This window comes from Bos grunniens, chromosome 13 (assembly GCF_055505025.1).
Source record: "Bos grunniens cultivar Pamir isolate PY7600 chromosome 13, Bosgru_T2T1.0, whole genome shotgun sequence".
NCBI classification, from domain to species: domain Eukaryota; kingdom Metazoa; phylum Chordata; class Mammalia; order Artiodactyla; family Bovidae; genus Bos; species Bos grunniens.
Genome location: NC_141177.1, coordinates 66,688,084 through 66,794,322, shown reverse-complemented (window position 1 = coordinate 66,794,322; position 106,239 = coordinate 66,688,084). Strand labels below are relative to the sequence as shown.

General features: G+C 45.0%; 1 pseudogene across 8 annotated transcripts; it reads right to left on the bottom strand.

Moving 5' to 3' along the window:
• Window positions 1-10,432: 10,432 nt before the first annotated feature.
• On the bottom strand, window positions 10,433-96,138 carry LOC147361163 (histone H2B type 2-K1 pseudogene; annotated as a pseudogene). Of its 8 annotated transcripts, XR_015139847.1 has the most exons (5): window positions 95,361-96,138; window positions 93,936-93,977; window positions 75,011-75,128; window positions 34,440-34,573; window positions 28,857-29,172 (listed from the first exon to the last, which is right to left on the bottom strand). The product of XR_015139847.1 is annotated as a histone H2B type 2-K1 pseudogene, transcript variant X8 (transcript). The 8 variants fall into 8 exon arrangements; XR_015139844.1 differs by lacking the exon at window positions 75,011-75,128 and having other exon boundaries at window positions 95,361-96,041; XR_015139846.1 differs by lacking the exons at window positions 93,936-93,977; window positions 95,361-96,138 and adding an exon at window positions 85,970-86,253.
• Between the last annotated feature and the right edge of the window lie 10,101 nt (window positions 96,139-106,239).

The window sequence follows — 106,239 nt, the reverse complement described above, 5'->3', positions numbered from 1 at the left end:
AGCTGGAATCAAGATTGCTGGGAGAAATATCAATAACCTCAGATACGCAGATGACACCACCCTTATGGCAGAAAGCGAAAAAGAACTAAAGAGCCTCTTGATTAAAGAGGAGAGTGAAAAAGCTGGCTTCAAACTCAACATTCAGAAAACTAAGATCATGGCATATGGTCCCATCATTTCATGGCAAATAGATGTGGAAACAGTGTCAGACTTTATTTTTGGGGGCTCCAAAATCACTGCAGATGGTGACTGCAGCCATGAAATTAAAAAACACTTGCTCCTTGGAAGAAAATTTATGACCAACCTAGACAGCATATTAAAAAGCAGAGACATTACTTTGGTGATAAAGGTCCAGCTAGTCAAAGCTATGGTTTTTCCAGTAGTCATGTATGGATGTGAGAGCTGGACTATAGGGAAAGCTGAGCACCGAAGAATTGATGCTTTTGAACTGTGGTGTTGGAGAAGACTCTTGAGAGTCCCTTGGACTGCAAGGAGATCAAACCAGTCCATTCTGAAGGAAATCAGTCCTGAATATTCATTGGAAGGACTGGTGCTGAAGCTGAAGCTCCAATACTTTGGCCACCTGATGCGAAGAACTGTCTTGTTGGAAAAGACCCTGATGCTGGGAAGATTAAAGGCAGGAGGAGAAGGGGATGACAGAGGATGAGATGGTTGGATGGCATTACCGACTCAATGGACATGAGTTTGAGTAAACTCAGGGAGTTGACGATGGACAGGGAGGCCTGACGTGCTGCAGCCCATGGGGTCTCAAAGAGTCAGACACAACTGAGCGACTGAACTGAACTGAGTGACGTAGAGTGGATTGACAATGTTGTGTTGGTTTTTTGGCATTTGGCTTGGCGTGCATGCTTATTTATGTCTGACTCTTGTGACCGCATGGGCTGTAGCCCACCAGGCTCCTCTGCCCGTGGGATTCTCCAGGCAAGCATACTGGAGTGGGTTGCCATGTCCTTGTCCAGGGCATCTTCCCAACCCAGGGATCAAACCTGCGTCTTCTACATTGCTGGTGGATCCGTCACCACTTGAGCCATCACGGAGTTTCTGCTGTACAGCAAAGTGGCTCAGTTATATGTATATATATTTTCCACATTTTTCATTACGGTTTATCACAGGATATTGAATATAGTTCCTTGTGCTGTACGATAGGATTTTGTTTTGCATCCATATCTATGATATATAATATATAATAGTGTGCATCTGCTAACCACAAATGGAGGGGAGTTTGGGGTCTAGTGGGATTTTAAAACCCTCATTGTTGCCTCGTGTGAATCACTGCAATAACCCCCAGGTCAGTCTCCCACTTGGCATCCCTCAAAAGCCACCCTACCAAAGGTAGCCAGGTCTCTAAAGCAGGGCTCAAGTCATGCTATCCCATGCTCTGACACCTCCAATAGTTCTGCCGTCATCTTCCACATGGAAGAAGGGCTCCTTACCTCGGCACTTGGGGCCCTGCAGTTGATCACAGCATCCTCCCCTTCCACACGTCTCCCTCTAGTCCCAGCACGTGCCCTGTATCCCTGGACCGTTCACTGTCTTCTTAGCCTGGTCTTCCACCTCTTGCTCAGGCTGCCATGTAACTCCTGTTCCCGCCTACCAGCCTCTCCTGGAAAAATCTTAATGCATCCCCTAACTCTTCTAAAAGGTCCCTTTTGATTTATTTCTTATCTTTTGGCCAGCTGCATGTGGAATCTTGGTTCCCTCACCAGGGATCAAACTCTCAACCCCAGCACTGGAAGCGCAGAGTCTTAACCACTGGACCACCAGGGAATTCCCTAAAAGGACCCTTTTTTATAGACTACTTTCATGATCCTTGTTCCTTGATTCTACCTATCACTGAATTCCTCCCAAATCATACAGGTTTCATTTCTATCTCTGAATTACTGAGTAAGCCTTGCAATACTAAACCCTGAATGAACTGATTTAGGGATTTCATTTCATTCATCTTCTGACCAAAGCATAAAACTCTGCAGAGTGAGTGCCCGCTGGGTTTTCCCAATATGCCCCCCATCTCCAGTACAGCTCTTTGCCCTTAATGAGAGATCAATACATTTTTGCCGAATTGACTTGAAGGAGTAGAAGAGGACCAGGGTCTGAAGGGACTTCAGTGAGGTTGGTGAAGATGGTAGGGCTAATTGTTAAGAATTTTAATTGAATGTGCAATGAGTATAAACCACTTTTTAAAATATGCTTAGAATCTGTGCAAGTTTTTTTCCACCTGACAGTTACATGTTCTTCCTGTAAATTGCCAGTGATGACTGAAATTTCTATGTCGCAGTGTCTCATAAGTATAATCTGTAGAAATCAAGGTGGCTGCATTTCTGAGCCCCTGTTTCTAACAGCTCTTTTCTGCTTCCCTCCAGATGTTTTCAGGGTTTGATGAGAACATTTTTCTACAGCAGTGGTTCTCCAAGAGCAAGCCTCTTGGAGACCCACAGCATGAGAGTCACCGGGAAACATATTGGAAATGCAAATCATCAGGCCCCCCACACCCACAGACCTACTTGATCAGAAACCCATGGCGGGGGTGGCAGGCAGGGAAGAGAGTAATCTGTGTTTTAACAGCTTTTCATGGGCCTCTCGGAGAAGGCAATGGCACCCCACTCCAGTATTCTTGCCTGGAAAATCCCATGGATGGAGGAGCCTGGTGGGCTGCAGTCTATGGGGTCGCTAAGAGTTAGACACGACTGAGCGACTTCACTTTCACTTTTCACTTTCATGCATTGGAGAAGGAAATGGCAACCCACTCCAGTGTTCTTGCCTGGAGAATCCCAGAGACAAGGGAGCCTAGTGGGCTGCCGTCTATGGGGTCGCCCAGAGTTGGACACGACTGAAGCGACTTAGCAGCAGCAGCAGCAGCAGGGGCCCCTGATGAAAATTAAACCTAAGGACACCAATTCTTGACACTTCCAGATCAGAAGTGTGGTCCATGGACCTGCAGCATCCACACTGCCTGGGAGCTTGAGAGAAACACAAAATCTCAAGCCTCATCTCCAGTCCCGCTGAATCAGCATCTGTATTTTAACAAGACCACTGATGAGTACTTGGCAGGCTCAGAATTGAGAAGTGCCTTGCCTGGAGAATCCCAGGAACAGGGGAGCCTGGTGGGCTGCCATGTATGGGGTCGCACAGATTCGGACACGACTGAAGCGACTTAGCAGCAGCAGCAGCAGCTTCTAGAGCACTTTGGAAAAAAAATGCCTTCCATTAGGAAACTGTCATCAAGGGCTGTGGATGATCAAAACAGTCCCACATTTCTACCACTTCTTCCACCAAAGGATGGTGTCTATGTCCCATTCTCTTGAATTCATTGGCCAGTGACACAGTTCCATCAATAGATATGGCTGTGTTGATGTTGTCTATGCTCCCAGGCTGGGCTTTGAAAGACCTGAGGTTTCTGTCTTCATCCCTGAGAACAGTGTCTTGTGGGACTCATCAACACACTGTCAGAAGCCCCTGCAGATGCCAGGAGGAGGAGGGAAACTAAGACTGTCTGGTTCCCACTCCCGCTGGCTCTCTCTGACAGCCCATCGGCAGCCATGGGAATAAGCCATGGAGCATGTCCCAACCCTGGTGGACCCACAGGAGCAGAAGACACCCCACTGAACCCAGTCACCCCCACAGACTTGCAGCAGCTAAGAAAGGTTGTTGTTCTAAGCCACTACATTTTGGAAGCTTTGTTATACAGCAGTATAAATCTGAAACAGGATGCCAGTGAGTGAACTAACCACGTGACTTCTGAAGTCATCTCTGTCTAAAGTCATTTGCTGAATTATAAAACTATGAATAATGTTCACAGCAGCACTATTCACAACAGCCAAGATCTGGAAGCAACCAGAATGTCCAGCGATAGAGGACTAGATAAAGAAGAACGCATAACCAAGGGAATATTATTGAACCATAAAAATGAATGAAATAATGCCATTTGCAGCAACATCGTGGACCTAGGGGGCCTCCCAGGTGGTATAACTGGTGAAAAATCTGCCTGCCAATTCAGGAGACGTGGGTTCAATCCCTGGGATGGGAAGATCCCCTGGAGTAGGAAATAGCAACTCACTTCAGTACTCTTGCCTGGAAAATTACATGGAAAGAGGAGCCTGGCAGGCTACAGTTCATGGTGTCATAAAGAGTGAGACATGACTGAACACACACCTACATACACACAGACCTAGAGATCATCACACTTAGTGAAGTGAGTCAGGGGAAGACAAATACCATATGCTGTCACTTAAATAGGTGGGATCCATAAGGTTCTTATTAGCAGATATAAGTTATTACATTGTAATGGGTCAACAGCAAGGTCCTACTGAATATAATAGCACAGATAACATATTCAAGACCCTATGCTAAACCATAATGGAAAAGAATATTTTTAAAAAGGATGTATATAAATATATGTATAATTGAATCACTTTGCTGTATAGCAGAAATTAACACAAACTGTAAATCAAGTGTACATCAATAAAAAAGTAAAAAATTTTAAACAAAATTATAAGTATTATGACGTCTATGAATTTTCCCTGAAACTCTCAAAAGTAGATAGATATAGCTATCTGCAAGATGAATAGCCTGTGAATGGAAGACTGCTCAGAAAAACTGAATCTATCATACAGCACAGGATAAAATCCAAATCATTCAACGAGGGTCACTCATGGACCAGGAAGGGTAAGCCAGAAGAGAGTTCTCTTCCTTTGGCCAGAAGCACCTACAACATAGCCAACAATTTCCTCTAAAACAGAAATCATTCACTTTATTTTTAAATTTTGGTGCTTCTAGCCAGGAAAAATTCATATTCTTGAAAAATAAATTCAGGAAGGACACTGTGTCTTAACTCTGTGTCGATAATCAAATTCGGGTCGATCGATGTGTATGGAGCTCCAGCTGCAGGCAGAGCTGAGCCCAGGTGTTTCCAGGACCACCTGCACCACCTGGGCGCAGCAGCAGAACCGTGTGCCCATCCTCCTTGGACCACTTGCCGAGGACTAGATGACTCCAGTTACACAGGGTTGGTTATGGGCATCAGTGTGAAAATGGTGACAGAAACTCAGGGCCCCCAGCTCCCTGCTTCTGCACCCCCTCCTCTCCCTGAACTCCCTCCCAGAGCTCCCAGCCCAGAGCCTGCATATATTAGGAACTCGATAGCTGAAGCATTTTAACAAATCATTTTTCTGGTCTCTGTTTCTTAATGCCCCCTTCTGCTGTTGATAACTATCGGTCAAAAACTAGAATCTGGGACTTCCCTGGTGTGCAGCGGTTAAGAGTCTGCCTGCCAAGGCAGGGGACATGGGTTCGATCCCTGGTCTGGGACGATTCCCCATGCTGCATAGCAACTGAGCCGTGCACCACAGCTACTGAGCCCTCGTGTCCTAGACCTTGTGCTCTGCAACAAGGGAAGCCAGTGCAAGGAGAAGTCCACGCACCTCAGCGAAGAGTAGCCCCCAGTCATCGCAACTAGAGAAAGCCGAGCATAGCAACGAGACCCAGCACGACCAAAATTAAATAATAATAAAATGTTTAAAAAAAAACAGAATCTGAAACATATCACTTATGTTTTAACATGAATTTAAATCAATGTATCACTTCTCCTAGGGTCTTTGCATTTTGCCCCATTTATGAAAAGAAAGGTGTTAATTTTAGGCAGGTAGGTAAGTAAGTAGTAAAGAATTCGTTGCCTTCCTTTTTTTACTTAAATTTTTCTCTTCAATGAAAAGGGTCTTTCTTAGTGGCATCACTACAGAGGTTAGTGGGCCTACACCCCCTACTCTGTGCTAAACACGTAAAGGTATAGGATGTGGAAGTGCGGATAGTGCACGATCAACAAGCCAAGGAGTACCCTGGCCGTCGGTATGCCGCTTGGAACCGTATGCAGAAGTCCCACAGTGGCGGGGGATCATCCCCACGGTATGCATGTGTGACCAGGAGAGAAAGCGCAGGTGTAGAGTCGTGGGAAAAGCCAGGAAGTCTGGCGAGACATCTATTCCAGCCACTTGCTGAACCCAATATGGCCAGAGGAAAGCCCCTCAAGGCCACCCACCTGGCTCTATTCGGCTTCTATGGTCAGCCACCGACAGCCAGCTGACTTAGAAGTGTGAAATAAATGATGCTTATTACAAAGCCTCCAAGGTTCTAGAGCTATTTGTTATATAGCAGAATCCCAGCAAAAGCCTAGCACAGTCAAGAAATTAAACATTTCTGCAATGAATTCAGAGTGTTAAGGATGCCAGGAACTAAAAAGGACTAAATGTGAAGCAGCTGAACTGAGGTGGATGAACCTAGAGCCTATTATACAGAATAAAGTCAGAAGGAGAAAAAAATATCATGTATTAACATATACATGTGGAATCTAGAAAAATGGTACCGATGAACCTATTTGCAGGGGAGTAATTTATCAAAAGATGCTTACTCCTTAGAAGGAAAGTTATGTCCAACCTAGATAGCATATTCAAAAGCAGAGACATTACTTTGCCAACAAAGGTCTATCTAGTCAAGGCTATGGTTTTTCCTGTGGTCATGTATAGATGTGAGAGTTGGACTGTGAAGAAGGCTGAGCACCGAAGAATTGATGCTTTTGAACTGTGGTGTTGGAGAAGACTCTTGAGAGTCCCTTGGACTGCAAGGAGATCCAACCAGTCCATTCTGAAGGAGATCAGCCTTGGGATTTCTTTGGAAGGAATGATGCTAAAGCTGAAACTCCAGTACTTTGGCCACCTCATGCGAAGAGTTGACTCATTGGAAAAGACTCTGATGCTGGGAGGGATTGGGGGCAGGTGGAGAAGGGGACGACAGAGGATGAGATGGCTGGATGGCATCACTGACTCGATGGACGTGAGTCTCAGTGAACTCCGGGAGTTGATGATGGACAGGGAGGCCTGGTGTGCTGCGATTCATGGGGTTGCAAAGAGTTGGACACGACTGAGCGACTGAACTGAACTGAATAGAGATGCAGAGGCAAAGAACGGGCTTGTGGACACAGCAGGAGGGTGGGGTAAATTAAGAGAGGAACACTGACATATACACGCTTACCAGGTGTAAGACAGAGAGCTAGCGGGAAGCTGCTGTACAGCACAGGCAGCTCAGCTCCTGCTCTGGGGTGACCTAGAGGGGTGGGATGGTGGGGGGGTGGTGGAGAGGATAAACAGGAGAAGGTGGTGGCAGAGGGTGAGATGGTTAGAGAGCACCACCAACTCAAGGGACATGAACTGGAGCAAACTCTGGGAAATAGTGGAGGACCGAGAAGCCTCACGTGCTGCGGTCGATGGGGTTACAAAGAGTCAGACGCGACTTAGTGACTAAACAACAAATATATATACTTATGGCTGAGTCACCTTATTATACGGCAGAAACCAACACAACACTGTAAAGCAATTATCCTCCCATTTAAACAGATGAATTAAACAGAAAAGGATGTCAGGGCTCCAATGCAAAGGCAGGCTTCATCAGGGAAACATTCCCTGCAGGGCTGTCTGTGGGTCTCAGGATCACAGAGTCCACTGAGGACAAAGAGCACGTCAGCAGGAAGCCCCTGGGGTGGCCTCTACATCTGAAGGTCGACCACAGCGCTTCACATCCCTGGCAAGACAGACTCTGTCCTGCTTGAAGCCCGTGAGAGTTCACAACCAGAGGCGCACAGTGGAGGGGGTACTGACCAGCGTCAAACACCGTGGTTCTCAACTCCATTCAGGCCATTTCAATAAGCTACCACATCTTGTGAGGAAACACAAGCATGGGTATGTCCATGAGCACTAAGTTGAGGGCTTTGTAGAGACTCAACAATGCAAATTGATTTTTTTTTCTTTTACTTTGGAAAACAATTCGTCAATTTCTCTTTTTATTCCAATCATGATAAAATGCACATGACGTAAAATTTAATGTCTGTTATGGACTGAATATTTGTACCACCCCTGCCCCAAATTTATGGCACAGACCCAGCCCCTAGTGTGGCTGAATCTAGAGATGAGGCCTCAAAGGAGTGGATTAAGGTTAAATGAGGTCATGAAGGTGGGACTCTGTCTGACAGAATTAGTGCCCTTAGAGGAGACACCAGAGAGCTCTGTCTCTCTGCACACACTCACAGAGGAAAGGCTACATGAGGACAAAGCAAGCAGACTGTCCAACAACCAAGAAGAGGGCCTTCATCAGAAACCAAATTTGCCAGCACCTTGATCATGGGCTACCAGACTCCAGAATTGCAAGGAAATACAGTGTCTGTCATGTAAACCCTGCTGACAGGAACTTGTTATGCAGCCCAAACAGACAAATACACCTTTTCAACTATGCTTACATGTATAGTTCAGTGACATTAAGTACTTTTGTGTTATTATGCAAAACTGATTTTCTAATGTTGTTCAATTAGGAATGAGACAACGGTAAAGAAATTTTTTTTTGCAGATGAAATCATAAAAGTCTAGAACTCTGCATTCAGATTACTTTTCAAATACCTTTAAACTCTCATTCGTTTGTAAGGACCCAAACTGGAAAACAAAACTCTGTGACTGTGTTTTGTAACAAAAACCAGTGGAAAACTTTGACCAGTGAAACCATCACACCCAAGGTCAACAAATGAATGTTGTTGATACGGTTAAGTGAGAATGGTTTGGTAGGTGGATTTTATTTTTTAGAATTTCCTTCTTTGACTCTTTTGGTTGACCCGTGATTCCCGGTGTTGGTAAGTTAGATAAGGGAGTTTGTACAGATTCCGTTCCATGTGGCTGCACCTTTGAGGATGAATTGGTTTCCACCAGGCAAAGAGGGAGAGGGTCAGAGCCCAGATGGATAAAGTCGCAGGAGCATAACTGTACCTGACATACCAGGGAACTGGGGAGGTGTCAAGTGTGACTGGGACACTGGACCACAAGGGCATCCCAGGAGGAAAAGGCAGAAAAGTGCATTGGTCCCAGATCACGTCAGGCTTTGAAAATCATGCTAAGATATTTGGACCTGACCCTGTGTGTGGGCCCTGAAGGTTTTCCTCGGGGTTGGGTCCAATACAGCACAGAGACTGAAGGAAGGGGGGACTGGAATCAGGTGTTTCCTGCAAGAGTCCCTGTAAGAGATGACAAAGGTCTGAAATAAACAGTAGCAGCAAAATGGAAATGTGGGTGCAGACACATTTGTAGGGGCAGGTGTTTTTTCAAATAAAATTGACACTTTGTGGAGAGAAAGAATAAATTTTTCAAGACACTTTGTGGAGAGAAAGAAGTTTTTCAAGACTGATGAAAACGTTTCTAGCTTGTTTCAAATAATGGTTAAGGTTGGAAATTTCCTCCTGGCAGGAAATTGTCCTGGAGCTTTCTCCTAGGCAGATATCTTTTTGACATGGATTAATTAATTTTAACTGATTGCCTCATATTCCTATTGCCACTTGGAGCAGAAAGTGAGAGGGGGGATTAAAGGGGGAGAATTCAACACCCCTCTGGTTCACAGTGACCTAAACCATCGAACAGGATAACAGCCAAAAAATGGAACTCTCCTAGAATCAGCTGCAGAGCCAGATTAAGAGTGGAAAACCCTGGGTGTGGTGCCTATAGCAGGATTTATTGAGCACATAGAATATGTACCAAAAGAAAATGTCATCCAGGGCTTCCCTGGTGGCTCAGTGGTAAAGAATCTACCTGCCAATGCAAGAGACCAGAGTTCAATCCCTTATCTGGGAAGACCCCACATGCTTGGACCAACTAAGCCTGTGAGCCACAACGACTGATCCCGTGCTCTAGAGCCTGGGAGCCACAAGTACTGAAGCCTGTGTGCCCTAGAGCTGGGGCCACAATAGGAGAAGCCACGGCTGCAATAGGAGAAGCCACGGCAACGAGAAGCCCTCACACCACAACTAGAGTGTGGCCCCCTTTGCCACAAGTAGAGAAAAGCCCGTGCAGCAGTGAAGACCCAGCACAGCTAAAACTAAAACAAAGAAATCAAATTGTTTTCTAAAAAGATGTCTTCCAAAATCCTCTTCCAATAGAGTTGGACAAAAAAAATCTTCCCTTGTAACATAACAGAATTGTTAAGTTGAAATCAGTTGAACAGCATTAGTCGTGTTCTCCAAGGTAAATCTCATCCCTTTCCATTTCTTTCTCATACAGGAGTCTTTTGAGACACTTTTAGGAGAGTCTGTGGCTCAGCTGGTAAAGAATTCGCCTGTTATACGGGAGACGTGGGTTCGGTCCCTGGGTTGGGAAGATCCCCTGGAGAAGGGAAAGGCTACCCACTCCAGTATTGTGGCCTGGAAAATTCCATGGACTGTATAGTCCATGGGGTCACAAAAACTCAGACACGACTGAGCGGCTTTCACTAGGAAAGTCTGAGCCATAAGACCTCCTCTGGGACTCAGAGTACTGAGCCATAGTAACTGACCATGAGTATCAACAGCTGTGACAAACACTGAGGCTACATCTTTTTTTATTTTTTTTTTTAAACTTTTTTTACAGCAGTGCAGCCTTTATTAAGGTCAGGCCCCGGCTCACTTGGAGCTGGTGTACTTGGTCACAGCCTTGGTGCCCTCGGACACAGCGTGCTTGGCCAGCTCCCCAGGCAGCAGCAGACGCACGGCCGTCTGGACCTCCCGGGACGTCAGTGTGGTTCGGCCTGAGTACTGGGCCAGCCGGGCGGCCTCACTGGCCAGCCGCTCAAACAGATCGTTCACGAACGAGTTCATGATGCTCATGGCCTTGGAGGAGATGCCGATGTCGGGGTGCACCTGCTTCAGCAGCTTATAGATGTACATGGAGTAGGTTTCTTTGCGCCGGCTGCGCCTTCTGGACTTCTTGTCCCCAGGACTCCGGCCACGCCGGCCCCCAGACTGCTGCAGCTGTCCGTGCTCAGCGCTCATCCTCCTGGTCCTCCCGGCGGCCGAGGCTACATCTTTTGTGTGTATATTTTATCACTGGGGCTTCCCAGGTAGCTCAAGTGGTAAAGAATCCGCCTCCCAGAGCAGGAGAGGCAGGAGATGTGGGTTCGATCCCTGGGTCAGGAAGATCCCCTGTAGTAGGAAAGGGCAACCCGCTACAGAATCCTTGCAGGAAAAATTCCACAGACAGAGGAGCCTGGCAGGCTACAGTTCACGGGGCCGGAATGAATAGGACACAACTGAGAGGCTGAGCAAAAATCACTGAAAGCCATGGATACATGAATTTGAGTTAACACTGTGACTGTGGTGATCTTGCCTGGGAGGTGCTTAGAATCTAATAAGAGAAATAGGCTGATATAGAAAGGACTATAACACAAAAAATCAAAAGTAGCATACAGAGGGAAGAGGGAAGGTGTTCCTGTAGCTCAGAGAAGCGACATTTTATCCTTTCAATGTGATGAAAATATTATCTACCCTCCTGGACCCCACAAGTCCTCCTCTTATCCCTAACTCATCTGGCTCCACTCTTGGGCCACTCCTCGTGGTGTTTCCTAAAATGCGCACTGTGTTTCGTATAAAGGTCTTCCAGTCTCTGTCATCCCACTGCCCAGTCTGAGACGAGCGGTGTCTGCAGGCCCGGGAGGGCTGTGTGCATGAGGTCTGGCTTATTCCATTCGGGGAGGTCAAACCTCACTCAAGTCATGCTCCAGACTGGGCTTTACTGGACCCAGTCCATGCTCTCTTGAGTGCTAGCTTCCTGAAGGTGGCTGGGAACAGGACACGCTACAGGAAAATCCAGGAATGTCTAGATGTGGTAAAAATACCAGTGTTTCTCCGGTATGCACACCAGACTCTGGCCCTAAAATAGGATGTTGACCTGTTTACCCTGAAGGCAATTAAGCCTGAGTTCCTCAGGAACATCCATTTCACATTCCTTACGTCCTTCCGGAAAGCTTCCATTACAAGTGTCTTTGTTAACTTTTCATGATAGCATCTCAGGCTGCCAGCAGTAAAGTGAACTGAAGGAAGAGCAGTTAGATTAAATTCTAGGTCAAGAAAGTCTTCTAAATTGGGGCCTAGAGATTCAATGCACTAGGTTAGCTTAGATGCAATTTTTGCCTACGACCAGGCTCTTATGATCTCTTCTAATTCTAGAATCCTGTAATCCTAAACTCAATGGAAAAAATATAAAGATCAATGGAAAGGCTGCTGCTGCTAAGTCACTTCAGCCGTGTCTGACTCTGTGCGACCCCATAGATGGCAGCCCACCAGGCTCCCCCATCCCTGGGATTTTCAAGGCAAGAACACTGGAGTAGGGTGCCATTGCCTTCTCCAAATGGAAAGGCTACCTTCTATTAAATAATATATGCCAAGCTCTTCACAGTTTTGGTGGGTTCTTTTTTTTTTTTTTTTTTGGTGGCATAAAGGATTTCAGGTTCTGAGCGTACATTCAGTTTTACAGTTTGATGTCTTCACTTAACATATTACAAATTTTCTTCATGTTATTCAATATTGTTTTGTGATTTTTTTTTTTTTTTTTTGCTGTGCCATGAGGCATGTGGGATCTTAGTTCCCCAATCAGGGATCGAACCCATGTCCCCTGCAGTGGAAGCATGCAGACTTAACCACTGGACCACCAGGGAAGTACCCAGACAGTCTTTTATTTAATCCCCACAGCACCCCTAAGATTAAGTATGAATAACTGCCATCTTAGAGACAGAGAATCTAAGACTCAGAAAAGTCAAGTGACTGTGCAAGTCACAAAGCTAGAAAGTATCAGATCAGAAATGAAAACCCAAATTCATATGATGCCAAAATCTTTGCCCTTCTTTTAGAGACAAGTTCAGTTGTTGGTGTGGGGCCAACAAATCAAACTGATAAAAATCTAGGAGCATAATGGAACTGACATTCCAGAAAGAACTTTGCATAACAAAGGAAAAGGGATGTCTATAACCTGGGAATGTCTAGTCTTTAAAGAAACACGGAGCAGCCACACAATGAGAAGGAGCTGGTTAAATGGTCTTATCCAGCCCCTTCCTGGTTCCACCCTGGGCTTCTGGGATCCTCTCAGCTTTTTCTCACTAAGTTGTTCTTAAGCCAACTGCTGTAAAGAGGTAATACAGTTCCAGTTCTCAGCTGTATGGTTTACTGGATGTCCTCACAATTCCCCCACTGAAGATGAGCAGAAGTATTGACAAAGATCTCTTTAAAAGCACTGATAAGATAGCCAAAAAGCAAAGGACAAAAGAGGCCAAATAATCAGAAACTCAAGGAGGCAAATCTGTTCTTACCTTGATATTTTTTTACCCTTTTTTAAAGTTGCCAAATGTGTTCATTAGTGTGTATATATCAGTTCAGTCGCTCAGTCATGTCCAACTCTTTGCGACCCCATGAATCACAGCATGCCAGGCCTCCCTGTCCATCACCAACTCCCGGAGTTCACTCAAACTCATGTCCATCAAGTCGGTGATGCCATCCAGCCATCTCATCCTCTGTCGTCCCCTTCTCCTCTTGCCCCCAATCCCTCCCAGCATCAGGGTCTTTTCCAATGAGTCAACTCTTTGCATGAGGTGGCCAAAGTATTGGAGTTTCAGCTTCAGCATCAGTCCTTCCAATGAATACCCAGGATTGATCTCCTTTAGAATGGACTGGTTGGATCTCCTTGCAGTCCAAGGGACTCTCAAGAGTCTTCTCCAACACCACAGTTCAAAAGCATCAATTCTTTGGCACTCAGCTTTCTTCAAGTCCAACTTTCACATCCATACATGACCACTGGAGAAACCATAGCCTTGACTAGAAGGACTTTTGTTGGCAAGGTAATATCTCTGCTTTTCAATATGCTATCTAGGTTGGTCATAACTTTTCTTCCAAGGAGTAAGTGTCTTTTAATTTCATGGCTGCAGTCACCATCTGCAGTGATTTTGGAGCCCCAAAAAATAAAGTCTGACAGTTTCCACTGTTTCCCCATCTAGTTCCCATGAAATGATGGGACCAGATGCCATGATCTGAGTTTTCTAAATGTTGTGTGTGTGTATATGTGTGTGTGTGTGTATGTATATATATTTGCGGGGGACCTCATTGCACAGCATATGGGATCTTAGCTTCCCCACCAGGGATCAAATCATGGTCTCTGCAGTGGAAGCATGAGTCTTAACCACTGGACCACCAAAGAAGTTCCATGCCATTTTCTGTACCAAGTGGATTCTAGCTTAGATACTCAAGGTTCCCATGGTACAGGGGATGGGGAGAAAGCCTAAGGTGACAAGGAGTCTACAGAAAACAGCTCAATCACATTCACTGTAAGGTGAAAAAGAAACAAGCTCAGACCTAGGTGACTACAAGGAAAGGTACCTGTCTCACACCTGCCACTAAGTTGAAAGCAAGAAATACTCCTCTGAGAGTTTATAGCCACAAACCAGCCTCCACGTGAGTTTGCAAGTCAAGGAGTTAGTAGTTAAACTCATTGGAACTGGTCAGTCTATTTCTCCTTCTTCCTGAAAAACCAGACACATGTGAAATCTCAACAGAAAGATATTGGGTGAACTTAAACCACTGAATTACTTTCCACCATGTCGACAAGCTTCCTTAATAGCCAGAAGCATCCTCTGAGTCTCCTAGCAGTGAAAAAGAATCCTGTATTAGTCAGGGTTCCCCAGGGGAAGAGAACTAGGAAATGTGTTATATATGTATGCTATATATAAACATTTATAAATGTTTGGAAGATTTGTTATAAGAAATTGGCTAGCCTCATTAGGAGAGCTGACAAGTCCAAAGATGTGTGCCAGTGAGTCAGTAGCTGGTGGCAAGGAGGGATGAGGGTACAGTTTTTATCCAAAGGCCAGTAAACTCGTGATCAAGAAAGAGGTGATGCTTCTCCTCAAGTCTGAAAGCAAGAAAAAGCCCACATCCCAGTCTGAAAGTGATCAGGCAAGAGGAATTCTCCTGTACCCTGTGGAGGGTCAGCCTTTCTTTCTATTCAGGCCTTCAACTGATTGAACAAGGCCCATCACATTATGGAGGGCAATCTGCTTTTTTCAATCTATTTATTTAAATGTTAATTGCATCCAAAAACACCCTCATAGAAACACACAAGTACTATTAGACCAAATATCTGGGCACCATGTGACCCAGTCAGGCTGACAGTTGAAATTAACCATCACAAATACCACGTACAGTATTAGCTCAATCCTTTGCCCACAGACTTCTTTGCCAGGGAACTCCTCTTGGGATTAGAGAAATACTGCTGTGATGGACAGCAGCTGGAGCTCTGATAGTCTGGTACCCCAATGCCCATCATGACCAGGATCAAAGCGCATCTCCATCTGACAGAGCAGGTCCATTCTAACCAGTTCCTGTCCAGAAGGCCCACACATCACACACCCCCCACCCCTCCCCACCCCCGCCACTACTCCTCGTACATGGTCGGGTTAGAGCAGTGCTTCTAAGACTAGAGTGTGCATAGCAATCGTGTGGAGCTCTTGTTAACATGCAGACTCTGGTTCAGTCAGTCTGGGGTGGTCCTGAAGCTCAGCATTTCTTACAAAGTCCTGAAAGCTGCTGATGCTGCTCCACAGACCACACTCTGAGCAGCAGGTTCTAGAACAGACATGGCTTCTTCACAGCATCAGCAGGGACAGAAAAGGGCCAGCTTTTTTCATTCGTCCTGTTCACTTATGACCAGGGCTCAACCTCTGTCATATACCCTCTTCCTAACTCCAGCCCCTTGGCTTAGCCTTTATAACAAATAAGATGCAGTCTGAGACGCTGGCTTATCTATAAGGGCCCCCACCCAGAAGGCCTGTAGAAGAGAGTATGCTCCATTACACCTCGTCAGCGTTCAGGAGATGCTGTCTGCTTTTCGGCCATGGTTCCTCTAACACCCTGTCGTCTCTGATGCACAGCTCTAAACAGCTAGGATTTGTTCTGCTGTTGTTTCTGTGGCATTTTCTAGGTGTAATTGCCGAGCCCCTCCCCCCATACTATAAAGCCTCAAAGGCAAGGACAACAGTAACACCACCACCACATTTATTTAATAATAAACACACTGCAAAACAGCTTTGAGGTATGTATGAGTACACACCGTCCCATCTGCACCCGACACTTATCCTCAAAAGCAAACTTCACCTGCTCTGAAAATTCTTCTTCAGGCCCATAAGGACAGCATTTATCACAGCTTGAAGTTCTGCTTAGTTATTCATGTACTTGGCCACACCACGTGGCAGGCAGGATCTTAATTCAACCAGGATGGTTCAACCAGGGATGAAACCCTGCTCCCTGCAGTGGAAACTCAGAGCCTTAACCACTGGACCGACATGGAAATCCCTGTTATGCTTATTTATAGATCACATCTCCCACTGTAAACTTTTCAAAGATAGAAACTCTATCATATACCTACAGGTTTGTGCCACTCAGAACACAATCCGGAATGAATGAGTGAACTGACTCTACATTTATAATGTACAACCACCCTGGCAAGTAGGTTGCTTTTTCTTATCTCCATTTTGCTGATGAGGAAACTAAGGGGGAGAAAATAAGTGACCTGCCCAAGGTCACACTGGTAGGTGTCGAAATTCTGACAGAGTGGGAACTCTGCCACGTGACCACCCTCCCAATGGCTTATGTCTTGAGATCTCCCAAGAGGTTTTGCTGCATTTGCCCCTCGAAGGAAGGAGAGAGTGAGGTGTGCTGCAGGTCATGACTTTGTCGCACATAGAGATGTTGTGATTTACTTGCGCTCCCAGAGCTGGCCGCCAGCAGGTAGTGGACTGAATCCGAGTTCCCGTGTGTCCCACGCGTCACTGGCACTGACCTCACATGTCCATCCCTCCTGGGGACCAGCTCTGCTCAGGGTCCAGTCCCGGGTGCAATTACACTGCTTAACCCCCAGGATGATGACCCAGGGTAACTGTCAATTTTTAGACTTGAACTTTCCGAGAGCAACTCTTTCAGTTGGTTTGAGTTTAGCATTTTAAAATGTGTACTATGTAATATTTTTTCCCCTCCTTTGGCATTTAAATTTTTCCATGTGTCTAAGTGAAATCCAATATGTGAATAAACACAAATTAACTCATCAAAATGAAAGCAGTAAGAGAAGCCAGTTATTTCCAAGACTTCTTGCCAAAGCCTCCCCTGACTGTCTCCTGAAAGGCAGAGCCAGCTGTCTGCTGTTATTAGGTGACATTTGACAAACCCGGCATCCATTTTTAATAATTACTGCACATAAAACCCCCAAAGAGAAGTGGGGGGATGCAGCTGTGTCTGAAAAATAAGAGACACATAATACACTTTAACTAGTAGGAACAGAAGTTGGGCTCATGAGATGCTTTATATTCTTCCTTAATGCTTCATTTTTTCCAAAACATGTATTGGTTTTATAATTTTTTAAAAACTCAGTAAAAGAGTAAAAAAAATTTACTGTTTATATGCCAGGTGACCTGAATCAACTCAGTCATTCAAAATTATCAGACTGTTTGCACATCCCATAACTAAAGTTAAATAAGAACTACAGGTTTCATTATCCATTACTGTGCTCCAAGGAGATGTGTGATTCAGACAGCAAAGGCCAGACCAAATTCTGCCACACACAAAAATATTTATTAGTGAGTGGGCACCAAATCAGCCATTCCTGTAAGTTCTATGGGGGACCAGGGCTTGGACCTTTCCGTGAAATGTTAACTCAAAACAGACGCAACAACATTCTAACAGTAGTGTTCAGCTACCACACTAGTGGGATCCATGTGCTAGAACGCTCTGTTAATGACAGACATAAGACAAATTAATGTGTCTAGCTTAGATAACACCCCAAAGGTTGCAATTTGCTAGCATTACCAGATTTCTACATCCCATTCATGTTTTCTTTTTAAAAAAATACTTATTTGGCTGCACTGGGTCTTGGTTGTGGCACGCAGGAGGTTTAGTTGCAGCAGGCAAGCTCTAATTTGCAGCATGTGGGATCTAGTTCCCTGACCAGGGATTGAACCCAGGCCCCTGCACTGGGAGTGCAAAGTCTTAGCCACTGGACCACCAAGAAAGCCCTGACAAGGGTGTTGTTAACTAGTTCTTGCCAACTCACACATCTTGGACACCACTTAATTCTCTATTGAAAAATAGCTTCATAAATTTATTAGGGAATAATAATTCCCTATTTATTATCAGGGAACTCTCTAGGACTGATCAGAGATTGTTGTTCACTCAGTCATGTCCGACTCTTTGCAAGCCCATGGACTGCAGCAGGCCAGGACTGGAGAAGGGAACGGCAAACCACTTCAGTATTATTGCCTTGAGAAACCCATGAACAGTACGAAAAGGCAAAAAGATCAGAGATTAATATCACTAAAGTCTGATTGTACTAATGTAATAACATCCATTCCCAAAGAGTATGAACAGTTAGAGTATTTCAAATGTTAACTCACAACCCCACAGAGGATTAGGAACACACACACAATTTTCATACTGAAATATTTTAAAGTAAATTGCAAAATATTAAAAAAGTAAATTTTATGTACATGAAAAAGCTAGATAAAACAAAAGAATACAACAATGATAAGTGAACTTTATGAAGACATATAAAAGGATGATGAAAGCTCGTTCCATTAAAATGAGCACTTCTAACCTTAGTCTGGTTCTTAATTACACAAAAATGTCACAGCTTAGTTTCTTCATTTTGAATCCAAACAGAGCCCCAGGTCAGTGACAAGACTTGCCCAAAGTTGTCCTGAGAATCAATGGCAAAGCCAAAACTGGCACTAATCTTTAACCTTTCCATGGTTGCTATGGAGCTTCTGGGGGGAAAAAAACTTTTCAAATACAAAAATGATCCATCACTTTTTGCATAAAGTGTGTATGAGAAAATAAAATATGAAGATATAATAAAAGGTTATCCACAGTTCCTGCACTCAGAATCCTTATAGGTGCATCTTCTTCTAGATATTAGCACAGGATTAATCCACCCCTTGTTATTTTAATTTACAGAGTTACATGATACTTCATATATAGTTTTGTGGTCAACTTTTATTTAATTTGGTTTTCTATAGGAAACAGTCCACCATGCTATGCAATAGCCTTCAGAAACATGATGTCTCTAATGGTTGCATGACAGGTCATTGTATTTTCATTCATTTATTCATTCTTCTATTTTTGGACATAAAGGTTATCTCAAGAGGTTTGTTATGATCACTCTAAGCTGAACTTCTGCCCCTAGAACGCAACACTATGAAGGCTGCAGGTTTGTTTGTATTATTGATTATAGTACTCTCAGAGAGAGTACCCAAAGAGAGTGTCCAGTACACAGCAGCAACTCTGGATGACCGTGTAGAAGGATGGACAAGTGGATGGATGGATGGTCGGACATGGATGAATGGATGTCAGTGGATGGGTTGACATGGATGGATATTCGTTTGCATCTCTGTTAACTTCCTAAAACTCTTTTTAGCTTGAGCACTAATGTTGATATTCCAGTTAAAGTTGCCACATAAAATACAGGACATCAATTTATCTGAAATGACTCATTCCATATTATATAAAAATGTATTCATTTTTATCTGACGTTTATCCAAAATTACTTAGCTGAAATTCAAATTTAGCTTGAGTAGACCATATTTAAATTTGCTAAATCTGACAAACATAAGTCTTGATGTCCCTTCACAAAGCAGGCTGCCTAGAATAACTCATTGGTCTCTGAGAAAAACCTAAATCCTCTTAAAGGATCTGAACCCACTGGTCTATGGAAACAGTGAGTGAGATAAACAGCCATTATCTCTTGAGCCCTTGATCTTCCTAACTAGTCAAGACAAAAAAAAAACAATAGGGGAGAGGGTACCCAATCAGGACAATGCCCACAGCCAGAGTATCATCTTTCCAAACACAAACCGCACGTAGGCAGACGTGGAGTAAAAATTAAGGTCTCCATCCTGTCAAGCCAACTTGTCGTCCCACTGAAACTTCCAAGAAACTCACAAGCTCGTGGGGATTGTCACTGCTCAGTGGCACCGTTTTATGCTGGTTTTCCTCCTGACTTACCCCCTGCACTGCATCCTCCTCCTTCCTCAGGCCTAACCCTCTTTCCCCTCAATCTAAATGACTACAGAAATGCTCAGACACACGCAAAAGTAGGAATACCAACACCCATCATTAAGCTTCAACAACTATCAACTCATGGCCCATCTTCTTTCATCTTATACCCCCATCACCACTGTGCTGCTCAATGCCACTGGGCCATCTTGAAGCAAATTTTATAATAATATCACACATCCTATTATTTCAGCCATAAATATTTCAGTGTGTATTGCAAAAAACATAAAGATTGCCCCATGTGTCTTATAAATTTTTTAAAACAACTGACTTGTTCAAAATTAGGATTCAAATAAGGGCTACATGTCAGTTTGATGGTTGTGTCTTTTAAATCTTTAACCTATAGGTTTACTCTTCCTGTTCTCCTTGAATTTCATTTAGTGAAGAAGTAGGGTCTTTTGCCCTACCTAATTTCCCACACTATAGGTTTTTATTAAATGCATCCCCCCAGGGTGTGGCTTAACATGGTCCCCTGCCCCATGTAGTTCCTGACTATAAACTGGTAGTTAGATCTAGAGGCTTGATTGGATTTGAATTTCACTTTACAGCAAGTATATTTCATGGTAGTTCTGTGTACTTCCTGTTATATCACATCAGGAAGCTCATGGTGTCTGTTTTGGATGTTAAATATTAATCAGTGAGTTCAGGAAGTGCTAGCTTGATCCATACATTAGAACGTCCCCCATCAACTTTTCCACCCTTTGGTTTCAGCATTGATGACAAGCAGTCAATCCTAAGGAAATCAACCCTGAATATTCATTGGAAGGACGGGTGCTGAAGCTGAAACTCCAATACTTCAGTCACCTGAGGCAAAGAGCTGACTCACTGGAAAAGACTCTGATGCTGGGAAGGAAGGGGGCGACAGAGGATGAGGTAGTTGGATGGCATCACTGACTCAATGGATATGAGTTTGAGCAAACTCGGGGAGACAGTGAAGGACAGGGAAGCCTGGTGTGCTGCAGTTCACTGGGTTGCAAAGAGTCAGACACAACTTAACAACTGAACAACAAATGGTTTCATTAAAAGTTTCAAAATGGTGATATTCTAACTCCATCTTTCCTGCTAAATTTAGTAGCTGGATTTTTCCATAAGGAAGACATTGCCCTGGTCCACTCTTTGTGAGTATGGTTCATACTTGACTTTTATCCCTCTTTTTCACTAGTTTTCAGAATCAAAGGCGACATACTCTTAAAAAGGAAACAAATGAGTTTAGTTTTGTTTTGAATATCATTATGAATTCACAGATTTCTACACATGTATGTTTCCCACACCTACACTTTATTATGCCCTTCATCAGTAATTGGGTATCAGGACTGAGAATCAGGTCAGGGCAAAATGTTGCTATGAAGACATGGACTTGACCCACACCCTCAGGAAGTGGTCCTCTGCCTGTTCTGCCCGGACCAGCCTTCTAGCCATACAGCCTGACCCTGGGCTTGGCGCCATTCACGAGATGTCTCAGGACTCTGAACCATGCTGTGGACTCTCCGCCAGCCACATCCCTTAATTTGCATGAGATGGTGTGAAAATAACCTTTGAAGAAGTGTGGCTGTCTGAGCAGGCCAGGGTCGAAGTTGGAGAGGACAGGGCTTCTTGGAGCACGAAGTGGGGTCTGAGCATCTTTTGACAGCATCCTGGGAAGAAGACACTCAGGTACAAAAGCCCAGTTGGCTCTAAGGCACCCCTCTGCAGAGCTTGAGTAGAAGAGAGAAAAGCACTAGAAAGTACAGAGCTTTTCAGGTGAACACAGCTCAAGCATCAGCCTGGGGGCAGGAAGGCACCACGGGAAACAGACAAAAGCTATGGAGAGCAGAGCAGAAGGACGGCAGGAACTTTGATGTGAAAGACAAGTCAAGATGGGGAGACGGACCTGTGTTCACAGCAGCACTGCTCACAATAGCCAAGACATGGAAGCAACCTCAGTGTCCATTGACAGAGGCATGGAAAAAGAAGATGTTGTACACAGATACAACGGAACAGTCCTCAGCCATAGAAAGAACTAAATAATGCCATTTGCAGCAAATAGATGGACCTAGAGATGATGTAAGGAAAGTAAGTCAGAGAAAGACAAATACCATATGATATCACTCATACGTGGAATCTTCGATACGACACAAATGACCTTATTTATAAAACAGAAAGAGATTCACAGAATAGAAAACAAACTTAAGGTTACCAAGGGTAAAAGGGGGTGGGGAGGGATGAATTAGGAGTTTGGGATGAATAGATGCAAACCAGTACTCTTGCCTGGAAAATCCCATGGACGGAGGAGCCTGGTGGGCTGCAGTCCATGGGGTCATGAAGAGTCGGACACAATTGAGCGACTTCACTTTCACTTTTCACTTTCATGCATTGGAGAAGGAAATGGCAACCCACTCCAGTGTTCTTGCCTGGAGAATCCCAGGGATGGGGGAGCTTCGTGGGCTGCCGTCTATGGGGTCGCGCAGAGTCAGACACGACTGAAGCGACTTAGCAGCAGCAGCAGTACCTAGGATGGATAAACAATAAAGTCCTACTGTAGAGCACGGGGAACTATATTCAACGTCCTGTGATAAGCCATAATAGAAAGCAGATGAAAAAGAATATATATGTATACAGCTGAATGACTTTTCTGTAAAGCAGAAATTAAAGCAACATTGTAAATCAACTATACTTTGATGAAATAAAAAGAGACAGGTGACTGAGGAGGGAAAAGACGGGACATTCTGCCACGCAGTCAGATGGGGCCTCACTGCACTGAGATTTTGATACAGATGAACTTGGATAGACTAGGAACAAAAGCAAAAACCAGGCCCCCACCGTCCAAGCCAAAACCTTGCCACAGCACCTCCACTCCCAGACCCCACATCCATCCATCACCAGCTCTAAGGAGTCCTTCTCTCCTACCGTGAGGGTCTCTGCCTCACTTACTGGTCTCCCTCCTGGATTACTCATTGCACTGTGCCTTGCCATTCTTGGGGAACTCAGTCTCCCTCCCCACCAAGCCCTTCCCTGCTGCACAGTACTCCAAACATTTTATTTGACCCCCTAAACAGGAAGCACAAAAATTGGAGCCCACCCCCCAGATTTATATTTATGTACAAGTTGAAACTGCCCTCCTGAACCATAATGTAGGTATACTTTAGAACATGGACCAAAGAGAAATTAAAAGGAGAAAAATACACAGGTAAGATGTATTAACATTTTCTGGCATTTCCCCCAATTAGCTATCCTACCAGCCTCACCTGTAAACTCCCTGCAAAATTACTGATTTGCAGCTGAAGTCTTAGTCAGATGGGACCAGACCATGAAACCCCAAATGTCTTAATCATTAAAAAAAAAAAAAAAAAAAGACTATTCTTGGGGTTGAAAGTGACAGGAAAGGGACGAATTAAGGAATCCATCCAAGATGTCACCTTTGACAGCAGAGTGAAGACAGATTCATTTCCTGCTCCCACCTCTACTAAATTTAATTTGTTTGATACCTGCTTGCTGCTGCTGTTGCTGCTAAGTCACTTCAGTCGTGTCCGACTCTGTGCGACCTCATAGATGGCAGCCCACCAGGCTCCTCTGTCCCTGGGATTCTCCAGGCAAGAACACTGGAGTGGGTTGCCATTTCCTTCTCCAATGCATGCATGCATGCTAAGTTGCTTTAGTCGTGCCCAACTCTGTGAGACCCTATGGACAGCAGCCCACCAGGCTCCTCTGTCCACAGGATTCTCTAGGCAAGACTACTGGAGTGGGTTGCCATTTCCTTCTCCATGATACCTGCTTGGCCCACAGCTAATCTGAATCTTTCTGGCTGGATTTTAAATTTTGTATTGGCTCTGGAATAAAACTTGGACTTCGAAGGGTTGCTCAGCTCTTCAAATCAAACAAAGGGTATTACAGGTACAGGAGTGAAGGATGGAGCCACTTCTTATATTGGGTCCCTGGTAGTCCTCTTGCCTGGAGAATTCCATGGACAGAAGGGCCTGCTGGGCTGCAGTCTGTAGGATCACACAGAGTCGGACACGACTGAAGCACCCGAGCCTGCACACTGCTGCCTGGTAGCTGTTCCCCAGCCTGCAGCTGTGGAGAGGCCGAACAGTTCTTGCAAGATCAAAGACCAATTTAGTCTGGCCCCAAAATAGATCTTCAGGCATAATTAAGACTCAGGTTTGCTTTTCCTGTTTTCCCATCAAAGCAAATTAGCCTAAAGAAAATATCATTCCCAGTGACCAAAGGTTAGAAAAATCATCCCGCAAGTGTTGTGAATCCTTTGTCACCCCTGATTTCTTTCACCAGGGAGGTTCCTGGCATGTAGGTGACAGCCTCAATGGCAAAACAGGATGTCTTCTCACCAGCGCCCCAGCTTGGCTGCAATCAACTAGAATTAATTGGTCTTGGGGTTTTTTTGTTGACAATATCGGTGGTTTTTTTCTTTTTTTCTCTTTCTTTTCTACTTGAGAGCCTCAGATGGGCAGACATGGAAACAGCTTCTCATTTGCATAGAGCCTGGCGGCCAGGGGTGAGTTGAGGACACGGGACTGCCTTCTTGGCCAAGGCAGGAAGTCAGCTGTAAGAAGCAACCACTTTTCAACCCTGGGTGGCTTTTTTTTTTTTTTCCTCTCTCCATCATTCATTTTGGAAGAAAACAGAAGTTTAATTTCAAACAGAGCACAGACCCTGGGAAGAGAGGGGGGAAAGAAGGCAGTCCAAGGCTTCAGGCTGGCCCTATCATTCTTGCCTGTCCTCTTTTTTTTCTTAATTAGGTTGTCGAGCCATCAAACTGAAAGCAGCTCGTGGTCCTTGGCCAGCCCAGAGGAGGCTAGTGACGATGAACAGTGGCAGATAGTCCACAAGGGCCTCCCTTCCACAAGGTGGGGAGTTGGCATTAAAAGGTACAGTCTCTCTCCAGCCACCTGGGCCCAGCCAAGTGTGAGGGTTTTTTCACCTTCCACCTGAGAGAAGCCTCTGTTTCAAGGAACATTTCTGCACAAGCGGGTGAGAAGTTTTAGCAGAACGAACCAACCCTGCGGGAAATGGCAACGTCATTTCCAAGCAAATTGGTTCTTTCTCACCAGTCTTCAGGTGCAAAGAACCCCGTTTTTTCCTCTTGATTTGAATCTTTTTCACAGATCTGTGGGTTGCAGCTCTGCTCTAGGCTCCGTGAGGCTCCATGTGAGATGCGCACCGAGGCACAATGGAGTAGCCTCACTCTGCTCTGGGCATGAAAAGGGCAGCAGGCACATCCCAAAGGAAACTCAGTTTCTGTGAGTGGCTGCTGCTGCTAAGTCGCTTCAGTCATGTCCGACTCTGTGCAACCCCAGAGACGGCAGCCCACCAGGCTCCCCCGTCCCTGGGATTCTCCAGGCAAGAACACTGGAGTGGGTTGCCATTTCCTTCTCCAATGCATGAAAGTGAAAAGTGAAAGTGAAGTCACTCAGTCGTGCCCGACTCTTAGCGACCCCATGGACTGCAGCCCACCAGGCTCCTCCGTCCATGGGATTTTCCAGGCAAGAGTACTGGAGTGGGGTGCCATTGCCTTCTCCGTCTGTGAGTGGCACTTGACCACAATTCACGTCATCCATTGCTCTCATAAAACAACTAACTCTGCCCTGACAGAAGCAGCAAAGGTGCCTGATGGTGTATTTATATGTCGGCTTGTCACAAGGAACCAAAAATAGGAAGTTGCCACACACTAATAAGATATGTGGTAACATCTAGACATGCACGTAAACGTCATGTTTATGAGAGCCTGTCACCATTTTTGTAACAACTCGGAATTATCTTGTTCCCATACCAGAGTACAATGGACTGTGTACATTGGTAAAAGATGTACTTCCAGGCCCTTAGAATGCTCCCAATTATTGAACCAAAATAATATGACTTCCTTGACCATCATGTGCCCCACTAAGTCACAGTTTCAGAAATATCTTCATCCCACAAGTTGTCTTTTCTAAGGTCATCAATATTTTCTCTTATACCACATTGCTAACTATATTTCTAACAAAAAAAAAAAAAAAAGAAGAAGAAATACTTTTATCACCTGAAAAGTTGGACAAAGTTTTCTGGGCCTCTCACTAGCTTAATGTGTAACCCCGGAAATTCACTGGATAAAGCAGCTCTGTGTGCAAAACATTGCCAAACTGGACCCCTGATGACCCAGGATCAAATCCGCATCTCCTGCACTGGCAGGTGGATTCTTTACTACTGAGCCACCAGGGAAGCCCATACCACCTCATACTGGTCATTAAAAAGTCTACAGATATCATATATGAAACGAGTCGCCAGTCCAGGTTCAATGCACGATACTGGATGCTTGGGGCTGGTGCACTGGGACGACCCAGAGGGATGGTATGGGGAGGGAGGAGGGCGGAGGATTCAGGATGGGGAACACATGTATACCTGTGGCGGATTCATTTTGATATATGGCAAAACCAATACAATATTGTAAAGTTAAAAAAGAAAACAAAGTTAAAAAAATAAAAAACTCTACAGGTAACAAATGCTGAAGCGGGTGTTGAGAAAAAGGAATCCTCCTACACTGTTGCTGGGAATGCAACGTGGAGCAGCCACTATGGAAACCAATACAGAGTTTCCGCAGAAAGCTAGATAGAACTATCATATGGTCCAGCAATCCCACTCCTGGGCATACACCCAGACCAAACTATAGTTCCAAAGAATACATGCACTCCTATGTTCATAGCAGCACTATACACAACAGCCAAGACATGGGAACAACTGAAGTGTCCACCAGCATATGAATGAATAAAGATGTGGTACATGTATATACATTTAGACAAGGGAATAGTACTCAGCCATAAGAAAGAATAAAATATTACCATTTGTAGCAACATGGACGCAGCTAGAGATTATCATGCTAAGCGAAGTAAGTCAGAAAAAGAAAGACAAATACCATATGACACCACTTATATGTGGAATCCAAAATACGGCACAAGTGAACTTGCCTACCAAACAGAAACGAACTCACAGACACGGAGAACAGACTCGTGATCTCAAAGCGGGAGGCTGGGAAGGGAGAAGAATGGACTGGGACTTTGGGGTTGGTAGACGCAAGCTATTGCGTACAGGGTGGATAAACAAGGTCCTACTCTATAGCACAGGGGACTAAATCCAATCTCCTTGGATAAACCATCACGAAAAACAATATATTAAAAAAAAGAATCTCTATATGCTTAAAACTGAGTCACTGTGCTGTACAACGACTGGCAGAGATTGGTACAACCTTGTAAATCAATGATACCTCGGTAAAAAAAAAAAAAAAAAATTTAAATTTAAAAAATAAAACCAAACTGCACCTATGCAAAACTGGCATAACTATTCTACATGTTATGGACCTTCAAAGTTGATTTGAAGCTAAACACCAAAATATGATGTCCTTTGAAGAACCAAGAGTATCTTCTAACTCATCAAGGACAACAAATTTATAACTCAGAATCTGGCCAAGGACGGGCAGCAAAGACCAGAACCTGCCTGGCTTTCTTCTACATGGTTATATCTGGAGAAGTCAGGATTTGAAAGCCGACACATTTGGGTTGAGAGAATAAGTCATAATCTAGTAGAATTCCATGTTTATTGACCATGGAGATGGGATTTCATTAGCCTTTGCCACTAAAATGATGTCTTCTTATCCAACTTTCCTGATGACTCTGAACATCACACCTTTTTTAAGGTGCTGTATTTTTAAGGAAGTGTTTAGAGCGCAAGATAAATAAGAATAGCTTGTGCACAAAACCTTCTATGGAAGGCCATCGAATAAATGTGCTTGTAAAACCTGCTTGTGTCCATGCCATCAGTGTGCTTTGGCTGCTGTGAATTCTCTTTGAGCTTGTCGTGCAGACGTGTAAGCCACTGCAAGCCAACCCTGAAGAGTGGTTCAGTATGTAGGGTTTAGAAGCAGACAGATGCATCCAAATCGTATTCTGCTTTTAGCTCTTTGACCTTAGGCAAATGCTTAACTATTTTTAGTCTCACTTCTTAATTTGCAGTATGGAGGCTGATTATACTGCACAAGGTTCTTGTGGGGATTATGTCTATAAAGGGTTTAGCACAGTGCCTGAAACACTCAATAAGTAGACAGACAGATATTCAAATATCTTGAAGGAAAAAGTGAGTTCACTTCTCAGAAACTCTTTCTGGGGCAAATCATTCAATTACCCAAGTGACAAATAGTTTTCAGTGTTTCACACTATGGAGTATTATGAATTCTCAGCTCCAATTTGATCATCTCCTTCTTTATAAGAATTCCACTCATAATTCTTTTTCATAACTCTTAATCATAATTCAATTCTGTTCAGGAAGAGAACACTCAGAGGTGATGACAGGGGGACCTAAAATTTATTTTTCTCCTTGACACTCAAGTTCACAGTGCCATCAGGTATATTTATCCAACTCCTAGTCAAAGCTATGGTTTTTCCAAGTAGTCATGTATGGATGTGAGAGCTGGACCGTAAAGAAGGCTAAGTTCCAAAAAATTGATGCTTTCAAGTTGTGGTGCTGGAGAAGACTCTTGAGAGTCCCTTGGATAGCGAGGAGATCAAACCAATCAATCTTAAAGGAAATCAACCCTGAATATTCATTGGAAGGACTGATGCTGAAGCTCCAATACTTTGGCCACCTGATACAAAGAGCTGACTCATTGGAAAAAAACATGATGCTGGGAAAGATTGCCCTGCTGCTAAGGATAGGAGGAGAAGATGGGGGCAGCAGAGGATGAGATGGTTGGATGGCATCCCCAACTCAATGGACAATAGTTTGAGCAAACTCCAGGAGATAGTGAAGGACAGGGAAGCCTGGCGTACTGCGGACCTTCAGATCACAGAGTCGGACTCAGCTTAGCAACTGAGCAACAACAACCATGTAGTCACTATCTATAAAATGATGTTTTCTAATTCACTGGGGAAGTGGTAGAAATAAATTAGATCATTTTTGCACAGAGCTATTAGCTCCTTAAAACAAAAGAATATATTCATTTTAATGTCATCAATTATATTGCTAATTTATGTCATCAATTGACCTTTGTATCACGACACTGCACATGCCTGCACAAGTCTGTCTTCCGCTGGTCTTCTTCCCCGCCCTCTCCACCCCCACTCCTTATAGTCATCGTTAAACCAAACTCCACCCGCTTTTGCTTTCGCTGGCAGCAACAATCCAAATTCTGGGCTCTGATGATCTGGAATCTGGGATGAAATTATCTGATCTGGAATGAATGATCTGGGATGAATCTCTTGATCTCCTGCCAGTTTTGCAGAGTCCTACGGTGATGAGTAAGAAAAAGAAGGGAGATGACATTTAAGGTCATTTTCGACACCTTGATTGTGAGTTAAGAATGAATATTGAATATGCAAACACAGGTGCTTCTCCCACGAAGCCTGCTGAGAGCCAGATGCCCATGCTGGGCTCTCCATCCTCCTGCACATCCCTTCCCACATTCACTTCCCTTTCCACCTCTCTGGTCCCCAGAGGCCTCCACATCTCCTCGGAGACAGTTTGCCAGCAAGGTTCTAAGTATGCCTTTTAATCTGGCTGGGCTCTGCTTCACCTGAGTGAGGTATCGCCTCCACAGTCTCCAAACTCATCTTCCCATGCCCACGGGGATGAACGGGTGAAGTGGGGGGCAGGGGACCCGGGCAAGAACGGGAGATGGCAACCCTGGACTTGCACCCAGGCTGGTATCTCTACCACTGACTTTTTTTCCCTCACCATTGATTTTTTCTTTTTCCCCCAAAGTCCATGGGGTTGCAGAGAGTCAGCCGTGACTGCATGACTAAGCACACCACACCACAGGGCATGTAGGAGCCTAGTTTCCCAAGCAGGGGTGGAGGCCATGCCCTTGCCTTGGAAGTTCAGAGTGCTAACTAATGGGCCACCCTGGAAGTCCCTCTACTGGTGATCTTTTTTTTTTTAATCAAGCCTTCTGGTAGCAATTTTCATCTCTTAGGCTGACCTAGGAGCATGGTATGCTCTACAGTCCCTTCACATTTAGGAGGAAAAGACAGCATCATCATGAACAAGGAAGAAAGGGCCTCCCCTCCATCACCCACTGGCTGGCTCAGCCCTGAGATCAGAATAAGATCAGAGAAAAGCCTACAAGGTGACCAGCCAGACTGTCTCCGGCTTCTTCATTTATCACAGATTCAAATGAGCCAACTATGTAGCTGAGTTCTCCTGCACAGAGGCCCGGAGCCCACACTGATCTGACGGAACTGGGCGGGGCGAGTGAAGATCCCAGGGGGCCGGCCCGGGCTGAGATCTGGGTTCCTCATCCTTCCACCCACAGCGCCTTGGCCCCCAGGGCACTATGCAGCAGAGACGCGTTACACTCAAACCTTCCAGCACTGAGAGGCCACCTGGTTCGGCTCCTGCCTGCACGTGTTCCTGCACCAGGTGGAGAGGCCAGATGTGAGGGCGACATGACGCAGGCCGGCATGCGTTATGCGCCCACAACCTCTTGCTTCACTCCTCCCGGTGCGACCTGCTCATCCTCACCCCGCTCTGGCCCTGCCTACATCCTGGCCTCAGATCCAGTGCCTGCAGAAGGCTGTGTGGCATGGGGCCAGCACCAGGACAATCTGCATCCCCACTCTGGTTCTCACGCCCGAGAGGCCCGGTGTTGGGCACCTCCCTCCATCACTGACCCCTAACCTCATTCCAGGGACCCGGGGGCTGGTGGTCAGCCCTCCTGCCTCCACCGTCCACCTCCTCACTCACAGTGCTCCCCCTCCTCTTCCTCCTCCATCCTTTCCACTAAGGTTCTGGGACCTTCTCTGCCCTCCCACCTGTATTGATGCCCAGCTCCAACGTCTGGTCTCAACCCCTGGGCTTTACAGCCTGTGCACCCTGTTTGCAACCCTGCCCACCTCTCAACTCCTGCCTCTGAGCCCTTTCTCCATCCAGTGTCTCCACCACCATCACTTCCCCCGTGCAGACACCCCTTCTTCAGTCAGACACGGGCGAAGATTATTGTCGCCCCTGGACTGATCCCAGACCAGAAGTGCTCAATTCTCCCCAACAGAAATATCAATTTTTAGTAGCATTTGCTCTCAGATGTTATTACATATTCAGGAAGATCATGATTATTATTTTTTGCTTCACTTTTTTTTTAATTGAAGTATAGTTGATGTACAATGTTTCAGGTGTACAGCAAAGTGAGGAAAGCTATGATTATTTATTCGCAAACTTGCTCCTCATTGATATTCACTTCTGGGCCAACTGGAGCATGTCCAGGAAATGCAAACTAGTTGAAAGCTCTGAAAGAAGTCTCCCATAATGAGAGACAGAGAGAGGAGAAGGAGAAGGAAAGAGGCAGATACTAGTTTGATCCCTGGTCCGGGAAGATCCCACATGCCATGGAGCAACTAGGCCTGAGTGCCACAGCTAACTACTGAAGCCTGTGCCCCCTAGAGCCCATGCTTTGCAACAAGAGAGGTCACTGCAGTGAGCAGCCAGAGTACTACAGCTGGAGAGTAGCCCCCACTCACCACAATTAAAGCAAGCCTGAACATCCACGAAGACCCAGCACAGCTAAATATAAAATAAATAAATAAAACATAAAATAATTTTTTAATTTCTAAAAAAAAAAAGTTGAAAGAGGACCTGTTCCAGGCGGGGAGCTCTCTCACAGGTCCCTGTTGTAGGAGCTAGGTGGGCAGGTAGCAAGGAACCAGCAGCATCTGCTTATTAAAATTCCTCTCTGTACCACACTGTCTGTGCCTGGCTCAGCAAACATTTATCTGCCAAACATTTGCTTTCCCTCTGAAATCCCAAACCACCATCCCAACATCTTCTTTTGTTTTTAGCTGCAGATGGTATTTAAGGGGAGTGTTTGGGCCATTCTGGTGACTTACTCTGTTTTCCTGGGTCTCTCACATGTATACACGTTATAAAACTTGAGTGCAATTTTCTCCTGTTAACCTATCTCATGTGAGTTTAAGAAGGATCTAGCCAGCCAGAAGAATCTAGAAGGGCAGAGGAAAATGTCTTCCTTCCAATACAGATCAGTGGAGGCTGAGGTCCACGTTCAGAACTCAAGCTGGTGGCATCCTCAATGAGAAACCCTGTCCTCAGACGGAATGAAAAGTGGGGGGATGGTGAACACCCAGAAAGACTTCTTTGGCCAAAGTCTCATGGTCAAGCCTGATGACAGTGGACAGGAATACTTACCCAGAAAGGAGGAACTACTAATTGGAACAATATTACAGCTTATCTAGAATTCTTTTCTTCTGTAGAAGAAACAGATTATTGCAATCTGGTAGGAACATTTTTGTTCTTTATTCCACAAATCCATAACAATTCTTGCCAGAACACTATGGTAATTACTTTTTTTTTTAATTTAAAAAGATATCATTTCATCTCAGAACTTAGAATTCAGTACATACTTTAAGGAGTATGAAACAGAGGCCTTTTAAGTAAACACAACCATATGAATATAATAAAACTAATTTTCCAAAATTCAGACTCTTCCATATATGTGTACATTATATTTCCTGGGCTTCTCAAGTGGTGCATGGGAAAGAATCTGCCTGCAAATGCAGGAGACACAAGACACAACAGTTCAACTTCTGGGTCAGAAGCTGCCCTGGAGAAGGAAATGGCAACCCACTCCAGTAATCTTGCCTAGAGAATCCCATGGACAGAGGAGCCCGGCAGGCTATAGTTTATGGGGTTGCAAAGAGTTGGACACAACTGAACAACTAACACTTTTCCTTTTTTTTTCATAGTGTGTATATAATGTTTCTTATAATTAGTATATATTCCTTATGAAATAAAGTGACAGTGAAAATGTTAGTTACTCGGTCGTGTCCGACTCTTTTGCGACCCCATGGACTATAGCCCACCAGGCTCCTCTGTCCATAGGACTCTCCAGGGAAGAATACTCGAGTGGGTAGCAGCTTCCCAGGTGGCGCTAGTGGTAAAAGAACCTGCCTGCCAATGCAGGAGATGTAAGAGACCGTGGACAATCCCTGGGTTGAGAAGATCCTTTGGAGTAGGAAATGGCAACGCACTCTAGTATTCTTGCCTCTTCTCCAGGGGATTCCTCTATTCTTTGTAAAAGTGACAGTGTTAGTTTCTCAGTTGTGTCCCACTCTTTGCGATCCATGGACTGTAGCCCGGTCAGGCTCCTCTGTCCATGGGATTCTCCAGGCAAGAATACTGGAGTGGGCAGCCACTCCCTTCTCCAGGGGATCTTCCCAACCCAGGGATCGAACCTAGGTCTCCCTTGTTGCAGGCAGATTCTTTACCATCTGAGCCACCAGGAAAATCACCTGAATTATGTATATATTTATGTATGGAAATGTGGGTGTATAGTGTGTGTGTGCATGTATTTGCAGTGCGTGTATATGTACATATATACATGGTGTGTGCATGTGTGTGTATATATTCATGTGTGTATGTATGTGTGTGTATATATACAGTGTGTGCTTGTGTGTGCATATATATACACACACACAATTTACGTATATGTGTGAGTGTGTGTATATACACACTGAGTGCATGTATGTATTGTGTGTGTGTATCCATTACTGGCTCTGTTTCTCCAGAGAACTTTGACTAACACAAGCAGATTAGAAAATCCTTCTTCTCTATGGATGGGAAAACTGATTTAAACTGATGAGACTTTTCTTGGGTTAGACCGCAAACAGCCTTTCTGGACTCCAGATTCCAGATTCCTAGCTAGGGCTGAGCCAGGAGGAGAGCTGAAGGTTGGTCACTTCTTCAGCACCAGCACCCCTCTCCCTTCAACCCCAAGGCCGGGGCAGTCCAGGCTAGGGTGGGCTTTGTTGCCTGCAGCTGCTGCCATGAACCCAGCTCTGGGAACCCATCAGCGGCCTGCCTCACCCACACCGAGTGTGGGGAGGGCCTCTGCCTCTGTTAGGTCCAGCAGGCAGGAGGAGCTGTCAGATGGCTTGGCTCTTAGGAGGGGGTTTTCAAGGCCAAGGTCAGAGATTAGTCTGGTTGGCTTTCTCAGTGCCAGCCAAAATATTCTTAACTATAATTAAAACAAAAATGAAAAGAGCCAAATAAAATATGCAGGGACCAAACTTCCCGTACTTTAAATCTGATAATCTAGTTTAAGACCAAGGAATCAAATGAAGTCAAGAAAATTCTTTTGTTTGGCCAAAGTGACCCCACACAACTTGCTGCTTTGTGGAGGGGCTCTGATCCAAGTGGATGCACACAGCAAATTCTCCACAGTGGCTCTACACAAAGCTAGCCTGCAGTTAAATGGGCTCAGTGTAACAGGGACACACAGCCAACAGGTACATGGAAAGATGCTCAACATCATCAGTCATCAGGGAAACACAAGTCCAAACTATTACAGTAGGTCATATGGTTTTCCAAACGTGAAGAAATCGTGTATCCTGTATCAATGTGTTAGTCCACTTCTGTTTGTTTCTGAAGGCACTGTATATTCCTATTAACAAATGCATATGGAGTGATTTATTTGTGTAAATTTGTCATTGAATTTAAACTTTTCTGGACTTCCCCCCGGTGGTCAAGTGGTTAAGGGTCCACTTACCAGTTCAGGGGACATAGGTTCAGTCCTTGGCCTGGGACGATTCCACATGCCTCTGGGCAACTAGACCCGTGTGCCGCAACTACAGAGCCCATGTGCTCCAAGTCCTGAAGCCTGTGCATCTTAGAGCCTGTGCTCTGTAACAAGAGAAGCCACTGCAATGAGAAGCCTGCGCAGCACAACTAGAGAAAGCCCACATCCAGCAAAGACGACCCAGCATAGCAAAAAAATAAATAATTTGCACCTTTCTGCAGATAGAAGAAATATGTAGTGAAATGTCACCTGACTTCTGTTAGGAAGGTTTTTATCAAAAAGACAAGAAGTAACAAGCATTGGTGAAGATGTGATGAAAAAGGAACCCTTGCTGCATAGCTCCCAAATGTCGTCCCCTCCAAGAACCTGGACCACTTCTTCATCTTTATACACTCAGCAACTCTCTGGGTCCATTTGTAAACAATATACATGTATTTCTGTCAGTTCTGGAGGCTGGGAATCCAAGATGAAGGCGTCTCAGATTCAGTCTCTGGTGAGAACCTGCGACCTGGTTTGCACATGGCCATCTTCTCGTTGTGTCCTCACAGGGTGGAGAGCAGAGAAGAAGCAAGCTCCCTGCTCAGTTTCCTTCTGAGGACACTAATCCCATCAAGGGCTCCACTGTTGTGACCTTGTCACCTCCCAACCGTCACATCGGGGGTAAGGACTTCAACACATGAACTGAACGGGGACACAAACCTTCAGTCCTTAACAGCACCTGACACACGGAAGGCACTTAATCAGTTATACATTTGCCAACAAAGGTCCGTATAGTCAAAGCTATGGTTTTCCCAGTACAGGTGTGCGAGTTGGACCTTAAAGAAGGCTGAGCCCCAAAGAATTGATGCTTTCTGTGTGCTTGGTGCTTCACCACTGTGGTGGTGGTGAAGACTCTTGAGAGTCCCCTGGACCGCAAGGAGAACAAACCAGTCCATCCTAAAGGAAATCAGTCCTGAATATTCATTGGAAGGACTGATGCTGAAGCTCCAATACTTTGGCCACCTGATATGAACAGTTGACTCATTGGAGAAGACCCTGATGTTGGGAAAGACTGAAGGCAGAAGGAGAAGAGGGCGGCAGAGGATGGGATGGTTGGATGGCATCACTGACTCAAAGGACATGAGTTTGAACAAACTCTGGGAGATAGTAAAGGACAGGGAACCCTGTGTGCTGCAGTCCATGGGGTCACAAAGAGTCAGATATGACTCAGCAACTGAACAACAACAGCATTTGCATCAAACAAGAGTTCTCAACCTTGATGGCATATGGGAGTTGTCTGGACAGCTTAAAATATACAGTTGAGCTTTGAACAACACAGGTTTGAGCTGTGCAGGTCCACTTCTATGCAGATTTTTTTTCAATACATACATACTACAGTACATCACAACCTGAGGTTGGTTGAATCTGTGGATGGGAAATTGCAAATACACAGGACCAGCTATAAAGTTATTGAGAGATTTTTCCACTGCATAGAGGGTCAGCATCCTTAATCCTCATGCTGTTCAAGGGTCAAATGTAAATACTGGTACACAAATGCTTCCGGGGATTCTGTGTGGGGCGTGCGCTGGGCATCACAGGCTCCACCAGTGATTCTCACATGTGGTCAAAGTGGCCCACTGGCATGGAGAGAAGATAAGGGAGCGGCTGCCCTTCACCGCCCAGGAGGGTCCTCGTCTGCACAGCTGCTTTCCTCCTGTGCAACGTCAAGGCCATCCGTGGTGCCTGCCAGCCTATCTAGGTCATCATCTCTCGATGTGGTGCACCTTCCTCCTCTTCTGTTCTTTTTCCCCTCTTGTCTCAGCCTCTAGGAGATACCATTCTACTTTTAAAAAACTAGTTTTAGTTGGAATGCAGTTGCTTTATACTGTTGTCAGTTTCTGCTGTTCAACAAGGTGAATCAGCTACACGTTTACATATGTCCCCTCTCTTTTGGATTTCCTTCCCACTTAGGTCACACAGAGCACTGAGTGGAGTTCCCTGTGCTGTACAGGAGGTTCTCATTAGTTACCTAGTTTATAGAGTATCAGTAGGGTATATGTGTCAATCCCAGTCTCCCAATTCATTTCATTCCCCACTTTCCATGGTATCCATACATCTGTTCTCTATTTCTGTTTTGCAAATAAGACCATTTTACCATTTTTCTAGATTCCACATATATGCATTAATATATGATATTTGTTTTTCTCTTTTGTAGACACGTGGATGGACCTAGAGACTGTCACCCAGAGTGAAGTCAGTCAGAAAGAGAAAAACAAATATCCTGCCCTGTGTTAAATTCCCCTGAATGCATACTGTGTCTCTTCTCAAGGGTCAGAGGGCACTCAGCCTTACACCAAATGTCCTTTCTGGAGAAGTTCCAGAACCTCCATACAAAGATGACACAATGCAGAGGAAAAAGGGAAGGACAGTGTGGGGGATCTGGGGGCCATGGGGGGACTCAGGCTAGGTGAAAGGCTAAATTACTAACTAGCTCACGCGTGCATGTGTGACTCTCCTGGAGAAGAGCGCTTTGAGAATGTCAGAGGGGTGGGGCCTGGGGGAACTTTCTCAGCATCCTTCAAAGACCAGGATGATAGGCCCTCTCATCTGTGTGTGGAGCTCCTGTCAACTCTCCTGGAGCAGGAGGAGTAAGGGAGAGAAAGTAGAAGAGTGCAGAAGGAAAAGTGGAAGAAAACATGCGGGTCCCTTCCCTGGTTGGGCTCTGCTGGTGCAGAGTTAGAACCCAGAGGGCCAGCCAACTGCCCGGCTCAGACCACTTCTTAGTCCTGCACCCCGGGCAACCGCCAGTTTAGGAGAAAATACACCACCTGCGATACTGAAGCTGCTGATTTTGTGGACATTTCTCTTCACGTTGATTTGTCATGGCACTGGGCATGCAAATAAGGGCAACATCCACCATAATTTCCTTAAAGAAAAAGTTGAAAGCAGAATCAAGCTCTTCCTAGTAGCTCTGCTACTCCAGAGACAAGGATTACCTAGTATCTATGCTCTTAGTTTTTTGAAACCTCTCAGCATGTATAAGTCATGAACTGCATTTTTCAACATTCAGATTACTTAACATTTGATGACAAGCAACCTGACTAGATACATTCACTTAAGTTGTCATGTATGTAGGTATAGGACCTGCTTTGCGTGGGCCTTAGGAAGCATCACTACAAACTAAGTTAGTGGAGGTGATGGAATTCCAGTTGAGCTATTTCAAATCCTAAAAGATGATGCCGTTAATGTGCTGCTCTCAATATGCCAGCAAATTTGAAAAACTCAGCAGTGGGCACATGACTGGAAAAGGTCAGTTTTCACTCCAATCCCAAAGAAAGGCAATGCCAAAGAATGCTCAAACTACCACACAGTTGCACTCATCCCACATGCTAGCAAAATGATGCTCAAAATTCTCCAAGCCAGGCTTCAACAGTATGTGAACCAAGAACTTCCAGATGTTCAAGCTGGATTTAGAAAAGGCAGAGGAACCAGAGATCAAATTGCCAACATCCGCTGGATCATAGAAAAAGCAAGAGAGTTCCAGAAAAACATCTACTTCTGCTTTATTGACTATGCGCCAAAGCCTTTGACTGTGTGGATCACAATAAACTGTGGAAAATTCTGAAAGAGATGGGAATACCAGACCACCTGAGCTGCCTCCTGAGAAACCTGTATGCAGGTCAGGAAGCAACATGAAACAATGGACTGGTTCCAAATTGGGAAAGGAGTACGTCAAGGCTGTATCTTGTCACCCTGCTTATTTAACTTAAGTGCAGAGTATGCCATGCAAAATGCCAGGATGGATGACGCACAAGCCAGAATCAAGATTGTTGGGAGAAATATCAAAAACCTCAGATATGCAGATGATACCACCCTTAAGGGAGAAAGCAAAGAGGAACTAAACAGCCTCTTGATGAAAGTGAAAGAGGAGAGTGAAACAGCCTGCTTAAAATTCAACATTCAATATTATGAAGATCATGGCATCTGGTCCCATCACTTCATGGCAAATAGATGGGGAAACAACAACAGACTTTATTTTCTTGGGCTCCAAAATCACTGCAGATAGTGACTGCAGCATGAAATTAAAAGACGCTTGCTCCTTGGAAGAAAAGCTATGACAAACTTAGAAAGTATATTAAAAAGCAGAGACATCAGTTTGCTGACAAAGTCCATCTAGTCAAAGCTATGGTTTTTTCAGTAGTCTTGTATGGATGTGAGAGCTGGACCATAAAGAAGGTTGAACACTGAAGAATTGATACTTTCAAACTGTGGTGTTGAAGAAGACTCTTGAGAGTCCCTTGGACTGCAAGGAGATCAAAACAGTCAATCCTAAAGGAAATCAACCCTGAATATTCATTGGAAGGACTGATGCTAAAGCTCCAATACTTTGGTCACCTGATGCAAAGAGCTAACTCATTAGAAAAGACCCTGATGCTGGGAAAGATTGAAGGCAGGAGGAGAAGGGGACGACAGAGGATGAGATGGTTGGATGGCATCACTGACTCAGTGGACATGGGTTTGAACAAGCTCCGGAGATGGTGAAAGACAGAGAAGTCTGGCGTGCTGTTGTCCATGGGGTTGCAAAGGGTTGGGCATGACTAAGTGAATATCAACAACAACATTTCAATTAGTTCAGACAGTAACGAATCTGCCTGCAATACAGGAGACCCCGGGTTGATCCCTGGGTTTGGAAGATCTCCTGGAGAAGGGAATGGCAATCCACTCCAATATTCTTGCCTGGAGAGTTCCATGGACAGAAGACCCTGGTCTGCTATAGCCCATAGGGTCGCAAAGAGTCAGACACGACTGAGTGACTAACATGCGCACACACACACACACACACACACAGACACTTGAATTAGTGCCTTTCAGGAAAATCAGTAGCAAAATATAATTTTATCAAATTATGTCATAGATACTTTCCAATTCATTTGGGGAAGGATTTTTTTATCCCTTTTACTTTCATGAATATGTTGTAGGTTTAAGCCAAGTGTAGAAGAACGGACATGAGTAAATAGGTCGGTAAAAAATGTTACCCAGCATGCAGAGCTTTGTTGAACCCATTGGCAAGAGAGCGGTCAGACACCACATTCTTGGTGAAAAGGCTCTTTCAGAGAAAGAGTGCATTCAATACCACTTCAATTGCTATTTATAAAGCAGAGCTTGAAAGACGGATGGAAGGAGTGGGTTCCATGGGAAAGGAAAGAGAGAAAGAAAGGAAATGGAGGACTTGCCAAGTACCACTGGTGGTGGCCAGGAGCTCTTTCAAAAATGCTGGAGCCTTGGGAGTCAAATGCTTTTCTCTCCTGGAGACCCTGGGCGAAGTGACAGTTCAGTAACGAAATGGCCTTCTCGAAGGCAGGGCCCCACTTGGAAAACATGAAAAGAGTTAGCAAAAAGCTTTCTCTCCATGAGTGACTCAATGCTAGAACCAGTAAGAAGCACATAAAAATCTTAAAGAGAGAGATTTGAAGCCTGGACTCCAGGAATCTCTACAACAGTGGTTTCAACGTTTTTGGCACCAGGGATCGGTTTCATGAAGACAATTTTTCCACGGACTGGGGGGAATGGTTTCAGCACGATTCAAGGGTGTTACATTTATTGTGCACTTTAATTCTATCATTATGACATCAGCTCTACCTCAGATCACCAGGCACTAGATTCTGGAGGCTGGGGACCCCTACTCTAGCAGGTACAAGGATGAGATCCTGGGTACCCTCTTGGTCCAGTGGTTAAGAATCTACCATGCAATGCAGGGGATGCTGGTTCAATCCCTCATCTGGGAAGATTCCACAAGCCACAGGGCAAAGAAGACCATGGACCACAATACTGAGACTGCATGCTCACCACCACAATGAAAAATCCGCACACTGCAACTAGAGAGCAGCCCCTGCTTGCCACAACTAGAGAAAAATCTGTGCACAGCAATGAAGACCCAACGCAGTCAAAAATATAATTAAAAAAAAAAGAAATCCAGGGGGGTCTATGGAAACCCCAGATTCAGGCAGGTCAGGCAGAGTTCATAAGAAGGGATCTATGCCAGGTTGGCCATATTGAGAAGACTTTTTCATATGATAATGTGCATTTTATTCTTCACTGATGCATAGATTGTTGACCACAATGGCTTTTTTGAGAAGGCTACTCTTTCCTGATGTTCTCAACAGCCTGATAAATGTAGAGAGAAAAAAAAAAAATAGGTATAGAGAAAAAATGTAGAGGTAAAAGTAGAGGAAAGAAAGTAACATGCCTTGTAAATGTCTTTTCATGAAAATCCATAAGAAGTCTCATCTTTTGGAAAGGGCATGGCCACAGGGTCTCTTGAAACACGTTGCCTCTGTGCGCTGGTTTGAGATGAGGGGCTTGGGGGAGGGCGGCTCTGGGCCTGTATGTCTCGGGCAGGGGTGGGAGGAATTGGGCCTTGTCCCCCGAGTCTGCATTTCATTTCACATTGCTATGCATGCAGTGTGTACCACAAGAAAGTAAGCCCTGATTTTATAGCGTCTAGTCTTCTTAGATGTTCAAGAGGTGGCCAGGACTTGACCAAAGTAGAGCTGGTAAGCTATTTTGTGTTTAAATTCATAGTAAAGATCGTCTTCTGAGAAAGGACTTGTGGAAACTGAAAACTCCCTCGAAGTGTTGCAGATGAATAGGACTGCCCACGGGTTGAGAGCAGGGAGAGAAGAAAGGGCTCTGGGCTGGAGTGTTCCTACCCGGAAGGCTGTCTGCAGATATGGCCTGGGTTCTATTACATTGTCTCACAGTTTGTTCACCACTGCTCTGGTCTTCATCTGACCATCTGAAATATCTAGTCTTTTGAGATTTCTGAAATTGCACAACTCATGTTAAAAGTTCAGTTCAGTTTAGTCACTCAGTTGTGTCCGATTTACTCTTTGTGACCCCATAGACCACAGCACGCCAGGCCTCCCTGTACAGCACCAACTCTGGGAATTTACTCAAACTCATCTCCATTGAGTCAATGATTCCATTCTCATCCTCTGACGTCCCCTTCTGCTCCTACCCTCAATCTTTCCCAGCATCAGGGTCTTTTCAAATGAGTCAGCTCTTTGCATCAGGTGGCCAAAGTATTAGAGTTTCAGCTTCAACATCAGTCCTTCCAATGAACACCCAGGACTGATCTCCTTCAGAATGGACTGGTTGGATCTCCTTGCAGTCCAGGGGACTCTCAAGAGTCTTCTCCAACACCACAGTTCAAAAGCATCAATTCTTCGGTGCTCAGCTTTCTTCACAGTCCAACTCTCACATCCATACATGACTACTGGAAAAACCATAGCCTTGACAAGATGGACCTTTGTTGGCAAAGTAATGTCTCTGCTTTTTAACATGCTGCCTAGGTTGGTCATAACTTTCCTCCCAAGGAGTAAGCATCAGGTTAAAAGTAGAGAATGTAAAATGGCACACTGTGGGGCTTTTTTTCTATGAATGCACAGACACAATTATCTTCTGAGATGGAACTGCTTGACTTGACCTCTGGAGGACACAAGGAAGAGGGCATCACCTAAGCTGTCAGTTGAATTCAGACTGCCCAGCTATTGTGCTGTATGTGAACTGTGGTTACTGTTAGCGTCTAAAGGACAAACAGTTCTAAGTGCTCCTAGTATATTAGGAGCAAAGGTGGTTTAATAACCCCTTTGTCAGCTTATAGGAAGGCTCTTTGCTCAGCCACCTCTCAGATGGTGTCCTTTTATTACAATTTTAAGCCACTTTTGAGAAGCATACATTAGGATTTGTTCATCAGGTTGGCAGTAGAGGACCCGAGGAAGTTCAAGGAAGAAATCACACAGGTGTGTTCATATTCACACCTTGATAAGCCTCAACTGTGTGCATCTCTGCTGGCTGTGCTGTGTGACTACATAAATAAGCCGGTGGAAACATATCTTCTTGTTTATGTTTCAATATGATGATCCGATTACTTTCTCAAAAGGATTACACTTACTGTTGTCTTGCTTTATAGCTCACTTTAAACTGATCATTAAAAGGAGGGCAGGGTTTGTTTTTAATTGTTTATTTATGTTTGGCTGTATCCAGTCTTAGCTGCAGCATGAAGGATCTCAGTTGTGGTGCTTGGGCTCCTCTAGTTATGGCTCGTGGGCTCAATTGCCTCACAGCATGTGGGATCTTTGTTCCCCAAGTAGGGATTGAACCCATGTCCCTTACCTCGGAAGGCAGATCCTTAACCACCAGGAAGTCTCAGGGAGGTAGTGTTTTAATTCTGTCAACATCTTTATTTAGAGTCCTGTGGCCCTTTCTATCTACTCAAAACTGTCTACATGAAAAACAAATTGACACTATTTCCCTGATTGAGTTGGCTTCATGTATTCTCGGTTTTCAAAATTCGCATAGCTTTTCCTCGGCTCATACTTCTCTCTCTGGGAACTTTCCAGCCAAGCTTCCCCTTCTGTTCACTGTGCTATCTGTATACAGGGTTTTCTTCCCTTTTCAGGCCTATGTCAAACACTCCCTGGATTTTTCTAGAAGGATTTATGATCTTGCAGGTTAGAGGGCAGCTGGCAAACCTTATTTAATGCTTCCTGGAGGGGTGGCTTTCCGTGTGAGTCATACTGAGGTCCCTGGTGTCACACCCTAAGGTACTAGACATCCTTTCAGGTTGCACACACGCACACAACTCATGATTTTGAGTGTGAGACTTTGGTAAATATTTGCGAAGTCTGCAAAAGCATGATACACACTATGTGATCTTAATCACTCAGCAATACGTGCTCAACTGTATTAAACACACACAAGAACTCAGAAGGGTCACATCAGGTGAACACGTCATGTAATGATGATTTGTATGTTCTTTGCGCTTTTCAGTTTCATTAATGTGCACATTCAGTTTTAAAAGTTTAAAAACAAAACATTTTTAAAAACCATCTGCTGGAGCTTCCCTGGTGGCTCAGTGGTAAAGAATCCACCTGCCAATGTAGGAGACATGGGTTTGACCCCTGGTCCGCGAATATTCCACGTGCCTCAGAGCAACTAGGCCAGCACGCCACAACTACTGAGCCAGTGCTCTAGAGCCTGGGAGCCGCAACTGCTGAAGCCTGTGTGCTCTTGAACCCATGCTCTGCGGCAAGAAAAGCCACTGCGGTGAGAAACCCACGCATCGCAACCAGAGAGAAGCCTTTGCTCTCCGCAACTAGAGAGAAGCCTACACAGCAACGAAGACCTAGCATAGCCAAAAAAGAAAGAAAGAAAGACAGTAGTACAATTATAAAGATCTGTTTTAAAAATTATCGAAAACCATATGCTGAAGCTTTTATGTATATGTATATGTGCATATTTATAGGAAGAGGATTCATTTTTATGAACTCAAAGTAATTGTAAACCAACCAAATTAACATCCACTGTGCTGTCTTGATGTCCTTTTTTTATCTTTTTTGTTTTTGTGGTAAAATATATACAAAATTTACCATTTTGACCATTTTTATACAGTTCAGTGGGACTTCCCTGGTGACTCAGAGGTAAAGAAACCGCCTGCAAGCGGCAGGAGACATGGGTTCAGTCTCTGGTTGGGAAGATCCGCTGGAGGAGGGCATGGCAACCCACTCCAGTATTCGTAGCTGGAGAATTCCACGGACAGAGGAGCCTGGCGGGCTACAGTCCATGGGGCCTCAGAGAGACGTGACGGAAGTGGCTTGGCACGCACACACGCTCACACTTCAGTGGCATTATGTGCATTCACGTTTTGTGCAACTATCATCACCTTCCATCTCCAGAACTTTTTCACCTTCCCCACCTGAAACACCACACCAACTAAACAGTACCTCCTTATTCTACCCCCTCCCCAGCCCCCGGCAACTGCCATTCTGCTTTCTGTCTTTATAAATTTGACTGCTTTAGGGAGCTGATATAAGTAGAATCATACAATATTTGTCCACTCGTGTCTAGCTTATTCACACTGTCCTCAAATTTCATCCATGTTGTAGCATGTGTCAGAATTCCATTCCTTTTAAAGTCTGAACAACTTTGTATGGATCCACCACATTTTCTTTATCCATTCTTCTGTAGGCGGACAGTTGGGTTGTTCCACCTTTTTGCTGTGGAAATAAGGCTGCTATCAACATGGGTGGACTGTATCTGTTTGAGTCCTTGTTTTCAATTATTTGGAGTGTATAGTCAGAAGTGGAATTTCTGAATAATTTATGCTTAATTAAAAAAAGAAAAGAAAAAAGCACCGTACTGTTTTCCACAGCAGCTGCACCATTTTACATTTGCAGCAGCAACCCACAGGGCTCAATTTCTCCACATCTGTGCTGCCACTAGGCACTTTCTGGTGTTCTGGTTTCGCTTTGATGACAGCCATCCCAATGGTATGAAGTGGTACCGAAACTCTTCCCTGACTTGGAGATTCATGGAGTTAACAATCCCGGGCTCCAGTCCTCACCTGTCCTACTGTGCAGCTCGAAGCAAGTTTTTTTAAAAATCTGTATTGAAACTGCTCCCTCATTTCTAAAATGGGAAGTTTAAATCATTTACTTAGCAAATACATACAACCTGCAAACACTGGGCTATGTCCCCGCCAGGTGAGAAGGGGAAAAGGGGACGTGAGAACGAGCAAGACAGAAGACACCCACCGTTCCCCGCAGTTCCCGCTCTCAAAGGCCATCACAGCCTGCTGAGGAGCCAGGCCTGGAGCCAAGTGAGATGGGGAGGCAAGGAGCGGGGAGTTAGCAGAATCACAGACTGCAGCACTGTCATGCCAGACACCAGCCCAGGGTGTTCACACGCCTTCTTCTCCAGATTCAGGCCAGGTAACAAACACGCCGCTTGTCCCCATACAACGACATCGAAACTGGTCCAGTTTCCCCTCTTCCACTCAGGACTCTGAAATCGCTTCCCTGACACCCAGCATCACAATCTGATTTTCGTTCTAGAAGACAATGAATGTCAAGAAACTTGGCTGCCATGTCACAACAATGCATCAGGAGAATTTCCTCTGGAGGGGGGAATGGGCCCCTACTCCAGTATTCTTGCCTGGGAAATCCCATGGACAGAGGAGCCTGGCAGACTCCATGGGGTCCCAAAAGAGCCAGACACAACTTAGCAACTACACAACAACAACAAAACTTTCTGAATCTTAGCTTCCTTTCATATAAGTTGGGATGATGATACCTCCAGTATTAATTGGCTAGGGGCAAATGCATAAGGGAGTAGGAGTCAGGAATAATTTATCCAAGGACTTCGCTGCCATGAAAGAATTTGGGGTCAGTAAATTTTTATCTACTCCTTCACCTGAAGAAAATAAAGTGTCTCTAAGAGGGCGGCAGAGGATGAGATGATTAGATAGTACCACCAACTCAATGGACATGAATTTGAGCAAACTCTGGGAGACAAAGGACAGGGAGGCCTGGTATGCTGCAGTCCATGGGGTCGCAGAGTCAGACATGACTGAGCGACTGAATAACAACAACATTCTATGATTCTAAAAAAGAACTGCAAGAAAAATGAAAGTGAAAGTCACTGAGTCATGTCCTACTCTTTGCGATCCCATGGACTATATGGTCCATGGAATTCTTGAGGCCAGAATACTGGAGTGGGCAGCCTTTCCCTTCTCCAGGGGATCTTCCTAACCAGGGATCTAACCCAGGTCTCCTGCATTGCAGGCGGATTCTTTACCAGCTGAGCCACAAGGGAAGCCCAAGAAAAATAGAACTTTGTTAATTAGACTTTTCTGAAAAACTGCCACCTCTTTCTAAAGTTAGTTACTATTATTACATATCAGATCACATCAGATCAGTCACTGAGTTGTGTCAGACTCTTTGCGACCCATGAGTCGCAGCACGCCAGGCCTCTCTGTCCATCACCAACTCCCGGAGTTCACTCAGACTCACGTCCATCGAGTCAGTGATGCCATCCAGCCATCTCATCCTCTGTCATCCCCTTCTCCTCTTGCCCACAATCCCTCCCAGTAACAGAGTCTTTGCCAATGAGTCAACTTTTCGCATGAGGTGGCCAAAGTACTGGAGTTTCAGCTTTAGCATCATTCCTTCCAAAGAAATCCCAGGGCTGATCTCCTTCAGAATGGACTGGTTGGATCTCCTTGCAGTCCAGGGGACTCTCAGGAGTCTTCTCCAGCACCACAGTTCAAAAGCATCAATTCTTCGGCGCTCAGCCTTCTTCACAGTCCAACTCTCACATCCATACATGACCACTGGAAAAACCATAGCCTTGACTAGGCGAACCTTTGTTGGCAAAGTAATGTCTCTGCTTTTGAATATGCTATCTAGGTTGGTCATAACTCTCCTTCCAAGGAGTAAGCGTCTTTTAATTTCATGGCTGCAGTCACCATCTGTACTGATTTTGGAGCCCAGAAAAATAAAGTCTGACACTGTTTCCACTGTTTCCCCATCTATTTCCCATGAAGTGGTGGGACTGGATGCCATGATCTTCGTTTTCTGAATGTTGAGCTTTAAGCCAACTTTTTCACTCTCCTCTTTCACTTTCATCAAGAGGCTTTTGAGTTCCTCTTCACTTTCTGCCATAAGGGTGGTGTCATCTGCATATCTGAGGTTATTGATATTTCTCCCGGCAATCTTGATTCCAGCTTGTGTTTCTTCCAGCCCAGGGTTTCTCATTATGTACTCTGCATATAAGTTAAATAAGCAGAGTGACAATATACAGCCTTGACGTACTCCTTTTCCTATTTGGAACCAGTCTGTTGTTCCATGTCCAGTTCTAACTGTTGCTTCCTGACCTGCATACAAATTTCTCAAGAGGCAGATCAGGTGGTCTGGTATTCCCATCTCTTTCAGAATTTTCCACAGTTGATTGTGATCCACACAGTCAAAGGCTTTGGCATAGTCAATAAAGCAGAAATAGATGTTTTTCTGGAACTCTCTTGCTTTTTCCATGATCCAGCAGATGTTGGCAATTTGATCTCTGGTTACTCTGCCTTTTTCTAAAACCAGCTTGAACATCAGGAAGTTCACGGTTCACATATTGCTGAAGCCTGGCTTGGAGAATTTTGAGCATTACTTAGCTAGCGTGTGAGATGAATGCAATTGTGTGGTAGTTTGAGCATTCTTTGGCATTGCCTTTCTTTGGGATTGGAACGAAAACTTACCTTTTCCATATAGATTTTAGCAATTCAGTATGTAGAGCTCTTTGATAGTAAATTCAAATATTTAGCCTTTAAAAAATCTGTGTGTTTGTGAACTTATGTAACTACATTATTGACCTTTCTTCTTAGAGGGTATGGAAAATAAATTTTCTTGCTGACAAACTGGAAAAATGAAAAATTTCCTCCTTAACAAGACAGTGGACAGTGTGAGAGAAAGTCCTTTCTTCCAGCACTTTCTTTCCTGTTCAGGCTCTGCCATGTGAGAACAGAATGCGTGCGTCACGACTTGTGACAAGAGAGGTAGCCAACACAGAGAAGACGGCGGACTGGAAACAGGGAGCGTCTGGTCCTTCGTGGCTTCAGTAGGGCAGGAACAGACCCTGGAATCCCATCCGTCCACATCAGGTCTCTTGTTAAACGATAGCAACAGACCCATAGGGCTTCCCAGGTGGCGTGAGTGGCAAAGAACCCTCCGGCCAACATAGGAGACATAAGAGATGCGGGTTGGATCCCTGGGTTGGGAAGATCCCCTGGAGGAGGGCATAGCAACCCACTCCAGTATTCTTGCCTGGAGAGTCCCACAGACAGAGGAGTCTAGCGGTCTACAGGCCACAGGGTCCCAAAGAGTTGGACGTGACTGAAGCGACTTAGCATGCACGCACAACAGACCCATGTGAACCCTTCTAGTTAGGCCTCTAATTACTCAAATTTTTTTGAAATAGTTTTTTGATGTGGACCATTTTTAAAGTCTTTATTGAACTTATTGCAATACTGCTGTAGCTTCATGTGTTAGTTGTCTGGCCGAGAGGCATGTGCGATCTGAGCTCCTTGAGCAGGGATTGAACCTGCGCCCCCTGCATCGGAAGGTGAAGTCGGCTACAGGGAAGTCTGACGTCTTAGCAATTCTTAACCTGTTATCCAGCAATTTCACTTCCAGGAATCTGTCTTAAGGACGTGATGAAGTATTTGCTCAGTGATTCATCAACAGCATAGGTGCTGTTCTTAATAGTAAAGTTAAGCATAAAACAAGCTTCAGTATTCCTTAATAGAATGCAGGTTAAATAATTCATAACTGTACAGGCCGATACTCGTCAAGTTATGACATACACTGTAAGGAGTATGTGACACCACAAAAATGCTGGTGACACACTGTTACATGGGGAAAAATCAGGTAACAAAGCAGGAGTCTTGTTTCCTTCGTGGAGAACAGACATGCATGCACAGAACCACAGAAAAGAAAGAGACCAATAAAGCTCTAAGACTGAAGTGCTAATGGCCATTCTTGTGGATCATGAGGTTTCGGGCATTTTTTTTATTATCTTAGTTCCGGCTCTTTGGATTGCTCATTTTTCTACAGTGAACATATGCTTCTTTCTCTGTATTTTCCACCACCTAGAATGGGCTTGGAGCACAGCAGGTATCCAGCTAATACGAGGTTGTCACCTAATACGACGGGGTTGATGGAGGGGAGTCATCCTGCCCTTTTCCTTTTAGATCAGTCCTATTGTTCCACTTACAAACTATTCAAACTCATCCTCAGCTTAAGTTCTCAAAAACAGAGTCAACGTGCCTCGTCAGAGGTTTTAGCCAACATACAACTCCTAGAAGTCTGGATCTGTCTCTACTCTTACCCATATCTGACCTCCCCTCACCCACCTACATATCACCTTGGGGAAGATGTGTGTGGCAGAGGGGGGACACCTGGAGACTGGGGGGAGGGTGTTGAGCTCACAGGACAGAAAAAAGGTGCATAAAGAAAACAGTCTCCACAGAGGAGGAGAAATATTGTATGACATCCCTTATACATGGAATCTAAAAAGAAATGATACAAATGAACTTACAAAATAGAAACAGACTCACAGACTTGGAGAACCAATTTATGGTTATCAGGAGGGAAGGGTGGAGGGAAGGGATGGTTAGGGAGTTCGGGATGGACATGTACACACTGCTGTATTTAAAATGGAGTGCTAACAAGGACCTACTGTATAGCACATGGGCTCTACTCAATGTTATGTGGCAGCCTGGATGGAAGGGAGCTTAGGGGAGACTGGATATGGCTAAGATCCCTTGCTATGCACCCGAAACTATCACAACATTGTTTGTTAATCTGCTAAACCCTAATGCAAAATAAAAAGTTCAAAACAAAACAAAAAAAATACAATTTCCAGACTTCCCAGATGGTCCAGTGGTTAAGAACCAGCCTGCCAATGCAGGAGACACAGGTTTGACGCCTGATCCCAGAAGATCCCCAGTTGCTAGGGGCAGCTAAGCCCAACTAAGCCCATGCACCAGAGCTATTGTAGCTGTGCTCTAGGGCCCAGGAGCTGCAGTAAGGGAAGCCATTGCAACGAGAAGCCGGAGCGCCCCAACAAAGACCCAGCACGACCCAAAATTAAATAAATAAGTAAATAAAAAGATTACAGTCTACGAGCCAGGCCAATTTAATAGCCACCAAGAGCCACGTCATTTCCTTATTTTCTTTCCCTTCCTTCTCTCCCTCATTCCACAAGTGACTACTTAGCATCCATAGTATGCCAGGGATTAGGCTTGGAGCTGGGGAATTTGAGAGGAATGAGCCACAGCCCCTGCTCTTAATTAGCTCATCATCTAGTAGCAGAGAAATTTACCAAACAACCATTAAAATTCAGTACTTTCCCTGCAAGAATAAATGAGTGTACAAAGCAGAGTGAAGGCAAAAAAAAAAAAAAGAGGCAACAGTTGGTAACTTGGGTGGCATTGAATTAGGCAAGTTTCACAGACATGTTGATCTGTGAATTGGGTTCATGTCTGTGATCCATGCAGAGAAGAAGAGGCATGAGAGTGCCTGGGGGCGGTGGGGATCATAAACAGTGTTCCTTACACATGGACAGTTGCGCCAGAACATTTTAACCCACACATACCCTATAAATTTCTTTTTTGTGGCAATCATGAAATTAAATAAACAATCATAGAGGCCAGAGTTGAAATGCAGAACATGATGTTTTCCTTGTATTAAACTGTGTGTATATGAGGATACCATTGTAAAAAGCAACCAGTAGAGTTTCATAAAATCAAAACATTCGCCAAAGGTAGAATTTAGGCAACTACTACTTCTTGTCAAAACAATCTCCTAATTCATTCTTTGGTTTTAAAGTGATTGACGATGAAAAAGTTTTCATTTTAGAGATATGATTGAATTCAGTACCATATTTCATGCACAAGTTCACGTTCGCTCTTGTGAACCAAAAATATACTTCCCAGTTCACAGAGTTTCATGGTTTAAGTGTTACTGAAACACTAATGAACACCTGAAGGTATGCACATAGACTGGGGAAAGTGGAATAACAGTCTGTTTCTTTTCCTTTCCAGCTCCTGGCTCTCATGGTCAATCTCAATAAATACAGAAATATATCTTGTTCCAGAGGCTGGAGTGAGCCCCTGTCCAAAGGGGACAGAATGACTCCAACTCACTCTTACTACCAACTCACTCTTGACACAAAGGCATATAGTTAAATCTATACATGGCTGAGGCTGACAGTATAACTGGAGATCTCTGAATTAACTTCCCTGTGTAAAAAGAGTATTTATGAACAAACAAAAATCTGCTCATTTGAAACTCCCATGACTAAAACCCAACCATAACTACAGCAACAATCTACACTGCGAAAAACTTGTTTTCAGGAGGTTTATTTTATCACTGACATTGCTTGGAACTGTTAGCACATGGTGATAATAGACACAGTTTCGGTCTACTCTAGTATTATGTGTAAAATCCTTTACAGAGAACATACCTACTGTTGCTTGTGCCCAGGAAGGTGAGTCCCACTGCCCCATCCTCAGCATAAGCATCCCATTTCAGCTAAAAGTCTGGATTAGAGAGGAACAGAGAGGAGGCTTTCTGTCTGTCTCTGTCCATCCATTCATCCATCGCATCTATCATCTATCCATCCATCTATCACGTCTGTCTGTCTACCTATCTACCCATCCATCACTTCTATCTATCTAACCATTCCCTTCTCCAAGGGATCTTCCCGACCCAGGGATCAAACCCAGGTCTCCCACATTGTGGATGGATTCTTTACCATCTGAGCCATCATGGAAGTCTAAGAATACTGGAGTGGGTAGTCATTCCCTTCTCCAGGGGATCTTCCCAACTCAGGGATTGAACCTGGGTCTCCTGAATTACAGGTAGATTCTTTACCATCTGAGCTACCAGGGAAGCCTTATCTATCTATCTATCCATCCATCCATCCATCTATCCATCATGTGAGGAATGACAACAGGCAGATGGAGCCCAGGCAGAACCAGTTCTGATAGAATCCATGTGTTTCATCCCACCAAGAGATCAATCACCTCAGCAGATGGAGAAGAGGGATCCTCCCCTCTCACTCTGTTCTCTGTAGAAAGTTTAGCTAAGCTTCCCAGCCCTGCAGATGGCCCCAAGCCTTCCTGTGCAGTGGCAGGATCTGCAGGGTATGACAAGGCACCACAGATACAACAGGTCAGAGTGAAGGAAATGCCAGCTCGCTGTGCCTGGGTACCCGAGATCATTCCCCTCGGTGTTTTCCTGCAAGCGGCTGCTCTAGGTGCTTCCACGGGTTGGGAACTCAGCCTGCCACTGCTCGTTACAGACAAACTGTCATCCACGCCTCTGCTCGCAGGGACAGATGATCCTGAGAACCGTGGTAGGAACCACTTTACAGAGAAGCCCTCATGCTTTACAAGGGCAGATCCAGACAAGCACTGTCTCCTAGACCAAGAACTACCAACCTCAACACTGCCGGGGACCCCTGAGGATGCTAATTCCCCATGGGATACAGTGCATTTGCACCTGACAAATCACCTCCATAACTATATAGCATCTCTCCCTAAGGCAGGGCTTCCCTAGGGAACTGGCAGGAGGCAGAGAGGAATCAAAGGAACCAAAGGGAAAAGCAAAGGGTCCCAGGACAGGGACATGCCTACAGCAAGATCTAGATAGATGCACAGCTACTTCCCACAGCAGGCAGAGCAGGAAGGCAAGTGAACATGTGTGGGTGAAAACCAGAAAGCCAAGTGGGAAGCTGCTATATAGCACAGGGAGCTCAACCCAGTGCTCTGCAATGACCTCGAGGGGGGCTCCAGAGGGTGGGCACATGTGTATACCGACGGCGGATTCCTGTTGCTGTAGAGCAGAAACCAGCACAACGTTGTAAGGCAATTATCCTCCAATTAAAAGTAAAATAACAAAAATAGAAAGTCAGCACGCATCCCCTATAGGTGGGGTCGTCTCCATTTCTCTTTTTTAACCAAAGTGAAAGTGAAGTCGCTCAGTCATGTCTGACTCTTTGCGACCCCATGGACTGTAGCCCACCAGGCTCCTCTGTCCATGGGATTCTCCAGGCAAGAATACTGGAGTGGGTTGCCATTTCCTTCTCCAGGGGATCTTCTCAACCCAGGGATCGAACCCAGGTCTCCCACATTGCAGGTAGACGCTTTAACCTCTGAGCCACCAGGGAAGCTTTTTAATCAAAGGAGGATTCATAAAGGTCTTGTAAGTCTACAGAGGCTGTGTCCTCACCGGCACATGTTTATGCCCACTCCACTAGTTACTAGCTTTGTAGTCCTGGGCAAGGAGCTTGACTTTTTTGAGTCTTAATTTCAGTATCTGTTTTCAAGAAGATGAAGTTAAATAATGTAGGTGAGAAAATGGGCCTAATGCCTGGCACTCTGAAGCTGTTCAGAATATATTAGTTTGCTTCCGCTTGAGTCATACACAATAATTTATTTCATACATCCAGAGTTCATGAGGACTGGTCAATGTTTTTTTAAATCTTTTTTAAGGAAGGCTTTAAACATTCATAAATACAAAAAAGTATAGGGATTTCCCTGGTGATCCAGTGGTTAAGTCTGCCTTGCAATACAGGGGGAGGGTTTGATCCCTGGGCAGGGAATTAAGATCCCACATACTGCAGTGTAACTAAGCCCCAAAGCCACAGCTACTGAGCCCATGCACTGCATGGTCAATGAAGACCCACGCATCTGTATGCTCAGTTTTGTCCAACTCTTTGTGACCCCTTGCACTGTAGCCTGCCAGACTTCTCTGTCCATGGGATTTCCCAAGCAAGAAAACTGGAGTGGGTTGCCATTTCCTACTCCAGGAGATCTCCCCAACCCAGGGATCAAATCTCTGTCTCTCATGTCCATGTCCTGCATTGACAGGCAGATTCTTTACCACTGCATCAGAGTCAAAATAAATAAATAAACTTAAAAAAATGAAACAAGAATATAATGAATCCTCACATTCTGGTTTCTAAGCACTAATTTTGCTTCATCTGCACCCCTCCCTCTTCTGTCTTCCAGATTATTTTTGAAGCAAATGAACTCAGATATCGTACCACTTAATCCATAAATATTTCAGTAGATTTCTTAAAAAAAAAACTCTTTATAAAACAATTATAATATACTTATTATACCTTAAACATTATGAGGAATTCCTTTGTGTCATCAAAAATCCAATTGGCGTCCAAATTTCTGATTGTCTCATAGATGCATTTTTTTTTATGATGTTTGAGCCAGTGTCCCATGAGTCTCTCACATTGTGGTTGAGAATCTGCCTCTTTAGTCTCTCTTTAGATTCCACACTCCCATCCTCACCCACATCTTTTATTTTCATTTGCAGTATTTTGTTAGAGAAATGTGGTTTGTCCTGTAGAATTTCCCTTTGTTTGTAGCTTGCTGATGTATCCTCATATGTCCTCTGCAAGTCTTGTAAATTTTGTGGCTTGATTTTTGGCAAGACCACTTCCTAGGGGTGGTTGACCAGAATTTTTGAAATGATGTTTTTTAAGTGATTTTCTTGGCGATTCGAGAAACAAGAAAGATTTATGTTGATCAGGACGGCTAAGACAGTGTCCTAGCCCAGTGTATAGTGGTGACTAATAAAGCTCGCTCTTGTGGCTAAGTGCTAACATATTAACACACAACACAGTAAATAGAAAGTTTAGAACTAAGTCTAATGGCAGGCAGCCTTTTAAAAGGTGATCACATCTGTAACACCTGTTTATATTCCCTAAATAAACTAAAGAAGTATAAATGACATCTCCTGATGGTTTCCTGACGACAATGAGGTATATTCACAAAGCTGTTTTCTGACAGTTTTAAGGCGATGTGTGCCAGGCTGTTGAGAAGACTCTACATGAAGTCAACGGCATCTACTTCAAACAGTGATGTTCACTCCACAGTAGCTTCTCCACTGCGAAGCTGCTGCATGGAGTTTTTTCAGTTGTCAAGCTAGGGTACCGAATTGTGGACCTTCAGATTCCCAATCTGGATTATTCAGCTTCTGGCATGACCAGGTGGTACAAGTATGGAATTATGGTGGAAAGAAGAATGAATGGATGGATGGAAGGAAGGGAGGGAGAGAAGAAGGGAATGGTTTGAATATTTGTCATCCCAAAATTTATATGCCGAAATCTAACCTCCAAGGGGTTAGGAGGTGGCAACTTTGGCAGGTGACTAGGCCATGAGGGTAGAGCCCCCAGGATGGGTTCGAAAGTGAAGTCGCTCAGTCGTGTCTGACTCTTTGCAACCCCATGGACTGTAGCCTACCAGGCTCCTCAGTCCATGGAATTTTCCAGGCAAGAGTACTGGAGTGGGTTGCCATTTCCTTCTCCAGGGGATCTTCCCAACCCAGGGATCGAACCCAGGTCTCCCGCATTGTGGGCAGATGCTTTACCATCTGAGCCACCAGGGAAGACCCTAGTGTCCTCATCAAAGCCCCCCAGAGAGCTCTCTCAGCCCTTTCTCCAGGTGAGGACATGGGGAGAAGACACCACCTATGAGTCAGAAACTAGACCCCACCAGACATCAAATCGGCCAGCCCCTGGATTCCAGACTTGCCAATCTCCAGAACCATAAGAAATAAATTTCTGTTGTTTATAAGTACCCAATCTATGGTATTTTTCTTACTGCAGCCCAAATAGTCTAAGACAGGAGGAGGGATGGAGGGATAGAAAGAAGGAAAGAAGAAAGTGAGGCAGGGAGGGAAGAGGGAAGGAAGGGAAGAAGGAAAGAGAAAAGAAAGCCATTTGCCACCAATCTATTCTCAGGGCACTGATACTGTCCTTTCTTTAGGGTCACCATTGGCAGTCATCTACATCCTGAGTGTACTAGTCAGGGTTCTCCAGAGAGGAGAACAGGGTGCATATATAAAGAGAGATAATATTCTTTATAACAAAAATAATCAGCTCACATGATTACAGAGAAAGTCCAAAATCCACAAAGTAGGCAGGCATGCTGCAGGGCCCCAGAGAACCAACGCTCCAGTTGACATCTAAAGGCTGCCTGCTGTAGAACCAGGAAGAACTGGTGGGGCAGAGACTGGAGAATTCCTTCTTGCTCAGGGGAGGTCAGTCCTGCTCTACTCATGCCTTCAACTGATTGGGTGAGGCCCACCCCCATCATGGAGTGCAATCTGCTTTACTCAGAGTCCACCAATGTAAATGCTCATCTCATGCAAGAACACCCTCATGGACACACCCAGGAGAGCATTTGACAGCATCTCTGGGCACCCCATGGCCCAGTGGAGTTGATACATAAACACGAGCATCCCTCTGAGGAGCTGAGACTGTTGCCCTGACTACAGCATAGTTATCTCACATCCTGCTGGATGAGCCTCATCTTTGGCCAGTCCTGAGACCTGCCCTGCTCTCCAGGCCTAGCACTGGGCCCTCCACCCCCACAGCCCACCCTCCACAGAAAGTCCTGAAAAATAACTATTACACTGAATAGAGGCTCTGTGGCATGAGTAAAGGCGTCACCTCCTCCCTTTACTCAAATCTCATTCTTCTTTCTGAGGATTTTTTGTGTCCTGTGGGAGGAGGTCACGGAGAGGACGTGACCACCAGTTGACCTGTGTGCTGGACCCAGGCCATCAACCCTCCCCTGTCCTCGGAATGTACATCATACTCCCCACGCCCACAGCAGGCGCTCCTCCAAGGACACGGCCTTGGGAGACTAAGGGGCTACTGAGAGCATCTGGACAGGACGCGGGACCAAGCCCCGCTAAGACCCCCCCTAGAAACTGAGAGATTCTGGTTGGGGTGGAGATCCACTCACACAGTGACTGCCAACACAAGCTGTGTAAGTTCCTCTGCTTATCACACTGCCACCTGCCCGTCTTTCTTCAGCCTCTCCTTGTCCTCTCTGTACAGGGGCCACCTTGCAAACCGAGAGTTTATTTCTTTGGGGGCATAATGTGTAGGGAAACTTGTTGCATTTTAGAAAAGCAAACAGGACTTCAACCACCTGCTGATCTGGTTGGGTGGGTGGCCAGCTCACCATGGGCTCTGGCCTGGCCCATAAGCCCATAGAGAAGCTGCATAAACAGCTCATTTGCAGCTGTCTTGAGGACTAAGGGCTTCCCTTGTGGCTCAGTCAGTAAAGAACTCACGTGCAAGGCAGGAGACCCCAGTTCGCTCTCTGGGTCAGGAAGATCTCCTGGAGAAGGGAATGGCAACCCACTCCAGCATTCTTGTCTGGAGAATTCCCTGGTGGGCTACTTAGCCCATGGGGTCGCAAGAGTTGGACAGGATTTAGCGATTAAATCACCACCAGAGGACCAAAGACCCTCTCAATGAAAATAAACCAAAATCTAGGTTAAACTTTCAACAAATGTTTTAAATGCACCTTTGACAGAAAAGACAATCTCAAAGGCAGCTCATATGCGGAGTTTCTGCCTTGGTCGATGCTTGGGGGCCAGGGACCAGAGATAAAACCCTGTTCATACTAGAGGCAGGGCTGTACCACAAAAACTGGCACCCACTCCCAACTCTGCAAGGGCAGATCATCAGAAACAAGAGGAAGGAGGCACTCACCCAAGGCACACAAAGAAAAGGCAGCAAAACCTGCTTATCTCGACTTTGGCACTGAGTGGAAAGGGTAAAAATAAACAAAACCTGCCCTTCAAATTTCATCAGAGACCAGAATCCAGGCAAATTTGGGGTCTGAATTCATACTCCCCTCCCAGGGTGATCTGAACGGTTCATTGGGATGTTTAAGTTTAAAGTGGATAAGCTTGCTGAGATCCCCAGGTAGTTGGCGGAAGAGATATTCTCTGGAAGCATGCATGACCATCCAGGCCTTAAAGAAATTCCATAGATTAAGTAACCAGGAAAAGCATCACTCACAAAAAAGGACCTCTAAACACAGAAGGAAGCAAAGACAGGCGGCAGGTCAGACTGGTCAGTATGTCCCCGAGGCTGGAATGATCTGAAATTGATCTTTAAATAATGCTTGCTGTCCTTAAAAATATTAATGAGAGGCTTGAACGTAAGAGCCAGGAACCAGAGCCTCTAAGGGATGACCAAGTACATTTGAAAAGACACAAATTCTGTAAACACAAGGAGACATCATCACTTTAAAATTGTGCTAAGAGATTGAAGAACACAGTGGAGACCACCAGTATCCGATTGTAGTCATGTGCTGGGACCAGGGGATGTGTGTGCTGAAACAGAGGCTGGCAGGAATAAAGTGGGGGGCAGCACAGAGATGGGCTCGGCTGTGGTAACACATTGACCTGAAAGGCATAAGGTCTCAAATGTAACACAGGTTTACTTCTTGTTCATAAAACTGGTCAAAGCAGGCACTCTGTTCACAGGGTCATTAGGGGCCCAGGAACCTTCCAGCTGGTGGTCCTGCCATCCCCAGGACCCTCATTTTCATTTGAATCCAGGTGAAAACAGATCCTGGGGATTGCTCTGTGTCTGCAAAACCTTAGAAAAGGTATGGTTTGCTTCTGCGCTCATTCCACTGGCCAGAACTCACTATAGCCCCATTTCTCGTGTTCTGGACTTTTATCTTTTCATCAGGAGTAAGTGCCATTTCAGCATTATTAAAGTCATGAGCTATGGCACCCCACTCCAGTACTCTTGCCTGGAAAATCCCATGGATGGAGGAGCCTAGTAGGCTGCAGTCCATGGGGTCGCTAAGAGTTGGACACGACTGAGCGACTTCACTTTCACTTTTCACTTTCATGCATTGGAGAAGGAAATGGCAACCCACTCCAATGTTCTTGCCTGGAGAATCCCAGGGATGAGGGAGCCTGATGGGCTGCCGTCTATGGGGTTGCACAGAGTCGGACACTAGTGAAGTGACTTAGCAGCATCAAAGTGATACTTAAATTAACAAAACTTTTAATATTAAACCACCAGTGTATGATGGAGTATTGTACCATTTACTCAGATTTTTATTAAGAGTTCTCACTTTTCTGTTTATAAAGGAAAACAGGCAATACTTGTATTCTTCTTTTCTTTGCATGAGCTGCTTTGTAAATGAATCAATGCATTGCCCACATAATTTATGGCATATTTATTACATTTAGAAGGTTATGCTGCTGCTGCTAAGTTGCTTCAGTCGTGTCCCCATAGACGGCAGCCCACCAGGCTCTAGTGGGCCATAAATCCTTAAAGACATTAAGCTGAATTTTTTTATGTGGATCATTTTTAAAACCTTTATTAAATTTGTTACAATATTGCTTCCATTCTATGTTTTGGTTTTTGGCTGTAAGACACGTGGGATCTTGGCTCCCCGACCAGGCATCGATCCCACACCCACTGCAGTGGAAGTGCAGAGCCTTAACCACCAGACCACCAGGACAATCCCTAAGTTGAAGTTTTTAGAGACTTAATAAGTAAATAGCTGTTGAAAAACAATGTATCTGTGCTTTGTAAGACCACTCCTATGCTTGTTTTTTCAACATGTGCTGGACCCTCTGTCAGGAGGACTGATGTCAGCCTCAGCTGCTCTAGTGCCTGGGCTGGGTCCAAATGCCGCATCACCTGAGCTTCCTTTTCATCTGTAAAAAAGGCACCCAAAAGATGCAATGTCACAAATCTCAACAGCCCACTGTTTTGTGGGAATTCATAGACACCTTCTCCAATTTAGAAGCCACGAAAGACATTGTTTTAATCCCCCTTTGGCTTCCTGAGTAAGAGAGGTGTGGAGAAATCACAACTAAGTTCGGTTTGTATAAATAATAAACAGTCCTCTGTCCCTATCCCACAAGGAAGCAGAGAAAGCAGAGTGGCAATAAACCATGTCATGCGGGACTTGTGAGGTTGATCAGTCATTAAACACAGATCAGAGCAGATAGCGAAGCAAGTGATCGTCAGCCCAGCCCATGAGCCCTGTGCTGGAATCACGTGGTCTCTCATTTCCTGGAACTGAATCACAACAGAAGCAACGTGCTGTTCGGCTTCCCTTATCAAGACAGCCCGCATGATAAGTCAGAAGTCCACTTCATCTGTGGCTTGTCCCCACCCCACGTGGCAAGTCCCACACAAGACCTTTGCACAGGGCTGCTCTTTCAGGCAGATCTGTGTCCCCACTGGGTCAGGAGGTCACTCACAGTTACACAAATCAGGGCTTTTCCGAAAAGATGCAAGGGAGCTTCCCTCCATCTGTTATCTTGTTAAATCAACTATCTGGTGAAAACCCAGATTAGCACAATTTTGTTTAAACAAGAAGTCTTCACTTTGAGAAATGACATGCTTCCCTAGTGCATTTAAAACAAGTCAGCTTCCCAAACTATTTTTTGACCAACACTCAATATTGTTAACTGCACATCTCAAACAATCAGAGAGTAGACATCGACCATTACAAGTAAAGGTGAAAGAAAATATCTTTATCAAGTCCTCAAACATCCAGGCACCAGGCCACACGCCTCACATATGTGCTAGAAATAAATCTCAAGTCTGGCAATCTATGCATGCCTAAGTCATCACATCACCTTCCTTCTTCAAGTCAAAGTCAACGCCAAGTCCCTGGAATAGTGAAACATCCAATGGTGGGTGCTCCTGACTGTCCCCCACCTTCTCCAAGGTTATAAAAAGGCGCACAGAGCTAAACACTCATCTCCTGCCACACACAGAGCCCATGGAAGTCCGGCATCCAGTGGCTTCCAGTGCCAGGCTGGGGTGCAGGGAGCAGCAGCAGGAAGCAGGAAGATGGTATCTCCAGTTGCCAAGGTGCAGCTTGCATGGTACACCACACGGCCATGCCCTCTTGATGTCTCCCCATCTTCCCAGATGCTGCCAGAGGGAGAAGAGCAGAATTCCCCCAATTCACCAGACCCCCAGACTCCTGTCCCTCCTGAGCCATTACCTTGCTCTCAAAGGCAACAGCTTCTCTCTACTGTCTATAGCATAATCCCCTCAGGAAGCCAAGGCTTCCGGAACCCAAATCCAATAAGAAATCTAGAAGTCAAATACAGAAAGAAAGGAAACCCAGTTGTATGGGGCTCCTGATTTCCACTCATAAGTCTGGGTTTGCTGAAGTGTGGGGTTCTGGGTGGCAGTCAGTAAGAAAGCAGCATGACAAGATGCTTTGGGAAAGGCCGCTCCATTTGCTTCTAGTTTTAGAACTGTTCTGGCCTAGGAGAGTCATGCTGGGTTGTGTCCTGAAAACATCACGTTTGACATTCCAAGTCAGCATGGGTTGATAAGCATTTGCTAGGAACACAGAAAGAACAGGGCCTGAAAACACTGGGATGGACTTCACTGGTATAATAAAATGGACCCTCCAGAATCCACTACTTGTTCGATGCTTACAAATATTTATTGAACATCTACTATGTATCAGGCACTATGTCCAATGATGACCTGGAGGAGGGCATGGGAACCCACTTGGGTCATACACGACCGAAGCAACTTAGTACTCATCCGATGATGACGTAATCCAGTCTCCCGTTTGCAGCGTTCAAAGCAGACAGATTCACTGTGTGATCTGCCCACAGAAATGGAGGCATTTCAGATGTGAAGGGGGTGAACGTGACAGACCCTGCCCTGGGGTGGCTGCATCCGACCCCATCATACACGAACACGGCACGAAATACCTGGAGAGCCATCAGGCCAAACTAGGGGCGCTAACGCCGGCCACAGTGGGGACTCTGAAAAGGCAGGACATACATAAAGCCATCTCAGTAATCTGCCTGGGTGAGGCCTGAGTTGGGGTTTACACCACTCTTGCTTCATAAAAAAATGTTTTAGTATCTATTACAAGCAGGCTCTGTGCTAGACTCTGGGAGTACAAGCTTAAAAAGAGTCAAAATTAATGCCTGGAAAAGAAAGTAAAAGTGAAGTCACTCAGTCGTGTCTGACTCTTTGCGACCCCTTAGACTGCAGCCTACCAGGCTCCTCTGTCCATGGGATTTTCCAGGCAATAGTACTGGAGTGGATTGCCATTTCCTTCTCCAGGGAATCTTCCCAACCCAGGGCTCGAACCCGGGTCTCCCGCATTGTAGACAGACGCTTTACCGTCTGAGCCACCAGGGAAGTCCAATGCCTGGAAATGCTCACTCAAAAGTAAAGGAAGAGGCCAAGAAAACGGAACTGCCAAACAATGTTTTTAAGTGCTGCAGTCAAAGCGTCTTTATGATTGGCAGGACTATAAATCAGGGCAGTCGCTGTGGAAAACAGTATACAAGTCTCTCAAAACTTAAGAGCTGCCATTTCATCCAGCCAGCCCACTTCTGGGTACATATTTGAAAGAATGGACAATAGGATTGCGAAGAGATATTTGCACACCCACGTTCATTACAGCATTATTTACAGTAGCCAAGGTGTAGAAGCATGCTACGTGTCCATCCAAGAATAAATGTGGCTTGTGATTTATATACAGTGGACTATTATCCAGCCTCAAAAAAAAAAAAAAAAGGAAAACCCTGTCATATGTTACGATATGGATGAACCTTGAGGACATCGTGATAAGTGAAATAGCTTTCCAGGTGCCACTAGAGGTAAAGCACCCACCTGCCAGTGTTGCAAATGCAAGAAACATGGGTTCGATCTCTGGGTTGGGAAGATTCCCTGGAGGAGAGCATGGGAACCCGCTCCAGTATTCTTGCCTGGAAAATTCCATGGACAGAGGAGTCTGGTGGGCTATAGTTCATGGGGCCACAAAGAGTTGGACATGACTGGGCACGGCACAGCACATCAGCAAGTGAAATAAGTCACTCACAAAAGACAAACTGCACACTTCCACCTATACGAGGTATCAGTATTGTAAGATGAAAAAGTTCAGGAGATCTGCTATAGAGTGATGTATATATATAGTTAGTACTACTGCAGTCTACATTTAAAATTGTTAAGAGGTTATAAACAACAAGGTCCTACTATACAGCACGGGGAATTAGTCAATATCTTGCAACAAACTATAATTGGAAAGATTGTGAAAAATAGTCTATTAATATATATAACTGAGTTACTCTGTACGGCAGAAACTAATGCATTATAAATCAACTATACTTCAATAAAGTTTTCTAAAAATTAAATTGTTAAGATGTTAAATTTATATGCTTTTTTTAACCACAATAAAAAAGACATATTTTTAGGCTTTACCCTTGCCTAGGAATCTGGGAGATTTTCAAAAAAGAGATGCTGTGTCAGCCAAGCTGCAGGCTTCCCAGGGGGCGCAGTGGTAAAGAATCTGCCTGCCAACACAGGAGACACACGCTCGATCCCTGGGTCAGGAATATCCCCTGGAGGTAGGAAATGGCAGCCCATTCCAGTATTCTTGCCTGGGAAATCCCATGGACAGAGGAGCCTGGTAGGCCACAGTCCACGGGGTTGCAGGAATCAGACACAACTGAGCGACTGAGTACACGCACACACTCAGCTGAGCTGTGCAGAGAGGGCAGAAGTTAACCAGGGAAACAAGGTCAGGGGAAGGGCTGCTAAGCTGAGGAACCCCAGAGCTCATAACACTGAGCAAGTTCTCAGGGAGCCAAGGCTGAGCAAATTCTGCCTAAGGGTCAGAAGCAGTGACATCAAAGAGAAGAGGACTTGAGACCAGTAAATCATTACCCTTTACCTGCCCCAGCAGATGGAAGGACAATATCCTGGGATGATCAATGCTGGCAGAGGCTCGAGTTCCCTCTCAGCAGCCCTGGACTTGCTGTGGGTGGCCTAGCAACGACATCCCCAGGAGGCATGGCAGCTCCCGAGGCGACCGCAGGCCTCCCAGCGAAGGTCTTTCTGTCCTGACCACACAAGTGTGGCCACCTGTGATCAGCTGGCTCACACCTGCCTATCAATCCTAGTCAGGGAGATGGAGTGGGGAGCAAGGTACAGAAGCATAGAACAAACACTGTCTGCCTGTGGAGAGAAAAAACAAGAGCAAGAGGTGGTTCACGACAGCAGCAACACAGCCTTCCTTGGAAAGTTACAGGCAGAACGCATCCGCACAGGTCATCAAGCTGGGTTTCCCCGAGGGGTGTGAGCCCTGAGCACTCAGCTGACCCCAGCGCTGTCCAGACCACCGTCTCAGTTCTACAAATCAGAGCATGAGGAAGAGTAGAATGTGAAAGTCCTGCCTGCCAAGCAATAAAGAGACAGCAGACGCAATTTGGTTCTTTTACTTTAGCAGAGAAAGAAACGAAAGTAGTATGAATAGCAAGGGTTTCAGGCTCCACGGCAAATACAGAGATGAACACACACACACGTCAAGGAACCTAGGGTTAGGCAGAGGAAGTGAGACATTATACGGATTATGGAAACAATGGTTGGTGCAGCACAGTAAGCTCTTCAAAATGAGCAACATCACTCAGGCACCAACTGCTGGGTTCTTTTTTGGCACCGACAGATTCGGGAAGCCTTCAGGGAGCCTGTGTTTTGGGGTGCCTAGAAGACTCCCCCTGGAAGATCACCCCTGTCATTTAGGACCATCTCATCTGGAATGTGGTGAGCTTGATAGACAGTGAGGATGAAGGAGGTGCTGATGGATGAACAGATGGACCGTGGCCTCTTCCGCCCTCCACTTCCTTCCTCAGCCCACTCCACGGGCATCACCCCAGGACACTCCAACTGTCACCCCGCAAGGAAAAACCTCCGGCTCATAGGGCCAACACACAGATCTGAGTCTGGCTTGCCTTCTGCCTGCATGTCCCCAAGCAGGTCACACATTGTGCTCATGGTTCCTTTTAGCTTTGTTCAAGATGTCAGACTGATTAACGAGGTCAGACTCGTTAAGAAGCCTCCTCCTCCTCCTTCTGGTAAGTTCCTTAACTAAATAGAATGCAGTGGCTCATGGTACCAGCCCAGTGATTGAGAGTCACTTTGGTTTGAAACACAATTTGTATGCCTGTACATTCACATTCTGGACAGAGGAACAGACTGATGCTCTGAGCAGAGGGAAGACGGGCTACTCTTTAGGGACATCTGTGACTCAGGTGTTAAACAAAACTGGAGTGCCTGGAGAAGAGCTAGAAACTCCCCCAGAGGAGAAAGATGACCTCTCAGTGATGTGATGGGTGGAAAAGGCAGCGGGCACAGCTCTGCTCCTGCCACTCCCGCAGCCACCCACGCACCATGGTGGAGGGACTCTCCAGCCACAGAACAGGCCCCTGGCTCCTGTGCAAAGGCCCTGAGACACGTCCCCGCATGTGTGTAGAACAGGTCTGCCTGCACCTGCCCTTTGGCTGCCCCTCCCGGTGGCATTCTGCCACAGCTCCTGCAGCAGAAAACAGCCCGCTTTCCTTCCAGGGGTGCTACACCCACAGAGAGGGGCCCTGGCTCACCCTGTCCTCCTGACTCGGGGTCTCCCACTCCCCTTGTCCCTGAAGCAGCCCGGCTCTCTTCCTCAGCTCACACAAATGCAGCCCTTATACCTTTTCCTGTTTTGTTTGTTCGTTTAATTATTACAATGTTGTGTCGGTTTCTGCTTTGCAACAATGTGAACCAGCCATAATTACACATTGAGCCCCTGTGCCTCCCCCATCCCACCCCTCTAGGTCATCACAGAGCCCCAGGCTGGGCTCCCTGTACTATACAGCAACTTCTCACCAGCCATCTGTTGTACACAGGATAGTGTATATATGTTGATGCTACTTTCTCCATCCATCCCACTCTCTCCCTCCTCCATATATTCTCCACCTCTGTGTCTCCGTTCCTTCCCTGCAAATAGACTCATCAATTCCATCTTTCTAGATTCTATATATATATATGCATTAATGTAATTGACATACAATATTTGATTTTCTCTTTCTGATTTACCTTACTCTGTATAACTGGTTCATCCACCTCACTAGAACTGACTCAACTTATCAAAAAAAATCTACAAACAATAAATTTTAGAGAGGCTATAAAGAAAAGAGAACCCTCCCACCCTGTTGGTGGGAATATTAACTGATACAGCCATGATGGAGAACAGGATTGAGATTTCTTGTAAAACGAGGAATAAATCTACCATGTGACCCAGCAATCCCACTACGAGGCGTACACCCTGAGAAAGCCACAGTTCTAAAAGATACATGTGCCCTGATGTTCACTGCAGCACTATTTACAATAGCCAGAACATGGAAGCAACCTAGATGTCCATCAACTGATGAATGGATAAAAAAGATGTGGTGTGTATATACAATGGAGTATTATTCACCCATAAAAAAGAGCAAACCTGAGCCTTTCCATCTTATATCTGCTCTCTCTCTGGTGCTCAGACCTCATGCCTGTGTCCCTCCTTGGAAACAAGGAGCATATTTCAGTGCCTCCCAGGAAGCTCTACAAATGATTTCTCCCATGAAAGGCTTTTCCACCAACCCCCCAAGCATAGCAACCACTGCAAATGCACAGCAGGTCTGGGAACATGGGGTCACCATCCCCACATTCAGTAAACTCAGAACCTCAGTTCATGCTCTGCTGGAACACAGAGAGAAATCAGTGGGCATCAAAACACCACCCACTTCCTGACGATGCCCCAGGAAGCCCGGCTGACGATAAGAGATCCAGACTCCAGCTCAAGACTGGGCTGCTCTCTTCCCTATATCTTTGTGCTCTACGGGTGAGGTCAGGTCTTTAATCGTCCCTTTGCCTCGGGTCTGGGAGTTCCTTTTACAACTGGAGTAGCTTCCAAGGCATTCCTAATAAACCTGCAGAGATCAGTCTGACAGTTCAGTTCAGTTGCTCAGTAGTGTCTGACTCTGCAACCCCATGAACTGCAGCACGCCAGGTCTCCCTGTCCATCACCAACTCCTGGAGTTTACAAAAACTCATGTCCACTGAGTTGGTGATGCCATCCAACCATCTCATCCTCTGTCATCCCCTTCTCCTCCTGCTTTCAATCTTTCCCAGCATCAGGGTCTTTTCAAATGAGTCAGTTCTTTATCTCAGGTGGCCAAAGTGTTGGAGCTTCAGCTTCAGCATTAGTCCTTCCAATTAATATTCAGGACTGAGTTCTTTTAGGATGGACTGGTTGGATCTCCTTGCAGAATAAGGGACTCGCAAGAGTCTTCTCCAACACCACAGTTCAAAAGCATCAATTCTTTGGTGCTCAGCTTTCTTTACGGAGAAGGCAATGGCAACCCACTCCAGTGTTCTTGCCTGGAGAATCCCAGGGACGGAGGAGCCTGGTGGGCTGCCGTCTATGGGGTCGCACAGAGTCGGACACGACTGAAGCGACTTAGCAGCAGCACCAGCAGCAGCTTTCTTTATAGAACAACTCTCACATCCATACATGACCACTGGAAAAACCATAGATTTGACTAGTTGGGCCTTTGTTAGCAAAGTAATGTCTCTGCTTTTTAATATGCTGTCTAGGTTGGTCATAACTTTTCTTCCAAGGAACAAGTGTCTTTTAATTTCATGGCTGCAATCACCATCTGCACTGACTTTGGAGCCCCCCCAAAATAAAATCTGTCACTGTTTCCATTGCTTCCTCATCTACTTGCCATGAAGTGATGGAACTGGATGCCATGATCTTAGTTTTCTTTTTTTTTAAATATAAATTTATTTATTTTAACTGGAGGTTAATTACTTTACAATATTGTATTGGTTTTACCATACATCAACATGAATCCACCACGGGTATACACATGTTCCCCATCCTGAACCCCCCTCCCACCTCCCTCCCTATACTATCCCTCTGGGTCGTCCCAGTGCACCAGCCCCAAGCATTCAGTATCATGCATCGAACCTGGACTGGCGATTCGTTTCACATATGATATTATACATGTTTCTATGCCATTCTCCCAAATCATCCCACCCTCATCCTCTCCCACTGAGTCCAAAAGACTGTTCTATACATCTGTGTCTCTTTTGTTGTCTCACATACAGGGTTATCGTTACCATCTTTCTAAATTCCATATATATGCGTTAGTATACTGTATTGGTGTTTTTCTTTCTGGCTTACTTCACTCTGTATAATAGGCTCCAGTTTCATCCACCTCATTAGAACTGATTCAAATGTATTCTTTTTAATGATGAGTAATACTCCATTGTGTATATGTACCACAGCTTTCTTATCCATTCATCTGCTGATGGACATCTAGGCTGCTTCCATGTCCTGGCTATTATAAACAATGCTGCAGTGAACATTGGGGCACACATGTCTCTTTCAGTTCTGGTTTCCTTGATGTGTATGCCCAGCAGTGGGATTGCTGGGTCATAAGGCAGTTCTATTTCCAGTTTTTTAAGGAATCTCCATACTGTTCTCCATAGTGGCTGTACTAGTTTGCATTCCCACCAACAGTGTAAGAGGGTTCTGAATATTGAGTTTTAAGCCAACTTTTTCACTCTCCTCTTTCACTTTCATCAAGAGGTTCTTTAGTTCTTCTTCACTTTTTGTTTTAAGTGTGGTGTCATCTGCATGTCTGGGGTTATTTATATTTTTCCCATCCATCTTGATTCCAGCTTGTGCTTCATCCAGCCCAGCATTTCTCATGATGTACTCTGCATATAAGTTAAATAATCAGGGCGACAATACACAGCCTTGACGTACTCCTTTCCTGATTTGGAACCAGTATGCTGTTTCATGTCCAGTTCTAACTGTTGCTTCCTGACCTATCGATCAGTCTATAGAGAGTACCAATTTCAGTCCATAAAGACATACTAAAAAAAGCCACCTTCCAACCTCCAGTCTGGTGTGTGAAGGGCTTGGGAGTTGTCATCACCACCCTCCCAATAAGAAAGAAAAGCTGAACAAACTGAAGATTGATGATTCTGGTTAGACCCCTCAGAGAACTGAGGTTGCAGAGCAAACTGCTGCCCCCAATTGGAGGGACAGACTGACAGCTCTCCAGGAGGGAAGCCCGCAGCTGTAGCCGACACCTGTAGGAACACATGAAGCTGTGATGGGCTAGTTGCTGGAGGCTCAGTGGGGACAAGCTTGAGAACTAAAAACGTTAAGGGGATCCAGGCTTTGAGGGGTCCTGGTAGCTCAGTTGGTAAAGAATCTGCCTGCAATGCAGGAGATCCAGGTTCGATCCCTGGTTGGGGAAGATCCCCTGGACAAGGAAATGGCAACCCATTCCAGTGTTCTTGCCTGGAAAATCCCATGGACAGAGAAGCCGGGCAGACTATAATCCATGGGGTCGCAAAGAGTCGGACACGACTTAGCAACTAATCCACACTTTCGTGAGTGTTCCCCCCAGGAATTCTACAAGTTCTCATCATAAAGATCAGATAGAAATCCCCTCTTGTTTTGCACAGAAGGAAGGAAAAACATTGTGTTCTCATTAATAAGACCTGCCCTCTAAAAGAGCTATTTACCAGAAGTTAAGCAGCTGAGGCTTTACCAAAACCTGACTGCCCTGGGACAAGAGAACCATCCAGTCAGGCTCACAAAAAGACTGAATTGTAAGCCTAGAAAACACTCCTCCTCCCCCACCCCATCTACCTCATAGACAGGGCACCTGCATAATTCCAGGGGATTACAGTTGAGAGAACTGCAAGCCTCAGACCCTATTTAAGGAGACTCTCAGAAAAGCCAGGACAACAGGGGAGATGAAAATAAGAGCATTAAAGGCAGGTTTAGCTTCTGACACCACAGCGAACAGTAAACACAACATAACACCTAGCCTGATAAACATAAACCTCACACCAAAGGCCTGTCTATCTCAGGCCCTTCTGATACAGTAGGTCTGACTTTCAGCAAAAAAAATTACAAGGCATAATAAAAGCCCCCCCCCACCTCAAAAATCCAGAGTTTAAAATAACAGTGACTAATTAGGGTTCTAATGGAAAAGGTGGACACTATGAAAGAACAGATAGGTAATATAAGCAGAGAGATGGAAACTGCAAACGAGAATCATAAAGAAATGCTTGAAATAAAAAGCACTGTAACAGAAATGAAGACAGCCTTTGATGGGCTTATCAGTAGACCAAACATGACTGAGGAAAGAATCGGTGATCCTGAAGAGGTGTCAGTGGCAACTTCCAAAACTGAAAAGCAAAGAGATAAAAAATATTGCAAAGCATGGAGCAGAATGTCCAAGAACTGTGGGGCATTTACAAACAGTGCAACAGACACAGTGGGAATACCGGAAGGGAAAGGAGAAAAAGAAACAGAAAAAAATATTTGAAGTAATAATGTCTGAAAGCTTCCCCAAACTAATGAGATATGCCAAACCAGATCCAGGAAACTCAGAGAACACCAAGTAGAGTAAATTAAAAAAAAAAAAATCCTCCTAGTCATATCATCTAAGAAGGCAATGGCACCCCACTCCAGTACTCTTGCCTGGAAACTCCCATGGACAGAGGAGCCTGGTAGGCTGCAGTCCGTGGGGTTGCTGACAGTTGGACACGACCAAGCGTCTTCACTTTCACTTTTCATTTTCATACATTAGAGAAGGAAATGGCAACCCACTCCAGTGTTCTTGCCTGGAGAATCCCAGGGACGGGGGAGCCTGGTGGGCTGCTGTCACTGGGGTCGCACAGAGTCGGACACGACTGAAGCGACTTAGCAGCAGCAGCAGTCATATCATACGTAAGCTGCAGAAAATCAAAAATAAAGGGAAAATCTTGAAAGAAGCCAGATGAAAGAAAAAATATCTTACCCTAAGAGGAACTAGGATAAGAATTATGTTGGTCTCTGCAGAAACCATGCAAGCAAGAAGACACTGGAAAGTGCCAGGAATAAACTAATCAACCTAACACTCTGGCTCCAGTGAAATTACCCTCCAAAATCTTTCACTAGAATGTCTTTCAATAAAGACATTCACAGAAAAACAAAGAATGAAGAAATTTATTGCCAGTAGAACTGCCTTGCAAGAATATGAAAATAAATTCTTCAGAGAGAAGAATAATGCTATAAGTTAGAAACTCAGATCACCATAAAGAAAGGAATTGCATTAGAGGAGAAATAAGTGAAGGTAAAAATGAAGTATTTTATTTTCTTATTCTTCATTGATCCAATAGATAACAGCTTGTTCAAAATCATAATTGCAACAATGTACTTGATGGTTATAGATTATGGATAAGTGAGTGAATCGAAACAAGGTTATAAAAGACAGGAGGGAAGAATTGGGATTACTCTGTTATATTTGCACTATCTATGAAGCAGTATAGTGTTATTGAAAGTGGACCTGAATTAGTTGTAAACATATATTGCATTATCTAGGGCAACCACTCAAAAAAGTTTAAAAAAAAACAACAGATATTGAGTTGGTCAAAAAGTTCATTTAGGTTTTTCCATAAGATCTTACAGAAAAGCCCAAACAAGCTTTTTGGTCAACCCAATATAATTGATATGCTAAGAGAAAAGATAAAATGAAACCATACATAATGCTTTGTTAAAATCAGACAAGGCAGAAAAAGGGAAAAGGGGGAAAAAAGAAATGAAGACCCAAGGGCAATGAATAGAGGACAATTACAAACATGGTAGATATTAAACTAAAACGATAAACACTTTAAATTGAATGGTGTAAGTACATCAATTAGAAGACAGAGACTGTCAGAGTGGGTTAAAAACAAGACCTAATTAAATGGGGCAGGAGGAGAAGGGGACAACAGAGGATGAGATGGCTGGATGGCATCACTGACTCGATGGACATGAGTTTGGGTGAACTCCGGGAGTTGGTGATGGACAGGGAGGCCTGGTGTGCTGCAATTCATGGGGCTGAAAAGAGTCAGACACGACTGAGTGACTGAACTGAATAAGAAACATACTTTAAATTTATAAATTTATTTTTTGGCTACACTGCGTGGTTTGTGGGGTCTTAGTACCCTGACCAGGGATCAAACCCAGGCCCCTGCAGTGATAACACCAAGTCCTAACCACTGAACCACCAGAGAACTTCCAAGAAACCCACTTTAAACAAAAAGATATAGATAGGCTAAAAATAAATAGATATAGAAAACTTTGAAACCCTATGCATTTCTGGTAGGGATATAAAATGATGCAGCTGCTGTAGAAAATAGCTTGGCAGTCCCTCAAATGCTTAAAATTATGATGTGATTCAGCAATTCTACTTTGAGGTTTATACTCACAAGAATTCAAAGCAGAGACTCACATAGATACTGTACACTGATGCTTCAGCAGCATTATGCACAACAGCTCAAAGGGAGAGACAACCCAGACTCCATTGGCAGATAAATAAACCAAATGTATTTGTACACACCATAACACATTTTTCAACCTTTAAAATGAAATTAAATTCTGATACATGTTACAACATGAATGAACCTTGGAAACATTATGCTAAGTGAAAAAAAGTAAAGGGCTGTCACCATGAAGGACCAAAAAAAAGACTTCTGTGTGGCAGAGAGAAGGAAGGTATGCAGAGAAGGCTCACTGGAACCATGTCTTGCGAAATGAGTGCAGTTTCTCCACAGAAGGGCATTTTAGGTGGAGGAGGCAGCTGAGCAAAGAGGTGCAGCAGGGAGGTCACGAGTCAGGTGTGACTCATGTGTGATGCAGACAAAGGGGAAAGTTCAGGAAGACCTTGTCCCCCTCGTATCTGCCTATTCTGACCACCTGCAAAGCCAAGATTCCTGCAAGAACCTGCCCTACACACACCACGTCCCATCAGGGTACAGCCCAAGGTCTAAAGAATCTTTACAAACCCAACACTGCCTGGCACAATGCCTGCCTCCCAGACAAACCTTGATAAGTCAATACCAACTGACTCTGGCTTCATTTACTTGATGGTAAACGTGACTGGTGTTTGTCAAACAACTGGAAATGGTATCCCCACTCCTGCCCCCTTAGCTGGTTAATGGTCAGTCTCACAGCGCTGCCTCATGCTGTCTGGCGGGAGGCTCCGTATGACTCAGGGCTCTGCTGACATTCCAGGTGGTCACAGGAGGGACACTCCCTCTAGACGTGACCCCCGGCACACGGGCTGTGAGCACCAGCAGGTGAGGGGTGGGAGGGCCTTGCCCCTCTGGGTGTGCACTTAGCAACCTGATTTCTAAAGAAGAGAAGGGGAAAATGACCCAAGACACTTGCTGCTTCTCCAAATGAATTTATATCAAAATGAAAGGGAAAAATAAAATTTGGCCCACTTTTATACGTACAGATGCCTTTTTGCAAGCTTGATGGGAACTTTGGATGACTACATAGAAAGAACATTTATAACCTTCTAAATTTCTATGCATATGTGCATTAGATCTTTGGCCATTAATGTTCATAAGATAATATAATATTAAGCAAGAATCGTCATTTTTAGAAGAAAGCACTTAAGATATTTAAAATGAGACATATATATGAATACAAGACTTAAATAGGTTTAAATATAGAATATATAATGGTAGATTTGGAAGCTAAAAGCATTTCAGGGTAAAAGCAATAATAAATTATTAGCTTTATGATGATGATCTGGTGGAGAGCCGTGATCACCTTACAAATAGTAGCGATCACACCTGACATTTATTAAGCAATTACTGTATAACAGAGGCTTTGCGAAGAGTTCCATGTATTTCCTCATTTTGTGTTCTCCAGAGCGTGGAGAAGGCAATGGCAGCCCACTCTAGTACTCTTGCCTGGACAATCCCATGGATGGAGGAGCCTGGTGGGCTACAGTCCATGAAGTCACTACAAGTCAGACATGACTGAGCGACTTCACTTTCACTTTTCACTTTCATGCATTGGAGAAGGAAATGGCAACCACTCCAGTGTTCTTGCCTGGAGAGTCCCAGGGACAGCAGAGCCTGGTGGGCTGCTGTCTATGGGGTCGCACAGAGTCAGACACAACTGAAGTGACTTAGCAGCAGCAGCAGAGCGCTCCAATAGCTGTCGTACTATTATCCCATTTTACAGATGAAGAACAGAGGCCTGCATTAGCTCAACCAGGGTCAAGGTGACAAAATCCAACCCTGTGTTCTAGTCTTGAGCCTAAATCTTCTATCTTAGTCCCCCACCTACCCTGAGACTGTCTCCTTGAGATGGCACCTATTCATCTATCCACTCACCGAAGAAGCATTTACTAAGCATCTGCATGCATATACATGCCAAGTACCAGGGGATAAAAATGAGTATGAAACAACCTGTCCTCAGCAAATCTTTGGTATCCTTTTTCAGCTTTAAAACTGCTTTGAAGATAGCAGGTGGATTCATAATAGCCCCAAACGAGAAGCAACCCAAATGTCCCTCAGCACGTAAGCAAACCATAGCACCCACACATGGTAGAATTCTATTCAACAAAAAGGAATGCACTATTAATACATGTAATATGTTACTAGTGTTACTACTAGTTACATGTACTCATTACGACTAGTACCTCTTGTGCTACATGTAATGCAATACTAGCAATACATTAACACATATTAATAAACAGCTCCATGGATTGCAAGGAAACTGTGCCCAGTGGAAAAAGTCAACCAAAAGGTAACACACTATATGAGTTTATATAACAGTCTTGAAATAACAAAGTTAAAGAGCTGGAGAAAGCTTAGTGTTTGCCAAGAGGTTAGGGATGGGATTGGGGAGGAGGAAGGCAGCCACCAAGGACAGCCTGAGGGAGTCTTGACGGGATGGAACCAGTCGGCATATTGATTGGAGTGGCAGTTATAAGCGTAAGTTATAAGCAGGGCTTCCCTGGGGGCTCAGATGGTTAAGAACCTGCCTGCAATGCTGGAGACCTGGGTTCAATCCCTGGGTCAGGAAAAATCCCCTTGAGAAGGAAATGGCAGCCCACTCTAGTATTCTTGCCTAGAGAATTCCATGGACAGAGGAGCCTGGCAGGCTACAGTCCATGTGGTCACAAAGAGTCAGACAGGGCTGAGCGCCTCAGACTTTAATAAGCATACTCATCTGTGATAATATTGCATAGAACTATTCACACACGTAGACTCAAAGGCACAGAAAACAGGAAATCTTGACAAGTTCCATGGAAGACTGTCAGAATGCAGGCGGTAACACTGTATGCACTATAGTTATGTGAGATGTTATCGCTGGGGGAAGCTGAGTGAAGGCCTAAGGGCCTCCCTGTGCGTTTGGGGGGAACCTCCTTGAATCTTTAAATGATCTCAAATTTTCTAAAAAATTGTTGACTACTCTGTAAGTATTCTTTCTTTGTCGACACTAACCCCACCAGCAGCTGCAGCATCGCTGCTGTGGCCCTGGGGTCACTGCCCTGAAAAAACAAAGGTTTCATGGTCTTGGCAGAGGTCAAATGCAGGTGGCCTATGGTTAAATAAGTCAGCAGTTAACACGCAGCAGTCAAAGGACAGTCTCACGTGCTTTTTTTTTTTTGGCTGAAGCATGGTCCTTTTATTGGGGGCTTCCCTGGTAGCTCAGTTGGTAAAGAATTCACCTGCAATGCAGGAGACGCTGGTTCGATTCCTGGGTCAGGAGATCCCCTGGAGAAGGGATTGGCTACCCACTCCAATGTTTTTGGGCTTCCCTTGTGGCTCAGCTGGTAAAGAATCCGCCTGCAATACAGAAAACCTGGGTTCGAGACCTGGGTTGGGAAAATCCCCTGGAGAAGGGAAAGGCTACCCACTCCAGTATTCTGGTCTGGAGAATTCCATGGACAGTCCATGGAGTCGCAAAGAGTCGGACACAACTGAGCGACTTTCACTTTCACAAACACACATTTTGCACTTTTACGCATTCTCTGAAATATGATCTGAAAGGAGCCATACATGGAACAATTGCTTCCACTCATATGCTGTGCTTCTTTCTGAAGAATTAGTGATTCTTCAGAATTCTATCCCATTAGTGATCTAATCTATTAAACATGCCACCCATGAGCCTGAGTCAAAGGCCCTAAATCCCATGAAAGAACAGTAGCATTTGACTGCTGGTCCAATCAAAATGACCAAAGCCTTCTCCTGGGGCAACAGAAACACGGGCTCTGTCTTCGCTGACACCCTCTAATCCCCTCCAGACTCTCTCTCTCTAAGCATCCGCTTTTGTCCAATATAAGAGTCTGGGAATTCTAAGACACATCCGGATTTCAGAGGTATTTCAGCAGGAAAAAGGCATGCCTTAGAATGCATGGAATACTGTGAGACTCCATCCAGATAGCTCCAGTGAGGTCATGCAACCTCTGCCCACATCTGGAGTACAGCCTCCCTTAATGCCTCAAGGTAAATGTTCCCACGTGCAGTGATACAATCCCTCCATGCGAAACTCAAGGTCCAAAGAAATGGTTTCTTTCTGTGAGATAAGGTGTGTGGGGAAAGAAGAGAGTGTGTGGTTATTTGTAGCAGTGAGATGAGCTCATATGAAACTTGCCAGAAAGACCAGGGCCCGGAGTCATGTGTGGAGGCGCGCACGTGTGGGGGTGTGGGTGTGCATGGAGACCAGCTGACCGGAGATGCATGATTCAGCCACCCAGCCCTGTCACCAGGCAGGGATGGAGAGATAATCGGCTACTTCCTGCCTGTGCAGGGGTCAGGAAGGCTTGGTGAGTCACCCGGGGGTGACCCAGGTGTCTCTGCTGAAAGGAACAGGGTCCTAGCCCCTTCTCAATGTACTTCCTCTGCTGAGTCACCGCCTGACTATGAAGAGAAATCTCCAGGAGCAGCAGCAACATGCTGGTGCCCACAGCTGACAAGGGAGCAGCTTCCAGAAACCAACCAAGCCTGTCACCCTGAAAACAGAGAGGGCCTGAGAAGGACAGGGTGTGGTCATGAGCACCAGCCCCACCACCCGGCTCCCCCAGGCCCAGGCTGGAAGGTTAGCGTGTCCAGGTGAGGAGGCTCAGAAACCGGCCACTCAGTGGAACCAGCCCGGAGTCATTCAATCACAGATCCCACGGGGCCCCAGACACCACCCAGACCAGGTGTGGATAAGACTCAGGAACAAGTGTACTTCAGAATCACGGACAGAGAGAATAGACTGTGGTGGCCAGGGGAAAGGGGTTTTGGAGCAGGGATGGAATGTGAGGTCAGCCTTAGCAGATGCAAGCTCTGAGACACAGGATGGATACACAACAAGGCCCTACTATAGAGCGCAGGGAGCTCTATACCCAGTGATAAACCATAACGGAAAAGACCATGAAAATGTGTGTAGGTATATAGCTAAATCACTTTGCTGCACAGCAGTAATTAACACAACATTGTACCTGCTATCAAAATGACAGCTGAGATTCAACTTTACTTCAATGGAACAGTTTTTAAAAAATTTTTAAAGGAATAGGTGCACTTGGATGGAAAATAAAATATATATTTGCTTCCACTGACCCATAATACATAATTTGGTGTTTTAATGCAGGTATTAAAAAAATGCCTGTTAATGTAGGCAGACATCTATGTCTGCCGCCAATAGAAGTCCTAAGATGTTCATGTCCCACGATGGTAGTTGTGGATCCTGAAATACCAGCCACCCTTAATCTCTACTTGGAAATCACAAATGTTTTTCAACTTGCCACTACATCTCGCTATTTAATCCATTATTAAAGTAGCACACATGTCACTGTATTATTAATACAACTGTATCCCACCATTGTAGGGTAAACATAAGCTAGGAAAATCTCAGAGAGCAGGGAGCAAGCTCTCCTCATGTAGACGTTCTCAGAAGCCTGAGAGGTTGGGTCAAAATGCACAGCTCTTCACCCATGAGGCCACCAGTGCTCTGGTCCCCAGGAGAGGAGCAGGAACATTCCAGGTTCATTGTTTTTACTTTCTGTTGGCAGCTGCCACGAGTCTCAGCTGTCATTTTGATAGCAGTTATGATGGTCTGTATCACATGTAAGAGGTGGCAGGCCACGGGACACTGGAGTCCACTTGTGGTCTCACGGAAATGCCTCCACCCTTGACGGTGCTTACCACGCAGAAAACATTTGAACCCTTTAGGAAAATGGGAAATATTTTCTCAGCACTTTCTCTCCTTCTCTCTCTGAAACTCTCCTGATCCACCTTGACCTCAGGCCCATTATCCAAGTCTGAAGTCCTATCTCCTTCATCTGACCCTGTTCTCAAGAGAACTGAACTGAAATCTTTCCACCTGCTGCTGGCCAACCCAACCCCAGGATAAGAAACCAGCCCAGAGGAAACCAGTTGAAGCAGAGTTTCCAGGGCCCTCATAGACTTATTTCAACACACTGGCCAGAATCCATACAGCTGATGGATGATTCAGAGTCTGATTAAGAAACTCAGCATGTCGATGTCCTAATCGGGCAACCAGAACAATCACCTCCTATGCACCAAGGGAGTAGCAGGTGAGATGATGCCCTGCAAGCCTCAGGGTGATGAGGGACATTTATCATCTCTGAGCAGCACCCTTCATCAGCCGTTCACCCAAGTGCACCAGCCTGGTTACAGTCCCACGTCGTGGGACCCTGGCACACTCTGCACATATTCACAACATATCAGGCACATTGTGTGTGCATGCTGAGTCGTGTCCCACTCTTTGCGACCCCATGGACTGTTGACCACCAGGCTCCTCTTCCATGAAATTTTCCAGGCAAGAATACTGGACTGGGTTGCCATTTCCTCTTCCAAGGGATCTTCCTGACCCAGGGATTGAACCCTTATGTCTTGCGTCTCCTGCATTGGCAGGCGGGTTCTTTACCACTGAGCCACAGGGTACGTACACGGTGGTGATGAAACACAGAATCACTGCTTCACATGTTTCTTCCCTTCTGGGTCCCAACAGTGTGAGAGCACAGGTTCCCACACATGCCTGACACTGGTCACCATGCCCTCACCCGCCTCTTCCACATTCACCTCTTTGATAACCTACTGCCCTTTTGTACTACTTCCTCCCCTCTGAGGTCACCCTAGTTCGGCCAAATTTAGCTTTGAAAACATAAAAGCATGTGTAAGGAAAAGGCACACTGCCACCTGCCCTGTAGGTCCACCCACCCCCCTTCCCCCGGAGGAGCCCGGGCTGCTTTGAGTACTGGGTCCCAACTGCCTTTATTGACATTCACTCTCTGGCTCAGCTGGTAAAGAAACCACTTGCAATGTGGGAGACCTGGCTTCAATCCCGGGGTTGGGAAGATCCCCTGGAGAAGGGAAAGGCTACCCACTCCAGTATTCTGGCCTGGAGAACTCCATGGGCTGTATAGTCCATGGGGTTGCAAAGAGTCGGACACGACTGAGCGACTATCACACACACACACTCTATTCACATTCGGTATGTGCACTGTATCATTGCTTCCACGATGATCTTATTTTGGAAACTCTTCTGCAAGGTCACACAGCTAAGATGGTATTTGTGGCATAACAAGGAACAAGTTTGGTCTTTTTACAATTTTAATTTCTGGCTACACTGGGTCTACGTCGCTGCACCCGGGCTTTCCCTAGCTGCGGCAAGACAGGACTACTCCCCAGTTGCGGTACTTGGGCCTCTCATGCAGAGGCTTCTCTCCTTGCAGTTCACAGACTCTAGTGCTCAGGCTTTAGTAGTTGTGGCGCATGGGCTCATTCGCTCTACGGCATGTGGAATCTTCCCGGACCAGGGATCAAACCGGTGTCCCCCGCACTGGCAGGTGGATCCTTTACCACCGGACCACCGGGGAAGCCCCATTTTTGGTCTTTGTTTCCACTCCCGGGACACAGCCCCTAAAACCCGTGGCAAGTCCTGAGTGATAGGAGTGTCTTCTGTCATTCGTAAGGAGCTCCCTTTGATCATACCTGAGTTATTCTAATGAGGAGACACTGGTCCGGCCCCCAGATGCCGACGGGTGGGGCTTCCAGGATGGGGCAGTTTCAGCCCTCCTGGGTGACCCTTGGGAAAGGGAGTGGGACTGCGGATCAAGCTCTATCAAAACTCTTAACAAGACGTGCTGAATTTCCTGGTTGGTGAACATGTGAGGGGCCAGGACCTCCATGCCCCCTCCGACAAATCTCGCACTGAGCCTCCCTTCCTTCTGGTGCTCCTGAGTTGCAGCCTTTATAATACACTGATGACAGCAGGTGAACTGTTTTCCCTGGGCTTTATCAGCCAATCTGGCAGATTATCGGACTTCAGAGCCGTGAGCCAGAAGCCAGGTAACAACCTGGGATGTGCAGGCGGTGTCTGCAGTGGGGGTGGTCTTGTGGGACAGAGCCCTTAGCCTGGGGGTCTGCACTGGCCCCAGAGAGCATCAGAGTTGAGCTGAAATGTTGGTAACCAGCTGGTGTCAGAGAATGAGCTGTTGTGCAAAAAAACACACCTGGTATAAGAAGTGATCTGGAAACAGACCAGAACCGAGCCAGGAGGGGAGCTCAGGCACGGCTGATTCAAACCCCGGGTTCCACCGGCTCTTGGTGCAGCCACCTGGTCCTGGCTTCACGGCTCTGAAAGGACTTTGGCTCCCCAGCCCTGCTCTGAGCAGCGAGCCAGAGGTGCAGGCCGCCGCCCCACAGCCACAGCTGAAGCCTGATGGCTTTCTCTTAGTCTCGCAGTCTCCCTGCAGGTAGGCTACGTTCTGAGTACTTCAGGGGCTACAGGGCTTCCCAGGCTGATTCACAGGAACACAGAAATACATTAAGAGGCAAAACCGATGTTCAGCTCTCAGCCCCAGCTTGTCTGGAGTGTTAGACACACACCAGAAACAACGGTAGCAGAACCAGCCTGTGGCCTCGGCAGAGAAGCAAGAGCAGGGAGGTCTCACCACTTCCCCCAAACACCTGTGTCCTTCCCCTTCCCCCAGTGCCTCCTCACTACAGAGCCCACAATTAAAAAAAGAAAAAAGAATGAAGATCAGAGATTTTTCATTCACACAGCCTAGCTTGGTGATTCCAGCCACTGCACTCCCACTGGTGTTTCCAGGAGGATCGGTTAAAATCCTAAACACATTTTCTCTTGGCACTTGCCACCAGGTTCCAGACAGCGGGAGCAGTTGAATACTAATTACTTGTAGACAAGGACATGAGAAGACCATCTTTCACTTTCTTCACTATTTAAACCATCTGTTCCTGGCGCTTCTTGTTCCGACCTACTTTCCAGAAAACAAGTGGATAAACTGGCAAAAAAATCTCTACTGAGGATGAAATTCATAAGATTTCTTTCCTTCCTTATTTGGCAAGTAGGTATTGGACGCCTCCTGCTCCTGGGCAGTGGGCTGAATGCTGGAGAGACTGATGGGCAAACACCACACTGTTCCTACCCCTACGTGCTTAAGCCTGGTGAGAGAGCAGACGGGAAGCAAAGAATTACACCAATAAATGTAAAAGGACAAGTCTGGGAATCCTGCAGGAGAGATGCATGTGGTCCAGGGAGTGCATTTCACAGAGATTTGAATTGGTCATTGTATGGATGTGAGAATTGGACCATAAAGAAGGCTGAGCACTGAAGAATTGATGCTTTTGAATTGTGGTACTGGAGAAGACTCTTGAGAGTCCTTGGGACAGTAAGGAGATCAAACCAGTCAATCCTAGAGGAAATCAACTCTGAATATTTATTGGAAGGACTGATGCTGAAGCTCTAATACTTTAGCCACCTGATAAGAAGAGCCGACTTATTGGAAAAGACCCTGATGCTGCAAAAGATCGAAAGCAGAAGGAGAAGGGGACAACAGAGGACGAGATGGTTGGATGGCATCACCGACTCAATGGACATGAATTTGAGCAAACTCCAGGAGATGGTGGAGGACAAGAAAGCCTGGCATGCTGCAATCCATGGGATCACAAAGAGTTGGACGCAACTCAGCTACTAGACAACTAAAGGATGTCTCCCCTGAGGACATGACCCCAGATGCATCAGGAGCTCCCTGGATGAGAGGGGGAAAGGGACATCAAGGAGCAGAAGCACTAACAAGGACAAAGACCCTCCAAGGGCACAGACAAGGGAGGTACAGAAAGTTCACACAACGCTGGAGGAGCACAAGTTCTAAGATGAAGCCAGGGAGGCGGCTGAGGGCCAGGCCATCCCATACATGGTGAGCTGTGCTTCTCAGCATTGTCATAAGCCCAAGAGCAATAGGAAAAGAAAAAGTGATAGGCCTGGGAAAAGCCCCAGTGGATGGCTTTAGTCACTGGGGTAACACAATCAAACAGTTCCGTCAGAAACGTTACTCTCGTTTCATGGTAGTAACAGTGAGTAATGTCAGCCATACTGCACTTTGCATACAAAATAGGAAAACGTATGAACCAATATCTCCTCTGGGGATGACAACATTGATACGCAGAAGGAAAGCAGCTCATGCAGGTCATAGCGTACTAGAAGCCAAAGTGTAAGACCTGGGACTTCCCTGGGAGTCCAGTGATTAAGACTTTGCCTTCCGGGCTTCCCTGCTGGTTCAGTGGTAAAGAATCCTCCTGCCAATACAGAAGACACTGGTCGATCCCTGATCCCACCTGCCTCAAAGCAACTAAGCCCATGTGCCACAAGTACTGAGCCTGTGCTCTGGAGCCAGGGAGCTGCAACTACAGAGCCCACACCCCACAACTACCGGAGCCTGCATGCCCTAGAACCTGTGCTCCACAAGGAAGCCGCTGCAGCGAGAAACCCCTACGTCGCAACTAGAAAGCTGGCCCCATTGGCCGCAATAGAGAAAAACCCACACACAGCAACCAAGACCCAGCACAGCAAAATAAATGCATAATTGCATGCCTGCTCAGTCACTAGTTGATAGCCAACTTTTTGTAACCCCATGGACTGTAGCCATCCAGGTTCTTCTGTCCAAGGGATTTTCCAGGCAAGAACACTGGGGTGGGTTGCCATTTCCTACTCCAGAGGATCTTCCCGACCCAGGGATCAAACCCATGTCTCCTAGCATTGGCAGGCAGATTCTTTACCACTGCGCCACCCGGGAAGCCCACCCCAAGTAAGTAATTACTTTTCAAAGAAAGACTTCCCTTTCCAATGCAAGGAGTGCAGGTTCAATCCTGGTCCAGGGGCTAAGATCTCACATGCCTTGAGGCTAAAAAACCCAAACATAAAACAGAAGCAATATTGTAACCAATTCAATAAAGACTTTTAAAATGGTCTACATAAAAAAAATGTTTTAAAAAATTAAAAAACACCAAAGTGTAAGACTCTTGTCACATGTTCCCAAGTCTCTAAACAGCCATTTTCAAAAAAGTAGATGAAAAATACACTGGTAATCACATTAGGTGACCTTCTTCTCTTATACATTTGACACACTGACTCTTAAAGTTGTGTGGATATAAATGACTCTGCCAGTAGCCAGAAATACAAGCTGCATAAGCCCACCCCTAGGGATGGTTAAGCCTCCAACCGCCTCTCTCCATACACATCTCCTCTTTCTCCTCCAATTTCTCTTCACTAAGTCATTCCTAACTTTTTAACTGCAGTGGCTTTCCTCTGGCAAAGATTAGTTCACTGCCTTCTCAGCATAACCTCATCAGCAAAGATAAGAGAGAACCCAGAGTCCTGTAGAGGAAAATACAGTGTTATGTGTCACTGCCTAAAACAAGTCGAAGTCATCCTTGACCACTGAGTCTATAATTCAGCCTTAAATTTGTTTAGGGGAAGTTCTTTATACCAGGCCTCAGTCTTTGCATCTGTAAAATGGAAGTAAGACCTCTACTCTCAGCAGTGGAGGACAGGTCATTCCAACCAAACACCCTGCTGAGAACAAACAGTACAGCTAAAAATGTGAACAATGTCTACCAGGACAGAGCAGGAAGCTAAAAATGCAGTGAAGAATTGCCATCTGGAAAAGATAAAAGCCCAGGAGATAAGCCCATGCATGTGTAGAACCATTTTTCTCCTGGAGGCATCTGCTCGTTCCAGGGAGTTGACTGAGAGGCTGAGCAGTGATGCTGTAGTCTCACCTGGCCAAGGGCTTGGGGATTGGAGCCTAGGGACCGAATGAGGAGGAAGACATTGAAAATCCCTCACTTTAGATTGCAACCTCACAGAACTACATGGTAACAGGGTAGGGGACAGTCCCATAGGAAAATGATGCTCAGTTTCAAAGGAGCTGAATCACTGAAACTGGACTGATGTAATCAGACTGTTTGCACCCTCAGGCACCCAGCAAAAGAAAATGACAACATTTGGGGGAAGAGAGCAACATATGAATGACCTCTGCAAGTAAGTTCATAAGAATAATGCCCTGTGCACATCCAAAAGTAAGAAGGCACGTGAGGAGACAAAATCACATGATTGAAAACCTGCAGAAACAATAAATAGTGAAAGTTAACAAGCATAAATTGTTCCATGCTTAATAGGTTCAATGAGATAAAAGACTAAGAATTTCAACAGAGAAATGGAAATTATTTCCTTTAAAAAGAACAAATGGAAATTCTAGAAATGAAAATAACCAGTATTAAGAACAACCCCATTTAAGAGTTCCCGGGACAAGTTTAAGAGAAAAATAGTCAACTAAAATATAGAAGGCAGGAGGATAATAAATGAAGCATAGAGTATCAAAAAGATGGAAAACACAGCAGAGCTGAAAACAGAAGTAGAACAAATATTGAGAATGTCTAGCATACGTGCTTAATAAATTCTTGAGGGAGAGAGGAATGGGGGGGAAGTGTAATATTTAAGAAATAATGATTGAGAATTTCCAAAAACAATGAAGAACATAGAATCCCAAATTCAAACCACTCTAAAAATACTGGAATGATAAATTAAAAAAAGAAATCCACCCCAGGTACATCATAATAAAACCACTGAAAATCAAACACAAAAGTAATATCTTGATTGCAGCAAGGGGAAAAAATGGCATATTACCTTTAAAACACCTAAAATGAAATGTCAGCTGACTTCTCAACAGGAAGACGGTAGAAGGGTATCTTCAAAGTGCCGTGAGAAATATCACATATATACAAGATCAAAAATTTAAAAAGGAAATAGCTCTACAAATCTTACAGACATTAAAAATACCCTAAGAAGGTATTATGAACAACTCTAGGAAAATAATTATGAAAAATTGAGATGGATAGTCAAACCACCAAAGAAATGAAACTTACCAAAACTGGCCTGATTACACAGAAAATTACAGTTGAATCCATCATTTCAAACCTCCCCAAAAGAAAGCTCCTGGTCCACATGGGTTCACTGGGAATCCTACCAAACACTCAGAGGAGAAGTAACGCTCCCCTTATACAAATTATTTTCAAAAAGAGAAATGAAGCCATCTCCAACTCAGTTTTCTGAGGCCAGCCTAATCATGATCCAAAACCTCTTAAGAACGTTATAAAGACAGAAAGTTTCAGGCAATCTTACTCATAAACACAGACATAAAAATCTTAAAGCAAAGTGAGGGTAAACCAAAGGCAACAATATATAAAGAGGTGAATATACCCCAGAGAAGTCAGGTCTATTCCAGGAATGGCAGATTGCTTAATATTCAAAAATCAGTCAGAATCATGAGATATCTTACTAGCTGCAGAAAAGGCATTTGATAAAATTCAGCACGTATTCATCTCTTTTTTAAAAACTCATAAATATCTAGGAATAAACGATAATTCCTTGCTTTTATTGTTTCTTTCTAAAACAGCTGCAAAAACTATAATATCTCTGGTGGAAAAGGAAGCACTTTCCTTCCAAGATCAGGAATGAGATGAATGTCCACTCTCACCAGTTCCATTCGACGTTTTACTGGAGGGCCAAACAGCAATAAAACAAGAAAAATGGAAAAGCATAAGAATTGGAAAGGAAGAGATAAAACTGTCATCATTGTCTGACCTCATAATAGGTTTAGGTAGAGCGTCCAAAACAAACAAGCAAAACACTACAGGAAAACTATTAGAGCTAGTCAGTGAATGCAACAAGCTCCCAAGATACCAGGAAATTTTCAAAAACACAATTGTTATTCCTATGTAACAGCAGTAAATAAAGAACGAAATTTTGATGATGCCTTTTAACCTCTTTATGATCTTTGTAAATGTACCATTCAGTCCAAAAAAAAAAATTGTGATGAAAGTTTTTTGTTGTGGAAAAAAAAGATAATTTTTACGACATCCTCAAAACACACACACACACACACAAGATCCTAGTCTGAGATAACAGCAACCTCTTGAATTCAAAACTCTCCATACAACCTCAAAAAAAAAAAAAAAAAGTAACCACCAAAGCCCCACACAACCTCCAAAACACTGCCAAAGATAAAAAAATAAAAAAGAACATTAAAAAAAATAAAGCTGAAGATTATCAAGGAGCAAAAATAAACCACAATGCTCTCAGCATCCCCAGGACAGAGAGGAACTGAGAATTATGCAGAGAAATATGTACCTAATTGCAACAAAGCTACTGCTGGAGTTCTGCTGTGTGTTCAGGTCCTTGGGAGTAAAAGTCTTAAGAAAAATCTCCTAAAATAAGAGACCAGTGAACTATGCAGTCACACAGGGGCCCGTGCTCAGTAGGACGCTGTGCCTGGATTAAGGCTGTGTTCCTGCCATCGTGAAATTCTTAACTTTACCTTTGAACTGATGTTTTAGAAATGAAGTCTGGGCCTTCACGTCTCCTTGGCCCCTTGGCGTCCTGCTAGACTGCAGGAGGGGTCAAGAGAAGGATTCTGAGAGTCAGGAGGAGCTCAGGAGCGGCTTCCTCCTTCCCACTTTGCAGTTTGGTCCAGAAGCATCTCTGGGCTGCAGCCCTTCACCCTCGCTGTCCTCTGTTCTAACCTCCAGCATCATTCAGCACACCCGATCCAATCTCATCGTCCGCCTAGCCCCGCCCTCAAGCTCTCAGCGTCTATCCTTCTCAGCTGTGGGCATCCCCTCTCTGAGCTTCTAGGTTCTCATAACCCCAAGTTCTTCCCTTTGTTCCTCTAGCCTTCAAGGCAGCGCCTGTTCTTGGAAGCTATTACTCCCTGTTACCCGAAGGTTCCTTCTTGGCTTTCAGTTTCTGAAACCTGGGTAACCATGTCTCCTTATTCAACTCTGTTGAGATAATGTGATTTCTGTTCTCTCAATTCAGCACATATGTACAACACACAACACATATTCTTGTGACCTCAGGGTAGGGAAAGATTTCCTAAGCAAGACACAGAAATGCTAATCAGAAAGAAAACATTTGGGAAGTCAGATTACATTGAACATATCAAAAGACAGCTTTTCAAGTATTAATAGGCAAGTAAGGGATATTTGCTATTCATTGAACACACACACACAAAAAGTAGGCCTTCTATCCAGGAAAAGACTCTGATGCTGGTAAAGATTGAAGGCAAAAGGAGAAGAGGGGGACAGAGGATAAGATGGTTGGATAGCATCACTGCCTCAATGAACATGAATTTCAGCAAACTCCAGGAGGTAGTGAAGGCCAGGGAAACCCGACATGCTGCAGTCCATGGGCTCACAGAGAATCAGACACGACTGAGTGACTGAATTACAACAATCCAGGCATAGAGAACTACAAGTCAAGGCGGAAAACCCAAGGAACAAAATATTTTAACTATATACAATTTTATTTGCCAATTACACCTCAATAAAATTGAAAAATATGAGCAGACTTCAAAATGTACTTTACAAAAGATAATATCCAAAAGTCCAATAAATGTATGAAAAGGCACTTGACTTCATTTGTCACAAATGGGATACAGATGAAAATCAACATATCACTATACATCATCATAAAAGCTGGAGTTAAGACTGATAATGCCGTGCGCTGGTAGGGATGCATGCCTCAGACTCTTGTACTCTCTGGGTGGGGATGTGAATTAGTACAACCAGTGTGGAAAACTGTTTAGCATCACCTACCAAAACTGAACGCATGCCGATCACCCAGCAAATCCACTCTTATTTACATAGCCAACCGAAATGCATGCTCTTTGTCATTGAAAGACATATGCAAGGATGTTCATTGCAGCGTTTTCCTTAATAGTCCCAAATTGGAAAGACACAAATGTCCAAAAGCAGGAGAATGGAAAATAAATCGTGGTATATTCATAAGAAAATATTATATAGAAAATAAAATCAACTAAAACTGATGCAACAATAAGTATGACTCTTAAGAATTTAATGTTGAATAAAAAAAAAAAAACAGACACCAAAAAAACATACACAGTATAATTTTGTTTTTTAAAAAACAGCAGGCAGAACCAAACTCTAGTAGTTTAGGGACATAGGGTTAGATGGTAGAACTATAAAGAAAAGCAGGATCATCACATGTGTTAGAATGGTGGTTACTTCTGGGAGGCAAAGAGGGTGAGAATTAATAGGGGGATGAATTGGTCTTCTGGGTACTGGCAATGTTCTATTTTTAATCTCATTTATGGTTTTTGCTTTTTGATAAATTATAGAACGCTACTTCATTTTTAAGGACATTTTTTATGTAAGTTGTATTTCGTAAAAAAAAGTCAAACTGTAGATAATAATGCACATTTCTTAGTATCATTGTAAGAATGAAGTGAACTAAGGGGTATAGAAGGCTTTGCAAACTGCCCATCATGTAATAAGTATTTAGTACATGCTTGTTATTATTATCAGGTGTACTACAATTGAGAGACAGAAATAATCATGAACCCCTGGTTAGGAGAAAACAAAACGCTAACAAGAAGTTGTCGAAGAGCCTAACATGGTTTCCAGTATATACTAAAGACTAGGTACAGGGCGGAGGTGAGTTCTAAGTGTATTTGCTACAAATTAAGGGTTTTCCAGGTGGCATTAGTGGTAAAGAATGTGCCTGCCAATGCAAGAGACACAAGAGACACAGGTTCAATCCTTGGGTCGAGAAGATTCCCTGGAGGAGGGTATGGCAACCCACTCCAGTATTCTTGCCTGGAGAATCCCATGGACAGAGGAGCCTGGAGGGCTACAGTCCATGGGGTCAAAGAGTCGAACATGACTGAAGCCACTTAGCACACACGCACTCTACAAATGAATGCCAGGAGACAAGGAACAGTGCCTACCACAATGTCTGCTTTATAAAATTTTCTCAATAATCATTAGAATTACAGATGATGGATGGGTGTGTGGATGGATGGGTGTGTGGATGGATAGATAGATGGACAGGTGAATGAGTGGATGGGTGAATGAATGGATGATGGATGGGTGGATGGACAGGTAGGTGGACAGATGGATGGATGGATGGATAGATAAGGGGGGGTATGGATGGATGGGTGGGTAGATGGTTAGATAAACTTAAACAAGAGTTAGACTAATGTAAATTCTGAAGCTCCAAGAGGGTAGACTTTCTCCAGGCAGTTTTCCTTGCTTGGAGCTTAACACACATACAATAAAACTTTAGGCTTTGTGATAACAGGGAAATCGGTGACCATCTTTGCAGGACTTTTTTTGGTCTTTCCTGGCTGTTTACTAGCCAGGAAAAGGGCTTAGGATCTATAATATCTGCCATCAAGTGGGTAATTTATTTTACCTACAAATTAAGCATTCTGCCAGGGCTATCTATCTAGGCTGAAGGCAGACTATCCCCCTCAGGGAGCAGAGTCTACACTGATGCTCATCCGATGCACCTGCATTTGCTAGGCTAAAAACATGTTTTCCGACAATAGCCCAAAATGACAACCAGGCATCCGGAATGGAGACCACTGAAGCCACAATTTCCAGACCAGTATTATAGGTAATTGTAGTCCTCAAGGTTCTGTTCATCACAGAGACAAGAAAACATCATTACATTCACCAAGCAGTCACTATCATGCTGTCTGGGTCTTAGAACTGCAGATCAAGAAGGCTGTTGAGACACAGGCTACAGTCACATGGCAGAGTTGTGTACATTGCATTTTTTCCTATTCCAATGATAAGGCATAATAGGCTCTCTCAGGAACCCTCAGCGTCTCCATCTACCCCTCCATCCCCACCCCCAGCCACTTCTGTAGTAACACAATTACGATTGAATCTGTTGCCTTCCAGACTTATTTCTTGCACACACATTTCTTTTTATTTTAAAAATGATATCCAACTATATATGTATAATCTGCTAACTCGTGTATTTGGTCTCTGTCCCACGTTCCTGACACAGAGCTCCTAAAACCCTTGGAACTTCCTGAGTAAGAGAAGTCTTTTTTTTTAATTCAAAGAGAGCCCTTTTTGATCATACCTGAGTTTATGCTAATGAGGTGATCAGGGTCTGGCCCCCACATAACCTCAGGATGGGGCTGGTCACTAGAAAGACCCAACAACGAAAAGCTTGAAACTTTCAGCTCCACCCACTGACCTAGGGCAAGAGGGCAGGAGGACTGGAGAGTCAGCTTGGTAAGACTCTTGAGCAATGAGATGTGATGAGCTCCTGGGCTGGTGAACACGTGGAGGTTCCAGGAAGGCACACCCAGAGAGGGCAGGGATGCTCTGCGCTCCGTCCTGCATGCACGCCCTCTGCATTTCTGCCATTTGTCCTGAGCTGCTGTTGTTTAGTCGCTATCTCTGACTTTTTGCAGCGCCATGGGCTGTAGCCCACCAGGTCCCTCTGTCAAGGGAGTTTTCAGGCAAGAACATGGGAATGGGTTGCCATTTCCTACTCCAGAGGATCTTCCTGAACCAGGGATCGAACCCATGTCTCCCGAGTCTCCTGCGTTGGCAGGCAGGTTCTTTACCACTGAGCTACCAGGCTGTACCCTTTATAATAAACCTGTAACTGCAAGTAAAATGCCCTTCTGAATTCTGGGCCATTCTAGCAAACCACTGAACCAGAAAAGAGGATCCTGGGACCCCCTGATTTGTAGGAAGTCATCCAGAGGACAAGTGGCCCCTGCGTCTGGCACGTGAAGTGGGGGGTGGCGTGTGGAAATGAACACTCTAACTTGAGGCATCTGACAGTTAATGCCAGGCAGTTAGTGCAGGGCTACGTTAAATCACTGATACCCAGCTGGTGCTGCAGAACCGACTGGCGTTGGGAAACACCCAGAATATACCCTCAGCACCTTGCTTTCTCTGCTCAGTGCTTCTCATAAACAGCTTTCATGGGAAGGGCTCTGGACTGCACTTCACTCTTTCGGTGGGAAAGCAGACACCACAACCCCTTGGCTCCCTGATTATTCCAGCGTGTCTCACTCCCAGCTCACGGGTGCGTTCCTGCAGCTCCTGCCCTCAGAGCTCTCTCCTGAGGCCTGCCCCATTCTCCCTGGAAGTATCGAGAACCAGGACGGCCCGCAGGATTAAGAAGGCCTAGCACCAGGGCCTTAGAGAGCAGACATAGAGAACATAAGAGACATAGAGAACAGACTTGTGTACACAGCAGGAAAGGACAGGGTGGGATGAATTGAGAGAGTAATGCTGAAATGTATATTACCATATGTAAAACAGATAGCTAGTGAGAAGCTGTTGTGTAACACAGGGAGCTCAACCTGGGGCTCTGTGACAACCTAGAGGGGTTGGATGGGCTAGGGGGTGGGGAAAAGGTTCAAAAGAAAGAGGACGTATGTATGCTGTGCTGTGCTGTCACTTCAGACTCTTCGTGACCCCATGGACTGTAGCCCACCAGGCTCCTCTGTCCATGGGATTCTCCAGGCCAGGATACTGGAGTGCGTTGCCATGCCTGCCTCCAGGGGGTCTTCCTGACCCAGGGATCGCACCCACGTCTCTTGTATCTCCTGCACTGGCAGGCCCTTTACCATTAGTACCATCTGGGAAGTCCCAGACATACAGCTGTCCCATACCTACAGCTGATTCACGTTGATGTATGGCAGAAACCAACACAAGCAATTATCATCCAATTAAAAATAGATGTTTAAAAAACAGGGCCTAGGGCCTCGCCTGCAGGTGGTACACTTTACACTCCGAGTTCCCTCACGGGGATCGGGCATGCACTGAGGCTTCATCTGAACTCACCCCCTGACCTGGTGTCTTCCCCCCCCACCCCCTGCTCCTGCCCCACTTTCCTTTCCGTGGCTTTCCTAGCAACACATCCCTGGTAAGTCACATCGCGGGTGTGTCTGAGTAAGATGACTCACCGCACTTACTATTCCACATATGGGATATACACTCATCCACCCACTCTCCCGTGAGTGAGTTTTTGTGTGGCTCCTGACTTTACCTGTCCCAGACCATACCATACACATATCTGCACACCCATCCTACAACAGAGAGCTTCCTTGCCCCCCGTTCCCCACCCCGACTCTTAGGAGCTGGCCAAGTCAGTGGCCTGGCCTCCCGTCATCAGAGTCTGAAAGACCAGAGGCCCCGGGGAGGCATGTGGCCCTCCTGGGGCACCCCAGCCCCGGGCACCCGCCACAGCCCCACTAGCTTCTCAGTCATGCAGGTAATGCAGGCACGCCTGATTTGTCTCCCAAATCTTTTTCTTTCCCTGCCGCCCTTTATTTATCAAGCACAATATTACATAGTAAAGGAGAACAAATAAGAACTTTGTGGAATTCCACCAGGGCTTTGCTAAGGATGACATTTGGAAATGAGAACAATTTTCTGGAAAATGCCAGCCACATTGGCACTGTACACACACATGGCCCCCACACCCCTGGGTTGGCTTTTGGTTTTAGGGGGCTTTTTCAGGTTACAACCATGTCTGTATGGGTATCTTATTTGTTTCACTCTCAAGTGTATGTGTATGGCATGTGTACAGATCTTTTTTGTTGTTGTTAATAATATACTAGGATTTGCTTAAAACACACACACACACACACTAACATAGAAACCCTTTTGAGTTTGCCCTAGAATAAATGAGACTTTATTCAATTTCCAGAAAAAGAAAAAAGAAGATGTATCTACAAAACAGAAATAGACTCACAGACACAGAGATTAGACCTGTAGTTGCCAAGAGAGATGGGGTTACCGAGGGGTGGGGTAGTGAGCTGGGGTTTAGCAGATGCAAGCTGTTATACACAGAATGGATAAACAGCAAGGCCCGACTGTACAGCACAGGGAACTATGTTCAATATCCTGCGATGCGCCATAATGGAAACGAATATAAAAAAGAAGGTATACATATGTATAACACAATCACAGCTGTACAGCAGAGATTGGCACAACATTATAAATCAAGTATATATCCATTTAAAAAATAACATGAAAAGAAGGAGCCCACCAAGAAAACATAAGCATTGTAAACACAGCAGCAAAGAACCCACTACCAATATTAGCCGCTGAGAAGACAGATGACTCAGCAAGCTTGTTTATTTTTCCTGGAGTTAAGTTAGGATCAGAGGACTCGGCCCACACAACTTCCGAACTGCTCGGCTCTCAGGTTCCTAAGTAATCAATGGTTACTATTACACACCCTCCCAGAGGCTGGGCCTCGTATTTCTAGATCAATGACTCAAGAGTCCTTTTGTCAGAGAAATTACAAGGTTTTACATCCCAGTGTCTAATCTCTTCCTAACACCTTGCTGTGCCATGTAAAGTGGCTTCAGTCATGTCCAATGCTTGGCGACGCCGTGGACTGTAGCCCACTAGGCTCCTCTGTCCGTGGATTTCTCCAGGCAAGAATACTGGAGTGGGTTGCCATGCCCTCCTCCAGGGGATCTTCCTGACCCAGGGATTGAACCTGCATCTCCTCTGTCTCCTGCATTGGCAGGCGGGTTCTTTATCACTAGCACCGTCTGGGAAGCCCCTCCTAACACCTTGGATGGTCCCAAATGAAAAAGAAAAGATGAAATCCTGATGCTGGAGAGGCTTCGTTTATCAATGAAACTGTGAAATTTTCACAAGGAAAAGGCTCCAAGTGGGTTGAAAATTTCATTTTGAAACGAACAGCGAGGACATGGAAATCTATTTGAAACTCTTTTGTTTAAGAAACCTCTAAAAATGAGCTAAACTATCTTAGTCTCTGGGGAATCACTGGACTAGAAACTTCCTCTACACTGTTCTCTTGATAACAGAACCTAAGGCAGGAATCTTTGGATTCCTTCTTGATTCTCTCCTCGTGGGCATACATTTGATCTCTCAGTGTCTGAAAGGCCCCCTCTCATCTCTGGCTGTGTATTTCCACTCACGGAATAGTCCCAAGTGACATTTCATTCCGATGATAAATCTCTAACACGTTAAGTATACCTGCTAGTAGCCCCACCTCTTTCTTGAAGCTTTCGAGACAATTAATGAGGTCAGTCCACTTAAAACCCCGATGGCTCAAGAGGTAAAGAAACCACCTGCAGTACAGGAGCCACAGGAGACATGGGTTCAATCCCTGGGTTGGGAAGATCCCCTGAAGAAGAAAATGGCAACCCACTCCAGTATTCTTGCCTCGAAAATTCCATGGACAGAGTAGTCTGGAAGGCCACAGTCCATAAGATTGCAAAGAGTCAGACATGACTGAGGGCACACACACACACCACTTAAAACACACAACCCCCATGCTAATAGAAGTGTTGTGGTTGCCGGCTCTGGGTTGTGTGACAGAATTTGAGAAGGTATTGAACACATAATTGCATTTCACAACTCTAGGATGGGAGAGGTCCAACCATAACCATCTCCTCTGTGTATTTTAGTCACATCCGGCAAAGACTCTTTTTCTTTTTTTCATAAAACAGGCTGACTCACCTAGACATCTCACCGTCTCCTGCAGACACACTCCTTCCCATTCTGAAAAAAAAAAAAATCTCAATTAGTCTCTGGGAATTTACATCCTCTGGTGGGAGGTATACCTTCCAGGCCAAACCGTCCACAAAGAGGAGATGTTTTTTCAGGAGAGCATCTCAGTACTGATGCTAAGAACAAAAGACAAAGTTAAGTTCTGAGCACACAGGCGCTCAAGTCTTAGAGAGGGGAGGAACTCAGATTAAGAAGTGGGTGAGGCGAGTGGAATAACAGTGTTTCGGAGTTTAGGTGGTTCACCCCAAACCTTCCATCAGTGGCCAAGTCAGAGGTTGCAGCCAGTTCTCCCAAATCCTGGCCTGGGGTCTCTTTCCACCAAAATGTATTGCTAATGTTATTAGAAGCAAAGACCACAGGAGGGGACAGAAGGTCCACATCAAGGCTCCCATCACCTGCCAGTTACTTTTTAAATAATAATAATCATTGTTATTATAATCACAAATGTTGTCATTTCTGAAGAAGCAACTGTACCACTTCCCCAGCAGTTTCATCATCATGTGCCCCCCAGGCCACCCCTCTGGGCCTATGACTCAGAGCATCACCAGCCAGACAAAGCTCAGAACCCATAGCCTTCGCCTCCTGAAGTCCACACATCCCAGGTGGCTCCCCGTAAGGCCTGTTCATCCAACACCACCACTTACTTGGCCTGGTCCAGATCTATACTCAACGAAACTAAGCCAAAAAAAGTACTCTAGGTCTGTCAAGTTTACACAGTCAGATAAGGGAGACACTTGCTGAAATTATCCAGAATATAGATATAGATTTATAGATAAATATAAATAGATTACATTTTTGCATAAAAATTGATTTAAGAAAGAGAGGTTGAGTAAATTGTATTTCATTTGTATGTGGGTCAGAAAGAAATAGAAATAGATGTAAACCCTCAACATAATACTGGACGTGGAGCCCAAACAGTATAAAATGCCAGGTTAATGGAAAACAATCATTTTAAATCGGTCTGTATTGGCACCAAAGGCATGGATGTGAAGACACTAAAACTTTCATTTTACACAGCTGTCGCTGATCTGAAAGTGCCAGGTGACCCCAGAGCTAGGAAACCTTCTCTCGAGGGCCAACCTTTGTCTCAGGTTATCTTTAGCAACTGCCTCAAGGAGCCACGGCAGTGAAGAAGGAATCTAAGCCCCAGTCCGGCTCCAGGTACTGGGCATGGGTACCAGCCCTGAGGCTGGGTGCTAGGCCCCCTCTCCACACACCTACGGACTACCATGCCGGCCCAGGGGCTTGAATGGGGTGACCCAGGGTCCCTCCCGGAAATTCCACTCTTGAACTCCTAAATAGGAAGGGAGCACATTGTAGATGGATTTGCTTGAGTGGATAATCAGAAGAAGATGAAGAGGAAAAACAAACCACCTGCGAGTATGTGAATTAAGATACTCTGTTCCTTGTCTCGCTTGAAGCCATCACCTTTCCATGTTGACTGCCCCAAGACTGTGCTCCTTCTCTGTCTCGATGGTGCACCGACTGCTCTCCTGCTCCCTGGACCCCCAGCACCAGGCTGGGGCAGCCTTTTCGGTCCTTTCTCTATGCCAGCGACCAACGTGGGAAGACAGGCTGGGACCTAGGACCCTCAGAGGCAGGGCTGCAGTGCCTGCACCTGGACACAACTTTCCTCAAGCAACAAAATACAAAAAAAAACAAAACCCAAAACCTGTATGGGACTAAAAATAACCATGTGCATGCACAGTTGGGGCAAATTCTGGACCAAAAGATACAAAGAGACCAAAAACCCCAACTGCCACTTTTAAGGGTCTGGAACAAAAACAGGGGGTTGGGAGCAAAAGCAGGATACTGAGCGTGCCCCCTGCACTCAGCACTACAAAAGGGTGGGCAGATTACCTAAGCCACCCCTCCAGCCAGACCCCCAGACACACCCCTACCTTCACCCCATGTAAGGAACAAGCTTGCCCCCTCACCACAGCAGAGGCCCCAGTAAAGCATTGCCTGGCCTCTGATCAATATCTATTGATCGGGGAAGGCTGAGAACCCTGGTTGGTAACAGTAGAAGGATGTCGGAAGCAAGGCTGGGGGAGCTTTTTCTGAGCTAAGAAATCTGTCACAGAACACACGTCACAGTGACTGCTGGGTGATGACACGCTGTCACCCTGGCCTGGAACATGTCCGTGCCCCTGAGGGGACCACATCCTGCCACCCACAGCCCTCCACCTCCACGCAGCGCAGAGGGCGACCTCACCGCGTAGGCAATTCGCCTCAGGGCAAACGCCCAGTTAGTTAAATTTGCTGCTACCGATTTAGATTTGTGGAAGAAAGGATAACATTTTTTTTTAACCCTGCAATAAGCAAGCAAGCTATAGGAGAAGGCACACACACACAGGAAGAAAAGGAAAAGTCAAATTTTCTGAAGATTTTATAATTTGTAATTATGTATGTAATAGAAGTAATTGTTCTCATTGTAAAAGAGTCAAACATAGAAGTTTATAGAGTAAATCATAAAGGTCCTGCTTTATCATTCCCACCCATTCTAACTTACCACTACTATCAATTTTATATGTATCATTCAAGTCTATTTCTATGTATTGGCATATAATATACATATAAATTTACACATTTTATATAATTGCTATATAGTTATATTATTAAATCATGTTTGTATAATTTATAATATATTTCATAATGTTATTAAATTATAATTATATTGATTAAATATAAATGATATATAATTAACATAACTATATATTTATTTTTGCATTATATAAAATATTTTATATATTATATATAATTTATGTATGATGACATAAGTGGTACCATACTACTACTAATAAGTATTAGAGACATTTTCAAAACTGTATGTTTATCTCACTATTTTTAATTGCAGCACGGTTTTCCATAGTATGATCATATAATTTTTTAACCAGTTCCATATTGATGGCCATTTAAGTTGTTTCAGATATTTTTATAATCATATATCCATGCATATGGGTATATGACATATATTATTCCTTAAGGTAAGACATTTCTATCATTTTTAAATTTATCCATGTTATAAATAACTTTCTGTACAAGTTTTTGCATTTATGTCTTAGGGCAGATTTCTAGAAGCTGAATCACTGAATTGAAGACAAACTTTTAAAACAAACGTCTTACATGCTTAATTATCCAACTACCAATCAGAAAGTAAACAGCACTGTTGATCACAACACCACACATACACACACACAGAAAATCGACAGAGGGTGTTCCGGGTGTCTGTTATCAACTATACCATGAGTTTTGACATGAGTTTTCTGAGCCATCTCATTCATTCTCTAAAACAAAGCTGAGTTTAGGAGTCCCAAGAGTATATCCTGCAAATACACCAGGACAGCAACTTAAGCCAAAGAGAACAGACTCTCTACTAGCCACACAGCAGCAGGAGGAGCTCCCTACAGCCAAATAACACGGGAGACACAGACCGGAGGTTCAGGTTTTGGAGTGAGACACAGATTTGAATCTGTGTCGGACGTGGGCAGCCGTCTATGGGGTCGCACAGAGTCAGACACGACTGAAGTGACTTAGCAGCAGCTACAACGTGAAGCCTGTTCTCTCACGATACCTCCGCTCGTCAGCTTGTGTTCCCTTCTTGCCATAGCCTCCCCTTGCCTCCGTCTTCTCCTAAACCTCAGTTACTTTGCCTCTGCCCCGAGACCAACCTTCCCCTACACCAGTCCGCACCCCTCCCTCCTAAGGGCTTCCATGCCTGCATCCCATTGGAACACAGAAGCTTGTAACAGACCATCACACCTACCCACAACACCGGAAAAAGGAGAAAACAAAAACTAAATAACAAAGACATATTTTTAAAAAGCTATGGGCCAGGGCTTCCCTGGTGGCTCAGTCGTAAAGAATTTGCCTGCCAATGTAGGAGGCAAGGGTTTGATCCCTGGACTGGGAAGATCCCACAAGCCACGGAGCAACTAAGCCCACGCCTGTGCTCCAGAGCCCTGGAGCCACGGCTACTGAAGCCAGAGAGCCACAGGGCCCACGCTCCACGAGAAGCCACCACAATGAGAAGCCCTTGTGCTGCAACTAGAGAAAAGCCCACACAGCAATGAAGACCTAGCACAGCCAAAAATAAACAAATAAATAAAATTGTAAGAAAAAAGATGTTGGCCAGCAGAAACCAACACAACGTGGTAAAGCAATTATCCTATTAAAAATTAAAATTATAATAGTAATAAAAAAGCTATTGGGAACCACAGATTCAAAAAAAAGTCTAAAGGCACTAAACTGCACAAAGAGCCAGGGGCTCTTCTCCGTGAGCACAGATGGCACTTTGTTCCGGAGGTGATGGCTGGGTCAGGAAAGGTGGGAGGATGAGTCTGAGGGATGGGAAGTGGTGGATAATCCCTCTGAGGACTAACTGAGATCAAAGATACAAATGTACCGGTTCCCTCCCATCCCAGCCCTTGACCCTGGACACCCGAGGTGTACTAACATCCCTTCTAACTTTTGCAGTGAGAGCTGGAAAAAATAGTTTAGGTTATTCTAGTTGAAGGCTCTCAATTTTGGCTGCATGTTAGAATCACCAGGGAATTTTTAAAAATACATCTATGGTGGGGGCGGGGGAGGGGGAGGGCAAGGGGATGTCTGGACCAATTAAAACAACAGTTCTGTGGCAAGACCCAGACCACAGTGCTTCCTAAACTTCTCTAGGTGAGTCTGGGGTGCTGCCCATGTTAAGAAGCGCTGGTTTAATTCCACCTGCTTCTTTCATCCCTTAGACTTTAGATTTTCACATGTTAAACCATTTCATGTCTTTCCCACTGTTGAGGGCTCAGGCCACTTCTCAGCCACCTTTCTGTCTTTACAGCTTCCAGGGACTTCCTTGGTGATCCAGTGGTAACGACTCCCCACTTCCCCTGCAGGGGACACAGGTTCAATCTCTGGCTGAGGAACTAAGGGCCAATACGCAGCTTGGTGCCACCAAAAAGAAAAGGTTCCATGTGTCTCTACAGCACCCACCAAAGGGCTCTGCGTGCAGTAGGTATTCCATAAACATTCTCAAGGTAATGGATTAAACACACGCCCACAAGAGTTAGTCTTTAGGCACTCAACGTCGAGAAAAAATTGCATTTCTTTAAAAAAAAAAAAGTCAGAAAGAGAAAGACAAACACTGTATGTTAATGCATATGTATGAAATTTAGAAAAACAGTACCAATGATCCTACATGCAGGGCAGCCAAGGAGTCCCAGATGTAAAGAAGAGACTTTTGGACTCAGAAGGAGAAGGCGAGTGTGGGATGATTTGAGAGAACACCACTGAAACATGTGTACATGTGTATTACCATACGTAAAATAGATAACCAGTACAAATCCCATGTGTGAAGCAGGGCACTCAAAGCCAGTGCTCTAGGACAACCCAGAGGGATAGGGCGGGGAGGGATGTGGGAAAGGCATTCAGGATTCGGGGGGGCACATGTATACCTGGGGCTGATTCATGTTTATGTATGGCAAAGACCATCACAATATTGTAATTATTCTCAAAAATACATAAATAAATCAATATATAAATATAAAAAAACATACCTTTAAAATATTCATTTATTTGGCTGTGTCAGATCTTAGTTGTGGGATGCAGAATCTTTTATCACAGCATTTGAACTCTTAGTTGCAGTATGTGGCATCTAGTTCCCTGACCAGGGATCGAACTGAGGTCCCCCTGCATTGGGAGTGTGGAGTCTTAGCCACTGGACCACCAGGGAAGTCCCCCAAGTGCATTTCTTACAGCTTCAAATTGAACACTTCAAATACAGGAGAGGGAGAAAGACATTTCCAAGACAGAAAAATTCACACCAGCCCAGGAAAGTGGAAGTGGATACATTTCCAGGGAAATCCCCTCAATGAAAATGAAAGAAAAAGTCGGTTTTCCCATCCCAAAAGATTGCTCCCACCGTTTCTTCTCTTTCTGGAAACTGACTTTTGTTTAATCAAGTTGGATCCAGAAAAATAACTAAGACATTGACCACCTGGTAACCACGATCAGCTGGTTTGACGCCCCCTCTAGCTGTAACCATCTGTGTGATCCAGGGCAAATTATTTAATCTTTGAGCCAGAGTTTTCTCATATATACTGTTAAAAGATAAACTGAAGCATATTAAACTTTTGAGTTTATTTGAGCAAAAACTGATTTGAATCAGGGTAGAGCCAATTTAGCGGAAAGAAAGTTGCCCGAAGAAGCTGTGTGAAATGAAAGATTATAGCCAGAAGGGAGCAGAAACAAGGAAGTTATTCTAGGCAAAAAAAAAATTGGGCTGGTTATTGCAAGGCTCCTTTCCTGCGAGGGACACAGGGGTCTATCAGGAGGTGACCTAACCAGAGCAGATAAGGTGTTTCCTGACTAACTGGTTTAAGACTCCATTTCTGGGAGAGCTGAAACTGTAATTAAGTTTGGGTTTGGTGCTGTGGGGCTTAGCATAAATGATTCCATTTTGGACCTGTTGCCTTGTTTTTAACAATATAAAGTGAGAAATAAAACCCCCAAAGAACCAGCTTGTAAAGTTGTGGGGAAGATTCAACGCAATGTTCCAAATCTAAACATCTAGCCATAATGGGCATTCAAGTATTACTTCTTTGTATTCTTGGGGACCATAGAATATTACATGTCTTAAAAGTCAGTATAGTCAAAGCTATGGTTTTTCCAGTAGTCATGTACAGATGTGAGAGCTGGACCATAAAGAAGACTGAGCCCCAAAGAATTGATGCTTTTGAACTGTGGTGCTGGAGAAGACTGTTGAGAGTCCCTTGGACTGCAAGGAGATCCAACCAGTCAATACTAAAGGAAATCAACCCTGAATATTCATTGGAAGGACTTATGCTAAAGCTGAAGCTCCAAAACTTTGGCCACGAAGAGCTGCAAAGAGCTGACTCATTGGAAAAAGCCCTGATCCTGGGAAAGGTTGAGGGCATGATAAGGTGGTGACAGAGGATGAGATGGTTGGATGGCATCACTGACTCGATGGACATGAGTTTGAGCAAACTCCGGGAGACGGTCGAGAACAGGGAAGCCTGGTGTGCTGCAGTTCATGTATGGGATCTCAAAGAGTCTGACACGACCTAGCAACTGAACACAACAATATATGTTATTAATATTATGAATTATATATATATTATTATATATCTTCAGATAGCCTCTAGTAAGAAAATCAAGTTAAACCCTTGCCTCTAGTTTTTATTCCTGGAACCATCCAATGACAAACCTGGCCCCCAAAAGAGCTGGGCGATCCCCGCCATCAGGACTAGAGGGTTGAGTTAGGACGGGTCTGGAAGATGACACGTCACAGCAGGGGAGCTGCAGCCTGGACTGGCCAGGGGGAAGAAAGATGGATTTTTCCGTTACTGAAGGGAGAGCTGAACTCTTGAACCAACCGGATGTGTTTTCCTGTGTTTCGCCTTCCCCCAGACTCTCCAAAAGCAGTGGGTGGATGGATGTCTCTGCCGATTTCCTCCGGTTGTTTTCACAGACCTACACTTTGAGAGGCTGATTGTTGAGTCCTCATCTTTCTTCCCCACAAGAAGAGGGCTTTGTTCAGCGATTAAGTCAGGCTGAGAGGCAAAGCCTTCTTATTTTAGATCAAAGTTTGGGCCCCCAAGTAAAACAGCTCTCACCTCCTTTTCATTTAACTGACAATGTTTTCTCCCTTAGAGACTGAACTGGAGATTCCCACCAGACAGAAAGCCGCTGCCATGACTTGTATAGATGTCAAAATACCAGGAAGTGAGACCCCAGCTGCTTCCCAGGTGGCAGTGGTAAAGAATCTTCCTGCCAGTGCAAGAGATGAAGGTTCAATCCCTGGGTCGGGAAGATCCCCTGGAGAAGGGCATGGTTACTCACTCCGGTATTCTTGCCTGGAAAATTCCATGGACAGAGGAGCCTGGTGGGCTACAGTCCATGGGACCACAGAGAGTTGGACATGGCTGAATGCACACACACACACTCTGAGACCCCAGCTAGCAGAGGAGAGCATGAAGACACTCATTTAGGCATCTTATTTCTACTGCCAATGAAGGGGCACAAGCAAAGATCACCTTTGGTTCCTCTACACGATGACCTCAGCTCTCCCCCTTCCTTTGTTTTGGGGCAGATTGCATTCAGACTCGGGGGAGCAGTAGCCCTGCCAGCAGGTGGGTTCTGTGTGCTCATTGTCACCTCCTCTGGAGGTTTTCTCGGTGCCTCTCTTGGCAATACTGACGGGTTTTTCTCTGAAGTTCCAGAGCCATTGAGAACATCTCACTGTCCCTGTCTAAAACGATTGCCCGCTCTGAGATTCAAGGATTGTGCTCTGTGGCTTTAATCTCAGTATGAACGTCTTCAGTCCTTTCTTTGGGAATTGCCGCCTGAATTTTTTCTTAGTACAAGTTACACGGCAAATTCACCCCTAAAACGGGAGGTTCTAAGGACCTTGAGTCCATCAAAAAGCGACTCAGGAGAGCTCTGGGGCTGAGGGGAGGAAGGAGAAGGCTCAGGGACCCAGGCAGCATCTTTGAGAAGAGGGAAGAGGGTCAGTTTGCAGAAAATGAAGGAAGGTGTCTTCTCAGCCATTAGTAGTAGAGGGGAGTAGCTGTACCTGGCAGCTTAGAGCTTTTTTCTTAATGCCACACAGAACTTCTGAAAATTCCTGGGGTACTGTTTTCTCTTCTCTCTCCTCCTTTCCAGGAAAGTAACTCACTGGAAAAAGAGCTGGGTCAGGAGTCAAGTTGTTTCAGTCCCAGCTACTATTATGCCTGCAATTGTTTCCCCTCTGTGAGCCCCCGTTTCCTCACCTGCAATATGTTAGGGTTGAACTGGAGGACCTTGAAGGGGGCCTCCCCAGTCACTCAGCAGTAAAGAATCTGCCTGCAATGCAGGAGACACAAGTTCGTTCCCAGGGTGAGGAAGATCCCCTGGAGGAGAGTATGGCAACCTACTCCGTATCCTTGCCTGGGAAATCCCATGAACAGACGAGACTGGCAGGCTACAGTCCATGGGTTCACAAAGAGTCAGACTTGACTGAAGCAACACCCTGCAAAGAGGACCTTGAAGACCCCAGCTGGAGCCATCAAGGCTTCAAACACTAAAAAGCTCATATGATGATGTGTTTATAATTCTCTTTGACAGGAACTAATGTTTTTCTCATTCATTTCCTATAAAAGTTTCTCCCAGGATTTAGCACGTCTTGGACCATAATAGGAACTCCATAAAACCCACTGAGTGAGTGAATGAATGAATGAATGGGCCTGATTTAAGCCAGCTCTTCTCTCTCCTGAGAAGCTCTGCCTCTGACTGAAGAGGCCCACGAGCAGCTCAATATGCTTTTGTCCTTAACTGCCAATTTCCCACTTCTCACTCACCTAATCCTCTGTCACCTGTGGGTTTAAAGACCCACAATTACTTGTCCAAAGCCAAATGCCTCTATTGGCAAAGTACACCAAGCTTCCGAAACAGAGAAAGAAGAACACTTATGTAATTTTTATAAAATGAGTATAAGTCAGGGTCAAAATCAGAAAAGAACAGTATAAGAAACAACTATTATAAGCCAGTTTCACTTCTTTGGATGTGGACAATTTGTAAAGTCTTCATTGAATTTATTACAATATTGCTTCTGTTCTATGTTTTGGTTTTTTGGCCATGAGGCATATGGGAACTTAGCTCCCCGACCAGGGATCGAACCTGCACCCCTGCATTGGAAGGGGAAGTGTGAACCACTAGACCACCAGGGAAGTTCCCAATTTCACTTTTAATATACTGTGAGGCTAGGTTTTGGTTTCAAGACTGCTGAGAATGACGGCTGAAATCTAATTCCTGGTGACTTTCATTTCAGGTTCCTGCTGAATCAGTAAACAAAGAAAACACAAAATAAATGAGATAAAGACACAAGTTAGAAAATGGGTTCAGCTTCCCAACTCCTGCTGAGTTTCTCGGAGACATGCTTCCTAAGTTGTGTTTTCTTTTTATCCCCAACTTTTGTTTTCTCTGAAGAGAGGGCAGGATGAGAAGCCTACCACATCAAAGAGTTCAAGTCACCGGCTTTCTTCTATTTATGCTTTAGAAAAAGGAGAGGGGCCATAGCATCATCCGAGGGTCTCTCCACTACCATATAAAGCAATTCATTTTCCCACTGTGATGACCACAGTTTTGTGTCATCAAAACACTGTGTTTTCATTGCATTACTGGGTCCAGAGTAGGCTTGACCACAGTCTACAGCGAATATACATAAAGCTCCTAAAAATGTCTACCTGCACATTGAAATCTACAATATATCTTAACACATTATTGACCGGGGGATATTTGCAGAAACTAATGCCTGTAGCTGGTGATTTGTTACACAAGTGAATATTGAAATGTCACCTGTCAATAATGTTCCAGGAACAAAAGATATGTTAAAATGTCTCTGCTCAATAAGCTGTTAAAAGTAAATAATGACCAGGTTGGGTATATCTTAGAAGAGGAGGGATGATATAAGATTGAAAGTTCCCATAATGTAATTTAACACATCAATAGATTAAAGGCCAAAAGGCAGAATTTTTGTACATGCAAAAAAAAAAAAAAAACCACCCACATTCTCTTTAATCAACTCCAATTTACAATTTAACATTGAAAACTTACAAAATCAGAAAAAAAAAATTACTTGTCCAAATGTACTCTGCTTGCCATAGAACTAACCCTATTCCTGTGTAAGAAAGCCCAGAGTCTGGACTGGGCTTAGGTCCCTCTGACCCCAAGCCTCCAACCGAACACAGCTTTGGGGGGTTCTGTGCCAAGACCTGCTCTGAACTGGAATATGGTTAGTGACTTCCTAAAATGGGCTTTCTTGGTGGCTCAGATGGTAAAGAATCTGTCTGCAATGGGGGAGACCTGGGTTTGATCCCTGGGTCAGGAAGATGACCATTCCCAGTAAAGAATGGCTACCTATTTTAGCATTCTTGCCTAGAGAATCCCATGGACAGAGGAACCTAATGGGTTACAGTCCACAGGGTTGTAAAGGGTTGGACATGACTGAGCAGGTAACACACTTCCTAAAACACTGAGCAACCACATTGCTCCAGAGAGATCAGCTTCTCTCCAGAAAGTCCCTCTCTCTTGACCAAGTTCGTCTTCTCTGGCTGGTGGTGGTCGGACTGCCTTGGAGAGCAGAGGGTTTGATCTGCACTAGAGCACTTGATTCACACTCCCTGAGTACGTGCCTTCTTATCCTGGTAAGTAGTGGGTGCCATACTCTTCATTTGGCACCTGGGGGCCCAGAAAGACCCTGACAACTGAGTTGACAAGGCCACGATGTCCCCTCAATGGGCAGAGAAAACAAAGAGCTAATGTGTTTAACTCCAAAGCCTTGGAGTTACAAAATGACAAATCACAATCTGTCTCACATGCTCTTTTCCACTCCATCATGGGGAGATGCAAAGTGCATTAGAGGACAAGAACAGGCTCCAGTAAGAACAGCCCCAGGCCCCCAGGGAGCAGCTGAGGCAGACGTCTGCCTTGGGTGGCAGCTCAGATGGACAGGCAGATCAGAGGGACCGCAGCCAGAGGCTGGTCGGGCAGACACTGTGTCATTGCTCCGTCTCAGTGTGAAGGGGGGCTTGTCTGAAGCTGTCACCGTGCGTTTACTTCTCCTTCCGTATTCTTCCCTCCATCCCTGTCATTCCTCACCAACTTCATCCGCTCAGATGTTCTGGGATTTAATAACAAAGTAAAGAGTCTTGGACGGAATTACCCTCACATCTCAGCACTAGACCAAAGATGTGTTTGTTGTCCTGGGACCAACTGCTGCTCCACTTCCGGTCATGGCAGCGTGGTTTGTAAAGGAATCTTTTTCTTTCTTTAATGAAATAGTGAAGCTCCTGTCTGCTTCTCTATGCTCCCGCCTTAGGCATCCTGGGTCTCAGGACCTGGGCATCCCCAGTGAATGGATTAGATCTCTGGCTCGGAAAGGGTGCTGCCAAGTCTTAAAACATTTTCTGTCTCTAATACTTAGAACAGTGACTTGCACATAACACACCTTCAGCAGATACTTGGGACATGGAGCTCTGTTCCGTGCTGTGTGGCAACCTGGATGGGAGGGGAGTATGGGGGAGAATGGATACATGGATACCTATGGTTGAGTCCCTTTGCTGTTCACTTGAAAGTGTCACATTGTTAAATCAGCCATACCCCAATACAAAATAAAAAATTTTTTTAAAAAATAATACTTGTTGAGGGGATGGGGATGGATAAACCTCTTCCAAGTAATATGTGAAAGCTTCACATTTTGGTGAAT